The 143,724-nt window shown below is 42.3% G+C and overlaps 8 protein-coding genes across 12 annotated transcripts in view; 5 read left to right on the forward strand and 3 right to left on the reverse strand.

Moving 5' to 3' along the window:
- Window positions 1-1,077: 1,077 nt before the first annotated feature.
- actr5 (actin related protein 5) lies at window positions 1,078-11,151 on the reverse strand. Its single transcript, XM_062531391.1, has 9 exons — window positions 10,779-11,151; window positions 10,424-10,662; window positions 9,926-10,095; window positions 4,098-4,318; window positions 3,824-3,988; window positions 3,436-3,543; window positions 2,367-2,506; window positions 2,013-2,145; window positions 1,078-1,640 (listed from the first exon to the last, which is right to left on the reverse strand). The coding sequence occupies exons 1-9, from the start codon at window positions 11,136-11,138 to the stop codon at window positions 1,272-1,274; spliced, it is 1,905 nt and encodes a 634-aa protein (XP_062387375.1). The 5' UTR covers window positions 11,139-11,151; the 3' UTR covers window positions 1,078-1,271.
- A 19,915-nt stretch (window positions 11,152-31,066) lies between these two features.
- Window positions 31,067-34,785, forward strand: LOC134076371 (vesicular inhibitory amino acid transporter-like). The gene is made up of 2 exons (XM_062531394.1): window positions 31,067-31,830; window positions 32,696-34,785. The coding sequence occupies exons 1-2, from the start codon at window positions 31,444-31,446 to the stop codon at window positions 33,875-33,877; spliced, it is 1,569 nt and encodes a 522-aa protein (XP_062387378.1). The 5' UTR covers window positions 31,067-31,443; the 3' UTR covers window positions 33,878-34,785.
- A 2,395-nt stretch (window positions 34,786-37,180) lies between these two features.
- bpifcl (BPI fold containing family C, like) lies at window positions 37,181-46,163 on the forward strand. 2 transcript variants are annotated; one of them, XM_062531397.1, is made up of 16 exons: window positions 37,181-37,224; window positions 38,370-38,494; window positions 38,627-38,738; window positions 38,921-39,049; window positions 39,231-39,386; window positions 42,249-42,312; window positions 42,389-42,449; window positions 42,566-42,657; window positions 42,766-42,942; window positions 43,103-43,162; window positions 43,553-43,720; window positions 43,892-43,959; window positions 44,049-44,091; window positions 44,231-44,291; window positions 44,897-44,973; window positions 45,787-46,163. In XM_062531397.1, the coding sequence occupies exons 2-16, from the start codon at window positions 38,398-38,400 to the stop codon at window positions 45,850-45,852; spliced, it is 1,431 nt and encodes a 476-aa protein (XP_062387381.1). In that variant the 5' UTR covers window positions 37,181-37,224; window positions 38,370-38,397; the 3' UTR covers window positions 45,853-46,163. The 2 variants fall into 2 exon arrangements, with proteins under 2 accessions (XP_062387381.1, XP_062387380.1); XM_062531396.1 differs by lacking the exon at window positions 37,181-37,224 and adding an exon at window positions 37,266-37,399.
- Window positions 46,164-48,736: 2,573 nt separating this feature from the next.
- si:dkey-11f4.7 (piezo-type mechanosensitive ion channel component 2) lies at window positions 48,737-89,903 on the reverse strand. Its single transcript, XM_062533341.1, has 52 exons — window positions 89,702-89,903; window positions 89,045-89,140; window positions 86,271-86,372; window positions 85,853-85,898; window positions 85,549-85,711; window positions 85,077-85,293; window positions 84,316-84,529; window positions 83,759-83,924; window positions 82,561-82,647; window positions 82,327-82,459; window positions 81,772-81,941; window positions 81,118-81,381; window positions 80,448-80,538; window positions 79,768-79,949; window positions 79,339-79,487; window positions 78,774-78,941; window positions 74,055-74,155; window positions 73,702-73,865; window positions 71,981-72,157; window positions 71,716-71,862; window positions 71,362-71,562; window positions 70,959-71,163; window positions 70,386-70,487; window positions 69,888-70,053; window positions 68,930-69,173; window positions 68,562-68,658; window positions 68,120-68,279; window positions 67,918-68,007; window positions 67,673-67,746; window positions 67,435-67,494; window positions 67,033-67,145; window positions 66,618-66,738; window positions 64,744-64,809; window positions 64,277-64,443; window positions 63,585-63,781; window positions 63,156-63,323; window positions 62,485-62,859; window positions 61,345-61,603; window positions 60,741-60,929; window positions 60,099-60,339; window positions 55,701-55,833; window positions 55,165-55,312; window positions 54,503-54,717; window positions 54,024-54,182; window positions 53,700-53,847; window positions 51,847-52,035; window positions 51,394-51,486; window positions 50,834-51,003; window positions 50,608-50,724; window positions 50,431-50,510; window positions 49,965-50,199; window positions 48,737-49,583 (listed from the first exon to the last, which is right to left on the reverse strand). The coding sequence occupies exons 1-52, from the start codon at window positions 89,763-89,765 to the stop codon at window positions 49,328-49,330; spliced, it is 8,139 nt and encodes a 2,712-aa protein (XP_062389325.1). The 5' UTR covers window positions 89,766-89,903; the 3' UTR covers window positions 48,737-49,327.
- Window positions 89,904-93,101: 3,198 nt separating this feature from the next.
- LOC134076387 (guanine nucleotide-binding protein G(s) subunit alpha-like) lies at window positions 93,102-107,843 on the forward strand. 2 transcript variants are annotated; one of them, XM_062531416.1, is made up of 14 exons: window positions 93,102-94,464; window positions 96,215-96,287; window positions 101,002-101,070; window positions 101,235-101,273; window positions 101,636-101,690; window positions 102,672-102,791; window positions 103,814-103,911; window positions 104,471-104,525; window positions 105,004-105,077; window positions 105,451-105,509; window positions 105,669-105,789; window positions 106,093-106,223; window positions 106,392-106,459; window positions 106,636-107,843. In XM_062531416.1, exons 1-14 carry the CDS (start codon window positions 94,326-94,328, stop codon window positions 106,780-106,782), a joined length of 1,248 nt encoding a protein of 415 aa, XP_062387400.1. In that variant the 5' UTR covers window positions 93,102-94,325; the 3' UTR covers window positions 106,783-107,843. The 2 variants fall into 2 exon arrangements, with proteins under 2 accessions (XP_062387400.1, XP_062387401.1); XM_062531417.1 differs by lacking the exons at window positions 101,002-101,070; window positions 101,235-101,273.
- Window positions 107,844-110,553: 2,710 nt separating this feature from the next.
- On the reverse strand, window positions 110,554-114,730 carry vapb (VAMP (vesicle-associated membrane protein)-associated protein B and C). Its single transcript, XM_062531414.1, has 6 exons — window positions 114,527-114,730; window positions 113,235-113,387; window positions 112,862-112,965; window positions 112,498-112,578; window positions 112,207-112,380; window positions 110,554-112,000 (listed from the first exon to the last, which is right to left on the reverse strand). The coding sequence occupies exons 1-6, from the start codon at window positions 114,582-114,584 to the stop codon at window positions 111,836-111,838; spliced, it is 735 nt and encodes a 244-aa protein (XP_062387398.1). The 5' UTR covers window positions 114,585-114,730; the 3' UTR covers window positions 110,554-111,835.
- Window positions 114,731-115,661: 931 nt separating this feature from the next.
- LOC134076388 (DDB1- and CUL4-associated factor 1) lies at window positions 115,662-137,591 on the forward strand. 3 transcript variants are annotated; one of them, XM_062531418.1, is made up of 24 exons: window positions 115,662-115,798; window positions 120,185-120,308; window positions 120,487-120,563; window positions 120,863-120,936; window positions 121,109-121,222; window positions 121,363-121,500; window positions 122,240-122,854; window positions 122,991-123,092; window positions 123,216-123,374; window positions 123,500-123,679; window positions 124,399-124,608; window positions 124,862-125,031; window positions 125,893-126,017; window positions 127,158-127,393; window positions 128,948-130,339; window positions 132,304-132,386; window positions 133,356-133,440; window positions 133,529-133,762; window positions 134,563-134,656; window positions 135,044-135,148; window positions 135,647-135,720; window positions 135,830-135,922; window positions 136,437-136,710; window positions 136,973-137,591. In XM_062531418.1, exons 1-24 carry the CDS (start codon window positions 115,765-115,767, stop codon window positions 137,029-137,031), a joined length of 4,851 nt encoding a protein of 1,616 aa, XP_062387402.1. In that variant the 5' UTR covers window positions 115,662-115,764; the 3' UTR covers window positions 137,032-137,591. The 3 variants fall into 3 exon arrangements, with proteins under 3 accessions (XP_062387402.1, XP_062387403.1, XP_062387404.1); XM_062531419.1 differs by having other exon boundaries at window positions 136,976-137,591; XM_062531420.1 differs by lacking the exon at window positions 115,662-115,798 and adding an exon at window positions 118,606-118,802.
- A 117-nt stretch (window positions 137,592-137,708) lies between these two features.
- Window positions 137,709-143,724, forward strand: part of LOC134077641 (dedicator of cytokinesis protein 3-like) — a gene marked incomplete at its 3' end in the record, with an annotated part of 41,426 nt that continues 35,410 nt past the window's right edge. Inside the window, exon 1 of the mRNA XM_062533342.1 lies at window positions 137,709-139,817. Within this exon, the coding sequence (XP_062389326.1) occupies window positions 139,781-139,817 (37 nt within the window). The remainder of the gene's footprint in view (window positions 139,818-143,724) is intronic.

Raw genomic sequence — 143,724 nt, forward strand, 5'->3', positions numbered from 1 at the left:
CCCAGATGTGCCTTATTCAGAAGGCAGTGCACTCACCCCTGCAGATGTCCTGTACGATGGTCCTAGTGAGTGTTTCTCACACATTTACAGTGAGCGGACATCTCTACTGTATGATGATGTTCTGGGTCCCCATAGTTTTAAGGAGCATAATACTAAAATGTCTAATTAAAGGTCAGTAATAGCCGTCTCAATAACTTGATTGTGAGAATGTGAATCGTACCTATGACCAAAGGTCCACTAAACTCCGATATTTCCTTCAGCTTCAGAGAGCGGGACTTCACACCTGAATGTAATCGAAGCTAGTCGAAGGCTCCGAGGAGGACTCGTTTAGATACTCGTTATTTTTTGTAATGCAAAAAAAAAAAAGGCAAAAATGTACCCGTAGTGTATAGTAAATACACTGATTGGAGAAGGCATGCTTACATCATGACTTTATGTTGCCCTAACCCCTCACTCATCTGTAAAGTGCAAATATACTTATTTAATGACCAAGATAAGAGAGACCTGTGTCCGCTCAGTGTTGCCTATATCGGCTGGTGAGTTTTGCCATCGCGGCATTGTGGCGTCATTTGATGGGTTTGTGAGGGGACAGCACCTTGACCTATTTCCTTCGTCTTTTTATATTTGCACAGCACATTAACATTTTGTTTTCCTTTTGGAAATTCAATATTGCATTTGTAAACATAATAATGTTGAGACTGATTACTACTGTATCATATTTAAAGAAGGGAATCCATGTTGTAATCTTCTGTACTGTATCACTGAATGAACCGTGTCAAATATACATGTATTGCCGTAATTTTTTATTAAATATGCTTCATGAGAAAATGTAGCAACATGTGATCTCTTAGCTCTAAAACAAGCTAGAATACAATGGTTGCCTCACTGAAATAATTTGCATGTGTCCAGATTTTCCTGATCTAATTATACTGTATTTCTAAATTTCCTTCCACATTAATCCCTACTTTGTTATTTAAGTGGTAGGTAAATTGGACATTGTATACAACAAATTGTAGAAAACAAACAACAATTGTTCTGCATAAACCCATTACAGATTACAAATGGTTTACAAATTCATTAAAACACACAAACTGCTAAAACCAAAGTCTATCGGAAGTCTGGTAAATACACTGTGGTGTACACATGCTCGGCCTATGAAGAGTTCATTTTCTGGTGTTTTGACTCCTACATGATGCAGTTAGGCAGAAACATTTCTTTCATTCAGTCCAAAACAATAGGAATGATTGGGGAGGCGGGAGCATGTGCTGAATCTATGTTGAGATAAGTGGGTCTGTGTCACTATGTATGTTAGAAGATGCCTCTCTGGTGTCTGAAAGGGAGGCATCAGCACCAGATTCTGGGGTGGTCTCCATGGCAACAGCACCAGGCCCAGTTGCCTGTCCCGACTCCGTGGGCAGAGTGAGCTCAGAGGCGGGAGCGGCCTCGTTCGCTCGTTGCGTAGGCCGACTGATGGCCATGGGGATGAAGACGTTTGAGGCACCGTGCTCGCTCAGGTACTCCCCTCCTTTTTCCTCGTAGTCCTGCTTGCTCAGCCAGCCCTGTTCTCCAGGGGGGTTCTGCAAAGCCCACTCGCGAGCTCCGTACCAAGCATCCAGCGCTGGCCGCGATGCTAGCCTCACCTGCAAGGGAGAGGGAGAGAGTTAGAGCATGGATGCGTGAAGGACCAAGCCCTGTCATGGAGCTTTGGGTTGGGAATGTAAAGAATGGTCAAGAACAAGTCTGTGGTACTGTTGTGTTGGGTTACCTGATTCAGCTTAAGTGCTCAATGGTTATAACAATCATGTGTTTAATCACAGGTTTAAAAAAAAAAAAGCAAGATGTCTAACATTACAGAGGCCACCTGAAGCAAATAATGCTGTGGTTGGGTGAGAATATTCAAACAAAGTGTTTATTTTGTGGGACATTTTACAGCTTTTACTTAAATATCCAAACACATAGGTTCACTTAACTGTATGCACATGGTCAGAAAGAAGTCTAGCACTCAGTTTTACCTTAAAGTATGACTGGAATGGTCTTATGGCCAGTAGTCCACTCTCCACACGATCCCGCAACCCAGGGTACATCAGATTCCCTCCTGTGAGAAGGACATTCTCCACCAGTGCCCCCTGCTGCTCAAGGGTGTACCTGCACCAACACAAAATCCTCTCTTGGGTATTGGAACAAAGGTGTGGCTCTCAAGGTGTGGTTCTCAAGGTGTGGTTTACATGTTTACACAGTTTACACTTCAAAACTGTCTTCATCTGGGGAAAAAACTAGTTTCATGTAAACTAAAGGGAACTGGTTAGCATTGTCTCTAAGTAATTTCCTGCAAATCTTGTCCTTCAGGTGTTGATGTAAACGCTCACCTGTCCAGCACAAACTGCACGGTCTCCATGAGACCCATCTGATCTTCTCCGATCATTGACGGCTGGAAAATTACCTCTGGAGCACGCAGTCGCTCTGTGCCCACAAACAGCTGGTGGTACTCTGCTAACTTCAATGCAGGCTGAGAGAGAGAGAGAGACAGAGGATGTGGAGAGGATAAAATAAGAGATGGAGGGGGGGAGAGAGACAGAAAGGGAAACTTAGTATACAGAAAGTATTGTATAGAGGCATGATCATGGAAGTCATAGTGCCACCTTCTCCATTATGTATGGTCCAAAAAGATAATAATAATAATAATACATTTAATTTTTTAAAGCGCCTTTCAAGACACCCAAGGTCGCCTGATGAATAAGTTAGTGATTTGTTTTTAAGCGACTCCACCTTGTGGAAGCATCATGTAAACTGGACTCATTTGCTTCAATGGCCTTAAAAATGGTGGCCCATGAGCATCCATTTCCGGTCACATTTTGACAAACAAGCCAGTTAGCTGCCACATTACTGATAGCAACAAATTAGATCAGCCATGTATTCTGGTTTTCACCATACTAAGCCCAATCTTTTAAGATTCCCCGGAAGTTCAGGCAGGGTTTACCCAGCCTATTAGCCATGCTGATTGATCGATTCTTCCAGTTTTGGAAACTGACAGCTCATGGGAACATCCACTGCTCCACAAAGGCAAACTATGTTGATTAATGAGCGCATGTTTTAACCTTTGTTGTGGTGTCCATGTTTTTCACACATTCCGACGGCAAAGCACATGAGCACTGGTAATCACGAAATAATCACGAGAGCGGTCCCTAATATTCCCAGATGTCCTGAACGCACCATGTGAAAACATGCCTGGAAGTGAGCACCTGTGGAACATCATTTTTTACAGATGGTGGCGCCCAATTTCGATGCCAACTACCTGAAGCTAAACCCCAAATCCTGATCCCCTGCTCTACCTCAAGCATACGGGATGGACAATCTCACATTTACGTCTTGAGCTGTTGGAGCTGTTGTGATTTGCAGGTGTTGTGTTGTATTATATTGTATGGGTGTGTAACCCACCTGGGAAACATTAACCGATTTTTCCACTTCTGTGTTCTCATCACCAAAATCAGGATCAGTGTCAGCTGTGCCGTCCCCTTCTTCCATCGACTGATCAAGATCCAATGCCTGACAACAATGACAAACAGAGGTACACTCACACACCACACACATGTGTTGGGAATATCCAATTAATATGAGTCTTCTGTTGTAAAACAAATTCATATGGGGCTCTGTGCAGTCCAAAGATCTTAGTTGGTTTAATCTATCAGAAACTTGTTTCATCAATTAAATTATTTTTTAAAAAAAGGATGACTTGGATGCATGTCCATCCAAATACCCCCCAATTAGTTTCTTTTTTTTAAAGAAATATTTATTTATTTCCTCCCTTCCAATAGCACACACGCACCTCTGCCCTGCTGTCCAGCCCCTCCTGCAGGAGATTGCGCTGGCGACTGAGCTCCAGGTTCATGCCGATCTTGTGGATGTAGGACTGGAGCTCCTCAGCGGAGTCCATGTTCAGCTCAACCAGCCGCCGCTGGTACTGATCCACCAGCCCATCCTCCAGCAGCTCCTACGAGTCCAAAGACGTATGAAAGAAATTGGGCATAAATTCCCATGTGTATGGCATGATGATAAAAACGTGTCTGTGCGTATGAATGAATGAATGAACGTCTCGTCACCTGCACTGCCAATAGGGAGTCGAGACGCTCCTGATCCTGCTGGATTTTCTCCTCTCTGCGTCGGGCGTTGATCTCCTGCAGTCGCCGCAGCTGATTGGCTCTCCGTTCCTGGCGCTCCTCGGACCCCACGCCGGCAGCGCCCGCCAGCTTGGCTGAAAACGGCAGCTGGATGCGATGCACCTCCTGCTCATAGAACTCTGGGCTGCGCCACTTCTCAAGCTCTAAATAACAGCACACAAACGCATCGCTCATCGTTTGTTTATTGTTTATTGTTTATTCATGCTAAAAATACAAAACAATACAAGAGCACAATACAACACAATGCAAACATCCAACAACAAGACAACAAGAAGCATGAAACGGTTTTCCCTAAGAAGCAAGAAATGCTTATAACGGGAACCCATAGGCACCCCCCCCCCCCTCCCCACACACACACACACACACACACACACACACACACACACACACACACACACACACACACTCACACATACTGTACACACACACTGTACAGACACACAAACACCGATACCCTCACACACCACCAATGAGAATCAAGTGTAGGAAGATAACAGCCTCTGCTTAACATTTTTTTTGAAAGCCAAGAAGGACTGGGACATTTTTATAAAGCCTTCAAGCTTGTTCCATATCTGTGGTCCCCTGGAAACAATGCTAAGGCTAGTGCTCTTCAGTCTTCTTACTTTACCAGTTATCATATGTTTATTCCTGGTGTGGTATGTGTGCAGTGGACGAGAGATTGGTATAAGCTCACATAGGCGGGGGTTCATGTTATGTACTACCTGATACATAGCACAGGCGTTGTGATAGATATTGATTTCAGGGATCTTGAGGAGACCATATGAGTAGAACAGTGAAGCTGTAGGAGCATTGTAGTTTGACCAGGATATTGCACGTATAATTTTTTTCTGAAGAGACTGTAACTTTAAAAGATGACTAGGAAATGTATTGCACCAGATGAAATTGCAGTAGGTGATGTGGGGCTCAAACAGGGATTTATAAAGTGTAAGGAGCGCTGAGAGTGGGAGAAAATGTCTTGCTTTGAAAAATAGTCCAACATATTTAGAAAGTTTATTCAATAGTTGGTCAATGTGTCTTTTGAAAGTAATAAATTCATCAATTTCTACACCCAAAAATGTAGTTGATTTTACTCTTTCAATGGGTTGACCATTGATAGAGAGACAGAGATTTTCCACATTATTTGTATTTTTTGTGGAACGAAATACAATATAGTTTGTTTTATTGATATTTAATGATAATTTATTACACTTAAACCAAGTGTCCACTTTCAACAACTCCTTGTTTGCAGTTTCCTGCAACATAGGAAGATTTTTGTGAGACAGGATTAAGTTGGTATCATCTGCAAATAACACTTTATAAAATGCATCAGAAGCATAGACTAAGTCATTGATATAAAGAATGAACATAAGAGGCCCGAGAATGGAACCCTGGGGGACCCCAAGACTAACAGTTTTCTGTACTGATGTATGGTCATTTATAAGTACAAACTGCTCTCTATTCTGGAGGTAGCTTTTGAACCATCTCCATGCTGTGCCTCTGATCCCATAGTGCTGCAGCTTACTAAGTAAGATATTGAAATCAATGGTATCGAATGCTTTGGATAGATCCAAAAATATCCCAATAGCCTGTTTGTTGTTATCAATGGCATGATAGATGTTTTCTAAGAGATCAAGAAGCGCCATGCAGGTTGTGCTTTGTTTCTTAAAGCCATACTGAGAGGGGACAAGTATGTTATATTTCTCTAAGTAGCCACTCAACCTCTTGTGCACTACCTTTTCAAATACCTTAGATAGTGTAGGCAGGATTGATATGGGTCTATAGTTGTTAATGTTATTTTTGTCTCCTGATTTATAAATTGGAATGATTCTTGCTGTTTTTGCAAGCTTCGGTACACTCCCATTTGACAGGGAAAGGTTCACACAGTAAGTGAGTGGCTCTATGATTGTATTCATTATAGCCTTAAGGATCATACTACTAATTCCATCAGCTCCAGCTGTTTTTGAGCTTTTCATGTTCCCAATGATCGTACGAATTTCGTTATGATCTGTTGGGCGCATAAAGAATGAGTTGGAATACTCCCCATATAGATAATGAGTAAAGGACGCTCCCTGGGGTGGAAAAATGTTGCTAGCTAGCTTCTCTCCGATGGAGGCAAAATGGTTAATGAACTGGTTTGCAAGTTCAATAGCATCTTGACCAGATGAGCTACCAATATCAGGGAGAACTGTATCTTTCTTGTCCCTACCGAGGGCTCTATTAAGGACCTGCCATGTTTTCTTAGAGTCACCCAGTGATTGTTTGAGGCAGTCAGTGTAATGATCTCTTTTACTTTTTCGGAGGATATGTGTGAGTTTGTTCCTGAATTTGGTGTAGTTATCCTTGTTTGTATCATTAGGGTTTTTTATGTAGCATTTGTAGAGTTTATTTTTGTGATTAATAGATTTTAGGATATCCTGTGTCAGCCATGGCTTATGGACTTTGATACTGCTTACAACCCTCTTTTCAGGGATGGTACAGTGCATAGAATCAGAAATGATATCAACAAGGGAGTTGTATGCAGAATCGGGGTCACTGGAATGATAAATAGTGTCCCAATTTTTATTTTGTAGGTGTTGACACAATTGGTTTAATGTTCTTTCATTTATGATTTTAACTTTTATTTTCTGGTTAGGAGTCGAATGTTTGGTCATTAAATCAACGGATAGCAGTACAGGAAAATGGTCGGCAATGTCCGAAATGATTACACCAGATGTTAAGCTCCTATTAGGAATGTTGGTTATAATGTTATCAATGATAGTCTTCGTATATTGAGTGACTCTAGTAAAGATGTTAATCGTAGGATAAAAGGCAAATGAGTGTAGGGTGTTAATGAAATCATTTTTTATCGTATCATTTTTTGCTATATCTATATTATAGTCTCCAAGTATGATGCACTCCATTTTGTTGCTATTTAAATGAAATAGGAGTTCTTCCAGTTTCAGCCTGAATAAGTTAAAATCTGAATCAGGGGGACGGTAGACCACTCCAATTGTATATTTTTTGGTACAACTAATTTTGATCTCAATGAATAATGAGTCTGAAAGACTGTCATCGATAATCAAATCCTCACACACTCTAACATTGAGCTTGGACCTCACGTATAAACAGACACCACCTCCAATTTTATCTGATCTATTTTTGTTGATTAATCTGTATCCCTCAATATCTAAAGAGTCTATGTGTGATCTCTCATTCAGCCAAGTCTCACTACAGGCCACCACATCAAATCCACAGTCGGTAGTAGTCAGAAGGGAAACCAAGTCATCATGATGTTTATGCAAACTTCTAGTGTTAACATGGAGAAGAGAGAAATTATTTTTAATAAGAATATGTTTCACCTGGTCAGGAGAGTAGCTTGAGCAATCTAATCTCTCCACATAGTCAACACAAGGCTGGCTATGATCATTATTGTTCAACTGTTCAAATCCCATAGACTCACACACAAAGCACTGTACATTAGGGCTATGCAAGGTAGGGGTGACGGGTCAAGAGGAGGGACCATATGATCTTCTGCTGGGGATAGTGACCAGAAGGTAAAAGAGGCATTATAGAAGTCTAAGGCATGCACTAATGATGCAAGTTCCACAGTTAAGTTAACAGTTATGGGCAAATTCCATTCATAGTAGTAATGTAAGCAGTATGAGAGTCTTGGGCATTCAATGTCCATGAGTTTACTTCTCAAGCTTGCAATGACTTGTGCAGAGACTATGCCCACACAAATAAGCACAGCGCCATAGCACCTGCTCATCCCCCCACACTCAGACAATACATGCAAACACATGAAAGAGTAGTAGACAAGCACATTACATAAGGTCATGAAAAAATCCAAATTCCTTCCAATAACTCTAAAGTGGTAACTTCAGGAGTTTTCAAAACTGTCCGCAGAAATCATAGTGTTTTCTGGTACTTCTAATGCTGGATTGCTTGAGCTGTCGGACTATTTTCTCCTAGTGGGCTGTTCATCATCTCTGGTGTTGCACCCGCTTCAGTTGGGACCCAGAAGCCTTGTTGTTGACATGTCAGCTGTTGAGTAGGCTCCTGGTCCTTAGCATCCACTGTGTCAGCAATGACTGTGTCAGCCCTCTTCTTGGCTGGTGACTTTATGCTTGATTCAGAACTTAGTGATCTAGTATCTCTTGGTCTCTTTGCCTGTAAGGCTTTTTCTGATAGGAAGTAGGATCGAAATGATGATATATCAACTTTCGCTGAACTTCCAAAAGAGTTAGATCGTTGTCTGTTTGTCTTAGTGTCCCATTTGGTATTTGTGTCCCGTCTTCCCTCATTTATTCTAATAGGTTCCATGGGTTGTTTTTTCTTTTTTCTCTGGTTGTTTTTCTTCTTGGTCGGGGTTGGAGCCTCAGGAGGTTCAGGAGAGGACTCATTTCCGTTTTCCTCCAGGGTTTGGGAGAAGACCTCCTTTACCATCTCAGGCTCTTCTTCATCAGACGCGGTTCGCTCTGGCACATAATCAGGGTTTAAGGATTCTTTTCCCACATACAAGCTGAAGGTGTCCTCTATAACCCTAATTGACTCTTGGGTGGCAGGACTGTAATTAGGTTCATTTGTTCTATCATGGGTCTTTTCGTGCTGTTGGATGTTAGCCTGTCCATAGTAGAAGATCTTTGCCCAGTGTGAGCCCATTTTCACAGACCGGGAGATGTGTTTGGGGGGCATGGCTTCTATATAAACCATCCGGTCTCCGTTAGAGCAGTTAGTCAGCTGGTTGTTGTAGCGGATCATGCGTCTCATGACCTTGCTGACAGTCTTGCACCCTCTCTGACTCAGGAACTCAAGCACAACACTGTCATCAGCAGTTTCAGGTAGCTCTTTGATGGTGATCTGAACTGCATTTAGATCGGCCATACGTGATTTCAGGCTGAAGGGATTGTCCTCTTTGAGGTGAATATGCTTGCCACGAACAGAGATTCCTCTCATAAGGAGTTTAGCTCTTGCATCCCTATCATGCAGGTAAATTCGCCAGAGTGCACCAACTCTTTGGATTGACCTGAGGTGATAAGGGTAAACCTCCTGTATGAGGCAATGAAAGATCTCGCCTTCTCGCACAGGATTCTTGATAGACTCATCCTTAGATAGGATTTCCCTTTCCATAATGAAGATGGGCAGGACTACTTCCTTTGGTAAATTGCGCCCAGCCACCACATTCCAGGGCTCCTTTTCTTGGACTGGATGTAACTCAGCCATTTTTACAGACTTATGCAGATTAGTCGACAGTGTTGAAAAGAGAATGTATCTTACTGATGAACTAGGAAGGTTGTTGTTATGGGCATGTTATCTGCAGACAGGCCAGAAACAGATAAGCCTGTGGCCCGAAAGCTTCCACTTAGACAGTTGCCTCTAAACTTGTAGATGGAATTGACGAGGTTCACCATATGCAGGGAAAGAACCAAACACTGACAAATAAAGTCAAAAATTGGCAATACTTAGAAAGAGATGAGATGATTGGAAAGATCTGAATTGGATTCATGAAGCCAGTGTCACAGGGAGCACATGGTGGCGGCCATCTTGGGTTCAGAGTCATCACTTCCAGATGAGGACGGAGTGCATTGGGTAGGAGGCGGCAAGCTTCATTTACAAAAAGACTAATCTTCAGTGAAGCCATGTTGCCTTCACGATGCATCCTGAATTGAAATGTAGTTCAAAGTGACCAACCTGACAATTGGACTCTTGTGTGTAATCAGTTGTTGTTACCCACACAGAGCACAGCATACCGCAGAGAGCATACCGCTTACCTTGTTGGTAGTCTGAAGCGACGTAGCTGTGCTGATGCAGAAGCTCCTCCATTCGACTGAGAGTGAGGGCAGGCTGCTGACCCGGATACTTCAGCTGCAACAGGCGCTGGAGGTAACTGGCAGCCTGGCTTCCTCCCACATTCACCCGCTTGGAATTGACTGCATCCAGTCTAACACGCGCAAAAATGAAGTGGAATGAAGTGGTCAGTGACACATAGGCCTATACAAGTATAGAACTATAGAGAAAATATAACACAAAGTGAGAAAGAGACTGTCAAATCCATAGTAGTAGCCTAGTAGTCAACAGAGGTGGAAAAGTCCAGCTTAAGAAAGTAAAAATCCTACCACATATCTGTGCCAAACATTCAACCAGCTGATTATTTTAGCACAACTCTTCAGCCAGGGAGAGCAGCTAATTGGTGAGATCAGTAGGTAGAACCAATGCATGTTTGGACTTTCAGAGCTGGACTTTTCCACCTCTGGCAGTCAAACACCTACCTGCCATTGATGACTGGAAGAACGTGAGAACAGTAATAACCAGAGGAGATGACGAGTCCTGTGTGCGAGGTATCCACACTGCGTTGCCTATTGTTCAAGTAGAAGCTAAACAAGCTGTCAATGCCATAGCTGACTTGTGGAACACCATAGCACTCGAAGAGAAGTTCTGACATCATCTGTCGGCAGTGCAGCGGGTTGCAGGGAGCCTCAGTCAGAACCACGGGGTGCTCCACACAGCCCTTGGTAGAAATATAAACAATTCTGCTTTCAGCAAGAAGCCTACACTTTGGAAACAATAGGGAAAGCAGGCGACTGTCTAAGCAGCCTTTACGGCGGAAGTATTAACTTCACTTACCTCTGTGGCGATACCTAGATGCATAAACACATAGTCGAACATCAGCTCTTGGATTTCAAAATTGACGACAGCATTGCGATCAAATTGACTTTTTAGAAGCCATCGGAGCGGTTCCAGATTTGGGATATCATTGCCAATCTGAGTCTCACTCCTCGCAGCCCCTCGGCTTCGGGCCGCCACGGATTTGAATTGAAGTCTTGGAGACAAAAGTTCGTCGCACGCCCATCCTGCCCGGGTTTGAAATGAACCATTATCTATAATTATTGGAACAGGTGATGGCTGCAAGCATTCTACGTTTACTTCATATATTGGATCCGGTGTGGATTTGTAATCCTGAAAGGTGAATATGTTGGTTGACATGCTCGATTTTGGTATCATATGAAATGAGTGTTACAACAAAATACCACCGTGTGGAACTTCACCTTACTGTAGATAGAAGGTTCCGATTGGTTCCCATGAGATGCGTTGTGAAAAAGTAACCAATATCAAAGTAATCAAACACGGTATGGATATTAAGCCCTGTCTGTTGTTCAGATCTAGAACAGGCGTCTACTTTTTCAATGGACAAGTAGATAAATACATTGGGGGTGAAGATGTGATTCTTTCTTTATGTACCCATTCTAGCCTATGCCTAGTACTTGTAATATACTTAAATCCAACAGAGGGCGCTGTTTATAACTGAATTACGGCTGTGAAACCCTCTCTGGTCTTACTGAAGTCTTTACTCTTTTCTTTTAGGTCTATGCTTCACGGTCCTAAATTAGAGGTTTAACGATAGCGCAGCGCTTGTGGATAAGGTAAATATGAGAAAAATGGACTGTGAATTAAGCGTGTAATTAAGAAGACATCTTAGAGGTTTGTGTGATGACAGACCTCAAAGAATACAATTCGTAGCATGGTAAGTCATGCCACCTCCACCTCGTGAAAAAAGCTCGAGAAAAAGCCTTGCAATTATCCAACACAATTCATGTTTCTTCAGCATTTATTCTGAAACAAAAAACTTCTCTGTGTTAAATGATAGCCTACGTGATGTGATAAACGACTACGTTGTGAAGCAGACTACAGAAATAAGACAATATTCAAAGTATGTAGGTGTGGTGCTGCATGTAAAATTGCTATGCGAAGTTAACTTAAGTGTTTTTGTTATACCTTTTTAATTATTACTGTTACATTTATTCTTCAGAGTTGAATTGGCTCTTGCGCACAATTGAATTACTGATAAATCCTTTTATTACATTACTTGAACTTGAGTCTTCTAATCTAGGCTAACAAATTATTTGACCATTCATTCAGTCAATGGGTCTGCAAATCCCTTTGCTCACTCGGTGGTGCTAAAGACAGAACCGTATGGTATGGGGAAAAAACACATGCTGGTACTATGAAGTGCCAGACATGCAACAGAAACCCCAGAGATGTTTCACGTTCCACCACATGTCCTTCACGGCTATTTGAAGGGAACAGGTGCTGTCAGGGCAGCTCTGAAGGGAGGCTGAAGGGATGCAAGTGTCCACCAGACATTTGACCTCCCCAGCAAGAGGAAGGTAGCCTACCTGCATTATGATTTATCCTTTTTGCTTTCACATCAGACATCTGTCACCGCCAGCCCAAAGTATTCACTTCTGTGTGAAGTCATAAAGCCTTAAAAGGACACTTCACCGATTAGCATTACGCTTTGTATCTTTAGAAAACCAGTCATGTTTTTGAATGGTCGTGCATCATTCCCTCAGTTTGCCTTGAGATGGGAGAAATACGGATTTCAATGTTGGACTTCCTGCTTTCAATGATGTAAAAATAATCATTTTACATCATTGAAAGCAGTTAGTCCTATTCATGGGTTTCATTGAAATCCGTATTTCTCAGGAATTTCTCAAGGCAAACTGAGGGAATGATGCACGACTATTCAAAAACATGACTGGTTTTCTAAAGATACAATGGAGCACTGGAGCACTGGCCAGATGGCTACGCATTTTCAAATGAAAGTCATAAAGGCATGGCAGACAAATACAGATGTGTCCAACAGGTAGAGAGGTTAGATGAGTCACATGATCTATTCCCCTCCTCTCCAAATCTACAACAAAAATAATACCCCCACATTATGCTTCACATAACCGGTCGTATAAAGGACCATTTTGAAAGAGGGATGACAAATGATATACTCTGAAAGTAATTTGACATAAAGCTCAAAACCCGTAGGGCACACGTGTGTGCATACAGACCAAAGAATCAACAAATATGCATATGCATATGTAACATGCATGTAAATAAAAGTATTCACTAAACAAACATTGTCATACACATTATGGAATTAATAGAAAAGCCCCAAAGGCTTTTTGATGACATACAGGAGTGCCTCAATCTTTTCAAAACTTAACTGATCCTTTCCTTTTATGTTGAATAAAGGAGTTGGAGGCCTTGGGTTACAAGAAAAAGAAGAATAGAATATATACTTTTTTGATCCCGTGAGGGAAATTCAGTTCTCTGCATTTAACCCAATTTAACCGAATTAGTGAACACACAGCACACAGTGAACACACAGTGAGGTGAATCACACAACCCAGAGCAGTGAGCTGCCTGCCCAACCAGCGGCGCTCGGGGAGCAGTGAGGGGTTAGGTGCCTTGCTCAAGGGCACTTCAGCCGTTGTGGACTGGTCGGGGATCGAACCGGCAACCCTCCGGTTACAAGCCCGATATGCTAACCAGTACACCACGGCTGCCCCACAAGTGTGTGGAGGGGCACCCAGGTCTGTGGAGTGTCAGTTGTTCTTTGACCTGGTTGGGGCACAGGGAAGGAGCGATCCCAATTTTGCAGATTCTTTACAAGAAGGCAAAGGACACTCTGTAGGCGGTGGGCCGATAACCTGACTTTCGCCAGATCCTGTAGTTTGCTGTCTGCTTCACACAAGGATCTGGGGCTGTGTCTGAAACATCAGTGTGCACGCTGGGCAGTGTGCATTTTCCGGAAGTTACGTCAGAATAGACTGTCCGATAGACTGCTCTCACTAGTTGGGTACTTCGTTTGGCGTGATTTCCAAGCGTGCATCGATGCATCTTTTTTGCCCTCAGATATCCCATAATCCATTGCGCAGCGCAGGTCAAGCTCCACACGTCATGCAAATCGTCAACACACCCCCCTCCCCGAGTCAGGTGACGCCAACTAGTTAGTGCTGTCCAAATGTAGGTAGGGACGCATACTGAGGAGCAAGCTAACTAATACGCTACTGGGAAGAAGGTACTACCCAGCGTGTACGCTTGACTTCTGGACATAGCCTGGGACTTCTCGATAGGAGATGTATTTATGAAGGCGGGTCCTTGTAAAACATCCTCGCATGTGATTTGATAAACCACTTGCCTGTTATCTTGAATGACGTGCTAGGCTTCTTCAAGCTCTTGCCAAACCTGGTCGGAAGAAGAGTACAAACATCCTTGCCACCAATAAATGTCTTCAAACCTATTCTCTGTTAATCTTTTAAAGAATGAATACTCGATAGATTCGACAAAACGGTTGAAATAGCAGAATCAATGTCAGCACAAGACTCCTCGCTGCGTGCCGCCATTGTTATTTGAATCAAACACTCGCTTCGGCGCTCCTGATTGGTTGATCATTTTTTGATCACTGGAACGAGTTTGGATTGCCCTCGCGTCCAGACCCTTGTGTGGAGCTCAGCGAAACGCCTCTGGTGGAGCATGGCGGAACTACAAGGGTCTGGCGAGAGTCAGGCTAGTGGGCCGAGCCTTGATATTGTGAATTTCGTGAATTCCCATCCGCTGTGTACGATTTTTTTGCTAATGACATTTTTAAAAAAAACCTGACCACTACGGACATTGTTTCCAACTTTGATTCGCGCACATTTGATGAAAAAATCGTTTTAAATGCTCACTGTTTTAAACAGGCAAATTCAGACTACTACAGAAATCCCATTGAAATTTGTTGCGTTCCCTTGACAACAGAAAGTAAACAACGTAGCTGACAGCATAGGTGTTGGGGAAGTGAGCGTGAAGTCACATCTTGGACCTTGGTTGATGTCATCTCTAATAAGTACTGTGTGTTATCTAGATAAATATAAGGTTGAAGATTTACACTGATCACTGAAAGATGCACAGATTCAACATAATAATATAATAAAAGGAATACAAGATAGTTGACACTGCCCCCAGCACCAAAACCTGTTTTGCTGCCAATGCAAAGCCCTTCAATGTGTGGGTGGCAACTGCTCCTGCAAAAAAACAATCTACCCTGTACAAACCTATGTCTTTGTATAAACTGTAGCAATTGTGGATAGTTTAACTGCATGACTATTCTGAAGTAACTCATGACGAGAAGTTCATTGTGTTATGGTTATGGTTATGGTTATAGTTATAGTTATTTAGCAGACGCCTTTGTCCAAAGCGACATACAAATAAGCTATAGCCTAACGTTACCGTTTCAGTTCTCTGCTGTTACTAACATTAGCTAATGTATTCGATTTCATAGCAAACAAAATACAGTATTTTTGTGGAAAGGTATATGCCTTGCTGCATTACTATGTTACAAACATAACGAACAATACGTCGAAGTGTCACTGTAAATTAAAACTGAACTGGTTTCACGAAGATATGCACATGACTATCAGAGACGGTTACCGCCTACTGATGAAGCCACTCCTGGAAATGCCTCTGACTGTCTGACAACCCCCCCCCCCCACACACACACACACACACCTTTCCCAACTTGCCCTTTGTAAGGGACAGGGGTTGTTTTGATGAAGCCCAACAGAGGGAGGAATACAGACTGACACCAGGCAGGTCACCCTGTTCTGCACCCATGGTAGATGTAGGGATAGGACAAAAGCACATGCTATGAAGTGCCCGACATGCAACAAAAACCTCGCCGAGAGGTTACACGTTAGAGTCCAGCAGGACTATTTGAAAGGAACAGGTGTTGAGGTTAGTGCTGTCAAGGGTAGCTCAGATGCCTACAAGCAAGCATGGTCCTCCCCCAGACAGATTGGGTTCGGCCTGGCCACGCATATCACAAAACATACATATGATTTGATTTACATGATGAATACTCATTGTAACAGTTATGGAAATCACCTCAGTTGTTGTGCTTTTATCATGCTTAAGCCATGTGTACATCACAGTATGAGTAACTATTTATTTTCCTCCAACCAGAAGTGCAATCAGGGCACCCAGCTACAACTCCGAAGTATGCAGCTGCCATTTCACATATGGATTTGTGAGGGGCTCAACGTGGTATGACAGAACTTTGAACATGTTGAGGAGAGTCTACCACTGGAGGATATCCTGCCCATGGAGTCTTTGTTGGCCATGAGATTGAGGTAGTGTTCTGTAACTGCTGACTGGGTAGAAGGGAGAATGTTTCTCAGTAAATGACAGATCCTGATGAAGCTTTGTCGTAATTGCACAAACCTACATCTTGGTAAACTTTTCCAGTGTAGCTCATATTGTAGGACTGTGTACTATAATGTGTATTCATCTTTGTTCCCCATTAATTTTGGTTCAAAGACCACTGTGCCAAGTCAGAAGAAAAAAAACAGTCAAGCTTACCATTATCCTTCCAGATGTTCTGCAAATGCAGGTTGGTGACAGATTCCTCTGACATTGAGATTACGAAAACGAGCGAAAACATAACTGCCTCCAGGATCAAGACGGTGATACGGATCACTCCCATTAAAATTGTTTCTTCCTTGGGTCATTTCAGACCTTCCCTGAAAATTTCACTAAAATCTATCCAGAACTTTTTGAGTTATCTTGTGAACAGACAAACAGACAGACAAACGAACAAACAAACAAACCCCGATGAAAACATAACCTCCTTGGCGGAGGTAATAGCTCGTTAAACAACTCACTCACTAATAACCCACATACTGTAAGTCTAGATGTGATGGTGTTGCTCGGCATCACATTTGACTGCTCCAAGATACATTGACATTATCATGTGTGGACTTACATTTTTAAATGAAAGAAAGATTTTGTATATATATACTTCTATTGTTTGTTATGAGAAAGTGAGCTCCTATTTAGATGCAATTGTTTATGTGAAGGATTATAAGTTAGATTTATAGGACACAGATTCTTCTATAGCGCTATTTGTGCTAGCAACCAGACATGTCTCAAACTGCACATAAATCGCTTCTCTTAGCCCACAAGGCTAACAAGAGCTCCACACGTCGATAGTGTAATTAGGTTGTTAATATTGAAAACGAGGCATTGGCAACATTGTATGTGTACTGAAAGTTTGTTTGGAAGACAATTTACCTGGAGTAACTTGTTGTCAAAGGCAAATGTTACTGGTAAAACATTTGCCCATTGTTTTATTGCTAAGGACATATTCCCACTCCGATTTCGATTCCTTGTTTCGATTCCGGTTCCAAACGATTCTCGATTCCGATTCTTGTAAGAGGCAGGGTCAAAAAAGTTTGGATATTTTAAATGAGCTACCTAACCAACTGTCTCTCTGAATGACATAGTCTGATCTTCTCCATCAATTTTACTTTTTATGAACTTTACTATAAATTTCTCACAGGGCTGTTTTCAACTACAATATAAATATCAAATCTATGAACTTTTGTCTTGTTGCCTCAGCTCGGTTAATGCAAACACCTTCTTCGTTGGTGTTTAGTGGCTTCTTCTTCCAGTTCGCGGACTGGGAATCGATACTAGGAATTGAAATTTAAACTTTTGAACGATTCCGGGAGAATTAGAAAGCTAGTCCCGGTTCCCATCGATTCTCGATTCTCGATACCCAACCCTAGCTCTGAGGTTCCAGAATCCAGTGGTTGCCAAAATCATATTCATGATTTCAGATCAAATTTGAAGGTCAAAAGGTCAAAACAATAGATTTTATGGTTTGTCTTTTTGGGGGGCTCTATTTTCATGCCATTCTTTGATAATAGCTGGCAACCATGCTAGAAGTTATAAGAGGGCTCTGAGGTTCCAGAATCCAGTGGTTGCCAAAATCAGCTCTCAATTTTTTTTAAAACCAGTAATATTGTTCAAAACAGCACCAAACCTTGTCAGTAGCTTGCTCAGAGTCCTACATATAAAACAAAGCTCTTACCAACTGTCCGCCTACCAACCTGCTCCTCCAACCCCAGCACAAATAATAGATTAGCCAAACGTGACAGTACAGTGAATCGTTGTGATACTGGGTTGCCGATACTGACTTGCGATACATCACCCCAGATTTATTCCACGTCATACAGACGCTCAGAAAATAGTAACATTTACCATATGACGGAGGTGGCTTTTAGCTAGTTGGGTGGCAATGGAAGACAAATAGCCATCTTTCGTTAACAGAATCCTTCGGCTTTGCGTCGGGCCGTTTTACCATCTAACGTGCATTAACTTTGTATAATTGAACGGCGTGTCGTCCATTATCCCTTACATAGTTTTAGTGCTTATTAGCAGAATATAAAGGCACAAATCCTGAAGTTAATATAGAGCTGCCAACTTTAAAAAAAAAAAAAAAACTTTTGGTGGGGCCAACCAGGATTTTGCTGCGTATCTGTTTTGTTTGGCTCATTCAGTATCATTACTGTACAGCAGAATAATAAAAAATATATACCATTTCATACCATCAGTATAGTTCTCGGTGTTGGGAGGGTACCCGAGTTAAATGAACATTAGGGATCTACAAGCACCACCGCCATTCTAAAGAATGAGAACCACTTATTTACATAAATTGTAATCCTTACCAAAGAAAATACAAATATAAACTAGAATGCATTTCCCGGTGGGAAAGTGCGAAGTGTGCTTGCTCCGACGCTCCGCGAAAGCGCTCCGGCAGGAGACGCGACCGCTCGCCCTCAGGTCAAAACGCTAAAGTTTGGCCAAGACGCAAAGCTGCTTCGAGTTTGGCGGCGTTACCCTCGATTGCCAAATTCTTACACTGACGTGACGGGTTGCCTAGGTTCATCAGTGGTATGTCCCAGAGCACCTCCAATGTAAAAATGTGGATGTCATCCCAAAGATGTAAAGAGATATGAGACAAGATGCATTTTTGCTAATTGCGACGCCCCCTAGTGGCCAAATTACACCAAATTTACTAAGGCTACTTTGGATTGTGTCCAAAATCGTCCCACCAAATATGGTCTTGACACCTCAAAGCGTTTCCGAGATTTGACCTCACTTCCTGTTTGGAGGCTTCGCCATCGAATTTGATTGGCTGCCATGGGCGAATGCTTTGATGTATGGAAATGAAATGTACACCTCTAAGGTCTGTAGACCTTGTGTTGAATTATGTATGAGTTGTTCACGTGTAGCCAGCATGAAACACGTAACCAGTGAAAGAAGGAAGGAGCCTAAGGAACTAGGCATGTTTCTAGAACAAATACGAGTAATGTTAGGAGTATTGCGGGAACATCTGCTGTTTACTCACTGTTGAGTAAGTTGCAATGTGTTATAGCCTCAAATTGATGGTAGAATAAATAGGACGACTCACCTGTTCAAATGGTGTAATAGGATCAAATTTGGTGTTGATATGTCAAAGCAACCAGGCTGTTACTGGTTAACGTGTCTGAATATGAAATAGGGATGGCGAAAACTACAAATTTTCTTGACCGACCACCGAGGCTCATTAGCCGGTTGAAACCGGTTAACCGGTTCGTTTAAAATAAATTATGCTATTTGAAATAACAGCCACGCAATTTCCCAACTCTCATCTCTCTGTCCCCCGCTCATAGGCTACACACAGCCCCGGCGCCGCCCTTTCACTCACGTCACTTTTTTAAATCCCCTACAGCGCCAGTTTAGTTTGAGGAAGTGCTAACAATAATAACGAAAGATGATCATTACCTTATCTGTTACCATTGATGACCCTTCCTGAAATGTAGATGTAATGTCTTTCCAAATCTAAGCCCATCTTATGCGGAAAGTTGCCTAGACTGCAACACGATAAAACCAATGGATAAAACAGCGCACTTCCAGATTGCAAAAGACGCACCGGCCACCGCTGTGACCTCGTGCCAAATGTTTTTATTGGTTTATTACGTAGCCTATCCTACAAGCAGGCGAGTTATGAAAAATTGAGTGTGAGGGATAATTTGTTAACTTCACGAAAAAAAGATCTTCTTGGAATGAGATGGCTAGCTGTAGTAACGTTTAGTCCACTGTCTTTAGGCTAATTTAAAGATGCCTCTCTTTTTTTTTTGTTAACCGACTAGCGACAACTTTGGTCGGTTAACGTGGATACGGTCAACCATCGGTCAAACAGTCACCGGTTAACATCCCTAATATGAAATCGATTTTGGATTGGTTGCATGTGATAAAAGCTATGCCATTTCCTGTCCATATTCAGATTCAGAAATACTGTACACCGGCAACAAGGCACACACACACACACACACACACACACACACACACACACACACACACACACACAGACACACACACACACACACACACACACACACACACACATATACATACAGTGCCTATAGAAAGTCATCATACCCTTTTGAAATAGTTACTTTTTTTGTCTTACAGCCTGTAATCAAAACCCATTTAAAAAAAAATCTTTTCCAGTTTTATTAACAAATTTAGCTGTACAACATCAAAATAATGGAAAAAAAAGTAAACAGTTCTGAAAATTAATAAAAAATGAAAAACTAGAATAACAGGGTTGGAAAAGTCATCATACCCCTGACTTAATACTTTGTAAAGCTTCCTTTTGCTTTCATTACAGCCATCAATCTGTTTGGATATGTCTCTATTATAGCTTTGCACACCTAGATAGGGGAATATTTGCCCAATTTTCCGTACAGAAATGTTAACATTTAGTCAAATTCTGTAGGGAATGGCGATGGACTGCTCTCTTCAAGTCAATCCACATATTTTCTATAGTATTTAAGTCAGGGCTCTGACTTTGCCACTCAAGGATATTCACCATCCTATCCTTAAGCCACTGCTTTGTTCTTTTGGCAGTATGTTTAGGATTATTGTCGTGTTGGAAGGCGAATGACCTCCCCATCCTCAGCTGTCTAGGAGAGGGACGCAGGTTTTCCTTAAGAATGTGGGTGTACTTGGCAGCATCCATTTTCCCTTCTATCCTGACCAATTGCCCAGTTCCCGCTGAAAAGAAACATCCCCACAACATAATGTTGCCCCCACCATGCTTCACACTAGGTATGGTGAAAAAAAGTTTTTTTTTTAAATGGGTTTTGATTTCAGGCTGTAAGACAAAAAAAGTAACTATTTCAAAAGGGTATGATAACTTTCTATAGGCACTGTATATATATATGTATATACTGTATGAGCAATTCCATGCAAAACTGTCAAGTCCATAACCCCCACACAGCGTCAAACTATGATGTGGATGATGATTTCTTAAAAGTTTACCATTTCGCTCTTCTTGTTTGTACAACATATTCAATGACATTGTTAACTTAATCATTTGCATTATATAAATGTAACCTATTTTTCCACCCTTATGTCTCAACATATAGGCTACTATACACATAGTCACATTCATAAACATAAACAGGATCCTAGGTTCTCAATTTGCTGGACTCACTGTCTACCATAAAGTTAAAGAATAGTAATAACAGAAGAAAAGGTAAGAAGATGTTGATAGCGTGATTAACTGTGTGGTGCCTCCACTGAAGAATGTCTTTACCACTGCCCTGGTGGAAATATGCAAATCCTCAGAAATGTCAAGTGACTACTGTTACTTCTAACTGCTTTAATATAGCTTATCCTAAATTAAATACTATGCAATGCAAGCATCACAAAACATTTATTTTATCCTTTGTTTTTAACTCTTAGAATTCAGTTCAGTAGGCTATGACATAATAAAATGAAAGTACAAAAACAGTTTTTAAAACCCCTTTTTAAAAGTTCAACCTATCACTTTCAATGAAATCTCAATTAAGGATTACGTAGTTTTAGATAGTAACTGTGTGGTAATAATTCACCAATACCACCCATAGCCTAAATTAATTAAATATTTACTATGAACAATAGTTAAATGAAACACACAGTAATACTTTCTATAACACTTTGTGTTGGATGTAATTCATTGAACCTAGAATTGTTATTAAATAATTAATTATCTATGTTTTTTGTGCACAGCCGTCTGCTCATCATCACAACAGAAAACGAAACTTAAAATCCTCAGACAGGGCGACCGCTCTACTTCCGGTATTTCGCCGAATTTGCCCAGAATGCTCAGGTCAATACAAATCATCCAAAACACACCGTCAGTATGAAACATCGTGTGATTGTCGAGTATATATACCAAATGAACACAAGTAACACCTAACAGCGCGTAAGTCCGTACTTGCCCTTGGGGCCATGGCATTGCTTAGATCTACCAGTTTCAGGATGAGACACCCCGATGCGGACCTTCCTAGAATCACACCCACATTGTGCCGTCGCGGACAATCCATGTCATCCAATGACCAATTGAACAGTGGAAGTTAACTACCATTCCATAATGAAGGTATGAAAATACATGGAATGACTCCATAGTGCTGTGAGAATTACACCAATATGTTTTACAAGAATGGCCTCGATTTGATTTTTTTTTAAAAATATCAACATTGTATCTTAAATCACTCTGAAATGTCATTTCTGCATGACCTAAGCAATTTAAGATAGATGAGCTATTCTGCTTAATAGTATACATTCGCCAACACACACGTTTTTGCTAATTATAGAGCCATCGACAGACTGAATAACACCAAATTTATTGAGGGTGCTTTGGATGGGGTCTCAAGTCATCCCACCAAATATGGCTTTCATACGTCACAGTATTTCCAAGATAGGCACACTTCCTGTTTGGCGGCTTCGCTCGCTGAATTTAATTGGTTGTCACAGGCGAACGCTTGGACGTATGAAGGCGAAATCAAGGCGGTTGATCCGCCTTGGTCTGTAGATCACGCGTGCCAAGTTTCATGACGATCGGAGGAACTATGCGGCCAGAGTTGCTTTACTTTGACTTTGGACAAAATTCAAAATGGTGGAAAATCCATCATGGCGGAAAATGACGTCACATAGTGCGTTGGAATCAGCTGAGTCAGAGGATTCCAACGGTATAAGTTTTATCAAAATCGGCCATACGGATCAAACGTTACGGGCATGAACGCGTTTTCCAACTTTGACCAGTTGGTGGCGCTAGAGCGTGAGAGTGGCGAGCATGAAACCTGGTGGTGTCAATCAAGGTAGTCTCCTCTATCAGCGTACCAAATTTCATGACTTTATGTCTTACGGTTTGGGCTACAGGTGGAAAAATGTGTGGGCATCAGCGCTCAAAAATCACTTTTCCATTCATTCCTATGGGAAAAAATCGACCGGAAAAACTGGAATAACGGGAGAACGACAAGGCGTATCAAAAAGCTGTATACAAGCCACCATCCTCGCATCAGGACCGACGCGTGAGAGGTGGAACGGCGTCTCTAGCTCTAAATCCCTAGGACAAGATAGGGAGACAAAAGTTTGACTTGAGATAAATAATAAGTATATGAAACGCACGGAGAACAATAGTGTGCTTTTGCAAGCACACTAATAAAAATGTTTGGTTATTGGCTGAACCTGCGTTCCTTTGATTTGTTCCAGGGGGCCACACTCCCCTTGAAAACACATTTGTATATTTTAACGTTTAAATGCATCAATCTGGTACAGTTTGAGAGACAGTCAGAGGTTAGACTTGCTTAATTTTGGATCTATGGATGGAAATATTTGTGCTTTAGCCTATTTCATGCTTATGATGATACTGCAATAAGTTCCCAACCACAAAGCATATTTGCAGAGTTTCACTTCAGATACGGTAAACAAAAGTGTACATTTCAGCACTCCATGTAATTATGCAGAAGTGGTCAGTGGAGTTGTTCAGATAGTTTATCTAAGTTGTCTTGGTCATTGTACACTGCAAAAACTGCTTATCTAGTCAAATCTCAAGTCTTATTAATCTTATATCAAGATACAAACATTTTTAGTTGCTATTGTTTTCAGTATAAAGAGACTCATCATATGACTTAATTTAAAAGGAGTTTGATTTCTTTTAAGACGTCTCATCCTGAAATCAAGCACATTTGTCTGCCAGTGTGTCAAGAAAATAGGTACTAAAAACAAGCAAATTTAGCTGTAAAATGTATTTGTCTTGACAAGAGTCCTTAAGATAAGTCAAAGTGTTCTCAAGTCAAAGTATTTTGAGAGAACGAGAGATACTCTATGGCTAAGCAATTTGCAAAAAATTATGTACTGACATAAATACAGTAGTTTACTCAGTTTAATCAAATTTCGATCCTAAGTTGGAGATCATGTAGAAATGTGTGGCAAATTGAAAACCACATTTTTTGGAAATCTCTTATCGTATTCACGATATTCCATAGCCAACAGCGAAGCTGCGTTGTGTCTATTTTAACGTGACGGTATATCCATGCTGAGGGCAGAATTGTCAACATTTCGTAAGAAATCTAAGTTGAAGCATATTTCAGTTAGCTACCGAGAACGCACATGTCAACAGAATGAACGGAAGTTGAAAACAGTACATATTTCCGGGTTAAGGAATAAGGTGAATAGAGACATGCTTTTTAGCTTTGTATTCTGTAATGTCTGCTGTTTATGGTGATATAGGGTTTGCCATGTGTTGAGGGAATAGTTTGTGAGACAGTTCACTGGCAATAATGAGTGTGCAGAGCTGCATGCAGTGAGCAATTTTGTGAGCAATTTAGTTGAACCTGGACTTGAGATTTTACTGGGACACAGCAGTTCAATTCTGGGGCACTAGTAGAGAGGGTCTAGTGGCGCCACTGCTAAGGAAGAACAATATCCCACGACGATTTTGAAATTGATTTTGATTTTTTATGCTGGACATGCCGGTCACCTGACATTTTTGGACAGACCGGGTTGACACTTTTGAAATTAGGGGTGTGGCGTGAGAGAGTGTGAAGCCAATAGAGAGCTGAAGTCACACCCCTTTGCTTTCAGTCCATGGGACCTATCTTTCGAAAAAAATATGAACGGGAGCCAATAGAGAGATGACTATTATTTATTGGTCTCATTCAAATTGTGCGAATTGTGTGAATTTGAAAAAATATATATTTTCATGCAAAGAAAGTACTGTTAGTAATACACTGCAAAAGCTTTGTTAGCTTTTGTGTGAATCCGCACAGTAGACTACATCGCTCGTCTCCAGCAATGTACGTCACCAATGTATATGAAATGATACGATCTTGCTGCCAGCGATGTCACAACAGTGGTTAATGTAGAGTCTATGGATGAATCTGATGTGTTCATTCCTTTGATTCTGATATTTTCATTGGCAAGCGAAACCCAAGTAAGACCTTTTGCTGTACAATGCTTGTACAATCCAATCTCCGTTGGAAAGCTCGGGTTCTTCATCCACGTCTGAACTTGATCTTGTATATTGTAACGTCACGTCGGGTCGGTGATTTATAGATGCAGAAGTTATTTTATTTCAAAATAATATTTATTTTTACAAAACGCTTTTGCACACCTTTTGTAGGGAAAGGTGCGTCGAATAGTTACCCAGTTAAACTTGTGAAAGAGAATCCCGCGCACTGTCCATTACACATGCATACATTTATTTAGAATTTCTAAATAAGTGTAGGCTATGCATGCGTTGTGAATTCTAAATAAATGTATGCATGCGTAATGGACAGTGTGCGGGATACTCTTTCACAAAAATAATATTTATGCCATAGTTATATATCTCTCCAGTCCTGTGAGTCACACGGTAATTGTGTGAGAGTTGGCAGACCTGTTAATACAGCCATCTATGAGTAAGCTCCTTTATCTTGAATTATTTTTTTTCAAGTTAAATTTCAAGCAATGCAGTAATGCAGCAAGCATCACACTGCCCTTACTTGGATTGGCAGTCACTGTGTCCCATTGCTCAGCATTTGCATAAAATAGACTTGTCCTTTTTGGGCCCACCTAGCTGGCGGCATAAGGACCGCTGGTCTTGTTGTTGTAAAACGCCTATTCCCATTGAAAATTAAAGGCAACCTGTCGTTTCTGTTTGTTTCTGTCTTTTATAGCTAATGTGACTGTAGGGTCAGAGAGAAGGGAGAGGTAGATAGGAGGTAGAGTCAAAAGCCATATGGGAGAGATATTGGATGTGTACACTTGTTTGTTATTCCTGTCATAAGTAAATGTAGACTGGGTAAGCCCAGCCCATCTGCCGCGGGTGATTGGATTTTGTCCTGCAGTTCAGGTTGGAAAGCTCCACATTTTTCTATCCTGCTTCCGTTACAAATCTGGAGGGACCAATCACAAACTGGCTTATCCACTTGGCGCACCTGGATCGTTGGTCTGATTGGCTGAAGGACTATCCAAATGCGAGTCATTTGACAGAATTTACTTGCCAAAGTACATTAATACAAATATATTTCCAAGCAGAATGTGTGTATGTCTGGTTATTAGCTTTACTGCTTGCTTGAGGAGCCCAACTTTTTTTTTTTTATTTAATGGCCATTAATTTATCTCATGTACCACTCATCATAGTAAGTCATGGAAATTGAGTTTTTATTTGTCAAGGAAAAGTCATGGAATTATTCATTTGGCTTAGACTGGGAACCCTGTACTCCTCACTTTTAAGGCTTTACATAATCACGCACCCACTTATCTTACTGACATCCTGGAGAATTACACCCCTGCCCACTCATTGCACTATACTCAGCAGGTCTATCAGACATGAACCTCAAAAGCATGCAAGAAACAGCATTCTGTCACTTTGCCCCTAAGCTCTGGAATTCACTTCCCCATCACATCAGTCAGTGTGAATCTATTGCGGACTTCAAAAGTCATCAAAATCTCTTTAGACTAGCATATTCATTGAGACATTGTTACATATTGTAAATTATGTCATTAATTTAGTATTTTTCTGTTCCATGAATATGTATAATAGTCTTATATTAGTCTTCCGGGCATAGCCTACATCAGCAATGTCAAAGACTACAAATTATTTTCACGTAACACCTCATGCAGATTTAAATAGACTGCAAGCATTCACAGAACATGAATGATTTGCTATATTGGACTTATGTCATTGCCAATGCATGCTGCTATGATGCTGAAATGACTCAAATAAGAAAAATAAATGCCACGGAATAAAGAAAATGGAGGGATCAAGCTGTCCTTTTCTGCTTTGTACAGCAGAGGGCAGAATGAACTTCTGTTTATTTTGTTGTTTTCATCCAGTTGCACAAGGGATTCCCTCAGCTGCTCAGCTTCACATGGGTTTGATTGAGAGAGTATTTCATATGGTAGGTCCCTAAACGTATTGCCATTCATGAGACCTTGCGGTCATCTGTTCACATGAGGAGTTGAAATAAAAAGGCTTGTGTAAATGTATTTACTTTCATTTTGATTTGAACTAACTGCTGCGCTTTGTGGTTAATGATACAATTAGGTATGTTTCTTAGAGCTTAGAGCAGTCATTTTTGCTCCCATGTACACAAAGGAGCCGATCCAATCAAGTGTCAGTGTTGGAGTGCTCAGACTTCCCACAAAGGATGTTGTGTGTAAATCAGTTCTTGGTCACATTTTTTTTTTTTTTTTTTTTTTTTTTTGTCTTCTAGGTTTTCTGTTTGACATAGTTGCTTCAACATTTTGTAGACACAGCTTGACTTTTGCATTCAGACAATATTTTTGCAGTCATCACACTCACCTCACCTCAGAACACCTCATCAATAGTGGTTGCCAGGTAGAATTTAAAACACAGTTTAAGGTAGATATGAAAACATATTTAGAGACATTATTTAGGAAAAAAATTGTTTTTGAATTAAGTGTTATAATAGTAGTAAATGCTTTTCAAATATAAAAAAAATGTTGGATCATTTATTTTAAAGCAAAATTGCATGGATTTGTACAAATATAAAATATATATTTATATGGATAATACATATGTTTTTATTGTTATTTTTATTGTTATTATTTAGTTTGAATATGTAATTCTGCAACCTATCCAACAATACACATACAGCATATGATACTTTCGTTCAATAAACCTAATCTACAGACATCAAACCTTTAAGCGTTTTTAATATGATACATGGGTTTTTCTTGATTCTCCCGAAGCAATCTCTCTCTCTCTCTCTCTCTCTCTCTCTCTCTCTCTCTCTCTCTCTGTCTCTAGTGTGTGTGTGTGTGTGTGTGTGTGTGTATGATTGAGTCACAGGCACAGTTCAGTGGCCAGGCACAAAGCAGGGACTATGACATTAATGAGCATAACTAGGTCATCTCTTCCAAGGCACACATATACAGCCAGGAGGCAAAGCACATGGAGCCCACGCATGTGTCATGAAATGACAGACAGCGGGACAGTGGCTTAGAGAACAGCCCTGTGTCTCCCTCATATGCCTTCCCATCCATTTCTGCTTTAGCTCTCCCTGCCTCGTTTATTAGCATAATCTCTTCCCCTTCCTCACTCCGCTCATCTCCACGCTCTCTGTCAAACATCACCTTCCGTGTCTGGTTTTCATATAGAGCAGGAGGATATCTTAAAATCGCAGACGCATACAATTCTTAGTATTAATATCTACATGCTTTTGTGGCTATGCTTGAGTGTGCCCTTGGCTTTGGAAAGAGAGAATCAAAAAACATTGTTATTATTATAATTATTCACAATCTTTTTGTGAATATCTGGAAAGAGAGTTTGCAATACCTTTCTGTTTTGGTGGTGGGTACTGTTTTGTCTTTTTTTTAAATTGAAGGCAGAGATGTGTCTGCTGTGTGGGTTACATCTAATTTAAGCAGCAGGAAGAGAGAGACCCTAATAATAGGCAGCTTGAAGCACCCCGAGATTCCTCTGTGGATTAAGACCTGGGCTCTGGTTCTTCTTGTGTGACTGTGTCCATGGAAATTATCAGGGGAGATTGCCCCTCAGACGCACCATGGCTAATTCCAGGTCAAATGCTTCCACTATCTCTCTCTTGCATTCGTGCCCCCCCCCCCAACACACACACACACACACACATGCACCCCCTTCACCCAGCCCAGTGCCAGCCTAATCTCAGCCTTTGTCCCCCAATACTAAGCCAAGATCACCATGACAACCTTTTTGCTTGGGGCTGCGAAAAGGATGACTACCCCTTAAATATGTGTTTACAGGAGTAGCCTAGGTATTTAAGTATCCAAATATGACTTTGACCATGTGGATGGTTCCAAACTCCATTTAGACACACTTCTTATTAGTCAAAATAGAAAATAATAATACGAAAACATATTCCTGCATTGTGTCAGATACATTTTGAGTGGCCTATACGGATGCTTTAATTTTGTAAAATAAGGCAAGCTCTTTTAACAAAATTACCTTTTGTTTGTCCCTTACCACTCTCCTCCCTTTTGTGTGCTGGGATTATTCGTAACTTTTCCTTGTGTGACCAACACAGACATGCTCTATACCATAGATATACAGTATAACCATTTTTTGCAGTGTGCTTCCGTTATGAAAGATGATTCCTAAGAGTCCTTTAGGCATCTGAGTGACTCAGCTCTCCTCCCCCATCATGGACAGAATCCCTTGCACACAAGAGGACACAAGCTATGAATGTCACTTGTGTTGTCAGATAAATGCAGACAGGAACCAACACACTCTCTCTTTCTCTCTGAAGTGAAAGCAGAATTCTTGCATGTTGTGGAATTGTGGACCTCTCACAGAGCTTAATCTATCATTATGACACGGGTATACAGGCTCTTGCACACTCTCTTATTTGTCCGTGCTTTCCTCAGCCTAAATGGCAGCAGGCAATATAGCCTAAGCCAAGGACTTCGATATGCGGAAATTCCTCTGTCCTCTGGGTTGTGTGTGTATGTGGGTGTGGGTGTGCGCTACTCCTGCGCCTGTGCGAGTGCGTGCTCTGTACTCCTGGTTGATGTGTGAGCGTGAGTGTCCTCTGGCTTCCAGCTAGGCTATATATAGCGCACTCGGCTCTCACTTATGTCTTTCATTTTGTGTGCACCAAACTTGGTTTTTCAAGTGTTTTCAGTGCGCCTGTTTTCGGCTACAGCTTAATTTCACACTGTAATTGGTGTGTTCAGCCGGTCAATGACCAATAAGGTTCCCCAGTAGCCTCAATAGCCACGTATGAAATGAAATGCAACAGCCGCAAATGAATTTCTCCATGTAACAGAGGTCGCTGACCATGGTACTGATATGTCAGTGAATAGACGATCAGCATATTATTTCGATATTCAAATTTCACATTCAGTAGGCTACACTTAGATATGTTTTTTAACAGATTTTTATTTACTTGTTATTGACAAAAAATAAAGGAGAGAAAATTAATGTGGGACGAAATCTTATATTTAATTGGCATGAAAGGCAAATCCAACATGACATGTAACGAAAAAGGACATGTTCCAGTCTTGAAAAAGACTATAGGCATAGACTGATGCATTACTATTATTATTATTATTATTATTATTATTATTATTATTATTGGTCTACTAAAGCAGAACTCTTTCATTTATTTTTCGATATTGTTCCATAACGAAATAATATTTCCACTGTCTGCAATGGCTACACGTGTAAAGCACACGCGCGAATGATATCTGCACTTAGACTGCGTCACGACTCAACCAAAAGAAAAAAAAAACATCTTACCGCAGAAGCGGCGACAAGACCGCACATTCCGCATATTTTAGCTCACGAACAGACACATACACACATGTATCTTAAGCAAATAAAGATATTACGAAATATTCTATTGGATATTTATGTTGCAACTTATAGCCTACTCGCGCTAACGAAAACCTTCAGTTGAATGAAAACATTGTCATTTTCGCACATTGTACATTGTAGCCTCTCTCTCACGCACGCACACACACACACACACACACAGACGCGCGCGCACACACACACAGAAACACTGACACGGTGTGTGTGTGTGTGTGTGTGTGTGTGTGTGTGTGTGTGTGTGTGTGTTGACATGTGTCTGTGCGTGCGTATGGTCCATTGCCTTTTTTTCTGCAGCATAAAAACAACAATGTTGTAGAGTTTTACATTTCATTTTATTTATCAATTTTATTAATCCGTTACTGTCAACGTTTTTCAATAACCCATCGATATTTCTTACCGTTTGAATGACTTAATCTGCCCAGTAGAAGGTGTTTGAATTTTCTTCACACATAGGCACGTGTCCTAAAGCACACACACACACACACACACACACACACACACACACACACACACACACACACACACACACACACACACACACACACACACACACACAAGCACACACACACACACACACACACACACACGAACTGACTCACATACACACACACACACGCGACGCGATTCGGAGCAGCCATTTATCACCAGAGTGGAATATAGAGAACGTTTGGGAAGACATTTTCTTCATGCAATAAGGAAAAACAGCCTTCTGAATATACACAATTTTTTTTCTTTTCCGTGTTATGGAAATCATGATTGATGTCTTGAAAAACATCCTGGAATAATTTCGAAGGTGTGTGGATGTTGAAGGACAACAGACATGCATGTGGCAAGAACAACATAAATCAGCTTCCCCACAGACAGCAAGAATCTAACGATATCGGAGAATGCATTTGCAACAGGAATGATTTGATCGTCTAATACCGGCAAGTTCTTCCTCCACCTACAAAACTGGATACTTGGAGCAGATTTTGACAGTCAATCATCTTGAAATAAGGAAGTTTTTGAAAGAAAAGAATCATGGCTCATTTAATCCGACACAAGATTTCCAACAAAATTACAAATGCTATGAACACAGCAACGAATAAGTCCCAGGCTAAGGTTAGCGGGGCTTTTGCACGTTTGGGCTTCCAGGCGGCCACGGACGAGGAGGGTTTGGGCTTCGCTGACTGCGACGACCTAGACTATGACTACAGGCAGGGGATGCGCATGGATGTGCTTCAGACAGAGGATGGCGGGGAAGAGATGACCGTGGACGGGCTAGAAGGGGATAGTCACTACCAAAGAGATGGCACCCTTCACCGGGCCTCGATAAAGAGTGGAGGTGTTTGTGAAGAGGTGGAGGACAAGGACAAGCCCAAAATTACCGCCTGGGAGGCCGGATGGAACGTAACCAACGCCATTCAGGTTAGACGCATACACTTTTCAGAAAACTATTTTAAAGCCCGTTTCATATTTCCTAGCAGTTTAATTTAAAAATGAACAGAAAGAGGAAGGCATGAAGTTTGAATAAAAAAAAAATGAAAAATCACAGCAAGGTTACTGAAGGTTAATTAACGGAACAAATATCCTTTAATTAAAAATCAGTTGACGTGTATAGGCGATGTGGAAATCTAAATATTCTTATTTACTCTGGCTATCAAGAGCGACTGCGGTTCAAGGGGGAGGGGTGCCAACTCCGATGCTGCCATTTCATCCCCTCTCCCCGCAGAGACCCCGTTCCATCGCAACGCGTTAAAGTGAATGTTGCTGAAATCGCGAGTTAGCGAGTTCCTGAGGTGCAGTCAGTTACGTCACTGTGGGCTACCCCTCCCTACACAATTAGAAACCACAATAATTCTGTAGCCTCATGGTTTACCAATTGCTATTTTATACAATCAGATCAGATGAGCTTTTATCTTGTCACATATCAAAATGCTTAGACAATAGCTATTAAATTTGGCCTATGAAAAGCCAGTCTATGATGCCTCCTCAAACAGCCGGTTTTTTTTTCAGTTCATATGCATAATATTGCAACAGGCCCTGCTACAACCATGATCAAAAACAGGCATTATTAACATTGTTGGCACCACATCTATTTCCCATAGCCTAACAGCAACATTATAGAATAAAATCATCACAGTAGCCACTTGTGTTTCTCGTTATTTAAATCAAATCAGATTTGATATTATCGAATTATGTAAGCATCTTCGTCATACACTGTAAATAGATTTTATTATTGCCAATTGAATAAATGTTGTCATCACTGGTGTCTACGTCTGTGTATCCTCAGGGCATGTTCGTCCTTGGTTTGCCATACGCCATTCTGCACGGTGGTTACCTCGGGCTCTTTCTCATCATCTTTGCTGCGGTGGTGTGCTGCTATACGGGCAAGATCCTGATAGCATGTCTCTACGAGGAAAATGAAGACGGCGAGCTCGTGCGTGTGAGAGACACGTACGTAGACATCGCCAACGCTTGCTGCGCACCGCGTTTTCCGACCCTTGGCGGACACGTCGTCAACGTGGCCCAGATCATTGAGTTGGTGATGACTTGTATTCTCTATGTGGTGGTCAGTGGGAATTTGATGTACAACAGCTTTCCTGGTCTACCTGTGTCTCAGAAGGCGTGGGCGGTCCTCGCCACAGTAGCTCTCCTACCTTGCGCATTCCTGAAGGACCTGAAATCTGTGTCCAAGTTCAGCTTGCTCTGCACGCTCGCCCACTTCGTCATAAATATTGTAGTGATTGCTTACTGCCTGTCACGGGCGCACGACTGGGCGTGGGAGAAGGTCAAGTTCTACATCGATGTCAAAAAGTTCCCCATCTCCATTGGCATCATTGTGTTCAGCTACACTTCACAGATCTTCCTGCCGTCCCTGGAGGGGAACATGCAGAAACCGAGTGAATTTCATTGCATGATGGATTGGACACACATCGCTGCCTGTGTCCTCAAGGGGCTCTTTGCCCTGGTGGCCTATCTCACATGGGCAGACGACACCAAGGAAGTGATTACGGACAATCTCCCTGGAGGTATTCGTGCAGTAGTAAATATTTTCCTGGTCTCCAAAGCTCTTTTATCATATCCTTTGCCCTTCTTTGCCGCGGTGGAGGTTTTAGAAAAGTCATTTTTCCAAGGGGGAGGAATATTCCCAGACTGTTACGGCCCAGGAAGGCAGTTGAAGTCATGGGGTTTGGGTTTGCGCATTGTGCTGGTTGTGTTTACATTGTTAATGGCAATATTTGTCCCACACTTTGCTCTTCTGATGGGCCTGACGGGGAGTCTCACTGGTGCAGGCTTGTGCTTCTTACTACCAAGTCTGTTCCACCTGAAGCTCCAGTGGAGGAAACTCTTGTGGCACCATGTATTTTTTGACGTCGCAATATTTATAGTTGGGGGCATATGCAGTGTATCTGGATTCATCCACTCCGTCGAAGGCCTCATAGAAGCCTATCAATATAACCTTCCGGATTAGGGTTGTAAGTAGGCAATGGAACGAACAGATTGTATGAAAATGCTAATACAATCCACTCTAGGTCTATTACCTTAAGGTACCGTGACTGCCACGGCCAGTCAAGCAATTATTTAGGTTCGTTAAAAAAATATCTTCTCGGGTTTTGTCGAAATAACGTGCAATATCTCAATAGACGTTTCAATTGTTGTTCAATTGTGTTTGTTTTGTGGTAGTCTTTATATCAAAGTGGATGCAAATTTATGAGGTAAAAGCTGAGCTTGAAAAGAATGCTGGAGACAAGACCTCCCTATGCAAAAAGCCTACAGCACATAGATGTTCTTGTGAAATATGATTTAAGAGAGTATTGCTGCTATTCATTGGTCTTTGAAAAGAAACAGCCTCAGCACAACTTGTCTTCTAATTAGCAAGATGGACACAAAAAAGGTAACAGTTAGAGGCTGACTTAAGGACGTTCTGGCAAGTGGCATGGAAAGAATCCATCACTTCTGTTCAGACACAAATTAGCCTAGATATTATAAATGCACTCAATAACAGCAAGCTTGTGGGCCAACACGTTGGCACAGAGGCTACATCTGGATGTCAGTAGCTTACATTTGTGACATATCACATTCTAATTTAAATGTGTGGTTCAGAGAAAAGTGGGCACTGTAAATTAAGCAGCACATTTATGTTTCCTTCTGGTGGAAGGCTTTGCCTATATCAACGCTTCTCTTTCGCTGTTAACCGTAACCACGTGTATCTGTGAGAGTGAATGTGAGGTGCAGGCTCCTGTGGTAATATTTGTTTTTTAATCGTATGACAAATTTTGTCTTTGTGTGATATTTTCTTCATGTGCTGTCAACAACGGCGATGTGAAAAAAAAGAAAATGATTGTGTATATGGAACAAGAATAAAATATTTTATTTGCTGTTGCAGTTGCTCTGCTTCTTGCCCGAATCATGTTTTACAATGATATTGATGCTAGAAACTCCTGAGCGTCAGAATCAGCAATTTAATACAAATACGAAACCAGAAGGGTATTGTTGTCTTGTAGTCTTATAGGTCATACATAAATGATGCTAATAATAGCAATAATAAAATAATAATAATAATAATGAATGAGCCATGATTGAATCTCTATTGTTTTGTTCATCCTGAGGGCATTAGGCTCAATACAAGACGCAAACAAGTCGCAAACTAAAATAATACAAATTGAGCCATTGACATCAAGGGACATTGTCACCTACAGTAGCCTACAGTCAGTAATTACTATTAGGACAAGGATCAAGCATTTCTTCGTTACAAGACATCAGTTATTAACGCGTGTTTCAACTTGTGGAGCAGGTTGCGCGTAAAGACTGAAGCAAACCACACGAGGCATGGTAGGCTACTGTAGCCTAAATGAAAGGATTAAAATGCATACACTCTTAAAACTTCTGGAAAACACATTCCATTATTTCAGCGGTCTATCATCATATAGCCAGTATATCCCAATCCCACATTAGCAACAGCCTTTCAAATCACGTAGAGTTGTAATTATCTGATAGGCTACACCTGACAAGGATACTAACATGCAGTGGCGAACAAAATTGTAAAATTGTTTTCACATTAATTTCCATAACTCAAATGAATCAATCATAGTAGAATGGTTAAAAACTGAACTGTAAATGTGAACCAAGTCCTTTTTTATACCCTTTTGTGTGTGTAAAATCTGGTAGCCTATATCGCATTTCGCTTTGGGAAGCTAAAATGTCAGGATTCAATTTCTACACGAGCACGTTAATTTTCTTATAGGTAACACCTCATAGAAAAAGAAGAATCCGCGATTTCACAAAATTGTGGTGCATGGTGCCGAAATTTTCACATTGGACGCTCCATGCGCACACCGTGTCCGCGTCGGTGGGCGGAAGCTATAGATTACATCCCCCTGGGATGAGGCGGCAGGAAACCTACTGTATGGGGGGCGGGCTTGATGGCTTAAGAGAAAACGACAGAATATGTCAGAAATCTTATGTTTAATTAATGTAACATCTCAACGAATTTAAACTAGGATCATTCATCTTTGCATTGCAAATGTAATATCTTGAATAAATATTGCGTCACTTGTAGGACTATATACCTTACCTGAACGATTTACACAAAATATAAATGAACTCTATCTCGCACTACCTATAGACAAGGGATAGATAGTGTTATGGACAAAGCTGCACAACCTTTCACTTTCTTCACTGCATGGGTTTCACATGCCATGAAGGGCTGGTCCTAGTAATGCTTAGATCAGTAGAACTTGACCAACTGGCATTCACATGCCTGACCAAAGGTTTCCAAGCCAAGAGCATCACCACCCCACTACTGACCAATCCTCTTCCCATAGTGAGCCATCTTCCCCCAGTAAACTTGAACCTGCTGTCAGTGTCCACACAATGTGACTGAAAACTGACTTGCTGTCATTTGACTTCATGCATGCCCACTGCCGGTGCGATCTGATTGGTCTGCACCACACAGCCCCATTGACAGGATGTGGCGCACTGGGTTGTTGCACCTTCCTCCTGTGACCGTAAGTGACTGAGGACTTCTTTGATTTGTACCACAATAGTCCCTCTGTCTGTTCAGACCAGGCAGAATACAACCGTAATGCTCAAACTTGCTGACTTGATGACAAACAACATGTCACTGGACCATTGTCTGTTAGAGACAGACAATGGTCCAATAATTGATCAAGATCATCTCACATACTTTGCCATTTTTGGAGATGCTTCAGTCCGTCCAGCTGACAATTAAATAGCCTGACTGTTCTCCCTCATCCTATGCGCAAACACATGTAAGATAAAAAAAACAAAAAAAACACAAACTGCTGACATATCTAATCTATCCCACAACATTGATGTTACGTGCTATAACCAGCATTGTTGGTGAGGTGGGTGTCTGGATGAATGTGTGAGACTATCTGAAAGAGAAAGAATAAGGATCTGAATAAACAGAAGTATTTATCTTGCTTCTTCTTTTTATTTCCAGAAAAAAAAGAACTGAAAACACACACTCTCTCTCTCTCTCACTCACTCTCTCTTGTGCACGCTTTTGCCCTCTCTGCGTTTGCATGAATGTTAGTATTGTTAACATATATTCCATCAGAATTCAGACAAACACAAACTACACCTTTGTTTAATCGCCTGAAACACCAAATGATAACATTATTATTATCATACCATTAATAGTGTGAGTGATAAGCACTTTTAGACAAAAGAGTGTGTTTATAAATGTCAAGGCCCAATACAGAATGAGGAAGTGTGAATGTATAAAAATCCCCTGGAGAATACATTTCCCATTCTCACAGAGAAGAAACTCCACTCAGAGAGCAGACTAAACTGGTAAGAGCACCATGCTTGATATTCAGATTGTTTAAATTCTGCATAATGAGCATCAGTGGATAGTTTGCTAAGTAGTACGTTCGATCTTTTCTCCTGACATGGACAATTAAAAAGTTAATTAGGGCAAACTTTGAATTTGAACAGTGAATGATTTGAGATAGCACATTTTGTTATGGTAAGTGTTGCAAATAATTATGCAGTTGTGTCATCATATTATACAGCAGTTTGTTTGTGTTTTCACTGCATTAAATGCTCATGTGTGTATACTGTCATAATGGCAGACATGCATAAAGATATAAATATGAGCTCCATTCTGTGGCACCTATATGTCATGCTCACAACACAAACTTAATTTGGGCCTTCAGATGTTTTATGAGACGAGAGGGCGTTGTGCGTACAGTGACTTGGCCGTCTGCAGGAAGTTGGAACCTTTTACAGCACCTTTGACATCACTGAGTAAATTGCCAAGAGACACAATTAGCGTGTTAGCAAAGTCAGTTTCTAGCAGCACCATTCAGGGTCCTGGCTGGTGTTAGTAGTTTATCCTGTCCTGTCCTGTCTTGAATGTTATTATTTCACTATGTATGTTTTTAGCAAATGTTCTTTGTATTACTTTGTATTATTTTGTGTCCTTTTTAGTCTTTCACTGTACAGCACTTTGGTCAGCTTATGCTTTATAAATAAATTTTACCTACTTACTTATCATGTTTATCAAGATCAGGAAGCAGATATAGGCTATATTTCAGGGAGGTGTTAACAATAATGCAAGAGTGTGATTCTACACCACTTAAAAAGAACAAGCTCAATACAGGGCGCTTAATCTTCACCATTCAAAAAAAAAGGATGTGCAACTGACAAACAAATTCAGTGGTGTTGCTGGTACAGAAGCATTGACTGCTGGCTAGTAGTGCTCCATATATAGGCTGCTATATGTAGCAGCAATACATCTGTACAAACACAATGTTATGGTTGTCTTCTTCAATATAATAATATAATACAATACTTAAGAGTGGACAACTCTGTGAGGCAGACAAGTATTCCATGGAAGCAAATGAGACAAAGGCCCATGTTCAGGTTACCTGCTTATATGTACAGTATGTGTGATGTATCTCTATTCTCTACAACATTATACTTTACCACGCCAGACACAAAGATAGTAGCATCACAGCAGACATGAGGTTGCTTCTTCTGCTAGTGTTGCTGGGCCCTCAGACTTCTCAAGCCTGTCCTGGAGTCAAAACGGTGGTATCATCCAAGGGCCTTGACTATGGTGAGCCCTGAAGACAAAAACACCTTCATTTCAATCCTACAATTAATCTTAATTTAAGATGTAATGTTATGTTATGCTACAGTATGTCGTGTGTGTGTGTGTGTGTGTGTGTGTGTGTGTGTGTGTGTGTAGTAACAAATTTGGTCACAGACTGGGTACAGAAGAAGATACTCTCGGCAGACCTCCCAGTAATTAGTGGATCGGTGGACATTGGTATTGGGTCTGTTGGCTATGCCCTTTATGAGTAGGTCCAGTCTTGCTTTGGAGTCCGCCTCTGCTTTTAATAACATACCATTATGTATTCAACCTATGAGTGTTTTAAATGTTTTTCACACCTGGTACCCTAAGCTCTTAAATATGAAAATATGATTACTTTTTATGGGAGAATGTTGATGTGGACTGAGTATCTGTGACTGATTTCTTCAGTATGCGGGTGGTTAAGGTAGATATGCCACAGCCAAGTGTCAATTTTGTGGAGAAAACTGGCGTCCGCGTGGAGCTTAGTGGCCTGAGCATAGCTGTGGAAGGGAGATGGAGAACTTCCTATGGAATCATGTGAGTTCTGTTTGATTGTATCACTTTTTTTCAGCATGTGACTGTATGATACAGGGTTGAAGGGGAAGTGAAAGGGTGGATCTGAATTAGAATGGTGTGACCTGATGACCTTTGTGACTTAATGACATTTTGACCCATCTTTTTCTGTTTTACACCCCATACCCTGCCATCCATCTCACAGTAAGGACGGAGGGTCATTTGACCTGGCGTTGTTTGATGTCTCTACATCCTCACTGCTGCAGCTGGAGAGTGACTACCAAGCACGCCTCGCTGTCGAGTGCCTGTCATGTGACGCACAAATAGGCAATGTAGACATTAACTTTCATGGAGGAGCAAGGTGGGTTGGTTCTCTCAAGCTTGTTCCAAAAGAAGGATCTTCTTATTCGTTCATTTATGATGAAATATAAAATCACTAGTCTTCGCCTTTCAGTCAGTTGGCCAGTTAGATGTTTGTAGGATTTTGCAGACGTGAAACATTATATCATCAGTCTCTGGAGAACTATCCTTTTTGGCCTCAGCTAGGAAAACACAACACTTTTTAACAATGCTTATGACTGTTGGAATAGAATAGAGAGAACTTAAACAAACTAGAAATATCCAGTACAGTAGTTGTTAGCTCCCCCCCCCCCCTCAAATGCAGCCTAGCAGTAGTGTGGATGCAGCCTTTTATCTCAGCGACCCAGACAGCATTAAACTAGTCTATTGTGATTTTAATCATCTTTCTTTGGTGACCACAAGTACATTAATCCTAAAAGGTTACACTTTACTTAAAGGTATCTACATACTGTAAGAGTGACATGACACTGTCAACATATCATAAACATAAACATTATTTATAAAGTCATAAATGTTTTGACACAATGCTTCTGTCATTAAGTGTCGGTTTTTGTTTTGACAAGTTAGGGTTAGGGTTACGGTTCATGTGTCATGCAAGTGTTATGTTATGGTTATGGTTATGGTTATGGTTATGGGTTTTGGCAGAAACTTTTGTCCAAAGCGACATACAAACAACAACAGCACAGTAAGAGTAAGTAAACTACATTAAGGAGAATAGCAATAACAAACAACAATGTAAATTCAATCAATAGCCTAATGAAAATAAACAAATACTATAATATACAAACCATAATGCATAAGAAACACTTAATAAACTAAGTGCATGTTGAACAGATATGATATGCCTGTATCTTAAAAGACTCAAAACTATCACAGGAAAAGAGAGTGCTGGCTACTCATTCCACCAACATGGAACTACTGAGGAGATGAGTCTAGAATTTGACCTAGCCTTTATATTATGGCTGGTCGACACAACAGACACTCACAAGACTGCAGTGGGCATTTGGGGATATACATCTTGATCATTGAATTAAGATAGCAGGGAGCAGATCCAGTCAGGGTCCGATCTACTGTAGTTGGTTCATGTGTTCATGCCAGTGTCAGTGTCATCATGTCACTCTTATGTAGATACCTTCAAGGAAAGTGTTACACTCAAATTGCAGTTCTACTGTATAACACACTGTTTCCAAAACACTACACACAATTCTGTGCATTAGACACAATTTTCATGAAGAAAATCTCTTGTTTTCACAAAGAACACACTGCCATTCAAATTCTAAAGCTAACTGCCCTACCATGCACACTGACTCATCAGATGGGCAAACTCCTGTCACACAGTCTTACAATTAGCAATCACAGCTTCAGTATACAGTAGTAGTACAGGCAGAGGCAGAGCCAGAGGAGTGAGAGTACAGTAAGAGGATGAGGATGGGGAGGCCAAGGACCATAATTTCTGATGAGATCCGAGCCAAGAACATTGCAGTGCTGCGTATCAATACAGTACAGTACCGGACAGTACAATACAGCTCAATGAACACAGTAGTATAGTATTGCCTGTGGGGACTGTTCTGTAGGACTGTAAAAATAAAGTATGTTTCAAGTATTTGGGGAAAGTAATCCTACTTTGTATTTCTGCAGTTTACAGTATTTTACTATTTGTTTGGCAGCCGAAAGATTACCAACACAAGGGCTTCTGTCTCCTGAACAGGAAACTGAAATCATGAGCATTGTCCTAGAAAAAACGGCATAACATTACGGGAAATACAAAGTAAAATAATAGAAAACAATGAGATATTTCAAAATATTGATAGGGTAAGCATATCAACTTACTGTATCAGCTTATCTAATGTTTGTAGTACTGTTTGTAGTGTAACACTGAACAAAAAAAAGGCCCAAGTCATTATAATGAATGGAGAAGAAGTGTTTTCAATTCATCGCAGTGTTTTACACTGAGCACATCAGTGTTCAAATGGTCCTTGTAAATGTCTTGATATATGATGGTTTGTGTGTGTCTCTTGAGAACAAAAGAGCATTTTGAGGAGAAATTACATTGTTTTGAAGGTAAAGTGTCATTTTGCAGGAAAATTGTGGAGTTTTGCCCATTGTGTGTGTTGTTTTGGATTTGTGTGTAGAGTTCTGAGAATATGAGGCATGTTTTCAGAAAATGTGTGTTAACAATCGAGAAAAACTGTAAGACACGAAGTTATATGGGTTCCCTGTCAGCAACGTTGTGCATCAGCAATGACTTACCCCGCAACAGCGTCCTGTGAGCCGAGTTCCAGCCGGTTTTTGATGCTGAAGAAAGTAGTCCGGCAAGTTTCTGGGGTCACGAAAGTAAAGTGTTTTTCTTCTCAAAACCATACGTGTTCAAAAGAGTGATATATTTGCACCACAAAAACGTTGTCCAGGAAAAATTCAAACCTCGTTATCTTGGCACTATTTTTCTCGATTCCTATCACTGCGCGCTACTGACAGCTGGACAACGTTTTTGTGGTGCAAATATATCACTCTTTTGAACGCATATGGTTTTGAGAAGAAAAACACTTTACTTTCGTGACCCCAGAAACTTGCCGGACTACTTTCTTCAGCATCAAAAACCGGCTGGATCTTGGCTCACAGGACGCTGTCGGGGGTAAGCCAGTGCTGATGCACAACGTTGCTGACAGGGAACCCATATAACTTCGTGTCTTAAAACCCGAACTATCCCTTTAAATTGATTAATAGAAATAGTCTATTGATATGTATGTGATATTTACATCTCATATGTTTGACACGAGAAGATCTTAAATATTATTCCAAAGTGTTACTGGTAGAGATTATAGATGTTTAGGGTCTATGTAAAATGTTCCTAAACTCTCTCCAGCTTCATCATCGATGTCTTTGTGAAATTCTTTCCTGGCCGCATTAAGAGTTTAGTTGAAGATCATGTGAGTACTCAAACTTTTTAAAATAAAAATAATTAGTGTGGCCTGAGGTCTGAATGTCTCTTGTCATCACAAACAGATCTGCCCTATTGTGCAAGACCAAGTTAAAAACCTTGAAGGAATTCTAGCAGCCATAAAGGGTAAGGTGTGTGTGTACGTGCATACAGTATGCATTTGTATGTGCATGAATGCTATGGAACAGACCAAGAGGGAGTTGCTCAACTGAAGCAATAAGTGATGTGATTCTCTTTTGCAGTCGACTACCCTGTTTATCCAAACCTGATCTTTAGCGTTCCTCTCACAAATTCTCCAGTTGTACAGTCCTCTGGCATGGAATTGGACTCAAAGGTGACAATAGAACAACTTCCTACATTTATGGTTTCAAGCCTTCAAGCTAACAGCTCAAACCTAATTGTCAAACTCCTTAATCCTGTGGACTCTCAATCCCATGCTCAGGGTGTTTTTTACAGTGCGACGCACCCCAAGGAACCTCCATTCCCATCTGAGGACTTCCAGCTCCCATCGGAAGCAGGATACATGATCTCCATGGGCATATCCCAGTACAGTCTCAACACCTACGCCTACGCTTGCCTCACTGATGGCCTCTTCCAGATCAATATTACTGACAAAATGGTGTGTGTGTGTGTGTGTGTGTGTGTGTGTGACATAGGGTGGGGCAGGGGAAAACCTTTTATGTTTATATTGGCAAGTGAACAGAGTAAGTCACATGCAATGAACTGATAGTATGTCACACAGCTCCACTGAATATTGCTTTGTATTTCTTTCCTCCCAGATTCCGCCATCGGTTCATTTTCGACTCAATACCAGCTCATTTGGAGTGTTCATCCCACAGGTGAGATAAAGACACCCACCTGAATCTTTCACCTGTGTGTCTGACACGTTTTAAGCAAGAATCGCCTAGAGAAGAAATGGAGAGGCATAATATAAAATAATATATAAATGGCTTTCTTCTTAAATGTAGAGATTACATTTTCCCTGAAGTGAATGTAACATTCATACAAGTGTGTTTGTGTGTGTGTGTGTGTGTGTGTGTGTGTGTGTGTGTGTGTGTGTGTGTGTGTGTGTGTGTGTGTGTGTGTGTGTGTGTGTGTGTGTGTGTGTGTGTGTGTGTGTGCGTGCGTGCGTGTGTGTGTGTGTGTGTGCGTGTGCGTGCGGTTGTGTGTGTCTGTGTATGTGTGTGTGTGTGTCTGTTGTGTCTGTGTCTGTGTGTGTGTGTGTCCAGCTGCCCAAGATGTTCCCCAACATGCTGATGGTGCTCCAGGTGTTTGCTGATGAGGCGCCAGCTGTTTCCCTCCATATGGACTCCTTCTCTCTGTTACTGACTGCAACAGTTAAAGCCTATGCCATTGACAACACCACCGCCTACCGTCCCCTCTTCAGGCTCAAGCTGGTGAGTACAGTAGTACCTTCCATCTGCGCAAGCAAATTGAGATGAAGGACTTTAATATTGCTGAGGTATATTATGCCTTACATTATAGCAGCAAATTGTGTTTTTATAAAATGTTTTAGTGTTTAAATTAGAAAATGTGTTTTAACCATCCTTTCATGCTCTTTCACAAAGACAACTGAATTCAGCGGCAAACTGAACATTGGCAACAATACACTTATGGGAAACATGCAATTTCAGAAGTGAGTCAAATCTTAGAATCTTACATGCATATATGTGTATATTATGTGCAGGATCACTGATAACCGTCAAGTCCTTTCTCCTCCTTTAGCTTGACCTTATCACTGGTAACAAGTCAGATTGGAACTTTCCAGGTTAGTCAATACATGTGTTTAATAACGATATATGTACATTTTGTTGGGTGTGGTATATACAAGTATCTGATATAAATATGGAAATGAGATGATTACAGTATCTTATAGTTGAGTTGTAATGAGTGGAATCTGTTTACAGACTAAAACCTTGGAGGGCACTGCAAGCTTTTTGGTGAAGAGTTATCTTCCAAAGCTGAATGGTGAGATTCAAACACACAGCTGGGTCCTACAAATGTTTCCCTTTGCAGTCTGATACAAGCAATGAGTACAACCAATGAGACAGATAATAAGCAGATAGCACCTGTAATCTACATTGGCTATCTATACTTGGAAGTCTCAAAACTTCCATGGAATTCTGTGCTGAGGTAGTCCAGAAGTACCAAATTGTTAACAATTCACACAAAACATACTGTGTTGGACCTTGAGAGTATTATCATGTTTTAAGGGCAACTGTTTGAAGCAGAGTGACCAGAAGCATGGGTTTGATATCAGCATGCCAGGACAATATGTACCTTTGCTACTGCCACTTTGCTAAGTTCCATTTGTATTGAATGGGCCATACAGAGATCCATAGATGTTATAGGCTACTAATTGCTGCAAAGCTAATGGGAACGTGTATTGTGTGCATCTGATTCACATATTCGATGTATTTCTGCAAGTAGTCTCACTATTCACTTATCATCCCAGAACCTCATAGAGACATACAGTAGAGTCAGAGAAATCCATTTGAAGTGGACAAAATAGGTGAGACGGACACAGGGGGCTGTACTTCAATCTAACAGTGGTGGTCGTGTTTCTGTTATAGCGATGCTTCAGAAGGGGTTTCCTCTTCCTGTGGCGAAAGGTGTGACATTGGCAGGTCCAGTTCTGCAGGTGCAGCAGGTGGGTTCACAGACCATGAGTAAGAGGTGTGAATATGGGTTCCATTGAGACTGCATGTGCTACACAGGCCCGGGAAATAGTGAAATAATGAAATAATGAGTGTGTCGTTGATACCCGTTAGCATGTCATTTTTAAAATCTATGTGTGTATGTGTGTGTATGTATGTATGTATGTATTGATCTATCAATTGCATAGAGAATAGAAAATGATTAGGGTGAAAATGTGAGTGAAAATAAAGACAGGGATTGATATGAGTGATATGAATGAATGAGCAGCATTATGTAGTGCCATGGAATGCTAATGCATCCAATGTATGTTTAGAGATGTAGATTAACTAGATAACTGATAACTTGCATTTAACCATATTTAAGCCATAACATTTTGTTTTCAGTATCTTATTTTCACAAACAAGAGACTGAAATGAGGATATATTTCCCCCCGCATTTGTATTTACATGTATTCATACAGTATATATATGTATATATTATTTATTCATTTGGTACAACGCTACAGCTACAGCAATAGCATAGGCCTATTTTTACCTGGTGTTTTGTATATATATATATATATACAGTATATATATATATATATATATATAGGCCTATATATATATATATCACATAAGCAAAAATGTTTAGTTTTAATACATTTCAGCGTTTTACTGATGCAATGAAATTGAAATAGCATGTCACAAATGAATGCCTTGTTAATCATGAGAAAGGATAGGGGATGCTCTTATATTAACTAACATGGATTTAGCATTGAAAATGTAGGAAGGGCATGGATCTAATTGTAAATATCGTCTTTTCGTAGGGTTTCTTGGCTGTGTATAGTAATGTGCAGATAAACCTACCATCACGCACCTGGGAAGAACTTTGAGGAGAGCCACATGGGCATTTGGTTCAGCAAATTATCCCTTTCTCAACATCAATGCGGAGTGATGACAGGACCATTCCCAATTGATACACTTATATTCCTTCCAATTTTTTTTCTTACATGTTAAACATCTATACAATGGACTCACAAGATAATTTAAAGATTAGAAAATCATAATAGTATTTTCTCTTGCTGCTGTCATTACATGTCAGCAAAGAACCACTGAAGATGATAGTGAATGCCAAAATGTTATACATGAATATGCAATGAAACATCAATGTCACAGTGTTTAATAAAGAAACTCCCATTTCTTACATGTAGGCTCATGATGAAGTCCAATGGTGGTGTCAGTGGTGGAGGAATAACCTGAGGGAGTGTGGGGGAGGGGAGATTTGTTTCCCAAAATGGTTTCGTCTTCACGTTTGATTAACATGTCTTGCATGAAGCTTTAAATAAATGTGATTTTTTTGTTCTATTTCCAACCAATTTCCATTAATGAACTGAATGAAAGTCTCCCTTGAACTAAGCCATTTTGCCTTCCATGGCTTTAAAGCAGCTGCAAGATGCTTATCTGCAAGACTGGTGGGTGTACCCAATGCAATCCTTGACTAGGATGACACAATAAATACATCTCTATCGCCATCCTGTGGCAGAAAATGACACATTGAAATTGTGCTAATTCAGCATACGACTAATAATGGCTGAAAGTGAGGGTTTTTGGAACAAATAGATAAAAATCAATTTGAAGAAAACTATAGACTGATACGAACATCTAAACGTCGGGCCCAGGACAGGGCTTTTAAAATAGGCCTAGGCCTACTGGCCTATTATGACAATGGGACAATCCATTGCACGGGAAATGCAGTAGACTCAGAGCCTATATTAAGTAAGGCATGAATGAAATTAAATGTGGTCAGTTGTATATGTGAAATCTGAAATATAATCAAAATGTTAATTAAATAGGACGCATTTTTTCTACTTTTTGGAGGATCCTGGTCGGAGCGTTCTACTATGGGTCGGAGAGCCCGTCGAAACATCTCACCTCCAATCCATACAGTGGCGCCACTGCGCCAATTTGTGTATCCATCTCTTACAATTACAAACTAGAGCAAGAATATTCTTCTCTCGTCCTTGAGAACAACATTGCATGCAAGATGGTCGCATACTGGAGACAAGCAGGCCTAAGGTAACTTTAAAATTCATTGTAACATTTTGTTTCAGTCTTGCGTGCAATATTATAGCACAATGCTGCTGTAGTCTGCACGCTTTGTGAAAATCATTGTAATTTAATGTCACGATGTTGGCTCAAGGAAATACGTGACTTGTTAGCTAGGCTAATACAGTAACGTTAACGTTACGCTACGTTAGCTCACGACTTGTGGCTAATATTACAGTATCATGACCTTAGTTACTTAACACTCCAGTGTGAATTGATATGATACACAATCGGATAAATGTAGTAAGTGTCTTCCCCCCCCCCCCCTCAGCTACATTCGCTTCTCAGCGATTTGTGCCAGTACTGTTCGGGCAGCCATGAAAGGTCCAGTGAAAGCAGAGGCCCTCAAAGCCGCGGAAACCAGTGTCAAAGTAAACCGACCGGTGCCGAAGGCCGCATGTAAGTCAATGTGTAATCTTCACTCATGTCAAATAGTTGTATTTTTAACGGTTATTTAACAGGTTTCATTTGTTGTCGGATTTATGTATGTAATCAGCGATACTGGCATGGCTGCTGCTAACGTCGTTTGTCGTCTCTTGACAGGAGCCATGATTACCTGAGTCCTTGATGTGTGTCCAAAGGGCCCTTAGCTGGAAGAAGACCCCTAGCATGAAATGTCCCTTAGTATGTTTTTCATCAACAAAAGCAATGTAAAACGACGTTTTAATTCGTTTTCCAAATGTCCACCAATAAATATGTAATTTAATGTCTTGATTATGATTGCTGATTTGTTTTATGTTTGTCTCTTTCTCTTACATTCACTTAATACTAACCTCTCAAGTCAAGTAAAGCAGTCAGCGCATTAGACTGTTTTGATGCACATTAAAATTCAGCATTCAATAGAATGCAAAATGTGCTATTCACAATAGACTGTTTACTGGGTCACAGACCACGGTATTCAAATCATGCTTTTTCTTGAAAGCCTTGTGCATGAAAGTACAGTAGAAAGTGCAATGTGGTTCCCTTGGTTAGTCCACTAACCTTTACTGCTGAAATTGAAATAACTATTGCTGAAGGTAGTAGATGATTCATTTGAATGAGTGAGCTTATTTTATAACATCAGGTAAAAGTGTTAAGATGCTATAATTGTCATAATGTTGGTTAATTAACAACAAACATGTCTGAAGTCATCTAAATCAAAATATTAGGACATTAAGATAGCTTATTCAGACTGTCTCACCTTAGTGTGTCCCTATCTCCGCTACCTCTAAGTAATGTTCCATTACTGTCTATGGGATTCAGTGGTTTCAGTCAAATTGAAATAACCATATAAACATTAAGGAACCAATTGAAATAACCATATAAACGTTGAGGAACCAAATATCATCAAGGAACTGGTGAACTAATTCTACATAAACTGACTAGCTATGGTTATGGTTATGCTATTTGTCCAAAGCTGGATAAATAAGCATAATATGGAAAAAAAAATTCTAGGGCTTTCTTACATAGATAATATTTATTCATAAATGTATTGTAACCTACTTATCGACACTCATGAGCTAAAGCAACAACCTCCAATCCCTAACTGCAAAGTGCGGTTTGTGTACAGCCTCAGTTGGAACATTGTGTACAGCCTCTGCTGGAACATTGGGTTGACATTCCTATCATTGTAGTTATTCGTTGGATGTTTAAGACCCACATTTTATTTCTCTCCAATTATAGAACCTGGTCATACCAGAGATCTCATTTTCATTCTTGACAAGTAGTGACAGGTAAATGTACTGCTGCAGTTGAATTAACGTCACCTTCAAGTTTAATGGTGATACTTCAGTATACCCATAATATGCATGGGACTGTGGCATATGTACATGTAGTTTTTATTTGCATAAAAAGGGCCACAATGTGTTTTAGGCTTTCTGTACAAATAGATACATCCACCCACTTGACATTCAAGGTAAAGGAACACCTGCTGGTGAGGTAGCAGGGGAAGATTAGGCAGCTATGCATGCAACAGCAGTTTTAGCCTACATCCAGCAGGTCAACATTTCATAAGACACTTTACAGTAGAGGTGGCAGCTACATTGAACTAAGCTAAATGACATCTTAATAATAATAAAATATAAGGTCATGTCTATAACAGATGTGATGGATCAAATGAGTGTTAATGCCCAATACTTAGTTATGCTCATCAGACTGATCGACAAGGCTTTTGCCTGAGATGTGACATCACTGTCTCCCTGAGGTTCTGGTTGTAACTATTTTAAAACAACCTCAGGAAAAAAAATGCTTTTAACACACACACACAAAAAAAGTTTGAGTGTGCTAGTTGTTTTTCTTCTCCCTAGTCATCTTGATCATAGTCTCTGGTGAGCGGTACAGGAAGATGAGCTTCTCGAAAAGCTGCTCCTCCAGCTCCATCTCTCCTGTCTCGCGCACAACGAAGATGTCCGTGCAAAGCTTGAGCACGCGGTCCACACATGGCAGCTCCTCGAACATGATGGAGCGAGAAATGCCGTTGAAGAACTCACGCACAAACTTCCCAATCACAAGCACAACGGACATGTAGAGACCCACAATCCTACACAAGAATGGGGGAGAAGAGAGAGTTTAAGCAACAATCCCAAATGAATGATTGTAAAGCCTCACATATAAAAGCATTACTGTGTGTATACTTAGTGACTGAAAAGAATTCCACCAACACTAATGTCATAATGATTACTTACACAATTGTATTCAAATAGGGCCCTAATGTTACATTAATACATTTAGCAACATTTTCTCTTATTATTCTGAACTCAAAGCAACTATTCATGAGTCTAAGTTTCATAAAAATATAGGATAATCAATACAACTGTGATTGCTATTAATGTGAATTCTGTCATTTCTAAAAACAAAGTGCTACTTCAAGTCAGTATTTCGTCATTTCCTATTTACTTAACAGCTAGTTAATAGGTCTTACCCATGTCCTGCCAGAAAGTTGAGACTTGAAGGGCTGACTTTATCATTGAAGATGACCAGCTGAATGCTCTGGCATTTCATTGGTGGATATAGTGGAGCGCACTCCTCCACTACCCACCACTGCGTCCCTGGCCCTGCCCCTGCCCCGTCTGCACTCTGATTGGAGCTCTTGAGTTTGATAGCCAACGGACGGAAGTAAGCGTAGTCCAGAACGTCGTCTGGATCGTCCGAATGCTCTTTGAGGGTTGAAAAATGGAATGGAACATTTTGATGGCCTCTTGAGTTATATATTTTAAAACATGGCTTCATTATATAATTTGACAACTTACTTTTTAAAATAAATCTTTGATATATGTCTACAATAATAATGAGCTTGATGAAATGTGTAAAAATCCCAATTCGGTGAACGGGACAGAGACAGATGGAGTGATGGCATTCATTTCATTCTGCAAGTGTGCTTGACTTACCTACATTCAGCCGATTGGCCATCTTTGCTTCTGGTCCTGAGGGCCCTCGGATATATTTAGGCAGCAGAGACTCTATAATCCTATCATGATACAAAATTACTTATTATGAAGCAGGGAGTAAGATATCAGTAATGCATCGTGTGTGTGTGTGTATGTGTTGAGTGTAAAGACTCTCACACAACATTGCTGTGATTCCCTCTCAACATCTTGACGATCTCATCTCTCAGATTGTTGTCCTCATATTTGACTGTATATTCACCCACAGTCTCAACATTCATGGAGAGGGTGGCATTCCTGTTGTCATAAACACATGTATTAACCTCTCCCACTGTCAAGTCCAGCATGCTATGATGACAAAGCCTAAGAGTGTGTATGTGATGTGTGTGTTTGTGGTGGTTTATACCGTAATAACGCCCAACGCAGGGTGATGTAAATATGTGTGGAGTTGCTCAGTTCCTGGATCATGGCGTCTCTGCTGGCTGGACTGATGCTCCACTGCAGACTAGCGTCACTCTTGATCTGTGCCACCACAATGTCCTCGGGCATGTAACCTGTTAAGAACTGCATCGCAGACTGTGGGAGTGTGGAGGTAGTCAGAATAACCGGGCAAATACAATACGAAAATGCAAAAGGAATGTGCTGAATCCTGAAATATAGATACAGACAAATAGTGGAAGAAACTAACAGAACTATGGTTGCGTCATAAACTATAGTTTGAGGGGGAGTCAACATGCAACTGGAGTGAGCTGCTTTATTTTACACTGCAAAAACAGCGTATCAAGTGTATCAAGTATCAAAGTGTTTTTGATCTTATATCAATCAAGATTAAACATTCTAGTTGGTACAGTATTGTTTTCAGTATAAAGCAAGTATCTTCATACTTAAAACAATACCAAATAGATTTCTTGATCTTAATATGTATAACACTTTTTTGCAGTTTATGCATAATTCCGGCCTGATTACCGGATAAGTGGCGTATTTGTTGGTCAGTTGGTTGTACGCGGCTCCTGAATATGGCATTAAATTCTGTTCCTGAGCAGTCATGGAGAACAGGGGCTAGGGCAGAAAAGGTATTCATTAGTGGGGACAAGGAGTATTCAAATATCTTTGAATATACAAGACAATTTATATAATGCAATATGCTACAATAAAATACATGTCAGAAGCACACAAACACTTAATTTGATAATTTGTGGGTGTAACTTATGAGTTTGGAGCATGCAGTCTGTGGTTTGGAGTTCTAAGTAGGCTTATAACACAACAAAAACAGTAACTGTGTGCAGACTAAAAACCCAGCTGTTCTATGGATGTCCAAATTCCGAGTCATGTCTGATTCCCGAGCATGACTATGGAGACCGAGACACAAACAAACAGGAAGCATGAAGAACTGGAAGATGGCATGAGAGTGGTAACTACCTCATATCCTGCAATACTGAGCTGAATGGAGACATATAAGGGCTGATTGGTCACTCCAGCCACAGATTTGACCAATGACATGAAGAGTAGAGGGAACCACACTATACAGATCAGAGTGAAAATGATGAAGCCTCCCATGCCATATTTGACCAAACCCTTCTTCTTCTGGCCAGGAACATGTGGATATTTCTGAAATGTCAGACACAAGACTTACTTACAAGATAGTCACAGACAACCTGTGCAACAGACCTACGATATATTTCACTAGTTCGCCCGCTGGATTGCTTGAAATGAGTACAGAGAATGGCAAGTTTGGCTTGGTAGCTGGCCATGGTCAACACCCCCTATGGATGAGGGGTAATTTGGAGCTTAGAGCTAATAGTAGGGGTGTGAATCTCTCCCTTTTAAGACGATTCGATTCGTATCGATTCATAAAGCTACGATACGATTCACAGACGATGCGGTTTAATACAGAACGATTCAGTGCGATTCGATACGATGCGATACGATTCGATACGATGCAGTAATAGGCCCCAAAATGCAATATTCTTATTTCTTAATCTCATTTTATTTTCCATAGGCTACTGCAGATTTTTTTTTTTTTTTTTTTTTGCTACTTTAAATGGCATGAGAAAAGTTAGGCTACAATTGCATGTCATTAATTAAATTTTTTCCAAAAGACTTGATTGACTGGATTGAAAGACTGAACAAACATGTTGATAATAAGAACGTGGCCAAATGCCTCTAAACGAAATCACTCGGCCAATTAATAGAGATACATTCATATCACCCTATACTTAGCTGCTGAACCAATCACAATAGTTTAGAAATATGTGATGTAGCTCTTGGGAAAGAGTGTCTGTCTGGATTACCTTTCATAAATAAGGAGGGTTACTAACGCACGTTGTGAGAACCGCGTTCAACACATGACAGGTAGGCACTACCCTCCTCAGTCAACTTTCAGACCTGCACCGAACATACAGTAAGGCACCGAAGCATTTGGGGAGACACGGGGAAAGGGGAATGCAGGAGGATGACAAGTGGTGTTTGTTGTAGCCTGAAGCTAGTTTTGAGGCTTGTGCTTACGACTGAATGTCTTAGTTCAGGATACTGCAACACACGTTCACGTCAGCGTTATCTGCGTTTCACTAAACTTGACAAGTTTGTTGCTGCCACTGTCTAGCAATGACGCTACTTACAGTAGGCCTACCCTCGTTGGAGAAGGCTAGGCGCTGTGTTAGCAAATCACGGTTGGTCTTACGATTTTGAAAGTAGCCTATCATAACTTGTAACGTTAGTTTTCCGATTCGTCATTTTAAAATCGATTTATCTATCGATTCATAGTACATTTAAACCGATCCAGGGGTTTGCCTACCGATGCACTCGCGTTGTTAACGTTCCGAATGATTACCGATGTATCGGTTATTTTTTACACCCCTAGCTAATAGTGAAATGGAGGAGCAGGGGAGGAGGTGGAAGGCTTTGCAACTCCAGCATAACGTAAATGGCAGCAAGGGAGGAGGGTTTTATACCCTATGACCGGAAATTGGGTGAGTGATGCCTGTCAATCAACCCTATGGGCTCCTCCTGAACTTCGTTTAGAAAACATCATTTAGTGAATCAGAAATCCTTTAGCATCCCTGTAAACCAAAAATAAACACGTGCTTTTAATCTGTCATGTTACGAAAAACTAACCGAACTAAAAATGAATGTTGAATGAATAAATACATTGAGAAATGTGTTAGATTAGGCTTCCAATATTAATGACACAATTCAATACCACACAGTTCACAGTTTTTGCACATGTTTTCGGGTGTATTTTCCAACCAGTTTACAGCTGTAGGCGCACAAACCTTCTCTGACTCCCTCCAGCACCTGAGGATAAAGATGTTGGCATAGATGTCCTCCACACAGATCCAGCTAGACAGGCTGAGGGTCGTGTCTGTCCAGATCCAGTCCATTACAGCACGCATCTCAGTTAGGAAAGGAACCATCCGGAACCTGACGACAGCAGATTAAAGAAATTACTTTTTTTCAAAATAATTAAATTTAAGAAAGCTCAAGGTCAAATCTTACACAGAGTATACTTCTGGCAGTAAATGAGGGATTCAGAAAGCAATGGCAAGCATGGACATTTAATCAGGTAGGAATCAGTGTACTGTTGTACTCATGCTTACCCTTGGAAAAGGAAGAGGTTTAGGTAGTTGTAGTTTTTAGTGAGGAAGTTCCCCAGAACTCTGTTTGGGTACCCACACTTGATCTGATAGGCAGACAGGCCAAAGTAGATGCACTTGACAAAGTACCACAGCTGGGCAACAAAGTTGCTATTGAATCTCCTGCATGGGGCATGGGGTGAAAACAGAGCATGGGGTGATAATGATAGATTTGATCCATCTTGCGCATTTTTGGGTGTGCATACAATTAATACGATGATGTGTGTGTGTGTGTGTGTGTGTGTGTGTGTGTGTGTGTGTGTGTGTGCGTGTGTGTGCTCAGTTCCAAAACTAACTCATGATTCTTTTTCCCCTCATTATGGCTGCTAAATGAAAACGAGGTGGGTGAAATTGGAATAAGTTCTTCAAAATAGGTATGAATGTACTCATATTGTAAAGTGCAGCTCTGTGTGTATTGCGACATGTAATAGAGAATTCCTGACCGTTCAGTAACTCCAGGTAGAATGAAGAACATCCAGAAGTGGATCCCAAACACCAGCAAAACCTGGAAAACACACTTTCCAAAAAGCGTCTTGCGGAGGTACAGGGCCCGGTCCACCACCATGGTCCCAAACTGGATGAGCAGCATCACCAGGAAGGCCTCTGGGACCTGGTCATCTGATAGTGACTCTGTGATGTCCGCTGCTGCACTGTGTTTCTACACACACACACACACACACACACACACACACACACATACAAAAGAGAACCCTCAACTTTTTGGAAATTCATAGTAGGCCTACCAACTAAAGATTTTACAGCTGACATTTATAGGTTTCAAGAATAAATAATATAACAATTTCAGGATACATACAGAGGATTCCTACGACGATAAGCCTCTATGATGACACTTGAGCTTACCAAAATGGCTGCCATAAAGCAAGAGCATGAACTTTCTCATTCCAAATGTATTTTCTGGCCAGTGATCAATCTTATGAGTAGCACTCTAGAATCTTTGACGCAAACAGGGACTGCAGGCCATAAAACACTCAACCCTCAGTGTGTCCATGACTGTTCAAAGCCTTATGTTTTATATATTTATTCCTTCATCACGTTCGTTATTCAGAAAATGTTACCTTTACCAAATTATACTGTATGTACTTACCCCAAAAGCCCCGTAGCCAAAAATGATGACTATGAAATTGACGACATCAATCAAGAACATCAGGGCATACACATCACACACAGGACTGTACTCGGGGTGGATGATGTCATAGAAGAACTGCCTGATGGGTAGGTAGATGTGTAGGCCACTGAGATGAGAGAGAGTGTGGGAAGACGGGAGTGAAGAAAAGACAATCAAAATATCGGAGCACTCTTTGTTTGTGTCCTAGAGCTTTGGAGCTGAGACAATAACACTCTTCCTTGTAATGTATGACAGCATGAAAAACAACTGACACTAGCAGCAGGGCTGTATCAAGTCCACAACTGAGGCGTTTCTGTTTTTATAACTGTACGTGCCACCATCATGTCTGGTGTAGCCAGTTCCATTGATTAGTGGAAGTGGAATCTAATTGGAATCTAATTGTTGCAACAGATAGAGCACTTCAGGTACAAGTCTGGTGTAGCCTGTCTGTAAGATTTCGTAAATTATCTCTACATATGAAGCAAATGGTCACAGTACAAGTGTTGTAAACTTACACCTCAACGAGGGCCGCTTTGACTACCAGAGCCCTCTCTCGGATGTGCTGACGGATCCTCTGTTTGCGGGTCATTGGCACTTTGGGAGCTTGCCTCTTCTTCTTAGACCTGCGCTTCTTCGGCTTTTGTCCATCTGCAGAAGCAACCACAAATGAAGAGTTCAGATGCAAACCCCTTCTAAACGGCACAAATTAGATAACGATAGCAAGATGGTAAATAAATACACACATAGTATACGTGAATCATTTTTTTTTCTTCAAAGTATGCTAAATACCACTCTTCCTGGCCAGAAATATAGATTTGAGCCTGTTAAAAACAAAAAGCTAATTTAAAAGAAAGTGGTCAGACAGATTTAGAGGGTTTTGCATCTGAACTCTTCAAATCATTTCCCATGTGAGGAAAACCATGACATTCTCTGATGATGACACTTAAAGGTGAACTATGCAAGTATTTTTTTAACTTAATTTGCCTTAACTAATCAGCTTCGGAGTTATTGGAATGATTATTTGACTTATTTCGGGTTGAATGACGGCTGTCTCGCTTCCCCCTAGCGCCTCTGAGCGGAAAAAACATGCATGCAAGTTCTATTTAGTTTCTCCTGACCGCCAGAGGCGGTGCTTTCAGCACATGGATGTCAATCACACGAACGTGCAGGTCGAGTGTTCGTAACAACAGTCACCTGTGACCTGGGTGACGTCATCAATGTGCGCCGGCACAAAAGAGAGGTCGACCCAGGAGGTGACCTCTTGAATCTTCTCGCGATTGATTGACGCAGGATCGAAGTTGAGTTGGATTAAGAAGTTTCGCTACCCACAGAGGTTGGAGCTGTGACCTCCTAGAAACGGTATTTAGTCTAGTTATCCTCTTAAAAGCCGGTAAGCCATTGTTGTTATTTAGCCTCGCGTCTGAGTGGCCTCGCTCAGGAGGAATATCAAGCCCAGCAAAGCAGTGTTCTCGCCGCGGACCTGCGGACAGCTGTTTTCAATGGTTAGCTTTCCGGTTCATCTAGGTAAGTCGTTAGTTTATTAATTAAGTGGTAATTCTTTTTGCCCGTTAACGTGTCACCAAGCGGTGTTTCTTGCCGTGGACACTGTGTTTTCTCAGTTGCCTGTTACAGACGAGTTTTGTTGTTATCGAGGATAACTTTTAGTTTTGTTATTGAAGATAACGTGAAGTCCTGTTATTGATTTGTTGCGCTTGTGAGCAAAGCTAACTCCGTTTAAGGATAATTTAATTTCACCTAGTTTGAAGGCTTGTTGATTGTTGCTTAGAACGGTTTCTTGTTTAAAGTTGACTGCGATTGCGGAGTCAGAGTGTACTCGCTTGGGGCTTCCACACCGTTTCAATTAGCTAAGGGGGTGTGCACGCCCTGGCTGCCTAGACGGTTTTATATTGTTTGGAGTGGTGTATCACGCATCTCCACTGTTAACGCTAGTCTACATGATGGACACGTATTCCTACTGTGCCAGCTGTCGGGCCCCCCTCGAGCCAGAGGATGGCCACACTGAATGCCCCTCTTGCCTAGGCATTGACCACCTCATGCAGGGGCTGACAGAGCAGGCCTGCATGAACTGCAGTTGCCTGAGTGTGGCGACACGTACAGCTAGGCTAGCCCAGGTGGACCAGCAGCCCTGCACTTCTCGGGGCACTGGTGGGCAGAGGACGGCGACGACCGTGAGGCCCACTAAGCGCCGGGGAGGGGCCACACACACAGCCCCCAGAGCGAAGAGGCAGAAGAGTGGCCTGGCTCTAAAGGTCGATAAGATGACCGAAGAGTTTGAACGCATCAAGACTCTGCTCACCGCATTGTAGCCGCCGGCGCAGAGCGAACAGGGCAGCAGCGTTCTCGCTGCCACTCCAACAGCCTGGCAGGCCGAGCTACTGCCGCCAGTATTGTCGCCTGCTGTCAGAGCCCAGGAGGAGGACCAACTCTCCATCAGGGCTTCAGAGAGCTTGGACTTGGGTGAGCCTGAGCCACATGAGTCTGCTTCTTGTGGCTCTCAGTCCAGCTCCCGAGCCACGAGTCAGGGTACAGCAGGGCCATCAGAGGCGGGTCGACCATTGATTGAGCCAGCCTTAAAGGCGGCGTTGGCCCGTCTGCGACTGGATGCAGCTCCAGCGGCCGTGCCTAGGCAGAATGCCTTTTTTAGAGGCTCTACGCAGCCCTCTTCATTGGCTGTGCCACCCTCAGCCCCGTACATCGAAGAGCTGCAGAGATGCTGGGCGGACCCTAGGCGGCTTTCCCATCTCCCCAGGGACTGTAGGGCACTGGCGGCCATGGTGGAGGCAAGCACCTACGGGCTCCTGAGCATGCCTAACATCGATGACTGCATTACGCCGGCGGTCGGCCGCTTTTCCAGCCAGCAGCTCGGATGCTGGAAGGCGGTAACACCGGACCACTGGGTGCTGGCAACCTTGTCAAGGGGTTACAGCATCCAATTTCGACGCCGGACGCCAAGATTCCGAGGGGTCAGAGATACCATCATGAGCCACCCAGGGAAGGCCCTAGCCCTGAGGCAAGAGATTGGCGTTCTCTTGGAAAAAGGGGGCATTACAAGAGTCGACGGACAGACACGGGAAGGTGGATTTTATTTGACATACTTTATAATTCCCAAAAAGCATGGCTGTCTCTGCCCGATTCTAGACCTGAGACCGCTCAATGACCACCTCAAGGTCTTCAAATTCGGCATATCAATAGCGCCTCGTGTGTTCACGAGGTATATTGCAGCGGCATTGGCACCATTGCAAGCACGGGGGATACGAATTCTGCCCTACCTGGACGACTGGCTGACCTGCTCCCAGTCTGAGGCTCAGGCCCACATAGATGCTGCTGCAGTGGTTGCACACATCTCAGTGCTGGGGCTCAGGGTCAACCACCAAAAGAGCTCTTTGGTGCCCAGTTAAGAAACAGTGTTTTTAGGCATGCACTTAGACTCACGGACAATGACGGCAACCCCCTCCCAGAGGAGGGTTCAAAATATCTGCCAGCTGATTGGCCGCTTCGGAAGGGGCAGGTCACTGACTCTGAGGACATTCCAACAGTTGGTGGGCATGCTCACTGCTGCCTCATCCCTGGTCCCGCTGGGACTCTTGACGGTACGTCCACTTCAAAGGTGGCTGAACAACCTCCACCTTCATCCAGCACAGCACGGCCACAGACTAGTAAAGGTAATGCCCAGCTGCAGAAGGCTCCTCCGCCCATGGAGGAAGACGGAGTACCTAATGCAGGGGGTTCCCTTAGGCTCTATTCCTTCCCAGAGGGAGGTCATCACCACAGATGCTTCCCGAGGAGGATGGGGTGCGGTTTGGCAGTGCCAGACAGTCAAGGACTGCTGGAGTCCGCTGCAGCAGCAGAATCATTTATTCTTTTACATGAGAAAAGGCCAAGGGCAAAACACTGCTTTATTTTCTTATGTAACGACACCTCTTTGGTCTTTAAATTTTCTATGCAACATATACAGAGATATGTGTTTTTTTCTGTTCATTTCTTTATGGTGTCCTCAGTGTGTGCCATTACTAAAATATTTCAATATATGAGAAACCTCACATTTTCACAATAAAATGTTTTGTCATGTTCATACATCAAGTTGTTTGTCTTATTGATAACCATTAACTTGATCATGTAAAATGTGCACAATTGTAAAGTGAGTGTGCACAATGAAAATAAATTTCAGAATGCTTACGATCATTGAACCACATCGAATTGCATCGAATCGCATCGAATTTAATCGTGTCGAATCTTTTGCTATTAACATGTATCTTTTTTTTAATCGTATCGTGACAATGTATATAGATGCGAATCGTATCGTCTTTCACATGAGAGATTCACACCCCTACTGGTCATCCATGTGCTGAAAGCACAGCCTCTGGTGGTCAGGAGAAACGAAATAGAATGAAGGTTATGCATATAACCACGTTTCTATGAGTTTTGGATGACCACCAGAGCTTGGAAGTCACTCGGAGTTATCACGAGAAGATTGCACCTTTAGAGTGTAACTCGGTACACACCTTTAGGCAGGGATCACATTAGCCAGCAGTAATCGGCAGGTTTCCTATTGTTCCCTATGGTTTGGCAGCTGACCGGTAACAAAGCTGGCGTAACGCTAACGTTGAACAAGCTGGGCACTGAACTTAGTTCAACTTTCAATCGCAACGCTCGGCTCATCAATGTCAGGTTTCGAATTTTAAGGTATTTTAACCAATCAGATTTGTCTAAGAACGTAACAATGTTGAACTGAGAAACTAGAAAGAATGTTTTGGATTATTATTATTATTACTGTATGGTCTGAGCATTGAGCTACGCTTGCCGCTGCCGCTTGCCGCCCGCCGCCCGTCTTAGAGTGTAAGTTGTCACACACCTGGCTGCTCCATTTATTTAAAGTGCAACTCAGTACACACCTGACTCCTCTGAGCTTTTGCTTCTGCCCCATCCGTTGAATAGGGAGGAGGTGGTGGACGCCTGCAGGGGCAAGAATCGTAGTCGTCTCCGAGGGGCTGGGGCATTTTCACCCCCACCTCCTCCTCCTCCTCCTCCTCCTCCTCCTCCTTTCGCACTCATCTTATTCTTTTCAGTCTTCTTCTTCATCTTCTTAAAGAAGTCAGGCATCTCCACCTCTTTGTTGTCCCACAAACCATGGCACTGTTGACAGGTAAGGCAGAGTTTACCTAAACAACCTTCTAATCTTATCTAATTCTTTAGAATAATACTACCATACAATATAATGTACACTTCTCACAAAAAAGTCTGCTTTCGGGTGAAATTTGTTGCCATTTGTTTCAATAAATTGTTTGAGATGAGGAAATCACCATTGCATACTTCTACTTAAATGTCCTACGTTCATGATATAATACCACTGCAGCTTGAACCCAAAAGCCAGATATCCCTAACTTTTTGTGAGTGTATGGCTCAATACAGTGATATTTTGAACTAATGTAGTGTTCTGTAGGTCACTTTGGACAAAAGGATCTGGCAAATACCATGAATAGAAACATAAACAATATCAAATAATAATAAAAAATATTAAATCATGGTAAGCATGCCTTGAGAATTGAACGATGGAAGAAAAGTGCCAGAAGTTGAATCAAGTCGAATAACACATAGCCATCCTTCTTCTCCACACCAACGATGTTGGGCACTGCAAATGGACGATCAGCGTTGATGCCACGGTAAGCAGAAGTAGTCCACGGGAAAAACCCAAACTGGAAAAAATACTTCACCAACACGATGAGCTGAGAGGACAGAAATAGTTTGTCAAACAACAAACAATTACATTCACAACAATTACAGTACTCCTTTAAAGTACTCCTTCCTGTCACCTCCCAGTTCAAGTTCAAGTTCAAGTTCAAAGTTTATTGTTTTGTACTGCACGCTATGTACTCATGTACTAATGAAATTCCTTGTGCTCAAGTGTCCATTCAACTACAGATATAAATGAAAAATAAAAATAAATAAATAGATACTATAAAAAAGACGGGTTGGGGAGCACCAAGGGACAGTCAGGAGCAATAGGGGCAAGTAAAAACTCCCTTGTTCAGGAAGAAACCTTGGGCAGATCCACGGCTCAAGGGGCCAACCCAACCTGATGACCTACAGTAAAAGACTGGACTAAAGCTAACCACTGTGGAGATAATGGTGGAAGCTAACCTCTGTGTAGATGATGGCGGTCATCCAGAAGCGTTTGGTGGGCCGTGGGACGGACAGCATGGCCCAGAGGAAGATGAGGATGGGCAGCACCAGGGAAAACATGGCGGCCGACACCATGTGGTTCAGGATGATGACGAAATAGCACAGCATCTCTGACTGGGACACCATAAGATTGTAGAGGGCGAACAGCAACCTCAGGGGCCGGGGGAGAACGTGGTAGAACTTGTCGGACTCCTCGATCTCCGGGTTTTGGAACATACTACAGAACAAAACAAACAACACCAATTCCCATAGGCATTACTAACGGTCACATTAATAAGCTTCAAAGTTACACAGTTGTAAACTGATTGTAGAATGATAAAGCGGTTGATTGGTACCTACATGACAGGCAGGAGGAGGACATATAAAAGAGGCAGACAGAGTAGAGAGCAGAGAAACATAAGATGGACTCAAGTAGCCTACACAGCAGTTCAAGTGACTCCTGTGTATCCCGCTGTAAACAGAGCTATTACTCAGCCTACCATAACTTAATGGAAGTTCTTGCTAGATTATCTAGAAGTTTAGAGGTACTTTAATCCTGACCTAGGCTGTTTGACCATTCACCTCTGTGGTGGGCCAAATTTATTATTGTTCTATAACTGGCTTCAGTGTAAAATAATAAATTGGTGCCATATCAAAATAAAACATAAATATATTATTTCATCAATTACATTGATAAAAACATATTTAACTCTCCACACTAACTATCCTATAGTCTGGCTATCACCATACTAAGCTCAATCTTTTCTGATTGAACATTAGCATGGGGAGTCTGCGCTTTATTTCTACTGTACAAGAGGCGTGATCAATGGGCATAGTTCAAATTACTCTGTATGCTTGGATAGTCCTTCAACCAATCAGACCAACCATCCAGGTGCGTCTTTTGGATGAGCTAGTTTGTGATTGGACCCAAAGGTTGTGGACAGGAAGCAGGGGAGATAAATGTGCAGGTTACCAGCCTGAGCTGCCGGGCGAAATCCAGATTAGCCAGGAGGTCAGGCAGGGTTCAACCAGCCTAACTGTCCTACAGTAGTATATGCAGGTAAAACAATATGCAGAGCTGTGGTGCAGTAAGAGTGTAAAGCTGTGAGGGGACCTAACTCATTAAGCAGCAGCTCACTGGCTGTCAGCGCTCGTGTCTGCTCGCTCAGGGGAGCAGGCTCTGGGGTGGCTTCACCCGGGTCCTCCTCTGACTCTTTGTCATATGACTCCAGGTACTGCACTGTCTTCTGTTGTCCGTGCTCCTCGAGTTCCTCATCCATCTCTTCTTCAGTTTCACTCCCTTCAACAGCCTCACTCTCTCCAGAAGCATCCTTCTCTTTAACAGCCTTACTCTCTCCAGAAGCATCCTTCTCTTTAACAGTGTCACTCTCTCCAGAGGCACTCTTCTCCTCAACAGCATCACTCTCCTCAATAGCACCATCCTCTTCAACAGCAACACTCTCTCCAGCAGCATCCCTCTCTCCATCTACAACACTGACAGTAAGACAGAGAAAGGGAACATAGACAGGAACACAGATAGAAAGATATAACGTGAGCGTAAGAGGATAGTTGAGACTGGCAGAACTGCCTACTACCCACTAGCTAACAAACAACATAAAGAACCATGCCTATAGGCATTACTAACAATCACATGATCAATTATCAAAACTAGACAGTTGTAAACTGACTACAGAATGGAAACACAGCTGATTAATTTATTTAATTTAGTCAGTCATGATCCTTTAATAATTACCAACACCTGTACCGAAGACATTTGAGCGAGGTCTTACACTGGAGGAGGCCCGTCGCTGTCGAAAGAGCTCAGGTCTATGCGGGCTGATTTGAGGAGCTTGCGGCGGAGCTCCAGGCCAAAGTTCGGGGGTGGTGGAGGCGGCGGCTCGTCTAGATCCTCCAGTGTGGGCTGCCGAGAGCCCAGCAATGTCTCATCGGTGAGACAGCTGAACAGAGAGGAGAGAGACAGTGAGGAGAGGAGAGAGAGACAGAGTGGAGAGAAAGAAATAAAAGAAAGTAAGTCAGAACAAATGAAGGGCTGAGCGAAGATTGCGAATAGTGTAACTAGCTGGATTTACATCTAACTTTACATTTCGAAGCATATATTGTGTGTGTGTGTGTGCGTGCGTGCGTGTCTGTGTGCGTGCCTGTGTGTGTGTGTGTGTGTGCATGTGTGTGTGCGTGTGTGTGTCTATGCGTGTGCAAACCTGGATACGCTGCTACCCCAGGAGAATTTTGAGCCCATGCTCTGGAGCTTTTTGTATCCTCGGGGCGAGGTGGGCAGAGGTGGGGGTGAGCCGGGAGACCCCAGCTCCACATCCTGGTCCAGCGACGCCTGCGTGTTCTGACGGGACAACCAGTTCTCGTAGTACTGCTTGATGCTCTCGTGCGTCACCTGCCTCCCCTGTCATCAGTCATAAGTCACACAACACACGGCTGAATGCCTTTTGAATTGTGATCCAATTTACATTATTAACCTAATTATGATTATGATTACAATATAACAAGTTATATTAATCATGACGGTAGCAATTTCTTCAAGGCACAAAGATGCCTTTAAATTCCCCCTACATGCCTGTTGTGTTGCTGTAATATTGTGTTGTTAGTTAGGTATATGATCTGTCAAAGTTATGTGTTTAAAAAGTGTCAATCCTTAATTCTGAAATGAATACAATATGTATGTTTCAATGTCAGCCATGTACCTTATTTTGCTGTTGGCCAAAAAAGTGTCAATTTAAAAAGTGTCAATCCTTAATTCTGAAATGAATACAATATGTATGTTTCAATGTCAGCCATGTACCTTATTTTGCTGTTGGCCCAAAAAGTGTCAATTTAAAAAGTGTCAATCCTTAATTCTGAAATGAACACAATATGTATGCTTCAATGTCAGCCACTGTACCTTATTTTGCTGTTGGCCCAGCAGGGCCCGCTCATGGTGCAGTACTCGAGAAATGTCCAGGTTGTCCTTACAGAAAGAGTTGAGACCTTCTGTGAAGTCATCCATGAGGGACTGGACAAAGACCCAAACTAGTGTCAGGGAGCTGATGATCCGCTGGAATATGTTCTCTGGGGGAGCAGGGGAGCAGAAACATTTCTTTGTTAGAGTGGGGCTGTGTTCTGTTCTCAGACTTCTCACACATTTATCTAATCACATCTCACAAAGAGGCAGACAAAATAATACTTTGCAAAATCAGTACACTTTGTAAACTCCAACAAATAATGAGGCACAGCACCAGCCAATTAATCATGAACTGCTCAGTGAAAGGTATATTAAAAAAACTACTTTGCAGGCTAAGGTGAATCGAAACAAGAAAAAGAAATCAGAAATCACAGCAACACACTCCAGCAGCCCACACACACACACACCTGTTTCCTCCTCTTCCACTTCGTCTTCCTCCAGTTCATCTTCACTTGACTCGACTCTCTCCAATCCTAAAATCAGAGGTGAAAAGTGTTGATATCCAGCATATTGGAACCAATACTACTGCTAACTCAACTCACAGTCAGTCTCTGAGCACAGTCTAGTCTGTGACATGTGCAATTATTTAAAAGGGAACTATGCAGGCAGGGTTTTTTTTTAGCTTAACTGAACAGCTTCGGAGTCATTGGAATGTTCATGTCTTTTTTCAGGTTGAATGATGGCCGTTTCGCTTCCACCTAGTGTCTGTGAGCAGAAAAAACACCCTTGCAACTTTGGGCCGGCGGGCTGGTGCACTGACAAACAGAAAGTCTCGAAGCCTCGCGATCATACTCATGAAAAGGCAGACTGACCGATTGAGGAGTGTTGTAAAATGTACATGCTAAAGCTGTAGGGGAAGCTCTGCAGAGAAACCTGCAAGCGTAAAACGAGAAAACCGCGAAGGAGTCGCCGAACCTGCATAGTTTCTCTTTAAAACTATGGGGCAGCCGTGGTATACTGGTTAGCGCATCGGGCTTGTAACCGGAGGGTTGCCGGTTCGATCCCCGACCAGTCCACCACGGCTGAAGTGCCCTTGAGCAAGGCACCTAACCCCTTACTGCTCCCCGAGCGCCGCTGGTTGGGCAGGCAGCTCACTGCTCTGGGTTGTGTGATTCACCTCACTGTGGGCCAGATGTACTAACGTTTTGCGCCCATTTCAGGCGTAACGTGCGCGTATAAACATGGGGAGGATATGTACAGACAGGCCGCAATGAGGGAAACGCGCAGACTGCCTGCCGTGGGGGCTGAAAATGGCTATTTGCGCTTTTCCGTGTCATGCATATTAATTCCTGGGCGGATCAGCTGAAAATGGGTGTAACGCGCAAGTACAGGGGAGGAGAGGTGCTAATAGCGATTGATTAAGTATTCCGCCAGATGTATGAAAACAGCGCACGTCTATTTTGCGTTGAAAAACTTCCGCCTTCTGAAAGCAGGTGTAATCCAGATTGCAGTTAAATGCGTCTATTAGAAAAACTTTTAAAGACAGCTGAATCAATATTCAGAGCATCCGTTTTCTTCATTGTACTATGTCAAAAGCAACCTTAACTTTTGTTTGCCTCTCTAAAATCGTATTTTCTCTTTCATGACATAGCCTACACTTCCCAATCTGGCATTAAATCATATCCCAAGTCTACGTGCAGTAAATAGTTCAAGTATTTTTTAAGTGGATTAGTAGAAATACTAGGCCTAACTGCTCGTTGACATCTCTTTGTATCATGTATGATCGTTAAACTTTGATTCTTTTTAATGTTGCAATATTCAACTGCGCTCGTTGTTCAGCTGCACGCGCAAATGGCGTGGTAAAGGGGGCGGGAACGGGCGGCACGGAACGCAGTTAACGTAATGAAGTGAGCTCTTAGTAAATTCCACGCAATATAGCAAAGCACAGCGTTCGCACTCTGCGCGTACAAAAAGTCGCTATTAGCACTGTATTAGTACATCTGGCCTTGTGTGTTCACTGTGTGCTGTGTGTTCACTAATTCGGTTAAATTGAGAACTGAATTTCCCTCACGGGATCAAAAAAGTATATATTCTATTCTATTCTATTCTAAAGCATTTATGAGAAAAGAACACACCATTTCCAAGCTTCAACCAATTCTCCTTAGCTGAAGTGCTGTTTGTAAAAGGGTAATTTTGCTTTGTCATTGGCTATACTCTCATGTAATAGTCTGAAAATGAGATCTGATATCAACAGCAAGAAAACTATCAAATGATTGCAGCAAATAGTTACACATTGTAAAATAATGAACTACAAAACAAAGAAAATGAAAATCTTCCAAACCTTTCTTCTTCTGTAGTTCTCTCCGGGCCCGCCGCCTCTCCTCTCTCTTCAGCTGGGACTCTTCTTTCTTGTGGCCCTTCAGGGCCGATTTCGCTCCGGCCACCCACGCCCCATAGGCAAGCTGAACACAGATCGCATGTGGTCATGATGTAGCAATTTTAGGGGGGGAAAAAGCCCTCTCTACTTTTGGCCGCTTATTGGGCAACATTACAAAAGAATTACTGCTTGGACAAAACAACTATAATTGTTTCCATGCTTTTGTTAGAAATGAATCCTAATCTGAGCTGTCCATTGAGAACTTTTGGCCCTTCAAAAAAATTTTGAGGCTAGCTGACTGTGCGGTATACGATTTAAGTGGCAGAGTAAAAGTTGGCAAAACACAAAGTGTCAGTATAGAAGCTGAGCTTATCTTGACCTGGAAAGCTGACTTTTTCTTGGGAGCTGTGTCCTCCTCTGTCTGCTCCTGTGGCTCCTCCTCCTCCTCTTCACTGTCACTCTCAAACAGCTGATACCCACAGGAGTCTCCAACTGCAGCACATACAGACATACACAGACATACAAACATACACACACACACACACACACACACACACACACACACACACACACACACACACACACACACACACACACACACACACACACACACACACACACACACACACACACACACACACACACACACACGCACACACACACACACAGACTGTAGATTTCTCTCTTTATAAGGTACATTACGAGGATAGGGACTAGGGAAAATGGCTGGTCCTAGATGTCATCTTTCATCTTTTTGGGAGCATCTGCCTGAAGTACTCACCACCAGGTTGAGAAACCCAAGGTCTCGCCCATTTCCCGCTATCATTGTCTTGGAGATTCCCTGGAGAACATATCATCATTGTGATTATTATCTGTCAAAGATTATCTATCTTATTAACCAATAAAACCTACACAAATTTATGAATTCAGATGACAGTCATCACTTTTATTCTCTTCAAAGTTTACAGTGAAAGTATCATTTGTTTCATTTCTATGTCTAGTCTCTGTGTTTGCCAAACCTTTAGGTTCCAGGTCTGTAGACTCCTTCTCCTTTGGTGGACGACTTTTCTGTTTAGATTTGATTTTCTCCATGCTATACGATAGTGGAAGCATACCATTACAGATTAACAAACAATACTATGAAGACAGCTAGTATACTAATACGACAGAACTGCATAATGGGATGCTACAAGTGGTCTCACTTATATGACCCTAACAATGTGACCTGTCAGCACACTGGGATATGTAGTTTATAGTCGCTTACTCTTTCTTTAGGGCCTCCACAGATTTCTTCTCCATCTCCAGTCGAGCTGCCACACGCTTCTTCACTTTTGCTTCAAAAAGCTCAGCACCCCTTAGAAGAAGAGAAGAAGATTGCCAGCCTAAAACAACAGTATGTCTGCCATCTCAGAAGTTCTATCATGTCATAACTTCATGGGGATCATTAAGGTGAATGTTATAGTTACCTGGAGGCAAGGATTTTAGAAGCTTTGAGGTCAGACACCACGTAGAGGAAATAGTAACTTAGGAAGATTCTCCTCTGGATCAGAAGAACAGTGAAACATATTGCGTCCCATACAATCCCTGCTTCTCCTTCTGGTAGCTCACAATCGTCATCTGGGGCAGCTGAAGAAACACACACACACACACATACATACAGCATGATAATGTAACTGGGACAATAAACACATTGTATTTACACTCTCACCCATGTTCACGGGTCACTCTTTAAACCTCAGAGCTCTCAACTCTGTGGAAATCAAGACCTTGCTTGCTCTGATGTGAATGTACCCCCCTCCCCCCCTCCACAAACACACCCACATGTACATGCTGAATCCATGTTGTGATGTTAGTGCTGAAAACAGAGCACAGGATGGCAAAAAAAAGCCCAAGTAAAGTCTCACTCACGGAGATCATAGCCTTTAATGGTGCAGAACATGCTAAAGGCCTGGATCAGAAAGCAGCCATTTTTTAGCAGGCTGCCAAGGTACACACAAGAGCCGAGCTGAAAGCACACAGAGACAGAGAGAGAGAGAGAGAGAGAGAGAGAGAAAGACAGTCAGGTCAAAGAGAAACAGTTAGGCCAGTTAATTATGACTTAAGAGCCTACAGGGGGTTGTCCCTATGTTCCCTGTGTCCTATGTTCCCCGGTTTTCCCCAAAAGGGTCGCAATACATACCAGGAACATAGGAACCTTTTTGGGGAAAGCGGGGAACATAGGTACGCTCCCGCCAACAGAGGATAAAAGAGAGCAAGACGACAACTTGCAGACATACAGACAGCAGGTTCTTGAGGCAGATGACCACGCATGTGTAAGCAATGAGCCAGTCCCACAGGCGAAGCACGTAGCAGACTGGCTGCATCAACAGAGAACTTCCGAACAGCATGAAGTAGAAGCAGGCCAGCAGGTAGCCCAAACAGAACACGTTTATCCGCGTTGTCCCCGTGATGAAGATGAGACACAGCACCAGCCAGAAGAAGTAGCTGAACACAAACACTTTCACCATATCCAGGTAAGACCTGTGAAGACAGACACACAATATATTAGATATAATTATTTTCATTTAGTATGGTAAATCCCACTGAGATAAAATCTAATCTGACTTGTGGACTGAGGCGGAATTCTGGACCTGTACCATTTACATTTATTCACTTAGCAGATGCTTTGATCCAAAATGACTTATGTCAATTACATAATGTAATAATGTAATTACAAGGACCTTGGTCCCCAAAGCAACTCACCGTTAAGAGCAGTGCTCAAGAGAATTGAACTTTTATTTTAACGTTTCATGCTACTGCATGCTAGCTCCGCTCCGGGGTCATCCCTATGTTCCCCAGGTCCTATGTTCCCCGGTTTTCGCCAAAAGGGTCCTATGTTCCCCGGTATGTATTGCGACTGGGGAACATAGGACCCTTTTTGGGAAAAGTGGAGAACATATGACCCTTTTTGAAATGTACCAAAAAAAAGGGTCCGATGTTCCCCGGTCCCATACAAAGTGGGGAACATAGGACCCGGGGAACATAGGTACGCTCCCTTCAGCTCCTTAGCCACTATGCTACCACTGCGCATACCATATGCTAACAGCTAATGCTACTGCTGGCAAAGAGGCAAAACCCCATGGGCATTGGGCACTTGCACCTGTCACTCACACATCTATTAATGTATTAGGGGGAAGTGGTTTACTCTGAGTGAAACACTGACTCACTTAATGTAGTGGCAGCATAGACATGTACCTGCAGTGGAGAAAGTTGCTGACGGGCGTGTACTGGTTGAGGGTGCAGGAGTCCAGGGTGCGGCTGATTTCCACGTTCTCTCCAGCGAGCAGACGCACGGCGGCCCGGTTCTCCTCCTCAAACACCTGCCACTGCAGAGAGGCCACCAGCAATAGGAGGTAGTCGTCTGGACGAGAGAGAGAGACAGAGTGAGGGAGAAAGAAAGAGAGGGAGAAGGAAAGAGAGCGAGAGGGAGAAGGAAAGAAAGAGGGAGAGAGAGAGAGAACGGGAGAGTGATCATAAAGAGTGAGACAAACACAACACAGGGGAAAGGAATGGAGATGTAATGATATAAGTTGAAGAAAAATAGAGCCATGGGCACATGTCATGAACATTTTAACATCACAAATGATAAATTCAGCACATTTCTTAATGTGCCTGCCTGGAGAGAGAACCTGTGACCATGTACTGTGAAACAATGGAAACAATGGTCTGGATGTTATGGAAATGTACACCTACAGAGGATGAAGGCAGGATCGGGTTTCATGGCATAGTCAGGAAGGTAGAGCCACTTGATCAGGTTGGAGGTGAGCGCACCTGCAGATGTTCTCCAAGGGTAGTCTGCCCAGAGGTACGGAGACACAGTATCACAGAGAACACAGGACACACATCAATTCAAGTCTTCAAGTTTAGTTTAACAAGTTATTTATCTTTAATTACATTGCTTTGCTAGGTGAGTTATGAATTGTACTGTAAAAAAGGGTGAAAAACCCCCCTTAGGGGTTCTTTTAATGGACCCTTCAAAATGGTTTAAAGAACCAATAACGTTTTTTGGTTCTATATACCAAAACACTCTAAACACATTCAATCAAACACACACACACACACACACACACACACACACACACACACACACACTCATATCAAAACAAGTACACATATTTCAAACATTCACAATTCCATTCAAATATGTCCGCACACAAAAGACTCACCTTCTTCTTCATAATTTTTTTTCAATAGTGTGGAGTGGTTTTTGAGGCACTTTTATAAGAGGAGGGGAAAGCTGAAGCTGTTGTTGAGATGCTCTCTTACCAAAGCAGGCCGCCGGGGGGAAGCCCACACACAGGAGGTACTGCAGTATCATGAGGCCGGCGGTGAAGCAGCAATACTTAGGCCACACCTCTCCTATGGCTTTCCTCCTTCGGTGGGACAGGACCGCGATCAGAGCAAACGAATGCAGCAGAGCGAAAAAGTCCATTCTTTGGCCGATCACATTCACGGCGACCACAAAACACACCTGAAATGAAAACACAGAGACTCCGTAGGGTGAGATGTCATTTCTCGCCTATTATTGTCAAACAAATGGTCATATTTGTGAAATTTAAGTCCCAGTGAAGTTGCTTATTTGTGCTTTGTGAGGTGATAACTCTCACTCTCTGTGTTATTTGTACTGTGGTATGGATCCCCTGGGTCTGAAATAAAGAATTATATATACCTCAAGGCCAAACTTGTAGAAGAAGTAGTTGATGAAGTACTTCAGGCAGGGTAGAATGCCGTGGTCCAGGTGCTGCCGAGTGATGCCCTGGAAGATGGTGCCGGCAGGCGGGACTTTTAGGTTGTTACTGAGGCGGTAGTGGAGCTGATGCCGGTGGATGGTCACATCAAACACAAGCAAACCCAGCACCAGCAAGTGGTTCTACACACACACACACACACACACACACACACACACACACACACACACACACACACACACACACAGAATCGAGCAGCCATTCAGTGTTTTTTCAGAAGTTCTAATAAATACACATATAATGTGTGTGTGTGTGTGTGCATGTGTCGGCGGTACCTGAAGACAAGGCAGAATACGATCTCCACACTTGTGCAGAGCCCCACACCACACAGCAGGGTCCACAGGCTCCACATACAAGATGGATTTGGTCAGCAGCTCCTCAAAGTTAGGGACAGACCAGCTACCGTTAACCGATCCCAGCCCCTATAACCAAGAAACAACTTCACCAACATGGCTTCCCTAGACACAAGCATGTTTGCAAAGGGATTAAGATCGGGATTAAAGATATCAACGCCTGGCGAGACGAGGCGAGGAGACTCACAGCGGTGCAGTTGGAGGAGTACTCCAGCGGTTTGATGACCTTGAGCTGATACATCATCTTGCACACCACCATCACGCACGCCCACACGGACGACACGCTGGAGGCCTTCTGCCGGAGATGCGGGAACGGCAGGGCGAGCGTCCAGAGCACCAGGAACGCAAAGTTCATCAGGGACACCTGCACAGGTGAGAACCCAACCCGGAGGGGACGGGAAAGAGAGAAGGAGAGTGCTGTGTCGGGTCAATTATTGAAAGAAGAAAAATCAGGTGCTCTTCTTCGGGAACGGAGGAAAATTAAACTTAAACAAACTGCGACTGTCCTGTAAGTGTAAGATTTCTTGGTGGGAACATTTTGTAAAAGGCAGTCAGAGGTCCGACGCACATCGATTGAGTGAAAAAATGAATTCCTTTATTTCATTGGATTAGGCTGGCGTCTACGTGTTTCGCCTCTACTGGGTCTTCCTCAAGGGAATCCAATCTGGAAGGGGAGGGAATGATGTATCCTTTAGTATCCTTATATGCAGTGCATTCAGAGGTTTTTTTAGACCCTTTTAAGTTGTCCGTTTGTTATGTTTCAGATTGATTTATAAAGTAAATAGATTAAATTATTATTTTTTTCCAGTCTACCAATCTACACACAGTCTACTCTGCAGTGACAAAGCAAAAACAGGGCTGGCAGACTAGTCAGGAAGGAGGAGAAGATGTATGCCGAAAAATATAAAGAAAGATGGATGAAAAATGTAAAGCAATCCTAAGTGAAGACCTGCTCGGGATCTCGGGCTGGGACAAAAGTTTACTTTTCAATGATAACAATGACATGAAGCATACCACCAAGAAATGAACAGAAGCAGCTTCACCAAAAACTCAGTGAAAGTCCTGGGGTTTCCCAGCCAGAGTCTGGACCTGAAATCAATAGAGCATCTCCCAAGTGACTTGAAAATGGCTGGCTGTATGGTAATGCTCCCTATGCAATTTGGTCGAGCTCGAATGATTCTGCCAGGAAGGATGTAAGAAACTTCAACAAGTAAGCTGTGCCAAGCTTGTAGGATCATTCCCAGGAAGATTTAGTCAGAGGTGCTTTAAACAAGTGCTAAGTGAATACGCATGGGATATTTCGGTCTTTAATTTTTAATAAATTCACAAAACACTTCAAAACTCTCTTCTCGGTCATTGTGGAGTATTGTGTGTAGATTGATGAGAGAAAATCCAATTAATCCAATGTGTATCTGTGTGCGTGTGTGTGTGTGTGTGCGTGTGTGTGTGTGTGTGTGTGTGTGTGTGTGTGTGTGTGTGTGTGTGTGTGTGTGTGTGTGTGTGTGTTGCAAAAAGGATCCAGCAATTGATCTTCGTGGTGTCCTCAGGAAAGGAAATGCAGGGTAATGCTGTCGTATATTATACTATGCTGTGCTGATGCAGCGTATTTCTACACACGCTGCAAAGTGGCTGAGAAAGAGACAGAAAGTAATGGGCAACAACATGTGATAGGCAATAACAATGTGTGAGTGAGTACAGTAAGTGAAAGAGAGAGGAAGAAAGAGAGTCTGACCTACTGCAAACTAACCCAGATGATAACACAGTAAGTGAGTGAGTGAGTGAGTGAGTGAGTGATTGAGTGAGGGAGAGAAAGAAAAAGAGAGTCTGACCTCCTGCAAGCTAACCCAGATGATAACACAGTGAGTGAGTGAGTGAGAGAGAGGGAGAGAAACAGAAAGAGAGTCTGACCTCCTGTACGCTAACCCAGATGATGCCAGTGGAGAGTAGTTTAAGGCTGTGCAGTTCCAGCAGCCGCCAGCAGAGGGCCTGTGTCTTACGCAAGAGACAAAGCACCTGCAGGGTGAGCACACTGGCACGATCCACAACCAACAGCCATGTGTTCACCGGCGTCTCTAAACACACACAACACACACACACACACACACACACACACACACACACACACACACACACACACACACACACACACACACACACACACACACACACACACACACACACACACACACACTCATATCAAAACAAGTACACGTAGAACATTCACAATTCCATTCAAATACGTCCACACACAAAACACTCACCTTCTTCTTCATCTGTCTCCTCTTCCTTCTTCTCTGTAGAGGAGGAGAGCATGTCCTTATCCAGGGTGGCATTACTCCCTACACTTTCTTCTTTTTTGAGTCTATGGGGCAACAGCACATGGGAAATAGAAATGCAATTCCAAAGGAATTACCAGTGCATGAAAATGCCATAAATGAAATGTAAAATATAATTTGTAGTTAAAGAGGAACTATGCAGGATTGGCGATTTCATCTCTGGTTTCGGTTTTGTTTTTAGTTTTCGCTCGTTTTATGCTTGCATATTTCTCTGCAGAGCTTCCCCGACAGCTTTAGCGTGTATATTTATACATATATAGGCTATATATAAATATATAAATTGCAAGCGTGGTTCCTCTTGTTCCTTACGCGTCTTCGACTTCCAGATGTAAACAAGGAGCGATCGTCTCCTGCAGAAACTGCAAGGTTGCAAAAGTGGATAGGGACACTGGGGGCGGAAGGAAATATTACTGTTTTCGATTAAACTGGTCAGTCAAACAAAACAACGATTTCTGAGCGATTTTATGACTGTGAAAAAGTTGCATAGGGTCTCTTTAACACAAATAATACCAAAAAAAAGAGAGATGGGATAAAACAGAGCGAATGAGGATTTACATGTTGTGTAATTTACAGTATGTTGCTATAAAGTTATGTATTTTTAGAGTTGCTTGCTATGGAGGTTGCTAAGTAGCAATTGAATTAGACACAGATATTGATGGATGTTGATAAATAGTTTAATGGATGTTGATAGACAAACAGTTGAATTTATGTTGATAGACAGATATACAGTTTAATAAATGGTTTGAAGTAAATGGATGGAGAGAAAGTTGGATGGAAGGTTAGATAGATGGAGACAATAAATACTGGTTACTATGGTGGTTCCTAGGTTGACAAAATGGTGGTTGCTAGGTTGTTGCTAGGGTAATTGAGATTATTAGGAGTTGCTAAGACACATATGGTGGTTGCTAGGTTGATATGGTTTAATAAATGTTGATAGGCAGATAGTTTAATAGACATAGTTTAAGGGATGAGTAAAGGTAGACTGTTTAATGGATGTTGATAAGACAGATAGTTTAATGAATGTTGATAGACAAATAGTTTAATGGATGTGTATAGGTAGATGAATGGATGTTGATGATAGGAGGACAGTTTAATAGAGGAATGAATAGTTGGAAGTAAATGGATGGAGAGAAAGTGGATAGTTGAATTGAATGGAAAGTGGTCTGTGTTAATATTACTAGGGTGATTGCGATGATTTCTATATTGTTGCCAGGGTAATTGAGATAGCTGTTAGGTTTATCATAGGGTATTCATAGTGGTTACTCTGCTATATAAAGTAGGCTGCTAAAGATGGAGGTTCCTTGGTAGTAATTGAATTAGACATGAGTGTTGATAGACAGTAACAACAATTTCCAAACTGATCATATAGAAAACACAGCATGGACCTCTTGAACAGTCCAAAGGCAACTAGGCCTAGTTTATTTTATAACCTATACATCTATATTATCTATATTATGTTGTTATATGAAGACATGCATTTATGGTTAAACCATAAATGGTTGGTTTTTTTTGCTACTATAAACTCTGCAACTTAGGATGAGAGCACAAGGGATCACAGAAAGAGATCATTTGTGTAGACATAATGTGTGGATAAATTAACTTTTTTCGAAATGGTGGAATCTTCAGAGGTCTGATTGGCTGTTGGAATCCTGCAATCTGATTGGCTGTTGGAATCCTGCAATCTGATTGGCTCCCGGAATCCTGCAATCTGATTGGCTCTTGGAATCCTGCAATCTGATTGGCTATTGAAATCCTGCAATCTGATTGGCTGTTGGAATCCTGCAATCTGATTGGCTGTTGAAATCCTGCAATCTGATTGGCTCCCAGAACCCTGCAATCTGATTGGCTGTTGGAATCCTGCAATCTGATTGGCTGTTGGAATCCTGCAATTTGATTGGCTCCCGGAATCCTGCAATCTGATTGGCTGTTGGAATCCTGCAATCTGATTGGCTCCCGGAATCCTGCAATTTGATTGGCTGTTGAAATCCTGCAATCTGATTGGCTGTTGAAATCCTGCAATCTGATTGGCTGTTGGAATCCTGCAATCTGATTGGCTCCCGGAATCCTGCAATCTGCTTGACTGTTGGAATCCTGCAATCTGATTGGCTGTTGAAATCCTGCAATGTGATTGGCTCCCGGAATCCTGCAATCTGATTGGCTCACAGAATCCTGCAATCTGATTGGCTCACAGAATCCTGCAATTTGATTGGCTCCCAGACATGATTTCGCTGATGGCAATCATTCAATCAAGGATTTAGAATTATGTGGCATTGACTTTATAACTCCTAAAAGGCGTGGTGGAAATGTAGACAAATGTTTATTGCAATGTGAATGTAGATACATTTTCTATTTAAAAACACTGTATCCAAATGGCTTGAATGAGGAATGGGAGATGTCCTGTTTTCTGTAATCCTTATTAAGTGTTTGATTGCTTATTTGCACACTGTTTGCTGCTTGGTTACTATGACCAATGTGTTGGGTCATGTGATTGGCTTTGTAATTGTAATCTTGTAATTGTATAATGATCATCTCTGATTGTATGCACCTGCTTTGGACTGGTTAAATGGTTGGCTCTATGTGTTATCTCTCATTTGCACTGAGGATAGTCCAGGGGACCGAAACGTTTGTACAGCACGTTTTGCACTTTTTTGCACTTTTGGACAATGTGAGAAAAAAAGCCTTTTAAAAATATATACAAAATACAAGTGGTTTAAAACTAAACCTCTCTTTTTGACTTGTGTTTTTCTGAGTGCGAGTTCTCCCTGTCTGTTCAAAAAGTTTCTCAACCCCAGCTGTTTTAGCCCTATACATTTCATTGCTGCAGCCAGGGGCAATAAAGTATGGCCCTTTCCGAAACGTGCCCCTAAACCCAGTCCTACACACTTCCACTTCGTTTGCGCATTCACGCGAGGGTCCGCCACATTGAGTATCATCCGAAACGAATTTTGAGTCGAGTGAAGTGCCTAGGGAGAGGGGCTACCACGCCTCCAGGAGCAAGTCAGCATGGATGCTGGTTGTGTCTAGAAGTCAAGCGTGCACGCTGGGCAGTGTGCATTTTCCGGAAGTTACGTCAGAATAGACTGTCCGAAAGTCAAGCGCTCTCACTAGTTGGCTACTTCGTTTGGCGTGATTTCCAAGCGTGCATCGATGCATCTTTTTTGCCCTCAGGTATCCCATAATCCATTGCGCAGCGCAGGTCAAGCTCCACACGTCATGCAAATCGTCAACACCCCCCCCTCCCCGAGTCAGGTGACGCCAACTAGTTAGTGCTGTCCAAATGTAGGTAGGGACGCATACTGAGGAGCAAGCTAACTAATACGCTACTGGGAAGAAGGTACTACCGCTGTCTTGAAACGCAGGTGCAACCGTTTTCAAGTGTTCGTGCAGCTCGTGTATCTCCCTGCCAGTTGTTTTTTGGTCCGTATGACAGCATTTACAGACAAAAGCGTGATTTAAGCTACATTGTAACAACTCATGTTTAGTTTGATACTCAGTAAAATGTGCAAGATCGTACAGAAGTAGGCTGTAATATTTAAACACATGTGCAGGTCTCATTTACAGCACTTTTATAATTTGATGTTAAATAAAGCATAAAATGCAACTCCTCACTCATAGTAATGAAAGGAGAGAAGAGGGATGTATATCCTAATACACAGGGGTGTCCAGAACATCTTAATTGGCGATTTAATATATATTGCCTTCATAATTTCTATGAAAACTAATATGACGTCAATTTCCTTCTCCCTTCAAGCGCATCCGAAATGTAGCGCTGTTTTAACCCCCTAACCCTTCAATGTGAGTGTTCTCCGCACCCACGAGTGGACTTGAAAAGGAAGTTCACTCGCTAACCGAGTCGAAGTGAGTAGGGATCCGTTTTGGAAAGGGCCAGTATGAACCCTGCAGTCCTGTTAGTGTCCGTTTCCTTAGCCATGACAGTTAGCCCAAATGGGCTCTGGTTAGCCTCCGACTCACCACACAAACTTTTAAATATGGGTCTTACCGCTGTTGGAGTTTTTCAAGATTTTCCTTGATCCTGAATGGTTTTTTTTTTAAAGAAATAAAAAAGAATAAAATATTTAATATGTGAATTTAACAAGCATTCCTTTTGACAGCCAGAAAAAAGTAGCCTAATCACCATAGTGCATTGGTTTACACATTCATGCTTCAACAAGAAATTCAGCAGCCTGTATGCGGTCATATAAAAACCATGCCACCCATACGTGTCAGAAATCACCGTCACTTTCTCTCTCAGTTCCTCCTCACTGAGGGAATGGGGGAAAAGAAGAATGAGAGGATATGAGAAAAAATGGAATCTACACAAACATGCAATCCTTTCAAATCAGCTAAAATAGTCAAGACAAGTCAAGATTTCCAGCTCAGTCAGTCATAGGACTGATAATTCAGTCATACACGGCTGACATCTACTATATAAGTGAAGACACAGGGTGGCTCTCAAACTCTCCTCGATCCTCGATGCTCAGTCCTCGAGGGGCGTTCCCACTGATCTATAACTAACACCGGATAGACTATCCTATTGTAGCCGCCCCATCATTCTTTATCTAGATCAGTGAGGACGAGGATCGAGGAAGGAAGGGAGGGTGTATAAAAGACCAAATGAGAGGCACCCTATGTGTGAGCCATCACCTGGCGGATTTATCCTGGACAGAGATGTTCTCCAGGTCGGTGAGAGCGAGGAAGTCGGAGTTGAAGTAGTGCAGCTGCAGGATGCAGGCCAGTAGGAAGACGGCCGGCAGCAGGATCCGTGCGAACAGCTCCACGGTGTCGTACTGCTCCAGACCCAGGTCACGCAGCCTGACCCAACAACACAGCTCAATCAGTAAACATCTCCCAAATCTCTAGCATAACATCTATTTTTCATCTTATTTGTTTGTTTGTTTTTCAACAGCTCTCTTCAGCAACGTGTGAAGATGATGATATATGATATGTCTGTATGACAACATACAATACACTCAGCAGAATTAGAATTTTTTTTTATTAGACCATTTTTGAGGTATGATTTAGATTTTTTTTTTTCGCCTATTTACTCAAAAATGGCATTTACTGACATTGTCTCAGCACAGCAAAATCCACAAAATAAAACACATGCATTTTAAAACATTTTATGTTTAGTTAGAGTCATCCAAAACCCTGTGATTCTATGAAACAATGAGACTGAGATGGACGCCAGCCATCGGTGCTGAACTCTCACCCCTCTTCTGACATGCCGATGACCTGTCTGAAGAGTCCAGACACGGTCTTAAACTGGTACATGTAGATGAGGATCAGCACAAACATGGAGTAGCCCACCACCACAGCCCAGAAGTATTTCAGTATGCGCCTCCAGATGTCATAGCGCACCTACACCACCACCAAAACAGACATGTAAGTGTTTTTGCCGAGGAGTGAGTAAGTCAATTTTATCTATGAAGCACATTTAAAACACAACTTTCACTGAAGTGCTGTACAAAATAAAACAAATAAAAAGATAAGCAAAAAAATAAATACAGTATGAGATCTACATACACACTAAAAACATTTTCATATTTGAGTTTAAATTCATGATATTGGAGAGGACATCAACGCACTAAATAGTAGGCCTGCAGAGAGTGTGTGTGAGAGAGGAGAGAGATGTTCTTACCTGATAAAGTACCACACAAAAAAGGAAGAGGCCAATGTAGAGGATCTTGTACACGACCACCTTTCCGGAGAAACTGACCACGAAGAACATCGAGCAGCAGAGGAAGAGCCAGTATTTGACCAGCGTTCCTTTCACTAGTCCTCCTAAAATGGACACCAGTCCAGAGGATTCCCCCTCATCAGCTGCACACACAAAGACATGAATCAAAATGCAATTTTACATTTTGTATACTGTATATGGACACATTTCATCACAGACAATTCTTTACTTTTCTTTAGCTTCCTTTCGTCTTTAATTCTGCTTAAATGTCTCTATTTATTACTATTTGTATTGAGCGAGACAGACAAAAAAAGCTGAAATCATACTAATGTGTATTTAACGGAAATGAATGTGTTTCTAGCTCAGCAGGTATAGAGCAACTAGTAAAGGCAAGTGCTACCTCCGCCAAGGTCATGAGTTCAACACACATACATTAGCTACTGCATCCACTACATACCCATACAGCCAAGCGCTTAAGATAAAAGCATTTGCTGTATGATGGCATGGAAAACGACTGTCCTGACAGTTCCCTTTTACACCCTCCCCCCCCCCCCCCCCCCCCCACCCACCTCTTTTTTTTATGCGCCTGCATTACATCACGTTTTACAATGAAAGAGTTATCTCACATGTTTCAGTTTTACCATCCTCACTCTCGTGCGTCAGCTTGCTGGCTTCCTCTTTCTCCCTTAGCTGTTGACGCAGCAGCAACCAGAAGCTGAAGGTGTACATCACCTTTGGACACATGGGAATGTTAGGTGCTGAGTATGGCAACCACAAATTCTGGACATGTAAACTTCAAATTGAAGACATGGGGATGGAGGCATTATTAGAACTTTCCCATGGAAATATCATAAAGCAAACTTAACAAAGACATCTTTCATCTTTGATTCGGGTTCACAGGGTAGATACACCCTCATCATTCTTCTATATTGTTACTATATGACTGACTGTACTGTATAACTTAAATCAGTGGTTCTCAAACTGTGGTACAGGTACCACTGGTGGTACGCGGACTCTCTGTTGTGGTACTCTGGGAGTCTCCAAGAAGTTATGAAGACAAAATTATATACAAAATGTATATAATGATATAATTATATAATTATCTTTCTTGAAAAAGCAAAACAAAACAAAACAATGCAAAACAGTATAATGTGAAATATATTTAAATTGGCCTATCCTACTGTATTTTAATGCGGGTCATAATGGTGGCCAATTGTTCTCTGAGGTGGTACTCATTTGGAAAAGTTTGAGAACTACGGACTGGAACAATTTTAACTATCTTTTTCTTGAGAGTTGTGGTTACTGGCTCACCTTTACACCCAAGTGAAGACACGGAGCGTCGTAAACATAGAGATCAAAGTCAATAAGCACAGCCTTGGGCACCCTGGGGAAGAGCTCTTCTCTCTTCAGCCCAAAGCCACTGATGAAGCTGGCCACGAGGAGCGCGGTGCCATAGACGGCCAGGAAAGGAGCGCTGAGCATGGCGTAGTAGCGGCGGTCCCTCATCATCCAGATCACACAGGACCATACCAGCAGGGCAAACCCCAGCCAAGAGGTGTAGGTGATGCTCCATACCTAAACACAAACAGAGAGATGATGCTTATCCCAACAATGTGTTCATCCCAGAGCAATCTTATCTCTCTCTCTCTCTCTCTCTCTCACACATACAGTATACACATATACAGAACACACACACACACACACAGAATATACACACATACAGCACACACACACACACACACACACACACACACACACACACACACACACACACACACACACACACACACACACACACACACACACACACACACACACACACACACACACACACACACACACACACACACACACACACACACACACACACACACACACACACACACACACACACACACACACACACACACACACACACACACAGACACACACACACACACACACACACACGCGTGTTCAGTTTACCATCATGATGATGAGGGCGCTGACATAACTCTGTTTCATGATGAAGATCCCAAAGAGAGCGAGTCCACTGGGTGAAGCGTCGGGAGCTGTTGCCTCGGAGACGCAGAGTAGGTCGTCATCGTTCTCTTCATCAGTCCCCTCTGTTCCCTCCATCTTGCCCTCCTCTGACCCTGAACAGAACAACAGGCCGGAGAACCTTTTTGTTTTCTTTCCCAGCTTTTATTTCCCTCCACCCATGCACAGTCAATCCCAGTAACAGTTACTACAGTATGTACAAATTTTTTTCTAAAAGTTGGTGTATCTCTAGGACTACATGTGTCATGAATAAATCAATGCTGTAATGGTGTGTCAGCATACATCTGAACACCACGTTACATCTGAATTACCAGGTTTTCTCTTTGTACAGAACGTTGTCAAAACCACACAATTTTATAAAATATCTATACAGATTCAAGTTCTAAAAAGTCTGACATGATTTCTATATAGATACCACAGACCTACTCTGCATATTATCACCGAGATGTGTGATTTGTGAACAACATATGGGATGGGTACCATAGCTTGGGCATTCTTGCAGTCGATACACAGGAAGCACAAAGCAGTCTGGGTACATGGTGTCTGAGAGCAGAGAGTCCTGTGAGGGGATGCTGTGGTTCTCCCAGCTGTTGAGCATCACCATATTAACCATCTGTGAAGGCATATTCGGTGATTTTTTTGTTATGTTATGTTATGCTATGCTGTATTTTGTTCGTTTTGTTTTATTTTGTTTGTTTTTTACGCTTATTTCACCTCTGGTTTGATGGGCGATGGCAACACAGCCTCTGAGAAACTAGGAGGAACTTCACACATAGCAGACTGGTCAGCTTCTTCAACATCCTGCCAAAAAAAAAAAAACATGTAGAGTATACACATGCCTGCTCAGGCAGCAGTAGATACAAGCTTAAAAGTTTTGTTTTTAACTGCTTACAAGCATAAACTTTTGCCAATGTTCACATCACCAAAGTGAGAGAGACTAAATAACCCCACATAATTGATCAAATATGTATTGAAATGTCTGGTTGTTGTCCTGAAACGAAGTCAAGTCAAGTTTATTTAGCGCATTTCATACACATACTGTACAATGTGCTTTACAAAAACAAAAAACAAACAGTAATAGCAGATACAAGCAAAAAGTAATTAAAACAAAATCATAAAAAAAAACTTAAAAAGAAAGCACAAATCAAGGTAAAATCATAATAAAGAAATAAAGAATATACAGTATAATACATACTATCTAATTGTTGGGATTAAAGCCTAATCCTATTAACTAATCAGTACAGGTCATTTTATGGTTTATGCTATTTACACCATTTGCCTCTGAGACTCTTGAACATTCAGTTGCATCAACACAATTTAGCAGGAAAAAGTCCTGCTTTTGTTGCAGCTAAGTGGTCTGATTTATGAAATGTAATATAAAAATGGTCAATAAATATGATACACGAGGGAAATTGAAAACATCCACTGCACAAAGGCATTGTGTTGTGCATTGCCAGTTTTTAACCGCATTAGGATTTATCATAGCTTTGCAACTGAAAACGTAATGCTGGTTCAAATGGGGTGAAAAACAGTATTTCTGACCACTTTTGTAGATCTGAGCCTGACAACAAGTTAAGTATAGAACATCGAAGCAAAACAACACAAACCAAAGGCTAAGCTAAGTCATGCATACATATTTGAACGTATACATACTGTACAATTTAGATGTCATTAAAAAGACTATGCATTACAGACACTTTTATAGAAGAAGAAGAAGAAGAAGAAGAAGAAGAAGAAGAAGAAGAAGAAGAAGAAGAAGAAGAAGAAGAAGAAGAAGAAGAAGAAGAAGAAGAAGAAGAAGAAGAAGAAGAAGAAGAAGAAGAAGAAGAAGAAGAAGAAGAACTTGTATTAGGTGTTAGTGCTACTAACTGACGACTTGTTATTGAGGTTGCTGACATGCTGGGGTGATTACCTCTACATCAATGTGGACCCACTTGTGCAGCAGGGCCACAAGGGTGTAATACAGCATCAGGAGGACCAGAGGGTTGATGACTACTGGCCATGAGAAATCCGGCTGCAGCAGGAGGCTGTGTGGGTCCGACCCATTGGTCCTAATGACCGCCGTCATGCCAAACAGTCTGGGACCCCCCCCAAAGGAACACAGAAAAGATGACGACAACAGGATGGTCTCCGCAGGTATATTCCAGAATACATAAAAAATTCAACATGACTAGACAGCTTTAACATGGCTATAACTATGTTAATGTCTATATTATTTACAGTCATCTAAACCAATTAAAAAAGTGTGACGAGGTTCAAATATGACTCCATGAGTAGAGTACTTGGCAGGGCTCAACATTAACAGTTGCCCGGCAGCCATTGGCTACCAAATTGTTGCAAGTGGCAACCAGTTCGTCACCCCTGGTTGCCCCTGTGACACCCACATTTGGTTGTCGTTGGCAACCAAAACCTCATTCCTGCATGTCAAGCAGGCGACCACTTTCAAAAGTGAACGCTGAGCCCCAGTACCTGGCATAGGTGTCGTGAGGAGCCACCCACTCCTGGGGCAAAGGCAGCTGGTAAAGGTAGAGGCCCAGGATGTGGCCGGCGCTGAACAAGGTCATCATCACGCAGAGGCTGCTGAACACCAGCAGGGAGAGCGGGCGGCCGTACACCCACAGCCACACAAGGGTCAGAAACGCCCCGAAATACACCGTGGATGTCAGAGAGGGCAGTGCAATACCTGCGACATCGAAGATAAAAAAAGGTCATCATCATCATCATCATAGGAGTTCACTGTTAGAGGGCAATGGACTACGAGTGCGAGAGAGCTTGAACTGGGAGTTTGGGGTTTCATTTGGGTCTCGGAGCCCGCGGGGACCTGGATTCGATTCCGGCCTGCGGCCGTTCCCCCGGTCCCGTCCCATCTTATCTTATCTCTATCTCCAACTCATTTCCTGTCTCTCTCCATTGCCCTATCAACGTAAAGGCAAAAAGCCCCCCAACAAGGTGTAGATATGCAATAGCCAAGCCTTCCACAAGAGAGACTCAAGACTTAACTAAGAATTTACACAAAAACAAACACACATATACACACACACACACACACACACACACACACACACACACACACACACACACACACACACATACACATGTACAGTATACTATACACAGTATACAGTATACAGTATATATATGCCTAAATAGAAGACCCCTAGCAGTAAACATTCCAAATACAGCTTAATGTTTCCCTTCTGAGTTTGATGCTTCGGGAGACCCCACAGTACCTGCCATGGCCAGCTGGATTGTCACCACGACCTTTCCTGCCGTGTTCATGACCGTGGACAGCAGCAACCTCAGGCCGGCGGCAAAGACAATCAGTTTCTGCACGAAGGCAGGTGGGGCGGACGCTACCTGCTCTCTGCTCTCGTCCGAGCTGTCCCAGGTGGAGCCCACCTCACTCTCATCCTCCTCCGTCTCGGATTCAGTGGACTCCACGTCCGTCTGGGGCAAACAGCAAGGTCAGTCTCTCAATTCGTTTTGCCATTTTTTACCATTTTTTTCATGCAGCTTAATCATGAACATTTGCAGTTTGAAAATGAGCATGACTATTTCAACATGGCTTCATTTCATGACAATTTAAACTCATTTGTTTCCAGGAGCTTTGTTTCCAGGAGCTTTGCCTTTCATTTTTGCAATGGCTTGGCGTTGGCATGCGTGTATGAGGTGGTATGTGGTATATGAGGTCGTCGTGGATACCTCCTCATGGTCAGAGGGCATGATGCAGTTCTCATGGACACTCAGAACCACCGGCTGCCGCAGAACCCTCCTGCACACGCGCCAGACGAAGAGTCCAGACACGAAGAGGCCGAAGTCCGGCACTAACAGCCGCACGATATTTCCAGGATCCACATCACTGAACCTGTTCCGGTAAATAACATAGCCATTTACTGTATCAGAACACATTATCTGAAGCACACAGTCATTAATGGTTCAGTGGATATATAGAGGCATGAGGTTATAACCACAAACTGATGAATAATAATTTTAGCACTATTTATACCTCACAATGCCAAGATGATAGAGAACGGTCTCCCAAACACCGCTTACTGTGGAAGAGATAACATGGGGGGAAATGCATCATTAACTATGGCTCAGTAGTTCTGTCTCATCAGCAAATGAGTTCAACCAGTATCCCCCCCTACTCATCAAATATTCATCCCACCGAATGAGTTGGAGCACTGCACTAAACAGCAAACAAAAAATGATTAACTTCCTCTGGGGTGTGGTCTACACTACAGGAAGGCGTTTTGGTCCATTCCTTATAAGTGCATTGCTTTTCAGTTCATAAGTCTAAGCTTGGTTATTTGTATGGGCGAAACAAAAGTGACAGGCATGGATGCATGCGGCTTGTGTACAGGTTCAGACTTGTAGTGGTCAGTTTTTGGCGTACGGATCCAGGGTGTGCGTCCGCTCCTTACCGTCTTTCGGTATATAGGAGAAGGGGATCTGCATTCCACACTGGAGACAGAGGAATGTCACACTGGTGTAGCAGAGCAGCATCAGGAACCTGCCCGTCTTCCCTTCAGTCAGACAGACAGACAGACAGACAGACAGACAGACAGGCAGGCAGGCAGACAGACAGAAGAAAAACAAATGTTACAACAGAAACAGATGGGCATGCATTCTCCACCAGTGCCTGCTTGCTCTCTATCGTAAACTGACCGCCAGTGCCGCTGCTGTTAATTGAGCTGTTAAGTTTAATGGATGCTTTTTTCCCCCCTTCTTTGCAGTGCCGTAGTAACGGTAAAGTGATGATGTATGGTAGGAGCACTGATCTATAAAGAATACCTGGATAGAGCATCTACGTCAAAATTCTGAAGCCTACATGGGGGCGGCCATTATGGGACCACTTTGCCATAGGAATGCATAGACAGTAAAAGACAGTAAAAGAATGTTGCCGTTCTGCAACAATGGAATTGGAACACATCGCCGCCATTATGGGACCACTCGGGACAGTTCCATTGGCTTCATTGTTGATGGGTCAGCAACAATGAGATAGTCTATCCAGGTATTCTTTATAGATCAGTGGGTAGGAGGGCATTAATGGCAAAGATGGTATCACTCTATGGAACTGAACTGATACTTTGGAGCTCTAACACTGCTGACTGGAGCCATCACTCAAAGGGCTGAATAGCTGTAGAATCATGGGAGCTTTTGATTGGATTTTTTGTCATGTCTTTTCCCACAACACGCGGAGGAATCTACCGAGAAAGGCAATCCAATGCTGCAAGAGCTCAGCTCAGCTGCATGGTGTTACATTCATTCTCAAGCTGTCGGTTGAGGGGGGGAAAAAACAGTCAACACAAAATTGAATTTAGACGTACAGGTCGATTCATTTACACTCGACTAATGTCTGTTTCTCCAGCTTTCCAAGGTGACGAGGGAAAATGTGTGAGTGTAAAAAAAATGAGCTCATTGATGTGGCATGAAGCGCAGGACAAGGCAGCGGAAGTAGCCGCGTTTGTTTTCTGTTTGTTTAGCAGAAAAACCAATTGGAGTCATGCACACAGCATTAGCTGAGGCAGCAAATGTGTTTCCGATAACCCGGATTTTTTTACTAAAAGCTTTATGTCATTTCTCTGCCCATCCCTTGCGAACAGCAAACGGCTAAGGGCATCCCGATTAAACCCCTTTAATCAGCTCTACACCCCTCTCACACCAGAGATGAGCTCAGCACAGGCACACGGGAGTGGGAGAGAAATGGGGGAGCCGGAGGTGGATGGTAGAGGAAGAGAGAGAGCGAAAGAGAGAGAGAGACAGAGAGAGAGAGAGGGAAGAGGCAGCAGAGAGATAAACATGTGAATCCATACAGCTTTCTGGGAAGCAACAATCGGTCAGGAGTATAGACAACGCTGACACCACCACTCTTAATTCCTCACTATAATTACTCTGTAATACATAATTGATGAGACCATACGGGCCCATCACTTTACGCAGCTCAGTGGGAGAGGCAGTAGTGACTTCTTTCATTTAATGGCATGTATTGATTGGGACGCAGTTCAGGGCAGAGTTGAGATAACTAAACATTAAATATACTCTTATTCATTTATATGGAGACATGGGGCCTAATAAAAAAATCTGTTTGTCAATCGTCAGCATTTCTAATTACATTTGTGTCCGTAAATAGTCACTTGTCTGCATTCCTTAGAATTTCGCTCCAGACAAATCTTTACACATTTTTTACTTGCATCAACAAAAGTTCCTGAATTTTGCGCATATTTCTGGGATCCCCTGAAGAATTTTTTTACAGAAACACGTCAATGAGATGACATGAATAGATGAACAGATGACAAGCTTCAGTATTCATAAGCTCACAAACAAACATGCGCAACAAACCCATACAAAACAGGACCTATAATCTTAACTTCTGGAGAGGGTATCTGGCATGGTGACTACACATGTTATACAAGCATTTGTAAATTCTCTGAATTGGTGAATGCCAATTCTGAGCTATTATGTAGCCCATGAACGCAAAATGCAAGTAGGCTCACGGGTGGTTCCCTCAACATAACTACACATTCTGCACAACAATCTGTATAATGTCACTTTGTTGAATGAGATTGAGTGCACATTGATAAAGACAGTCCAATGCACCAGCTAGGATAGCTAAACAAACAACGACTTTAGAATTTGTGATGAAGTTGCATAAGGTAACAAAGGTGAGAGGGGTCATACCAAGAGCAGGCCAATTAGCCTCAATTAGCCTCCCCCTGCTGGTCAAAAGCTAAATAATGTGGTCACAAAGCTATCTCAAACGTCTCTGGGGAAGCCAAAGGTAAGTGATAAATAAATTCAAAAGGAGATGACATCTAAAATGATAGTACATTAGTCATCATTGTGACCAACACTATATTTTCCACACTTACTTCTATACAAATCAGGTATATAAAGAACAAGGAGTGAAAGCAAGGACATTACAAAACCAACACTATTTATTCAAACACACACACACACACACACACACACGCACGCACGCACGCGCGCACGCACACACACACACACACACACACACACACGCACACACACACGCACACACACACACCTGCCTTAAAATAATCCTAGTTATCAACATCAATAGCAAGTGATTAAGAGCACTTGGTCTTAGACCTCATCAAACACAATACTTGTCAGATGACTCCCAAGGAAAAACTCAAATGCGGAGAAGTGTAGCTGCAAGACAATGTCAACTCACCCCTCATGCTGCATTGACTGGGATTGGGCAGCAGTGGCAGTGTCAGGAGGAAGAGCAGATAGATCACAGAAAGGCCATTGTACCTGAAAGATATAGCTACAGAGGGATACACTTTATGAGAAACTAACTCTGAGAAATACACTAAAAGTGTACTCTATGAGGTCTCTACTACTACGCACACTAAAATTCAAAACTGAAAAGGAGGCTGGTGCTGGTAACTTCAATGTCACTTGAAAAAAGGATAAACTCAGAAAGTATGAAAAAGGGGCAGAATAAAACTGCAGAGATTACATGGAACAAAAACTGAAACCGTTATCAGATGTAAGCCCCCATGATAGACTTACATATCATCAGCGTCCAATTTGATTCTGCACTGTTACTTTCATCCAGTGTTACTGGATAAAAGTGTATGCTAAATAACATAACCATAACCAAATGAAATAACAAATCCAACAACAAAAAAACCTTCAGTTAATGAATTTACCCAGACCAAAAGGCATTGAATTATTGTTATACAATGTGATAAGAAACCATTTTCTCTACGCGCCATTGTTGTACTGATCATAATCATACGATACCGCTGCCCTAAGCGCATGCAGCATCACTAAATATTTTTAATTGTTTCTGGCAGAGAACACCATTCTGAAATGAGCTTACCAGCAATCAGCAGAACTGGCAAGAGGATATTATAAAGCACTCCAACAACCATGTCCCCCGCCATCCTCGCTTGCAGCTCAGTTGATCAGGAACACATGCACAAACTCATCTCGATGTCTCAGGCTCAGGGAGGCAGGTGACTCCCACACTCTCTCAAGCCCTGCCCAACCCAAGAGGTGGGGGGTGGGCAGAGAGAAGGAGAATCGCACACATCCACAATGTCCTGGTCCATATGCCTTCCATCAAACAACGCATACATTAAGGTATGAAGCAGCTCTCAAACAACTTATGTGTATACTAGTTTAAGTATCAATTTATTTGTATGCTGTTTTAAGTGTCAATTTATGTGTATATTGGTTTAAGCATCAATGCATATACTGGTTTAAGCATCAATGTATGTGTATACTGGTTTAAGTGTCAATGTATGTGTATACAAGTTTTAAAAAGTTTATAAATGTAAATGGTTATACTTCACAAAAAACTTATTTCATTCAATACTCATTATGGAGGCAACTGAAATAGCTTTCCGTGGCGTAATAAACATGCAGTTAGATCTGTTGGGGTCATTTAAAAGTCTCATTCAAATGGTTTTGAATTCTGCAGACATTTTACAAAAAAGGAGACCAAAAAAAACCCTACAGGTAGAGAGAAACATGATCCATCTTGAATTTTGGTTCCTTGCATTTCATTTTTCCAGTTGGAGGAAGTATATCTAATATTCATGGGGGATTGTCCATTAGCCAAGCATTACAGCAAGAGTGCCAACCTTGCAGCCCTTATCTGTCTTATCTCAGGGGGGACACCGCTGAGGTGATGGTGGTGGGGGCAGAGGAGAGAGAGAAGAGAATGAGTCAGACAAGAGACAAGGGATCGACTTTAGGCAAAAGTAGAGTAGAGTAGAAATATAAATTAGGATCGACAGAAGGGGAACACATGCAGGTGAGTGATGTATGAGGGTGAGACTGGTGAGTGTGTGAGTGAGCGTAACAAATTGTCAAATAACTACCTAAGCTCTCGATTCTTCTTTCAGGGGGATCTATAGTGCTAGCTCTCTTAAGAGGCAACATTATCTGAAACAGTGTTTTTCAAAGCGCCAGACGCTCTGAAGGAAGCAACATTTCCAAGGCCGATGCATTTGTGACCTGATTGAGAAGAAATTAAGATATTACATGAATTGGTATGTGTGGTTGTAGTGTGTGTGTCAATTTGTGTTAAAGCTGCTATTATTTTCATCTGATTTATCAAGATAATTGATTAAGTAAATTAATTAATTCATTCAATTATTCATTAATTAAGTAAACTCATTCAATCATCATTGCTATTGGTTGTCTAAATGCAGAGAGGAATTATTTTTTGAGAGGTGGAATTACCCTATAGAAATAATGTTTGTGATGTGAAGTGTGATGTGCCAAATACAAAGGGGACAAACATACAAACCTGAGTGGAAGAAACCAGCAGAGTTACCAGAAAAAAAACCCATCTGCATTTGGTGAGAGGCACATCAAAGAAGATGAGGGACCCAGTCTCCTGGAAATCCACGAAATAATAGCTCAGTGAAGGTCCAAGAAGATCTAAATTGATTACGGATGTGAGTGCTGAGTCTGCAGCTAATATTTCATTGACGGTGCATTTTAGAGAGAAGGAGTAAGAGAGAGAGTGAGTAACATGGGCTACTCAGGAAGGAACGAAAACCACACAGAGTGAGTACCCTATATACACTACACAAAGGAAGGTATAGTAGGCCTATAAAACAGCTGCACAGCGGAGAAAATGTTTACATGATATAATAAGAGGAATCGGACCAGAATGATTTGATTAAAATAAATTGCCTGATGTGTTATATTATTAATAATAATAATAATAATAATAATATGTTGACAATGTAGTAATTTGTACATGCAACACTGTTTGATGAGGAATGTTATTCCCCTAACCCTCTCCAAGAGAGATAAACTAGATATAGTGGCAATCATCACATGTGGGAAAGATGTGGCATGTTTGCACATTATGTCTCTAGATATTCCGTCTAATTGAAACCAAAGCCCCTGATAAAACAGCATCACACATCAACAAACTCCCTCGACAGAGCCCTTGGGAGACCAAGTGAAACAGTGAGAAGAAAACAGAGTCTTTTGTTAAAGGAACCCAGCTGATCATCAATAAATAGCTGGCTGTTATGAAACTTGGGCATATCAGGCCCCAGCAGTTACAGCAAAATGCATAATATTGCATGACTTGGTATAAGATAGTAGAAAGATTCTAGTCTTTGTACCTCCATGGTGAATAAAATCTGTCCCAGGAAATAGGTTTAGGCTATATATGCTACTGAAAAAGCACAGCATGAAAACACAGAATTTTAAATGAAGGATGTTAAGGTGAGGTTATGAAATAGGTACATTTCGAGTCAATAAGTCAGCATTCAATTTGATAATATGTAGTATTGACATTCTTCATTGGAAAATAATTATAGCCTACACCAAGTATAGCCAAGTTATCAGCAGAAAAGTAGTAAAGGTTAATTTTATGTAACTCTGTAGCTCTATATGGTGGCGCCCTCTAGTGTACGCCAACGTGAAATATTGTCAAAAGGCAGGAAGTAACCTACCTCAAGTTGGCAATAGAAGCATATGCCCTACACATGGGCATTTTGCGAAGACTGTGTTGGTTGGGCACGTCAGTCGTATTGTTATCCAAAATTGCTTTCTGTACACACACACAAACACACAGACATAACAGCGTCTGTATTTCAATCCTAATTTAATATATGTAACATAATCTCACTTTGCTTCATCTTTGACATCATAGGTGATGCCTGTGCAAACAATTGCAAACATGTTGCTCTTGATTGTGCACACCGATGCCTTTGCACTGAGTAGGCTACGAGGGAGGGAAAGCTCTTCTATGTGGTAAGCAGAAAATAGCAGATAGCAGGCCAATTGCAAATAAACACCATGTTAGAGCAGACGTCTGGGGTAGGCCTATGTGCCGTAAAAAATGTTTGTCTACTACGGGCTCTATTTACTTTATTGCATCGGCCTTACTTAAATCTATTTCTGCTTCTTTTTTTTTTATTTTTTTAATCTATTTCAGAAGTATACAGCTGTTGATATCTGCACAAGTTCATGTCAATTCCTAAGATCCGCCTCTCGTCTATTCAAAACAGAAAAAGGCTAAATATGACTCACCCGTCTATTACATTAGATTGATTCTAAATTTTACACGTGTCTGATAATTTACATTAACAGTGTGTAGTATGGTCCCGCACTTTTCTCTAAATCCCCTGCAAAACATTCTGGTTTCTCCCGTCTCTTTGAAGAGGGCGCCCCTTCTCCGCAGAATGTGAGCACGCTGACGTTTTGTGCAATCATGTGATTAGACCCTGTTCGTTCCCAGGGTTCTGTGTGATCTATTTGCCCCACCCCACCTCTTCAGAGCTGCTAGTCTCAATGTCTAATTCCTGGAGAAAACGGGGAAAGAGCCTGAAAAATATATATTTTTGCGTCTCGACTCAACCTCGACTCGCCGAAGAAGCACGTCTCTTACGTGGTGGAATGTGTTGTCCCAAACGGCGTTATATTCATGAACGTACATGCACATGTGTGTACCCACCACTCGCATTCTAAAGGACTACAAAGCTAAGGCTTGACAGCGGGGTTATACCAACAAGAAACGAGAAAATATCCAAGGATTCGCATTATTTTGCCATTGGTAGACAATTCGAATTCTGTTTGAAACTTGTCTTGTGAATATTCGATGTCTAATTGGTGTGTGGAGATCCGTATTACACCAACAAAAGGAGAGGCAGAGAAGGCCTTAGGCTTGGGGAAAACCAGCAAGGAACTGCTATCGCAGAAACGAGGAATAAGAAGGAATTTCTGAATTTGTTCAGAACGGGCCATCGGAATCGTATTTCTGACTACACTGTGTTCTCAAGTATTTGAATAGCCTGTGACATGAAGCGAAAAAATGGATACGCTGAAAACAATATAGCCTACGCATAGCCTTCATTTAGTAGCGTAGAGTGCAAATGTTGTTACACACTACGCTTGTTCGTATCTGCATGGAGGATTGCTGACACATCGAAGAAACACGGCCTAATGAATTGAAATGCTTTTTATTAAACCCCACTGGTCTTCTGCACCAAGAGCATACTCGACTAGGAATAAAATCCAGTTGGGATTGCAGTCATATGCTTCATTTACTGCTAGCCAATCCGTGGAATTAAGCATTTTCCCCATTTCAGCGCTGAAGTGAAGAAGGCTGAAGTCACGGCTACTTGTTTTGACTGTGGTTTATAGCTTTATATCAAGAAAGCTGTGATCATTCAGCGAACATCTGAGGGCCGCACTGTTGTCGTCATCAGCAGTAGGCTATCCTGCTCTCCTAGCAGGGCCAGCAGCACTACTGAAAAGACGCAGGATGTACACTACGTAAAATAGAAACTGCACAATCACGTATCTAATCAGGCCGTATAGTTTTATGCTTCACTGGTGTATTTTTACAAACTGTTTAAATGTCACAAATGTATTCGACTATTTAGTGGGTCAAACAAGAGAGATAGTAAAGGGTGATTAATTATTTATTTTTAACATTCCCCTCCCCTGGACGCTTTTCGTGTGGGAAGATGGGCTGTTTGGGGAATAGTAAGACAGATGACCAACAAAATGAAGCTAGGCAACAAAAAGAAGCTAGCAAAAGGATTGAAAAACAATTACAGAAAGACAAACAGCTATACAGAGCAACACATCGGCTTCTACTTTTGGGTAAGTTTTGAGGTTGGTTCTCTAAACTTCAGCTGTTTGCAGGCTAGACATCAAGCAGCCTATCTCATGAGCTCTGTTCTGGCTATGCGGTGTCTGCCAAAATACGCAAGTTTGTCGGCAGCACAGGCCTATGGTTTCATTTAATAAGGTTAAGTAGCCTATGGGCTACTGTCACATTGTAACGTTTATACTTGAAACAGGCAACATTGTTGCAAAAAGAATTCTACTGTTCATGAGGAACACTGTCGCCAGTGTTTACTCCCCCTAAACTTATTTTGTCATCCGGCGATAATATCGAATCCTGAATGTGCGTGTCATGTCTTTCGAGGCGTGGGTGTGTTCTCATGGCTTCGGTGTCTTAGCTAGCCTATGACATGTTTGTAGGAGTTGTTCAGATAGAATGATCTTTCTGTGATAGTCACAAGGAAGAAACTATTTCCCATCGATAGATTTCTCTACATGTAGATTTGTTGGCCAGGTACAATACAATTGTTAGGCTGATTCGATGGAAATGTGGTTTTTTTTTTGCTATGCCACCGGTAATTTTTGTCCTAGAGGAAGTGACGGTTCAAATGGAAAGCAGAAGTGAAGTCGTATTTAACCATAACAAATATGTCTGCCGACAGACTTTATGCTTGTGCATGGTATTTCCTCTAATTTCTCCCTGTTTTGATGTCCCACGGTCACTGAAATCTGAAGAGAGAAAGTTTTGGACTTAACTTTGAGATGTCTACCAACTAGATGTGCTCTATTCTACAAACAATTAATCTACAAACGAGGCCTTTTTATAACCTTGATATCTGACCCCATTAAAAAGAAACCAATTGCAGACTACTTCATCCTGAATGTCTATGGGCTGTACTCAGACACTGAAAGATCTTTAGACACTGGGATTGTGCTAGCCTACTTTGTCACTCTGGAATGTAGGCTTATATGTCCCACAAATTTCTTGAAGATGTCAAACAGGAAAGTTAAGGTCAACCCTTTGGTATAGCTGGCATTCCTCCAGTAATTCAGAGGTAGAGGGCTCACCTCAGCACAGGTGTCGGCACAGTATCCTCAAAATGAACTGATTTAAGTTACGACAAAGCTTTTTCATCATTTTAGGGTGTGCCAATGCCCTTCTTAGTTGCCTGGAAGTCTGAGCACTGGCAAACCAGTGTAACAGCCCTTTGGAATGCATCTTTCAAACTTGGAGTCACACATTTAAGATATGATTATAGTTCGACAGAATTTATGAGGGGAAGGACCTGTGTTTACATACATACAATAACATAGGAGTGTCAGGACAACTTGAAACAAACAAATTCAGTTGTCATTAATGAATTTGCCATCGTCATGGGAAGTCCATGAACAACATGCATTATATGTTATAGAAATATATATAATATTCTATTTGACTTTCTGGCTTTTGTCTACTGACTATTTATAGCACAGAAACATGTGGGGGAGAAATTAACTTGGGAGGTTGTCTTTCTAGGTTGCTCTGTAGATTGACAATGATTGCATGTTTCTTGAAGTGGTTCAATTACTTGAATAAATGGTTTAAGATTTGAGGCAGACTTGTGGTCAACAATGTCTTCAGCTTATGGTTAAGTTTGGCTTGCATTCCCATTGTCTGGCTATTACAATATATTCTGGAACTGTATGTGCTCAGTTGATCATTGGAGATGGTGAAGACAGATCTTTTGATAGGATTCCACACTTTATCATTTAATGAACCCTCTCGCTCTCTCTTTCTCTCTCACAGGTGCTGGCGAGTCTGGGAAGAGCACCATTGTAAAGCAGATGCGAATCCTTCATGTCAATGGCTTCAATGCAGAGTAAGTGATCCCAACGTTTAATACGGGAATATAAACAAAGCGTTTTAAAATTGGTATGACCATACAGACAGCTGCGATTATGTCACTTGTCCTACATGAAACTTGCCATCTGATGCTTTTTATCGATGGCATCAGTGGAAAAGTAGGAAGTGTAGGAATCCAATAGTAGCCATTGCTGATTGGTTAGAAAGGTTGGTCCAATAGTTTTGAAATTAACCTGAAGTCTATGCTCACTGGGTTGCAATGACTTAACCTCAAAGAATACTACTGAGATTTTCTTTTTCTTTTCAGCACAAAAATGTAAAACTCTTGACTTGGTCACACAGTCACGGTGTAAGCTAATCGAAAGGCTGTATGTGACGTAATGATTACTGCACATAGTTTCATCATACACTTTTCCGTGTTTTTAAAGCATTTTCAGAATTATATCGACAATTCAACAATAATGTTGGCTTTCAACAATTCAGGATATCTCAATATGCGGTTACATTCATTACTGCTTAGCAATTTGCTGCTCTTATAACAATGTTTTGAGTAGATTTATGGTCTGCTGTAAATGACTATGGTGCATATGACCCAAACAGTTTAGATTGAAAAGAAATGACACTATTCTCTCACTGTTTAATTTATGTTATGAGTAGCTGTGTGTGACGATAATTTTGCATCTGCTTGTTGAAAACACTGCAAGACTTCTGCTGCTGTCAAATGAATCGAGATCTTGACCATTCTCGTACAAACATAGAATAAGTGGTTTGTCATGTCTATGGAACTTTTCACAGAGATAACTTGATCTAGGCCAGTGCTGCTTTCTCACTTCAGATTTTGTATATATATTTTGTCTGAATTATTGAAGTTCCATTTAAATTTCCTTTCTCTGACTGCTGCAGTTCCCTGTTTACCTCTTGTCCATGTAGTCGCGGGTGCCCCCAGTTGATGTGTTTGCATTGCCCGCATTACGGTACTGTTTTGGTTGATGTTGGAATTACCTTTGAATTTCCTATTCATTTATCAAAGGATTTTTACACATTTTGTTACTTTTGTAGTCACACAACTTTGTTTTCTTAATTTGACGGCCGGTGTGAACGGTCAGCTTGCTAAATAACATAATAGTGATTTAGTTGGAGATCATGGTTCATGTTGGAACCATGAAAATGAAGGAGTGTTGATGAACATATTTAGTAGTTATTTAGCGTTTTTAATCACAACAACAAATCCAGGGGATATCAAAGCTGTGTAAAGGGTCAGTCAGTCACACGTATCAAAGATCGAAGCCTGAAGAGGTCAGCAGTTTGTGGTTTTAGCCTTTACTAGTAGGCCTTTGTCCCATGCTTGAAGTTGCAGGTGTGATTTCTGTGTGAGGCTTCTCACAGCATGGGTCACGTAAACATGTGATGCACTTGGGTACATGGGTAACATGTTGGGTGTCAATGTCTCCAGTTTGAGTCACACCTACTGTATGTTTTAAGCATAATATGGGTTAATTGGTCACCTGTGCTGCTTAAAGCCAATTTAAGAATTCCCCTGTCAATTTTGGGTGTACGGTACAAAATGGATGTTGCATATTCTAGCATGGTTATTCCATGTCAAAGCAGACAGAATCCAGGAAAACGGTTGCTGCACTGTTTCAGATTTTGCTCAAAGTATGTTTACATAATGTTTAGGTCCAAAAACTAAGTGATGTGAAATATTTTTGTTGAATGGTTGTGTATTCATATTTTGTTTTTAGACTAAAAAGTGTTATTCCTAGCCTGCCCAAACATTATAGGACGAAAGATGGTTATGGTTATGGTTATGGTTATGGTTATGGTTATTTAGCAGACGCCTTTGTCCAAAGCGACATACAAATAAATAACAATACAAATTAAATAATTAAGATAAACATGTTCTCGGTATGACTGGACCATTAAACACTTGTACTGCATGTCCTTTTGTTTGATATAGGGCTCTAGATTTGGAATAAAGTGTAAAGAGAGTGAAGGATCTTATAAACTGTTTTTGTACTCATGTGGCACAATTGTATTTTGTCTGCAAATACAATACTTTTTGTTAGATTTTTTACAGTGTATGAGCATGAAAACATTAACGATAAAATGAGGTGTGGTTGCATTTATTGGTAATTTTCATAGAATAAAAGTCGGATGAGAAGTTGCTTTTCTTCCATCGTATAAAGTTTGGGCTGGCAATGAATAATACTTTTTAGATATTTCCAAACCAATATGAAAACAAGAAAAAAAATGAGAACAGGATTTGGACAGAAATATTTTACAGGCATCGGCATTGGGACCCATACATAAAATATACATGGTTTCAACAAAATCTGAGATGGCGCAGCAACATCCTTATTTGATTTGACATGGAATGACCAGCACACTTGGAGAGGATTTGAGTTGGTGGGTTGTAACATTACTGTACAAGTCTGTTTCAAAATAGGACAACATGGTCCTGAGTGAAGTGAGATTGTAGGAGTTTGCCCTCTTATGAACCTGACGGCTTGGTATTATGATCGCAGTGTTCTCAGTACTTCTGTTGTGCTTCCATGTACATAAGCTTATGTGTTTGGGGAAAGCCTTTGGAACTGACTTGTCTGTGGATTCAGTGTCATTGTATGGAGGACCAGACAAACTTGATTTAATATTAGTGAGCACACGCTAGTTAAATCACACTAGTACTACCCTTAATTAATACTTCACAACACATTATTCATTGATGCACATACATACATACAGGTATTGTACATATAGACATGATGACACAGGGACTACACAGCCTACTCTTCCTCTGTACTGGTCATGCCATAACGTAATGTGGTGAAAACTGAGCTCACAAAACTTAAGCTTTAGCTGTGTCAGGTTAAACAGAGCCAGCTGGTACGTCAGGCTCCTTTGGAGCTTGGAAGGAAAACAAACTACATCATCTTTCTCTTCAGTGGAGACTTTTGATGCACCTTTCTGCTCAGGTTTCAACTTATGTATCTACACACAATCTGATAAAAAAGGAATCCGTGAGTTGCATCAGAGAACTGAACTCGTCAGTTCTCCACTCCAGAAGTTCTCCAGACCCGGATGTGTGCACGCACATACAGTACACACCGTTTTCTGATTGTCATGTCATTGTCATTTTCATATTGTCACTCAGACATATAGGGTGCCTCTCATTTGGTGTTTTATACACCCTTCCTTCCTTCCTCGATCCTTGTCCTCACTGATCTAGATAAAGAATGATGGGGCGACAACAATGGGATAGTCTATCCAGTGTTCGTTATAGATCAGTGGGAACGCCCCTCGAGGACCGAGCATCGAGGATCGAGGAGAGTGTTCGAGAGACACCTATTGTATCCTACCCTTCCCTAAGTTTGGTCAAGGGGGACATCTGTGCTATTTAAACCACATGCCACTCTCACTAGTTAACAACTACATAAAGCTGTTTGGAGTCTGAATTATGCTACAAGAGCCTAGTGACATGGCTTGGGTTCAGGCTTTAAAACAAAAAGAAAAACTATAAACATTCCTACCAAAGTTTTTGTTTTTACAATATGGTTCATAACATTTTGATAAAGCAAGTATATTCATAAATCAAAAGAAGGATCCACACACTGTATTAAAAGCTCCCAGAAACTTTAATTCATAGTCATATGAATGGAAGTTTTTGGAAGCTTCTAATACAATGTGCAGATAATTTTGTTGATTTTTACCTTGATAACATTATGATAAAGTAACATCTTACTCTTCATTACATTTTGCCCAGTTCCATTTGTTGGCAGTTCTGTTACTTTTCCAACCTAGCAGTGTTGCTCAAGAGCCACTAAATCACTCAATATAGCTTAAAGGCTGTGTTGCAGGTTAACCACCACTGTTGATTAATGGGTACATAAAGCACTCGAGATATGTATATCATTTAAAAAAAATAAAAAAAATCTCCAAATGGTGTTAAAGGCCAGTTTCTGTAGGTTTTTTTTGTTTGGTTGGTTGTTTGTTTTTTTAACGCAATTCTGTTAATACGTAACCTTGGGGAGACGTGGAGACTATGCATGGTTCATTTGGACACACTCCAATATAAATCGTTGTTATACGTAACATTATACTATCATGTAATGGCATGCTAATTGCGATTAGCATTTCAACGCCTATAAAGTTGGTTTAAACTTGGAAGAATAGTATTAAGCTGTTTTAATATTGATTGGAATTGCTGTTATGAAGACTATTTCGAACCTGTTAGACGTGAGTTGGCGAATGATGAATTGCCGAGAACTGATGGCTGTCAAAGCATGGTCAGAGGATATGAGTGGAGAGTTTAAGTGCCCTGGTGAGATCATACTAGGCATCGGTGCATACTAGGCTATACTAGATACGACACACCTTTTTTTTTTACTGTCAGTGAATAGCACAGAGTGAAAGACAACGTTTTCGTTATATCTAGTGACAGTGATAATGTCGTTAGTTCAAATAAGTACTGGTAAACTTAGTCAGAAGATCTAGAAATATAAGACATTATGCTAGATATGTAACAGGGCTAACTTGCCAGTCCCACCTGTGAACCCCACCACACACCCCGGTTGCAAGCGTCGCCGCGGCCGAGTAGGCTGGTCATGTCTTCAGCATGATTATTTTTTCGATAACTACTCCTCGTGTGATTGACTGTCATTGACACCGCCAGGACACCGCTTACCTAGACAGCGAGAGAGTAGTAAGTGTATCTGTATCGCTGTGTTTGGCAGGTACTTCAGTGATGGGAGCGGGCGGGCCCCTTCCTTGGAAACTATGGTGGAGGGCTGCTGTAAAGTGAAGTGAGTGCAGTTTGGTCCAGGAGCTCACCCCTCGTCCAGCAGATGTGACATGATCTATCTATCTGTCTATATACCTATCTAGGATATATATATCTATGTATCTATAATCCGCGCTTTCTACTGTTGAACACTCCTCTCCACTCCTCTCTCCTGACACTCTCAAGGGTCTTTGGATATCGGCCTAGCGCGGCGTTCTCCCCAAGGTGACGTAATGCAATGCATTGTGGGGGAAAGGAGAATCATTTCAAACCTCTGTAAAATAGTACCTTTTCACATCATATTCCGTTTTGTGATACCCAACATCATCAGATACAATGAATAACAGTTTAAATGTGTATTACCAACAAGTTAATTGCGCAAACTCCTTGGAAAATGAACCCTGCAACACAGCCTTTAAGAACTCTCCATATTACAAGAAAGAAAGACGAGAAAGTTCGTCTTTAGGGCTAAAATGCATTTGTCAGTTATGCATTCTAAATGTCCTTTGAGCATTACAAAAGCACTTGAATTGGTATCTGCTTGTTTTGTCTGCTATAAGTGATGTTGGTTGCTTGCTTTTTCATAGGGAGAAAAAACAGAAAATTCAGGACATCAAGAACAACATTAAGGAGGCGATAGAAGTAAGGGAGCTGCATATTGAAATATACTCTCTGTATTTTACACAGGCTGTTGATGTTCACTGGAATCTCAAATATGTTGAATGTGAGATTGTCAACTTTATATGTGTGACATATCCTAATTGGATTTAGTTGCTGTGCTGATGCTTTTCAGTACACAGAGGGCTAGTTGGTCTGTCGCTGCCGGATGTGAGTCGAACATAGATGCACATAAGTCGCACATGTGCTGCACATCATTCATTTTCCTTTTTTAAGCAAATTGCAAAAAGCAACAATTTGTTGCCTCTCAGTCAAATATGACTTGAGTATGGCTCCGTCTTCCTGTACCCGAATGTTTACATAATGCCGATTTGCTTTAACCATTTATGTTTCAGCTTGTGCGACTCACATTTATGTTCAGCTCATGTCAGGCAGTCACATGGTCTATGTTTTACAACACATCATAACTTTTTAATCAGTCAACAGCCTCTAAAGCAAGTATGAAAAAAGGTTTGAACCAAATTCTAAGCTTAATTTCATTGCAGTGAGAAAAATATCCCTATATAGATGTAGTTACTTTCTTACGTAATTGGTCATGATGGGACTGAACTGTATACAAAATTCATCATAGGAAAAAAGGACTGCAAACAAAAGAGCTAATAGGTGGTTTGCCCCTGGAGTTGTATTCATTCTTATTTTGGTGTTTTGAACACATTGGTCGGATGATGTTGATGTTTGAAACACTGTGTGTCACCTGAACTCTTAGCTTATGTTGACTCTTAGTTGCTCTGGTGTGATCTTGTGTTAAATGGAAAATTTTCAGTTTAAGGGAAGTAACAATGTATGTTAATCTAGGGCATTGTTTGATATATGTTTTTATATATGTGTGTATGTGTGTGTGTGTGTGTGTGTGCGCGCGTGTGTGTGTGTGTGTGTGAGAGAGAGAGAGAGAGAGATAAATGATGAGAAGAGAGAAAAGAGATAAATTGTTCTTTTGTTATTCAGACTATAGTAACAGCCATGGGAACCCTGGCTCCGCCTCTTCAGCTGGCCTGTCCTGCCAACCAATGGAGAATGGATTATGTCCTTAACCTAGCAAATCAGAAAGACTTTGATTTTCCTGCTGTAAGTATAGCTTCCAAATTGAGTGGGAATTGGACATTCCAAGGTGTGAGTGTGTGTGTGTGTGTGTGCTTGAGCTTGAGAGAGAGGGAATTGAAATGTTACAATTGAGTGGACTGAAGTATTAATTTCCTCCTTTTGGGATCTGCGCTGTGGTGATGAAGGTTCCATTGTGACATGAAATATGTTCCTCATGTGCTTTGTCTGTGCATGCAAGTGCCACAGGGTAGTTTCTCCCATGACTCCACTCGTTAGCAGGGCTGTGGTCCCTTTTGGCCTTTCTCTTGGGCCCTCACTTTAGAGACAACTGTCTGCTGACACACACACAGAAACACACACACATACTCTCTTTCACTCGCTCTTTCCTTTTCTCTCTCTCTCTCTCTCTCTCTCTCTCTCTCTCTCTCTCTCTCTCACACACACACACACACACACACACACACACACACCAGTGTCTGCCAGACCCTGTATCCTGGCAGTTTCCTCTGAGTCAACACTTAAGAGCTATACCTGGGGCTATACCTCAAATAGGCTCAAATTCTATATTATTCTGTCTTATTAAAAATGGTATAGTCAGTGATTGGGTGTAAGCACACAAATAAGGGGGAAACAATGCCTCAATTCTACAACATTTAGTCAATACCAACACAAAGAGGCACCCAACCAATCAGAACAGTTATGCAATCAATCATGTGTCCTAGCCATGACTGTGAACTTGATATACTGGATATCTGAGGAGAACCCTGAAGGGAGGTGGTGTATTTTGCAGTGTTTTCTGGCAATAAAACATAGACATTTGTTCAATTAGTTCAGAAACACCAAGACCCCATTTAGCGTTCATTTAGCGTATTTGTTTACTGTACTTATTTGAAGGTAGATGTTTCTAGTCACACTCTCCACATGTGGTGTTCTTATTTTGAAATATTGAATTAATGTTTGTTTTTGGTCCGTACCGACACAACAGTTAGCATAAGCATAAGTGACGGCACTCTGTCTCTCCCTCTCTCACTCACCCCCCACCACAGGAGTTCTATGAGCTCGCCAAATGCCTTTGGCAGGATGAAGGTGTGAAGGCGTGCTATGAAAGGTCTAACGAGTACCAGCTCATAGACTGTGCCCAGTAGTGAGTACTCCTTGTAGTTCTGTTTGTACTTGACCCTCGGACACAAGACACAGTCTTTGCCCCCTACCCCTGTTCAATATCATATACTTCTCATTCAACATAATTTGGTTCGTAAAAAATGTAACATTTTGGCCTTGTGTCTTATGACAATATTGACTGTGACTGTGTCCATCGTCACTGGATTCTCTGTGCATGTGTGTTTGTATATCTGTGGCATGAGCATGGCTATTACAAGTAAACATGTAACATCTGAATTATGAAATTAGATAGCATATAACATATTGGTTAAATCCTATTTTCTTTTCAAACAATTGTTTATTGGATAGGCATCCATCAACATTTAACTGGTGTCCATCTACAAAAAGTCAATGAAAAGGAACCTTTCTCTCAAAAATAATAAATTGCATGCTCATGTTTAATAATTAAATTAGTAATAGCTCCTAGTTTTGTTTCCTCTTGTTGTGTGTAGACATTGCCCATTGTGTTTATTTTTGAATGATTTTTTAAATAAGGGAAGATGATCATAAAACCAATCGGACTATCTTTCTCCTCTCTGCAGCTTTTTAGACAAGATAGACATTGTGAAGCAGAGTGACTACACGCCCTCTGATCAGGTGAGTGTGTGTCAAAATGGCCAGTTTGATTGTGCTGCTCTGTTCTGTGATTGTGTGATGAAACATGTATTTATTCTGGCTGAATACCTCTCTTAATATGGCCTCATGACCATATATACCAATATTAGCTATTTTATACACTGAATGTATCTATTTTAATTTATTTACAGTAAATGGTTTGATAGTTTTAACATTTTCAAAAAGTGACTTTAAAGACTCATCTATTAATACAGTCATGGTGTCAATTTTGTATTGTTATTATGGTTATCGTTATTATCCCATTAGAATTATTTGTTATGTTACGATTATCAATATTATTTTTTACCGATATATGTAAACTTTTTTAATGATTATGTTTATTGTTAATACTGTATGTTGCTTTGGACAAAAAAGTCTGCAAGAACCATAAACCATAAACATTCAATAGCCTCAATCACCCTTTTTAAATGGTTTCTATATGTGTCTTCCTCATTCTCAGGACTTGCTCAGATGCAGAGTTCTAACCTCTGGGATCTTCGAGACAAGATTCCAAGTGGACAAAGTCAATTTCCAGTAAGTATTCAGCACTCCTCAGCTAATTTTAAATAGAGGACTGTACAGCCCTGGGTTTGAGTTCAAGATTAGACTGTCCTAATTAGATGGAGATGGGTTGGGATCATATTCGTAGTTCCTGAGGTCACACGTCATGATTGCATAGATTGGCCTTTGTCAACAGCAATCATAATGTTTGAAAACAAGGCCCAGCTAGTTGTTCAACATGGTTTGTTAACCAGTCTTATATGCATTCTATTTCATTAATGAACATGAACAGTATTGTACTGAACTTCCAAACTAATTGTAGGGGGCGAATTCAGTGAGTGGATGAGTGGATCTGAAGTGGTTTTAAAATCGGAAATCTTCAACCTGACATTTGTTTTCTTTTTAGTATGTTTGATGTTGGAGGACAGAGAGACGAGCGAAGAAAATGGATCCAGTGCTTCAACGGTAAAAGCTCTTTAACCTGTGTGATGTCACATTGATGTGATGTGAATGATGCTTGTTATTGTACTCTATCTATCTATCTATCTATCTATCTATCTATCTATCTATCTATCCTATCTCTCTCTCTCATTTACTCAATCTCAATCTCTCTTCTGCTAACAGATGTAACAGCGATCATCTTTGTGGTGGCCAGTAGCAGTTACAATATGGTGGTCAGAGAGGACAATCATACCAACCGCTTACAGGAAGCATTGAATCTCTTTAAAAACATCTGGAACAATAGGTGACGGTCTACACTCACACATGTTAAATACAGACTCTAATGTTCTACTCTTTTGCTGTTTATCCAGACTGAGAAAGATATTCAGCATATTTGACCTTTAGAATAAATTGTGCAGTTCCTGTTCCATCAGACTTGTATCCCAATGATTTGATTGTATTCAGTGTATTTGCTCAATTCTTTCTTGTTTTAGACAAAATCTGTGAAGCATCACAAGTATCTAAATTACCACAATTATAAATTATACACAAACCAAACATCCGACATGGCTTAAGCAGGCTTTGTTTTCTCCCTGAATCTTCCCAGATGGTTGCGGACAATCTCGGTCATCCTGTTTCTCAACAAACAAGATCTACTGGCTGAGAAGGTTCTGGCAGGGAAGTCTAAAATTGAGGAGTACTTCCCTGAGTTTGCACGCTACACCACCCCAGATGACGGTGAGATTCCTGAAATATCAAAATATTCCACTCACACACATACTGTACATCATCTTTGCATCCAGTCTGACACACCAGTATTATATGTGTACATGTCTAGTAAACACTAGTGCAGTAAAGTATTTGCCAGTACAATTACGAAAAACACTTACTCACCTGTGTGTACAGCAACCCCAGAGTCGGGCGAACATCCACGGGTCACCAGAGCTAAGTATTTCATCAGAGACGAGTTTCTGGTAAGTCCAACAGACCCACAAACTCTTCAAGATGTGATTCCAGCGAAGTATGACAGTGAAAAGGGCTTTTTGTGGTTTTGTAGAGTAGGTTTTGAGGTTTTGAAGTTTGATGAAAACCTGATGGGAAAAAAAAATCCTGGAAGTAATGAATTTCTCCCCCAACGTCGTCCCCGCAGCGGATCAGCACAGCCAGCGGAGATGGCCGCCACTACTGCTACCCTCACTTCACCTGTGCCGTGGACACTGAGAATATCCGCCGCGTCTTCAATGACTGCCGGGATATCATCCAGAGGATGCATCTCCGCCAGTACGAACTCTTGTGATTGAAGGAGAGCGATGAACTCAGATAGATATACGAGCTGTTGGGATTGGAGCAGGAGAGAGGGGGGGGGGGGAACTCCATCAGCATGAGCTGTCGCTGTTAAGAGGGAGGGAAGGTGGACTTCACCGAGTGAGAGCTGACGGGATTGGAGGAAGAAAAGAGGAGTGACTGTGAAAAAGCTCTCACGACGGGGTGGGGGTGGGGGGGTGGAAACTGTGACTGTCCCCTCGTTTCCCACTGCTGACCCCCACACCCTAACACTTACACACAGACACAGACAAAAACACACACACGCATACACACATATTCAAGCACATATGCCTTTTTAGCAATCATACCCTAGTGTCATATGCACACTTCCTGATACACACCATCCTCACTTGAAGGTGCACACAATGTCTTTCCAGACTGGTAAGTATAAACACATGTCATCTTACACTGAAGGGCGGTTGTTCCTGATCATTTAGCTGCTTTTGAAGTGGTCAGCGACTGATTGGAATGGGGGGGAGGGGGGAGAGAAGATGGAGGGATTCCCAAGGCAAAAAGACTTTAGGGAACCAGAGATGTGAAAAGCTGTCAAGAAGAAGGTCTAGAGAGAAACTGCATTACGAGGAAAGAGACCAGTCTGCAACAGCTAAAAGAACTCCCCTCACAGGGTCATCTGTCTGTGGACTGCTGTGCCATTGATACTTTTGACCTCCCGCTCCTCCTGTCATCCCCCCTCCCCCCACTCCCTCCTTGTCCCACCCCCTTCCCAAACCTCTACCCTTTACGTTCTTATTCATCACCCCCCCCCCCCTCTTTCCAAATGCTTTGTTTTTCCTGCACCAATACAGTCTTGGTTGATCAGAGACTTTAAGAGTAACAATGTTTTAAAAATGACAGAAATGACTATGATAACTTGGACACTAATATGTTCTCTCACTCTCATCAGCCTTCTTCCATCATCATTCTCTTCTCCTGTCTCTTTATTTTACTGCTGGACTATTATTCTTGTACAGACTGTAAAATGTATTATTTTGTACAACTTTATTGAAAAAAAAAAACCTTGTAGAAGATTCATATGCCTCGACTATGGCTACATTTGTGTGTGTGTGTGTGTGTGTGTGTGTGTGTGTGTGTGTGTGTGTGTGTGGATATTACATTTCTATCTGTAAAAGAGTGCCATTGCTTGTTCTAAGCATACACACTTCACCACATGGCCAACATTTCCTGTGTGGTGATGAGTACCGCATTCATAGTTTTGGCAGCACTGCACACTAGGTGATTACATGAGTATCTTGACCTCTGAACAGTATATAGAGGTGTGTGTGTGTGTATGTGTGCACGTGTCTGGATATGAATATCATGGATATGAGACAAGGTTATTGTTGTGTTAAGCAATATCAAGATAGACATACATTTATAAGGGGGGTGATGGGGTGATAACTCACATAGTACATTTCAATGAATATTGACTAGTAGGCCTACATATAAGAACTGGATTTACTATAAAGATAATATTATCTTTGGAATATGTTCAGTTGTTACTGTTATGCAAAGAAAAGACATTATTGAATAGTTTACCTTTGGCCCCTCTATCGGTCATAGCCTACTTAAAATACCTCAGAGTACAAATTTGATTTCCATTATCATTATATAAAAATAGCAGTGACGATGAGATGAAATGAAATGGTTATTTTCTATTATCCCGGTCAGGGAGCTTAGTATTATGGTACTTTATAACCAAGAATAGATTACACAAACTGTTCTGGAGTAACAATTAATGCATGTGATTGTAGTCCACTTTCACAAGTCAGTTAAATATGTTCAAAAATGCTCCCTTAAATTGTTGTTTAAAAAAAAAAAAAAAAGACATTTCATCATCTATAGGGAAAACAAAACAATGAAGAATGGCTAGATGTCTAAATGTGTTGTGTGTCATTCCGGGTTAGGGTTAAGTAGTAACACTGGGCTTTGTCCTAAGGTAGTTGTTCTCTAACACACACGAAGTAGCCTAGGCTAGTCTCTCTGAAATCTAGCCACAGTGGACCTATTTCATCCCAATTGTTTACCTTCAAGCCAGGAAAATAGCCAACCGTAGGCCTATACAAACCCTCAAGGATCTATGTCTTTCTACTACTGCAAACAACAAGTCTATGAGTGAAACGGTACTTTAACGACATCATCAAAACCGCCTCACCTCCATCCCTGAAGACTAACCGGTAGGTGGTGGTGAGGAAAGTGGATATCATGGGATTATCGAGATCCTTCACTCCAGAGGGCGCTGTATTGAGAAACAACTCGCCCACTGATGGGTTGGTCAGTGAAATAAAATTCCTACATCAAAGCTACACAATTCCAAGGCACACGGTCGCGTTGTATTTCAGCTGAGACTTTATTAACGAGGTCTCAGCCTACCGTGTCCTTAATTCATAACCACGATTAGGGCAGTGGGGGAAATAATAAGAATATCCAAAACCAAGGCTGGTCTATGGAATTCATAGGTAAACACATAAATGGCATAAATACATATAAATATACAATGTATATAAGCCGAAATAACTGTTTCTGTACCATCCCTTCCAAGAGGCCTGTCCAAACCAGTGACCAAACTGTTACTTACGAGCGCCTCCACAAATGGGTATGTTCCAGGTTCCGAAGAGCACCTTAGTAATACCAAATCCACACCTTTTCTGTCTGAAATGTATCTCACTTGTTGTCCTATCACTGCACTATATGTGTGTTACCATCCGGCGTATGACCTTTAATAGTCGAGTACAGTAGTTTGCAGTTCTACTGTACACTCAAATAGTTAAACGGATTACATAGATTTGGTGGGACTACTATTAAGATTTGGCAACAAATACAATCACACTTTCAGTCATGTGTATTAAATGAGGCGGCTAAGCTCAAACTTATTAATCAGTTTAGCAGCGTTATTACACTGACCCTCGGTTCTGGAAGAATACAACTGTGTGTACCCAATTTAAAGCAACATTCATTCAGGTTATGCAAAACAAACCATAGCTTTTTGTTCATGAAATTTATTAGGAGGCCACATGGTCAGATCACATTAGGTAATGTGCGTTTTTTTTTCCTTTTAAATATATCAGTGTGTTTATGCCATCTTTTTGATTAACTGATCATTTCTGAAATCTCAACACAACTGACTTCACAATGACTGACTTCATTCCTGTGCTGAGGTCAGTCACTCTTCCACCGCTTTACCCTGGAAAGCAAACACTTATCTTAGACACTCTTATTCAACCCATAACACCACCTAAATACATCCCTACTCTCAACATAATTCCAGTGTTTATATCATTTCTAGATTGAACTCCTGCTTAAATATTGTAGTTACACACTCTCCTCTTGATAATTATAAGGTCTTCCCTACACAGACTGTCACTTGGAAAGATATAAATGGGTTTAAAAACAGATTTACATAAGCTACATCCTATGTCAGTACATATATTTCTTAAACAGGTCATATCTGTGTTCTAGGATCATGTTTACAGTCATGATGAATTGTTGGGGTCATGCAAACAGTTTCAGTCCCACACAACTCAAATCCTGTTGTGGACTCTGATACTACAACCAGAAATTTCAAACAGTTCAATCTACTGTAGTTCTACACAAGACCAAGTTAAACTATGGCCTGGCAACCTTCCAAAGTGACCTTCACTGTGTAATGTGTGAAGGGATCTCCCACTGTAATACATTGCTGCTTAAATTACAAATATGCATATTTTGAACTTCAGGGAAAAAAAACAACACTCAAACCTAGAGCTAGTGATTAGATGGTCCCTTTGGAATAGACAGTATTTAATGTCGTTTTTAAACACAAGGGAAACCCCCCAAATGTTTCCATGCCCCCAGAAACAGTGAGAAGTCCATTAGCATACAGCTCTTTACAAAGCTCATGATTACAGTTATGGCTAATATGAATACAAAAAAAAAGAGGAAACAATGACAATAGCCTAATAATTACAGTACACAAGATGCAGAAGCAACAAATGTAGATGTTATAAAACCAAGTAGAAGGAGGAGCACTTTGAATGGACGGCACCCAAGTCATTGCTCTCTTTCTTGTGTGTCTGTGTACAGTATGTATGTGTGTGCCTGTGTGTGTGTGTGTGTGTATTATATATTTGTTTAATGTATATGAGGTGTACCACCTCTGAAGACATGGGGCAGCCTCAGGGGGCAGTCATTTGCCATAAAGTATATTGCAGTGAAAATGGTGAAACCTAAGTGTGATTTGTCATAGAATCTTTGCCCCTCGACTAGAACAGAATTCCTGTGCAGCCCTACACTGTTGTGTCAGCCCAGGAGTCTACAGGAAATCACTCACACACCAAAAACGTGAGGGACAAAAAACAAACAAAAAAAAAACAACGGCCATCTTTCACTACTGAAAAGTGGCCATTAACTAATACAAACGGAACAAGTGCAGTGCAGTGTTTACAGAGGAAGTGACATTTCATTCACACAAGGAGTCCGCCATTTCAACATCTTTTTACAACCCCAGGATGACACATACGCTAGCCCTCCTCCAGCATTCCATTCTCCTGCCCTCCTATCAAACACCTCAGGAACAATTACACACAACACCTTTTTCAACCAGGATGTAAAAGGGCAACCTCAGTCATCTTTTAAAAAAAAAAGAAAAAAAAGAAAAGAAAAAAAGTCTATTAACACAAGCTTACCACCGAAAACCCCCAGCCCCGCTCCCCCCAAATAAACATAATTGTTTGTGCAAAAAAGGAACAGGGGATAAAGAGGGAGGTAGGAAAGAGAGAGGGGTGGTGAAATGGAGAGATGCAAGGAGGGGGTTTTAAAAGAGTATCTAGGTGAAAGGGTCGGGGGTACACTATGATTAAAAGGCAAGATCTGTGACTTGGGTCTTCTTTTTTTCATTATATAACTGATTACCTCTCCAAATTGTTATCTTAAATAATTGATCTAATGGATGAAAGCCGTGACAGGGCACTTCCCCCCCTCGGCCCGTCCCATTCTGTCTGTTCCATCCTAAAGCATGCTGCTGCCTTCAGGCCCCGCGGCCCTGCTGCCTACAAGGCCAGTTTGCCAATGATGACGCCGATGACGAAGAAGAGAACACAGAACGCCAGCACGCGGGTGGTGAGCCCTTCCTCCCTCAGGGCAGTGCCCGACCCCGGGGCAGACATGGAGGCAGAAGAAGCTACTGTCTTCCTCCTTCTCAGCCCGTCGTCGTCCTGGAGAAGGGGGGGGACAGGTATACGACAAGAGGAAGGAAGGGGGGGGGGAAACAACAAAACAATCAAAACAACAACAAAAAACAAAGGCGTTAATAAACACAATGTGTCATGAACACTTTGTTTAGGTTGTAATTAAAAGCCCAATGCGTGTCTAATGGGGGACGTGAGCGGTCATGGAAAACAGAAGTATGGTGGCCTCTGACCCGGAACTGTCGGTTCTCCTCGCGGAGCCTCTGCACCTCCAGCTGAAGCCGCTTGCACTCGTCCATGATCTTCTTCACTTCCCCGTCGTCCAGCGAGGCGCTGGCGGACTTGGGCAGGGAGGATTCCGATTTCAGCAAGGAGGAGGACAGGATCTTGTTGCTGTCGCCTTCATGCTGATGAAGGGAGAACGTGGGGTTATGGCAGAGACAGAGGGAGAACAGGAAGGGAAAAGGGACATTTCTATCGCTTTTATTTGTGATCAATTGTGTGATGTCAGGAAAAGTACTTACAGTCTTATCGCTGTCCGAGGGCATTTCGAACATACATCTCAGCTTAGAGTCCATCAGCTCCTCCGGTTTCGCCTCTTTCCACTGTGGGGACAAGTAGACGAGCAGATTAGTATGGCATGATAAATAGGGTCAGAATTTCATTTCACCACATATGCAATTCCAATAATTGATATTAAAAACAATTGTATGGAATTCTTTGTCAACTAACAGATAAACCAATTGTCATTTTTTTGCTTTAGGATATAATATACAAACACTAGAAGTTGACAGATGAGGTTATGGCTGTAGTCTTTGGTGATTTCTGTCAGAAAGCAGAAAGACAAGGGCTTTCAGACCCTGAGGGAAATTAAACATGGACACTTACCACTCCCTCCATGTCTCCCATGTCTGGAGGCGCCATCATTGACTGCACCATGAACTTATGTTTGCTTTTCTCATTGGGGTCATAATCAAAGGGCTGGAGCATAACTTTAAAAAAAAAAAACACATAGCCATCAACCATAATCAAAGCAAAACAATTGAATAGCCTAAATATTATTTATATCTAACTGTGACAACTCTTGTGGCAATAATGTCCTATTTTATCCTGGAAAACAACAAGCAGTTACTTTAAGTGTGACAGAACTATGTGAACGCAGACGCGGTTGAACAGAACAGATCCAAGTTTGAAATGTAACTCTATATCCAACTATGTTTATAAACAACAGTTTCTAGAATGATTTCACATGTGTACATACCAGATACATTGATGGAGGTCCCAGCATCAATGACACCACTGTTTGGCCGCACACAGTAGCGGCGTGGGGCAGTGGTCTTCACCTTAAAACACACATTCCGGTCTGTGGGGTTGGCAAGCTTTAGGTTTGCAGTGACGACATCTGTGAATGGACCTGTGGAGAGCAGTAAACCAAGACAATTAGGCACAGTCCATTGGCAACATTCTCCCTGTGTTGGTGGCAGTGCCTCTCCATAATGCATATCAGCAAGCCAACATTTCACTAAGCTATCTCATGGGCCCCGAGTCTACACTGATACCTTAATATCAATATAGGAAAGTAATCAATAAAAAGTGAACCCAACATCTTCACATCCCAATTATTCAAAGGGAAACTATTACCAAATGTCATTAGATGTACTCAGATTCAGGACTTATGGGGGATTCAAGGGGAAGATTTGGTATGAGTAAACACACTTGGTATGTGTAAATATGTCCAGAGGCCAAATTGTTCCAACAATGATGGAAGTTGCACCGGAACCTCAAATGACAGTAACGTTTATGGCGTAACATTATGTACTTGACCGTTTACATCCTTTCCCCATCATCTTTACTTCGACTCTGTGCAATGGCCAATATCTTAGTGTGCTGTTATTTCCTACAAATCAACTCTGTCAACAGATCAGCGCTAAAGTTAGCATAACCACCGCCATGTAACCAAAAAGGTGCTGTAAAGAGAGCAGCTTGGCTGGCACCACCAGGATAATGTTAGTGATGAACTGGTTAGCCATTGCAGACTGCTAGCTATGCTAACAATTTTCCCTTGCGCATAGCTAACCATACTGCATTAAAAACACAATTTCAATGCATGGGGTAATCAGCAGCTTACGGCGTCAACTGCAACAGACTAAAATAATCTGTTCTCAGCGGGTTTCGTATATTGTGAGCTGACGTTAGCGTTGAATAGACCAAGTACACAGGGCAGGCGAAATGACCGCGGCCTCCCTCTATCATTGCTAGCCAGCGATATAACCTAACAATTTCCAATGACTGGGACGCAAGAGACTAGTTAACGTTAGCTAGCTATCATTACATGTCGTTTCGGATGCGTTAGTTAGAAATAACCATGACAAGTACAAAAGACATTTACGGGTGTGTTTTTCTGAAATAACTGACTCGGCACATTTTGTATGTGTCTAGCTTTGAACGAATGCTGGTGTGGCCAAAATGACTCGCAAATAGCACCTACAGGCCCTACCCGTTGCTAACCCGCTAGCGAGCTAGCACACCTATCTTGCTAACAACCTTCCTTACCTCTAAATTTGAGCTCATGTGGTGGGTCTAGCAGCAGGATCTGTTCTTGCCTGGCCATATCCCAGTGCTTCGGAAGGCTGTCTGATGTACACGGACACTATATGGATATTACGAATATAACTGTCAAGATAGTTATTAAAATTAGCCTGTCTTCGGCTTAGAGGGATCGACCACTACTGCTCTACTTGGACAGCCAGCAACAGCTGTGCGGAGTCAGGAAGGAGGTGAGAATGAGGCTGTATGTGACGTCATATACGGTTTGTTTCATGTCCTGCTCCTGCCTTGCATTCTGCATAAAGTAAAGTGCACTTTAAATGGGCTTGAATAAAAACAGTGTGTTGTATGAACTAATATTTCAAGAGGGATCATAACGTTGTATCTTCATAGAAGCTTCTTCAGACATTCTCTTACCAACATGGACATGCCAGGGATGTTTAACATTTTCACACTAAACATATTTAGAAGGCAAAGGTTAGCCTACTTATCGAGCTCAAAGCTGTTTTGGTTGGCTACCTAGGCTATTTCACAATTCTGAAGCCTAAGCTACATTTTCAGCCTTGCATAAATGGCATAGGCTTATAATTCTAGAACATTCTCATACAAATGTAACATTGCCGTGTCTTGTTTTTAACAACAATAGGCCTGCTTGTAAAGATATATGTTGAAAACTGTGGGGCCCCTTCAACCTTATAAATCATAGACCTTACACAGCCTGTAGTGGTGATAGGCTACCTGTAGTAGTAGTACTGTTGTAGGCTAGTAGGTACTGTCACGTGACACCCCCCCCCCCCAACACACACACACACACACACACACACACACACACACACACACACACACACACACACACACACACACACACACACACACACACTCCAACACCACCAACCTCCACCAGCGTTTGACAGTCATGAACTCTATCAAAATTCGGTATAATGAATCATTATATTGAAGAAGACTATATTATTACGTATTTTATTATGAATAATAATGAATACTCAGTAGTAATATTCTTCAGTCTACACCATCTGTCAAATGTGTGCCTTGCACCCAATATCTAGAATATTTCTAGTTGTGTGTCTCTAAAAAGCCGCACCTAACCCTGTAGATGCTGATAACATGCTATCAGAGTACGCCACCTGTCACTTTTTTGCATGTTCCAATGTTGCATTTTAAACTCAATTAAAGACCATAGCCACAGAATGTTTTCCACATTAAAAACTTGAAACAGATCCAGTATGTTGCGGATAGACCTGCGTTTTTGGAAAAAAGGTAAGATATCCACTTTGTTCAGGCAAATGTGTATAAGTCTAAGTAAAAGTACAGATAGACTTACTCTGATAAATGACTTGAAAAGTCTTATGTCTCCCTGTGTAATTCACTTGTAGTCTTGCACAGTTTTGATATCATCAACATATTATGGACCAATAAGTGTGTGATAAAGAAAAACATAATGCTGTAAAAAGGAAATGCTCTTTTCAGCCTAATATTAATACCCTGGCCTACTGTAATAAGGCCTCTCAATAAATACAAATGTTGTAAGTGGTCTTCGTACTGAGGAAGAGACCAACTGTGACACAAGATATGTATACCAATGGAGAATGAATGCACACTTGTCCCAATGCAGCAAATGTGGACGTTGTCATTTGAGCCAAGATAAAGGGTGGGAAACTGACAGTGAAAAGCCTTGGCATATTAGTTTATGTAATGATGTGCCCTGCAGACCAGGATCAAACAGCAGAAACGGAATAATAATAATGATTTAAAAAAAAAAAAAAAAAAAAAAAAAAAACATGTGTGCCTGTATATGTATGCAGCTTGAGTGAAATGCTTACCCAGATCATGAAACTATTCATGGGCTTAAATGTGATGCATAGATAATCCTTGATACACTTCTGCGAGTGAAAAGGTTGACACACTGATACTGATAGTGTGATTACTGTCTCATTGGAAAGGTTAATTGATCCAATAAAGTGGATCTATTTAAAGTTTTTTTTTTCAGCTACAGACAGCAGAGGTGTTACATTCCTTGTGCTATATAGGGGATTTCCCACAGTGACCAATCAACAGTCCAGCCTGTTTACCATCAAAACAACATAACTAAAGCAACCTTGAGAGCATTTAACTGGATATCAGGCAGGCACTTTCCTTCATTGGTGCTATGTTGGATTTGGCCCACAGCACCTCCAGAGGGCCCACCAGTGGCATCTGGCATCCCTGAACACTCACGTCCTGTCCAAATCATTCAGTGTAAAAATGGGCATGTTTCAGTATGTAAGAAGTTATTTTAAAGTATCTTTTGCACATAATTCTGGTCTCATTCTCAAATTAACTTGAGTATGGTCATAGACTCACACCAGAGTTCAGTCAAAACACTTAGAAGCCAATTTTTTAACTAAAATGTAGATTTCAAATGTGTAAAAAGAAAAGTAATATTGCACACGCCTACGTCTATATTTAGTAGTTTATAATTATTTTTGTCTACCAGCAGTTTCCACTGAAAATATTGCCTTAGCAATGTACCTAAAAATGATACCAAGATAATGTTATCCTCACCACACCCGTAACTACTAAGTACTCAGAATCAGTACAAAATATTTTGATCAGTCATTGATCTTTTTCCAACATGGTCAAAGATTAACTTGCATGTCTTTACCATTATTTGCACTTTTTTGAAAACAGTCCAGATAACAACCAGTTCTGATTAGTCGTATGTGCCACCTTTAGACAATAATGAGACAGACAATCACGAGTAAACCTTTCACTGCCACCTCATATGACCCCTTTGTCTGTTCTCCCCTGTTGCATTTTATCATTGCCCGCCCCCATCTCTTAGAATCATTTTGCCTGTGTATAAGTACTGATGAACCTACTATAGATTTACAGCAGGACTCAAGCAGCAAGACTTTGATGGTTGGAGATTTCTAGGATATGTGGCTCTAAATTCTGAAGATATCTTGGGATCTTGCATGAGGTTTTGATGTCATTACCTCTATTTGACATTGAATAGCCTCTTCAAAGTTTAACTGAGCTCAACTGACTTTGAGCTTTAATCTATGTATCAGTTATTCTCAACCCTTTTGCCCCCAAGGCTCCCCTGTTCTCCCAGAAACATCCCAGGGCACCCGGCCATAGGAGTCATCATTATGACTCATGCCAACCCTATTCCATTGGATCTCATATGTTCACAAATCATGTTTATTGCTCCAATAATCAGAAAAGGAAAGTGCAAGATTGCTTGCTCCACGATGCAACCATGCAATTTATTGATAAACTAGTTATTTCATCACCAAATAGCAATGTTGCACATTTCTTTTCTGTTACTCTGAACTTGTCCAAAATAGCTGCACCTGTTTAACCTACCTATCAAGGTATGCAGGCTCCTCTCTGTGAAACTGGTCCAATTATCCTCAAAGATCACAAGCAGATTCACACATTTTTAGTCCATTCCTATTCCCATATCCATAGCCATATAGTAAAAATGCTATTGCTGTATAATTAATGTGCTGATGTTGTTTTTGTTATTTGAATGCTATTGAAATTAATTACGACATAGTAATTACTTTTACTTTTCAAGGTCTGATTATTGAAACATTCTGGCATTAGCGTTTAAAATAACCTAATTTCTCATCATCTTCAGGCCCTCTTTGCAGCCTCCTGACGCCCCCTTGTGGGCCCCGCCCCTTGTTGAGAACCACTGCTTTAAAACCTTAACAGCAATAACCATAATAAAAACAGCAACTCTGGCAATAAATGAAATACAAAGTAGCCAAAAGAGATGTCTTTAGACACTTTTTGGAGATCCCAAAACTATACAAATGTATAGGCCTATGGACAAAGATCATTATTTTTGATAATTAGGCTACTAGCACATCATGCATAAGCGTTACAACATCACACGGAAAACTCATATTTTCGGTAACTATTTGTAATGTAGTAGCCCAGGCTAAGGCACAAAAAAGCAAAATGTTGCTATATCAATTCGGTCTATTTGACCATGTATTTGACATGGTGGATTCTATGGTAAAGGTCATGGGTGAGGAGGCGGGATCGACAGTCGCCGAACATGTGACGTAAAGAACGTGGTGGCCATAATAAACCTTGGCGCACACGACAGTGCTGATATAAGTGATATCATAAAGCCAGTTCTGTAAACGGAATCATTATAAGGTGTTCTATTTGAAATAGAATCGTTACTAGGTGTCGTGTCCCTTTGGACACACAGTGTCACTCCTGGAGCGGGTTGTAAAGTTGGAAGATTGAGCGGGACGAAACAGTAAGACACTACCGCTAGTTCACGATCGTAGAACAGCCGCAAGTCAGCTAGCTGGTTAGCACGTTTTCGAGTTGACAAGCAACCTAGCTACCTAGCCAGATAGACTTCCAGCCAAAGCCTGTCTGCTGCTAGCTAACTAGCTGTAGCTACACACAAGCTGGCACGTTTTGCACATTTAGCCATGCCACGTTGCTTTTTATAACTTGCATGATGCATCTGTGTTAGTTTTCCAACTAAATGTGATTTGTGGCTTCAGCTAATATGTTGTTCAACTGTCAACGATGAATTTAGCAATGCCAGTTTTAGCTTGCTAGACCATGAGCCTAGAGCCTAGTTTCCCTCTCAGCATGAAACGTTAGCTGCCCGGCCAGCTGGCTGAAGGGTCTGCATGTTAGGTACTAGCGAGCAGCGTAACGTTAATGTCACCCTGGCAAAGACAATATCGACACAATCAGTGGTTTCACAGTATACCTCTACTGTGGTAACTCGATGTTACTCCGTGGCCCTGTCAAAAGCATAGATGAACGATAGCTAACGGTAACTTAATGTTACTCCAACGATGTGGTTGCTCGACCACCTAATTAGCCTTCAAGTTGGTTTAGCTCTTCATTAGTAGTTCATACCTACCAACCTGAGATTTTTGTATTGCAGTGTCGCGATACCTTCAGTTAGCTAGTTTGCTAACGTTGGTTACAATATTAACTATAAGCTAGCCAGATGTTTACGTTGATGTCATGAACTCAAGCTAAGTTCAAGCTGGGATTCTAACTTAATGTCACTCGGTGTCCTGCGTTTAAAAGAAAGTTGATTGTTAGGGTTTCTCTTAATATGTACTAGCTATTCGGTTAAATGCTGTATTACCAAATGTAAGAATGGGATGCCAACGTTAGCTGTCAACGCATGGCTGGCTGCATGTTGAAACACAATCTGAACAGCGGTTCAGTTCGTACCCCGCGTTATCAGAAATCGTTCATCGTTTGTATCCGTAGGGCGAATGGAAAACAAACCAATGAACCTTCATCGTTCTGTGCTTTGTTGTCAAACACAGAATACATGGCACTTGGAGCTGAGTTTAGTCCTAAACTGCAAATTGACTGCGCGCCAGTAAGCAGCGTAGAGGCAAGCGGTTCACCTGTTGACTGCCTGGAGTTACAACACAGCGCAGCTGTCAGGCTAATAACACTGGCTTTGTACAGTTGCATCTGTCGTGAGCGAAGTCTGTTGATGGTTCATCGTTTTTCACTGAAGGGTGTATCTAGGCTCACAAATACCAGTTGCTCCAGATGACCGAAAAGCTCTAGTCTAACCTGACCATGTGATGCTTTTCTTTGTTGTGTCTGTGTATCTCCCTGACTGTTGGGTTTTTGTGTATCTTTGTCTAGTCAGGGGGATGGCAGGGGCGGCCGAGGCCAGTGTGGACTCCAAGGCTGAGCTCACTTCTCTGTTAGAGCAATGGGACAGAGAGCAACTGGGAACCACACCGGTCCTAGTGGCTATCTTAACCAAGTGAGTATGTGCACCCCACACAAACCTTTTTTTGATGCCCCTCTCCTGTTGGGGATGAGTTGATTAGCTTACTTCTTTCAAAGGAGAAAAATGGAAAATGATAGGAATATTTTGTAGTACCACACAATTGTATTGAATCAGGGGCTTCAAGTGGTACATTAGTCTTGCTTATTCGCAGGATCTCAGAACTGGTGGAGAGAGAGACGGAGGAGTACCGAAAAGCCGACCCTGACCCCTTTGATGACCGTCACCCAGGTAACGTCTGCAAACACAAGCACTCTTAATCCATTCCTATGGGCTGTCTACTCTGCCAACACTAACTGCATTGATCACTGTAACTATAACAATATGTCCCAGAGAGGCCTCTCAAAAATATTAATATTTTAATTTAATAACTTTAGAATTCAATGAATTATAATCATTGGCTGCCAATGTCCTCAGATCCTGGGTTGATCTCGTTGGCAAATAATTACATTTTCAAACCAATATCTTACTCAGGCTCTAAGCGTTAGGTAGTAGGTTATGCGATGATGATTTGTGTGTCTGTTCTGTAGGACGAGCTGACCCAGAGTGCATGCTGGGACACCTGCTGAAAATCCTATTCAAGAATGATGACTTTATGAACGCTGTAAGTTTTGGCTTGTGCTATGTGTGCAATTTAGGCTACATTGTACATTGAAAATGTAGATGTGAGAGTTTATTTATTTATTTATTTATTATCAGAAAATAATAATATATGTGTTTTATGAATGTGTTACTAACACTGGTCACCTGTCACTGGTCTCTGGCTCTGTGTAAAGCTGGTGAACGCATATGTGATGACCAGTAGGGAGATTACCCTCAACACCGCTGCCTGCCGCCTCTTGCTGAACATCATGCCGGGGCTGGAAACCGCTGTTGTATTTCAGGAGAAGGTATTTTCTTATTATTATTTATTATTTATCATCACATAGTTAGTTAATGTGCTCTCTGTTTATACCAGCCTTGGTACATATAGTTACTCAAAGCATTTACCATGGACATAATGATTTTGTGTGTGTGTGTGTGTGTGTAGGAGGGGATTGTGGAAAAGTTGTTCAAATGGGCTCAGGAGGCAGAGCAGCCCTTGAGGATCTATTCTGTGGGCCTCCTGGCAGGAGCTATGGAGAACCAAGACATTGCTGCCAACTACCGTGAAGAAAACTCTGTACTGGTAGGTCATTTGCATACATTATTATTTTGTGTTCACTGTGCTGTTTCACACTGGACTTCCCGTGCATGAAAGATGGGCAAGCAAGTAGGCAAAACGTACTGGTACAGATGCAGAGTTCTTAAAGGTATACTATGCAGGATTGGCGATTTCATCGCCGGTTTCGCTTTCACTTTTCATTTTCGCTCGTTTTGTGCTTGCATATTTCTCTGCAGAGCTTCCCCTGCAGCTTTAGCGTGTATATTTGACAAAACTCCTCAATCGGTCAGTCTGCCGTGCCTTTTCATGAGACTTTACATGACACTTCCTGGAGTAGAGCATGGGTGCGTGCCCGGTGTCTTCTGAAGTTGCAAGTGTGGTTTTACCGCTACAGTCCACTAGAGCGGCCAAAAAAAATCACCGTTCGACCGGTAATGACCCATTTAATCATATATAACAGTATGGAACGAATTGATTAACTGAAAAACGTTGCATAGTATACCTTTAAGCGACGAGGGAGAGACATTTCCAGGCCCCTGTTCTCTGGCTTCCTTTATACACACAATTACACACACAAATCAGGTGTTTAGTAAGCAAATTTAAGGCCCTAAATGAACATTACAGAATTGCAAACATTTTCTTTTGTGTGTGTGTCTGTGTCTGTCTATGTGTTGGATATGCGGAAAAATGCGGAATCAATTAAGCTACACCCTAACTTTTGTTATTGGGAGAGCATCATGTTATTGTGTCATTTGTTTTGCAGGTGCCACTGATGTTGCAGCGTTTGCGAGAGCTGCAGGAACGGGAGGTGGAGAACAGGAGGGACTTCAGGAGGCCGAGCCCTCGCAAGGCCTCCAGCCTGGAGCCGCTGCTGCCTCTGGATGAGGAGACGGTGGACTGTGCCAACTTCGAAGACAAGAACGGGATGGACAAATGCGGGGTGGTGGGAGGGGTCGAAGAGGAGGAGAGCCCCGTGAAAAGAGGAGATTGTTTCGGACTGGAGCCCATCGTCGAGTCTCCCTTCAGCCTCGGGTCGGCGCAGAAGTCCAGCAGTCGCGCTAACTCGGCCAAGAAGCCTCTCCCCAAGATGGAGGGCCCCGAGGGCGAGGCCCCCGGACCCGACGAGTCTGACGGGCGCGCGGAGGGCGGGAGGCTGGCGCAGAAGAGGGCGGAGCGGGAGAACGGGCGCAAGGCGAAGCAGAAGCTGAACTTCACCCTGTCGGAGCCGGAGCGCAGCTTCAGCGAGCTGAGCAACAGCAGCTGGTCGGAGATGAGCCCGTGGGTGATTGGTCAGAACTACCACCTCGACCCGCTCACCCCTGCCATCGAGCAGCGTCTCATTCTGCAGTACTTGACCCCTCTGGGCGAGTACCAGGAGGTGAGCCCATACGCCCGTCCCGTCAGAGAGGCCAACACCACACACACACACACACACACACACACACACACACACACACACACGCACGCTCGAACATGTGTGAAATTTGACCTAAAATGCATTGCTCTCTGTACAGCTGTTGGCGGTGTTCATGCAGCTGGGAGCCAGACAGCTTCTCATGCATTACATGGACCTGAAACAGACCAATGACGTGCAGTTAACTTTCGAAGCTCTCAAGGTAGGTTTTTTTTATGAAATTCTTCAACATATGCTAGAAAACACCCTTGTGAGCTTCCCAAAGAAACACATGGAAGCCAAGCACAGCTTTTAGTCATGCCCTCTTTTATCTCTGCTATCTCAGTATCTGGCCTCCCTGCTGCTGCACAAGAAGTTTGCGGCGGAGTTTGTGGCTCATGGTGGAGTGCAGAAGCTTCTGGAAATCCCACGGCCCTCGATGGCCGCCACCGGCGTTTCCTTGTGTCTGTATTACCTGGCCTATAATCAGGATGCCATGGAGCGGGTATGTTACTTCTGTGTTTTTACACACACACCCCACACACACACACACACATACACACACACAGACATACACAGACACACAGGCAGGCACGTTCTCACCCTTTGGTATGTGTGTGTGTTTGTCAGGTGTGTATGCTCCCCCACTCGATCCTCTCTGAGGTGGTGAAGTACACGCTGTGGCTGTTGGAATGCTCCCATGCCTCAGGCTGTTGCCATGCCACCATGTTCTTCTCCATCTCCTTCTCCTTCCGGGCTGTTCTGGAATTGTTTGACCAGCAGGATGGACTGCGTCGTCTCGTCAATCTGGTAATGGTCTTGAAGCAAAAGTGAAACCCAGGATTCCCATGGGTCCTTGAAAGTGCTTGAATTTATTTATTTTATATTCTAACAGAGTTTGCCACCATTGTCTTCCCACGCAACAAAAGTCTAATGTGGTTTGTAGTCTACGCCACCATTAGCTTGGCCTGCCTGCGTCTTGGCTCATTTCTCTCACTGAGATACTGGTCTGGCTTTTTTCAATGCACTTGCATTTCCCTCAGCCTCCAGGAAGGCAGGCCCTTCAGCGACCAGAGGGGATAACATTACAGTTTTGATCCAAAGCGGCAGTGGTAGAACCAGAGGAAGCAGTAAAATGATTGTAGCAGCGCCAGTAAACATCAAAGAATTGATGCTGGAAGAATCTATTATTTTCTACAGCAAGGTTAAATACGTTGTCTTCTAACTGCCAGTGTGGTTTATTATCACTTTACAAAGGTTGGTGGCAAAATCGGCTGTAAGCTTCTGCAGTAATCTCTGATCAATGCGACTGGATAGGCTGGACCAGTGATTTTAAAGTTGCCGCATAGCTATTCGGGAGCAGACTATTTCGCAAAAGCAGAATTAAGAAATCCCAAATAAGAGAAAAAGGCTGTCTATCTGACATTGTAATAGATGTATGGCAATTCATAATTCTGCACAGCCGGCGCTGTCTGTTAATTATGAATGTGTGTGTGTGTGTGTACGTGTGTGTGTGTATGTATGTGTAGATCAGTACTCTGGAAATCTTAAACCCAGAGGATCAGGGTGCACTTCTAAGTGATGACGAGATCTTCTCCAGTCGACAGACAGCCAAACACACCTGTATGGCCTTGCGTAGGTACTTTGAGGCGCACCTGGCCATCAAGGTGGAGCAGGTCAAGCAGTCCCTGCAGCGTACAGAAGGGGGCGCTCCAATCCACCCGCAGCCCTATTACAAGGTAGCATGCACATTCACTTCCATACCCATATGCAGAGTATTGTGAATCCATGTTTCACAAGGATACTTGTTGTGGATACAGGTGTAAAGAAGTTTTTTCATAAGTATTCCCTGATTAGTCATTTGTTTATTCTCATTTTGTATTTAAATATATCATGCAAAATATCTCTTTGTATTTGTGTGTGTGTGTGTGTGTGTGTGTGTTTGTGTGTGTGTGCGTGTGTGTTTACGTGTTACATCTGGGGCATGCGCAGGCGTGCACGTACACCCACGAGCAGGTGGTGGAGATGATGGAGTTCCTGTTTGAGTATGGGCCGGTGCGTCTTTACTGGGAGCCAGCCGAGGTCTTCCACAAGCTGTCCTGCGTGCAGCTTCTGCTGCAGCTCATTTCAATTGCCTGCGACTGGAGGACCTACTATGGCAGGTAAGGGCTGAGAAGGAGCACCAGCAACTCGTGTGTTTGCAAGTCATGTACTTTCTTGTAGGGAGGACATTAGGGGCTGTTTCATAGGGCTCTTCTCATTCGTCTTTCCCTTCCTTCCTCCCTTCCTTCTCAGCTCGTTCCCACTGATCTAGACAAAGAATGATGGGGCGGTAATAACGGGATAGTCGATCCAGTGTTCTTTATAGATCAGTGGGAACGAGCCGGAGGACCGAGGAGAGAGGTTGAGAAGGGGCCATAGTCTGTGAATGAGTGAAAAGTCTTAGCATGTGTGTGAGTCTGTGAAAGTCTGAACATGCAACGTGAATGCATCAATCTCTGTATAGAAAAATGTGCTGACCAAATGTTGGAGCACTAGCATTATTGTCCTGTCATGCATGTCCGATTGGCGTGCATTGTCCATCTAGGTTGCTTAGACTATGGGTGCCTCTCATTCGTCTTTTATGCATCCTCCCTTCCTTCCTCAGTCCTCGTCCTCACTGATCTACATAAAGAATGATGCGGCGGCAACAGTCTATCCAGTGTTAGTTATAGATCAGTGGGAACGAGCCTGGAGGACTAAGCGTCGAGGATCGAGGAGGGATGTTGAGAGGCACCCTATGAGGTGGCTCGTCATGGTGTATGTTAGAACTGGTCTGGTCTTTAGAACTGTGTCCACATAGCATGCATTTGTAGACTATGAAATGGTCCCTACTGTAGCATAGGATCGATTAATACGCTGGCCCATGTTTTTGTCACTATCAACTCTTACCATGGATAACTAACCATTGCACAAGTCCTATTCTGTAGTGAGAAAAGGTGATGTGGTGGCATCTTGTGTGTGTGTGTGTGTGTGTGTTTCAGGAGTGATACGGTACGTTACGCTCTGGACATCCTGAGCATCTTGACGGTGGTGCCCAAGACCCAGCTGATGCTGGCGGATTCAGTGGCCGTGCTGGACGAGGGGGGCTCCACCATCTCCACCGTGGGTGAGTAAGACCAGGCCGTCTCTCCCTTGTCCACTTTCTTCCACGACACCTCCCCTCTTCTCTCTCTCTCAGCATCCATCTTGTTGACACCGTATCAATTAACAAGGGGCAGCGTAAGGTTATGCGTATAACCGCTATTTCCTTTCAGCAGATTCACTCGGAGCATAACACAGATTGTTTAGGATGTCACGCCCCTGTGTGTCTGGCTCAACTTGGGCGTGATATTCCACACAATCTGTGTTGTACCGAGGGAATCGACTGAAAGGGAAGTTCATTCAGCTCGCTAATTGAATAGAATAGAATAGAATATATACTTTTTTGATCCCGTGAGGGAAATTCAGTTCTCTGCATTTAACCCAATTTAACCGAATTAGTGAACACACAGCACACAGTGAACACACAGTGAGGTGAATCACACAACCCAGAGCAGTGAGCTGCCTGCCCAACCAGCGGCGCTCGGGGAGCAGTGAGGGGTTAGGTGCCTTGCTCAAAGGCACTTCAGCCGCGGTGGACTGGTCGGGGATCGAACCGGCAACCCTCCGGTTACAAGCCCGATGCGCTAACCAGTACACCACGGCTGCCCCCAATTGGTGGTTCCCCTATAAGGTTTGATGCTAGCACATAATCTTGCTTGATGTCCCCGAGCTTGACCTGATCAACAAGACCTCTTTATAAAACTGCAAGCAGAAAACACTGGGGTTTGACCTAATAGTCAAGTCGCAGTCTCAAATGAGAGTCTATAAATAAGAACACACCCCAGGTCCCTTCAGGCCCTTCGGTAGCTGGCACAACCGCTTAATATTTGTCATCTTGGGGTCAAGGCTGTACAGGAGTCCAACTATTTTAACTTCAGGTGCATGTACACGAGTTAAGCACTTATCATCCCTTTGTCTGTCTAAAATGTAGTGCTGAAGTACAGTAATAGTGGCAATGTTGTTATTAAATAATGTAAAACATGTTTTTTTGGTTTAATTATCTAGTAAAACATTGCATTTCTGTTCTTTGTCTTAATGTACATTCCACAGTTGTATTATTCATATCTCTTAAAGGTGTTGGTAACTGTGTGTGTGTGTGTGTGTGTGTGTGTGTGTGTGTGTGTTGGTAACTGTGTGTTTGTGTGTGTGTGCGTGCGCGCCACAGGCATGAGCATCGTGCTGGTCGTCGCCGAGGGCGAGGTGTTCATCAACGACGCCGAGATCCAGAAGTCGGCGCTGCAGGTGGTCATCAACTGCGTGTGCGCGCCCGACAAGCGCGTGTCCAGCATCGGCAAGTTCATGGGGGGCACGCCGCGGCGCCGCCTGCCCCAGAGCCACCGCGCCAGCGAGAGCGTGCTGGCCAAGATGTGGAACGTGGTGCAGTCCAACAACGGCATCAAGGTAGAATAGAATAGAATATACGTTATTGTCCCAAAGGAGATTTGTCTTGGACTGCATTACTGCTACCATGCTGCTCACATAAAAGTAACAAACATACACGTACGATAGTGATGCGCGGGTCGGGTATTTTTTCAACCCGCGGGTCCCGCTTTTATGAAATTATTTAGCCCAACCCAGCCCGCCCCGCACCACTGTATCTATTTTGACAACCCGCCCCGCCCTGCACCCGCGACTATTACATACTGGGCATTGTAAGTGCTTGGAAACATCGCCTGTAAACTGGCAATAACAAAGGCTATGATTATGAATATGAACGATAATCAGGTCATTATAACCAGATGATAGGCTACACATTTAAAAAATCTAGAAATACACAGCAAAAACCTACAAAGCAGCGTTTGTAATCTAGGCTAAACATTATAGCCTACGAAATACGTCCGAAATAAAACAAGGATTTGTATAGGAGATTGAGGCTGCTGAAAACGGAGAAGAATTTGAAGACAGTCAGTGTTAATTTGCTCCTGGACAGATAAAGATTCATCAGTTTGGCTAACTTACTTGTAAGCTATAGTGTAAATTGACATTTCAAATAGCCTATGACAGTCGAACAAACAAGTTATGCATGTTTGTGCAAAGTAGGCTATAACGTTATGTGGAGCCATATGGAGGAGGTGGCTCATTGAATTGAAAAGGTAGGTTAAGGAATTGTTTGGGAAACAATAACGGCTAGTCATTGCTGACGTTAGCAATGCATTATCAGAGTTCGTTTCTCTGTCATTATGCTGAGGAAAACAACATTAGCACTTGCCATTGAAAGCTAGCAGCCTGTTGCTGTTCCTGTTGGATCCTGCAGCAAGCTGGCAACCGCGACTCAGAGGGGAGGGAGAGGATACGCCGCGCAACAGTATTTTGAAAGTAATTGCAGTGGGCTATAGCCTACTCGTTTTGGCCACAATCCTACATACGGTTCCTTTAATATAGGCTATAGGGAATTGCACGCAACATACATGGATTTTAAAATGTAATTTTGTTTTTAATGACCCGCCCCAACCCGCCCCGCAAATAAAGTGATAATTTCTTTACCCGCCCCAACCCGACCCGCGGGGTCCGCGGGTTACGGGCCGACCCGTGCATCACTAACATACGACATATAAATGCATATATGCGTACCTGCATACACATAGTCACATACACATACACATACACATACATGCACACATACCTACACATAACATGCAGAAAACAAATGAATAAATAAGATAAAATAAGAACAGACAAACAGACAAACACCATGTTGGACCATCCCTAACCTTATTGCACAACACCTTTGGCCTTAGAAGCATTCAGAACTCTGACTGAAGTTGGGAAAAGTGAATTTTTCGGCCTGCAGTGGGGCACTCTATGATGGTAAAAGTTTGTATTCAGAGTGGAGAACATGTGATTCATCAGACAAGATTCTCTGTGCGTGTCTGAGCACAGACTGCTCATATAGATAGTCTGCAGGGGCAGCTTTTCTGACCCCATCCCCATCACTTTCATTGCCGTCCGTACCAGGTGCTGCTGTCGCTGCTCACGGTCAAGATGCCCATCACGGACGCCGACCAGATCCGCGCGCTGGCCTGCAAGGCGCTGGTGGGGCTGGCGCGCTCGGCCGCCGTGCGGCAGATCATCAGCAAGCTGCCGCTGTTCGGCAGCGGGCAGATCCAGACGCTGATGAAGGAGCCCGTGCTGCAGGACAAGCGCAGCGAGCACGTGCGCTTCTGCAAGTACTCGGCCGAGCTGATCGAGCGCGTGTCGGGCAAGCCGCTGCTGATGGGCACCGACGTGTCGCTGGCGCGGCTGCAGCGGGCGAGCGTGGTGGCGCAGTCGCGCATCTCCTTCCCCGAGAAGGAGCTGCTGCTGCTCATCCGCAACCACCTGGTGGCCAAGGGCCTGAACGACACGGCCACCACGCTGACCAAGGAGGCCGACCTGCCCATGGCGCCGCTGGCGCACAGTCACCCGGTGCCCTTCGCCGCGCCGGGCGCCGTCTCGCTGGCGCAGCCGGGCGCGCCCGTGCCCATCCTGCCCAGGACTCCGCGGCTGGCCAACGGGGTGGCGGCACGGCTGGGGAGCCACGCTTCTGCCACGTCGCCCATCCTCCACGCCCAGCCGCGCCCCTCCACCTCCCAGCTCCACGCGCTCCCCCTCCCCTCCTCCTCCTCCTCCTCCACCTCCTCGTCCCTGGCCTCCTCCTTGTCCGCCGCCGTTGCCTCCGCATCCGCCTCCTCCTCCGCCGCCTCCTCCTCCTCCTCCTCCTCCGTCGTGCCCCAGGGCGGGTCCGCGCAGGCGGCGGGCGTCACCCACAGCAACGGCTCGCCGCTGATCGGCCGCATCCTCTTCACGCGGGAGCGCCTCCCGTCGCCGTGCGTGGCGGGCCGCAAGCCGCGCGTGCTGCGCCAGAAGTCGGACCACGGCGCCTTCAGCCAGAGCCCCGCCATGAAGAAGCAGCTGGACCGCCACCTGCCCTCGCCGCCGGCGCTCGACAGCATCATCACCGAGTACCTGCGCGAGCAGCACGCCCGCTGCAAGAACCCCGTCACCACGTGCCCGCTCTTCAGCCTCTTCACGCCGCACCAGTGCCCCGAGCCCAAGCAGCGGCGGCAGGCGCCCGCCAACTTCGCGCCGCGCCACACGCGCCGCACCGTCTACCCCAAGTACGGCGGCGTGGACGGCGGCTGCTTCGACCGCCACCTCATCTTCAGCCGCTTCCGGCCCATCTCGGTGTTCCGCGAGGCCGACGAGGACGAGAGCGGCTTCATGTGCTGCGCCTTCTCGGCGCGCGAGCGCTTCCTCATGCTGGGCACCTGCACCGGGCAGCTCAAGCTCTACAACGTCTTCACCGGCCAGGAGGAGGCCAGCTACAACTGCCACAGCTCCGCCATCACGCACCTGGAGCCCTCCCGGGTAAGCCTGCCCGCTCGCCCTACACACACACACACACATCTACACCTGGAGCCCTCCCGGGTAAGCCTGCCCGCTCGCCCTACACACACACACACACACACACACACACACACACACACACCTGGAACCCTCCCGGGGTAAACCCGCTCCCCCTACACACACACACTCACACTCTCTCACTCACACAGTCTCTCTCACACACACACACGCTTGCACTCTCGAAACCAGTCAAGAGTGGCTCCGTTCGGCCTTTTAGCTTTTATTTTATTTTATTTTTTTTCGACAATTTTAGAATACATTAAATGCGACTAAAGATAATAGTAAGCAGTGCAGTGCAGGGAGAGGCAGAAAGCCCAACAGGCTTATTCAGAGCGGCCTCTTCCAATTCACAATCTTTTAAACGAACGGTCCTGGTCTGTTAGTCTTTGTTATCAGTATGTTTGTTTAAATGAGTGAGCAGCATGTTAGATGTGCTTGGTTGAAACAAAGAGGGATCTGGAGAGGGAGCCCAACAGGGCAGATGGAGCTCAGTGTGTGTGGATGTATGGAGTCCAAGTCTGCTGCTCACTGGGGCCAGCAAACAAAGCACGTCCCTGAGCCGTCCAAAGATGAAGCCAAACACCGATGTGCTTCAGGCGTAGTGGTTGGACTGACATTGTTATTATTATTTATTTTATTTATGTGTATATGTTCTTAATGAGTTCACTTAAAACAATAATTGCTATAAGTGTTTTATTGTGGTTCTGTTCACCCATCTCAAGGCCATTCACACATGGCCCCTGGCTGTGTTGTATTGCACTGCAGTTGCGGTTGAGTGCAACTGCAATACATTAGACAAGGACAGACAAGGATCCCACTAACATTGATTTAGAAATCCACAGCCTTTACCTCAGGCATACAAGCACTTGGTGTTTAGGTGCAGAGTTGGATCATTTTATAATCTGAAACCAGCCTGTGTTAAAAAATAATAATAGCTTCTTGTTCAGTCCTTGCTTCTTTTGCTTTTACTTTTAGCGGTACCACTCACTTTCACAAAATAAGATGGCTGTACCCCTCGATTGGCTATGAAAAGCAAAATGGTTGTAGTTGGCCTATCCACCCTCCTCTCAGTCTAAAATGGTTAGATGTGTGCAAATGCATTTTCTGAAGAAAAGCTATTCCCACATTCAATCGATTGAAATGACATTTTTGCGTTTCAAAGGTTGATTAAAATATTTGATATTCCAGCTCACAAAATGTACAGGGGAATCCTATATCTCCTGTCAACATCAAAATCATTCATTATAGATTCATATGTTATTAAACATATCAAAATACATCCTCCAAAAGCAAAATCTACTGTATTGTGATTACTTCCCACCAAAAGTCACCTATTATCAGAAGGAGGAGTGCTCTAAACCCCTTACAGTGGTATCCACACACGTGTGCTTGTGTTGGAGGACTCCAGGTTCAAACAGGTTGCTCTGCTAAAATTTTTGAACCAAGGAAAAATTGAGAGTGCTTCTGTATACCACTATATTATTATAACATTGTCCATTCAGGTCCTCATATCATCTAGAGATATACTTGTAGCCTGCCTTCCATAAAACTAACTAACTGAATAAATAAAAAAGAAAGAAATAAAAGCGAAAAGCTGTTTGTAATGGTTATTCAATGGCTACTTTTCGTTCCACTCACGTTGACACCCACTCACTAGTTTAATATGAGTATTGTTTATGTGGATACATGTTTAGAAAAAGCTTGAAGCCGATGCATCATAGACCAGAGTTCCTTCCTTTGTTTCCAGTTGCCTGCGTAACCGCTTACAGTATGTGTCAGAGCAGCACCCACTGATATCTCTCTCTTTCTTTCTCTCTCCCTCTCTCTTTTATTCTCTCTCCCTCTCCCTCCCTCTCTCATTCTCTCTCCCTCTCCCTCACTATCTCCCTTCCTCTCTCGCCACTGCCCTGTAATTGTTCCCACAGGATGGCTCTCTGCTGCTCACCTCGGCCTCTTGGAGTTACCCTCTCTCGGCCCTCTGGGGCATGAAATCCGTCTTCATCATGAAGTGAGTTCATATGCGACTGTGTGTACCTGCGCACCCCACACACTCCTCCCTCTCTGCTCCCCTCCTGACCTTCCACTTAGTTCCCCCTTCGACCCCTCCACTGTCCCCCTTGCATATTCTCATGTTGTGTTGTCAGTCTTCTTGAGGCTCACTTCCTCCCACATTTTCTGCAATATGTCATCTGTGAAATCTTTGCTCTGTTTATTTATTGAGCCAGAGGATGTGGAATATCAGTGTATTTTTTCATATTAGCCCACTAGCACTGGGAACTCCTGCTCTAAAAGAAGAACAGAAACAATATTTTAGTCAGGAGCCGTGCTAACACCCATGTTGCTATCCGAATGATTTCATTCAGAATACTGTATGTATTTTATCATTATTTTAGTAGTAAAAGACCCACATCTCCTGTTCCTGTAAAATGTTGCTCCAGGAAGTAAGAACTAGGACAAGCTAACGCTGAGTGTGTCAGAGGAAACGGGAGAGCAGATTTTTCTCTTGTCAGCACGGAGCCTGGGCCGCGCGCGAGCAGCGTGTACATGGCTGCTCATGACTTATTCGTGAGGGCCTTACTTAAAGCACATGGAACATGGCGCTCTGTCAGCCCGAGTGCCCAGCTAGTCTGTGTTTAACCCATGACTCCACTTTGCGCGTCGAGCTTGGAGAGTGAGCGCTACATAGGTGGACTATCCCAGCAAAGCAGGACAGGGATTGCAGCGAACACCAGTGACCTGTTTCTCTTTCGACAAGATCTCAGAATAAGCAGGTCTTTTTAGATGAGCATGCACAATACGGGTGAAGGGGTTTTGCATCAGCAAAGTCTGCACTAGCGAGCGTCCCGTTGGTTAAAAAAAAACACGCCAAATTTTACCTAGACCAAAGTTGTTAAACGTTACTGATAAATGTATTATTGACACAATGGATCTGAGAACGAAACGAGTTGACAGGCGTCAAATGTCATGTTTATTTCAGGCATTCCTTTTTAGACGATCATTACGTGGAGTTCAGTAAACTTTCTCAAGACCGGGTCATCGGGACGAAAGAGCACGTCGCCCATGTAAGTATTCGCCGTTATGTTACAGCACTGTGTGCAACAACAGGTGTATGAAGATGACCAAATAACGATTGACTTTCCCTTCTGCTAGATATACGACATCCAGACAGGCCAAAAAACGCTCACTCTCAACAACCCCGACCTGGCGAACAACTACAAGAAGAACTGCGCCACGTTCAACTCCACGGACGATCTGGTCCTGAATGACGGGGTCTTATGGGACGTTCGCTCCGCTCAAGCCATCCACAAGTTTGACAAGTTCAACATGAACATCAGCGGCGTGTTCCATCCCAGTGGTCAGGAGGTCATCATCAACACAGAGATCGTATCCTTCCCACACTACCAGTGTTGCCTGTGTGTGTTGCAGTGTTTCCCATACATCGACGTATGTGTGGCGTCTCACCACAATATCAGCATTGACCACCACACAATGATATTCTATGTTGTGCTACCGTAATTTCCCGACTATTAGCCGCGGCTTATACATTGATTTCGCTAAATTTCTTCAGCTATGAGGTTAATAATACAGGGGGGCAGTTAATATGGTGTTAATATGGTTTTGTTTCTTTTAACTTGCTTAAAACACTGTCCTGCGGCTTATACACAATGCGGCTTATATGCGGGAAATTACTGTATCTAAATTGGACGGAGCTCTTTCAGTGTGTGTGTGTGTGTGTGTGTGTGTGTGTGTGTGTGTGTGTGTGTGTGTGTGTGTGTGTGTGTGTGTGTGTGTGTGTGTGTGTGTGTGTGTGTGTGTGTGTGTGTGTGTGTGTGTGTGTGTGTGTGTGTGTGTGTGTGTGTGTGTGTGTGTGTGTGTGTGTGCGCACCTTTGTGCAGCCTGTTATTGTCTCTCTCTGTCTCTGAACAGTCCTACATGCCCGTTTAAGGAGAGCATTACCAATCCTGCAGGGCATTGAGGACCACAATCTGGTTAGCATCAGAACAGCACTGCACTAACTAAACTGTTCAACTGTTGCATTCAGGTGGATTCTGCAAACTGGTCACCACAAATAGAATTCAATTCTGTGGGAAACACTGGTGTTATGTGCTTGTTTATTCTGTATGTCTTTGGTTTATTTGTTTGGACACCCTGTGATGGTATTCACTCCTTAATGGACGTATTAGTGGGATCTACGGACATTTCACCTGCTTCACACGGTCCCAGCTCTTGATCAGTGCAGAATTGTGTTCAATAACAATGGAACTGTTATCTACGGAGGTAAACATACGTTTAAGCATTATGATCATTTTTGTTGCTCATGACAGTCAATGCAAGACAAAAATGTCTTCCGAGTCCTCTCTACACATGATATAAACTAGTTTTACTGCCACACCACTTCGGTCTTAAACTGAGCTTTAACTCTGGGCTTCTTGCTAGGTCATTTGTGTTGAACGTATGACCAGTTTGGCCCACCTCACCCATGAAGTGAATCTCTTTCTCACACACACACACACACACACACACACACACACACACACACACACAGGTTGTAGAGTTATGGTGTAAGGAGAGTAAGGTGATTTTTTGTGAGTGAGAATGTACTCAGTGGGAAGCACTCAGCAGAGTTTCCATGGTAACGTGTGCCTGTGTGACGCTGTCCCCTAGCAATGCGGCAGGCTGATGATGATGACGACATGCTGGAGCAGCAGATGAAGAGTCCCTTTGGCTCCTCCTTCCGCACATTTGATGCCACAGACTACAAACCCATCGGTAGATGTCCAGACTCTCTCTTTCTCTCTCTCTTTCTCTCTTTCTCTGACACATACACACACACACACACACACACACACACATATACACATACACTCATACAGAGATGTGCATACTATATTTCATCTCTCCTTTCTCTCTCTCTCTCTCTCTGACACACACAAACACACACACTCACACTCATACAGATGTGCATACTATATTTCATCTCTCCTTTCTCTCTCTCTCTCTCTCTCTGACACACACACACACACACACACACACACACACACACACACACACACACACTCACACTCATACAGATGTGCATACTATATTTCATCTCTCCTTTCTCTCTCTTGCCCATCCTCTCCTTTTTATGCTTCTATTTGAGAAAAAAACAAAACAGGTTAACCATTAAATACTCAGATGTTAAGGATTTTTAACATTACACAATGTTTGCTATTTAGAACGTTTTTCATTTTTTTAATTTAATTTCATTCATTTTTTAAAACACAGCCACTATTGATGTGAAGAGGAATATATTTGATCTGTGCACGGACACAAAAGATTGCTACCTGGCCGTGATAGAGGTAAGATCTTTGTCTGGAACAAAACAACAACAACAACAACAAAACAATGACTTGTGTGTGTTGTGTGTTGAATTGTTATATTTCTGTGGATATCTGTCTTTCTTAACAGAACCAGGACGCAATTAACATGGACACAGTGTGTAGGCTGTATGAGGTGGGGAGGCAACGATTGGCAGAGGAAGAGGAGGATGAGGAAGACCAGGTGAGTGAGATCAGGAGGCAGAACAAAAAGTTAATGTCTGCAATCTGTTTTCAGATGTGTAAATGTCGAAGTGCTTTTCCGAGGGAACCAGTAATCAAGCAAGGAACTAATATTTCAGCCCTAGACAAAATACAGCAATATAGCAAGCATATCCTCATTATTGAAGAAATCTAGGGAAAAATAAATCACAAGTAGTGTTTTTTTTTTTAATTATATAGAATGACCTAATGGAAGACCATTACAAGTATTAGTACGTGCAGAGAAGAAAATGAAGGGAATTTGAATATCCACCACAGTGATGGGAAATACTTGTCTGATTGGCCTCTGTCCATTTAAAAAAACCAATTTTTTTTTAATGTTTTTATTGAGAACCGTATTAACCATGACATCAGGAAATACAGATGATGTGTTTAATGGCCGTAGATATTGAGAAATCAGAGTATGATGTGGTTTTGTATGGCAAGGGATGGCACATTGACCCCTGGCCCATGTTAACTCTGACCTTCACCTTCAGGACGAGGACGATCAAGAAGATGATGATGATGACGATGACTCTGATGACGACATCGACGACATCGACATGGATGATATTGAAACAGACCCCATCTTGGCGGAGCTGAACGACAACAATGGCGAGGAGGAGGATGGCGACAACGACTTCTCTCCATCAGATGATGAAGAGGTGGCGCGTTTGCTTGAAGAGGAGGGAGAGGATGATGATGATGACGATGATGATGATGACGACTCTGATGATAATGACGATGATGCAGACTTAGTCCTGGATAACAGTAAGTCTGGCAAAGTTTCACATGAAAATAGAGCGCGTGCAGAGTGTAAGATAAGATGGCCCCTTCTGAAAAAGCCCTCTGCTGTTGTGAGAAGTGAGAAGTGTCTTAATCAATTATTTGCATTACATACATAATATTGTATGATTTTGTAGGTGGGGTCCAATATTTTTGTCCAGTTTCAATATGAGACAGCATACCAGTTTTGTGTGCCCTGACTTTTTTTTGTTGTTGTTTGTTTGTTTGTTTGTTTTCGTCCATACAGCAGACAGCTCGGACAACTCTGATCTGGAGGACGACATCATCCTGTCTCTGAACGAGTGAGGGACAGAAAAACGCCTGATGTGAGCTGCTGACGGCCGATCGGGAATTTCGGAAGAGGGAAAGAGACGCCTCCCTCCCAGTCACGGGGGGGGGGGGGGGGACGACGACTAGGCCTCTCGGAGCTCACCTGATCCGCTCACCACTTGCTGATGCTGTATCAGGAGAACACTTGAAAAGAAGACCAGCTTGTGTTTGCTCGTGTTTCGTTTTTTTACTCCCTTTGGTTTGGTTTTTGAATGGGTAAACGTGAGCAACCTTCTCGAGCGAGTGGCGTCTGTTTTGCTAGTGTACTTAAAACGCGCCGACTCGGCCTCCGACAGGCCGGGCGTGCGCTCTGAGCTGAACAGGTGTGTTCTTCTCTGCACTTGTTTTCCAGTGTTACTTTTACTTTTTTTCCCCTCTTCTCTCTTTTTCTTAATGATTTCCCCCCTTTCTAATGTAATTATCAAAAAGCTACACTGATGTAAAGCCCCTGGACCTTACTACTTGTGCAGAATGTATGTATCTAAAGTATTTTTCTATAAATGTAATAAAACACAGTCTTCTCTGTGTTTAACTTGGTTAAAGACAGCTCTTTAAACTTACAAAACCTAAACTGACAGCAGGGTGGCATGATTTCACAATTCAAGTGTGAAGTGTCTGACTTAAGGATTAATAACCACTCCAAGGACAGAGAGCATATCAATTTTGGGATGTCTCTTTATAATTATTTTACAAAAAGGAGCAAGTATGTTTGTAGTCCAAACCTCTTTCACTGACAGGGCAGGCATATGCTCGGAAACGGTTTGTTCTGACCCATACTGAGAAGCTTTTAACTACCCTAACCCAGTCATGCTGACGATGACTTTATGAACAATGACTATATTCATTGCCCTGTGAGTTACTACCAAGCCAGGCATTTTAATGGTATGCAGTACTGTTCATCCAATTTAAAGCAGTCACTTCAGTCACAGTCATATCATTTCCCGGAAAATAAGCATGACTAACTGTCTCGCAATCGTTATGCTGGGTGTACATAAAGTCATGAAGTATCTGGCTTCATGAACTATTACAACTGTTTCAACTGCAGTCTGTGTGGGTTGCCTGAGGACTGAAATGGGGAGCCACTAGCACTTGATTAGTAGTGAATTTAATCCCAGATAGATTTCTAGATGACCATATTTGATACTATGCACTTTGAACACAGGAGAAAATCCATGATCAAGTTGGGTCCACTCCCCCCCCCCCCTCTAAATATATGGGTTTCTTCACACTGAAAGTGATAGATTTGTCCCTATAATCTTCATTGTCATTCTCTCATGAGAGAAGGGAGTTCTGTTGTTTGAAGGTGTAACAGGTAAGATTTCAGGTCCATGACTTTTCAAACCCAAACAGTCTAAATGTATTGTGGACGGGGCATTAGTCATGGCAGTAGTCATCTCTTGATCTTGGACACGACTTTGCATTGTTCTTAAGTTATATGAGGGGAGAGACGCTTAGGCTACTGTAATATTAAAGCCAGTGATGTGCATCACCAAATCAGTCCATGCGGACAGTAGCCTACGCATATAGAGCGAGGCAGCTTTAATACTAGGCAACCGGAGTTGAATGCCTGCCCTGTAACATATTTTATCAATAGAATAGCCAAGAAAGTCAGTTTCGTGCTATGTGTGTTTAAACCTCATCCCATCTCATCTTCTTATTTTGAAAACATTAATAGCAAGTTTTGAAAAGGAATGCAGTCATTCAACTGTGCATCCCTGCGCTGAGTGAGTGGTGAATCATTCCCTCGTTTCAAGTGGACTATCACTGTTCGTCCAGAGCTTTAATCACAGCCCCGTTCGTTGTTAATCATGTTATTGTCCCGTAAGCGTCAAATGGGAATATCCCATGTTTATTAATTTAGTAGACGTGGCATATATCTTACTTTTATTAATGTAGCTTAATCCTTTGAAATCAGCGCTAGCCTAGATCGGGAGCCCATTTCAAGCGTGTGTGCATGTATTTTATAGCTTGCGTCGAGATGGTGACAGTGTGTAGACACTTGACATAGCCACATCCAAATAATTCAAAGGAGAACTGGTTCATATGCCAAAGGGACGAACAATGGGTGCAGATCGAGAATCAGAAAGGTCTCAATTGCCAAGGTGTATAAGCTTTAACCAATGAGAAATAATGATCGCTCTTTTACCCGACAAGACAGCTGGCATCTTCAGAACCTTCATAGAACGTTGCTGACAGCTCGTGTCATGTGATGCTCGTGAAGATGGCGCATCCTTATACGCTGTAGGCTCGTATACGAATTCTCCGTCAGTAGTACCAGCTCACACACAAGCCTCGCAGTCGTTATATGGCGTTTTAAACAGCGGAAATTACGGGAGGCCTAATTAAGATATATCCCGTTTTAGGGACTGAGTTGGGGGTACAATTTCTCAGGAGGTTTCACGAAAAATACATCTAATTAGTTTGGCTTCGGTGTGGATGCTCCTGCGGTAATAAGGCTCGGAGATCCAATATCCGTGCACAACTGGAGACTGCATCAACTGCTGGCGCGGAGGCTGTGTCGAAAGAGCGAAGCTAACCGATCTGAGACACACAGGCTCAGGCTTCGAGCTTGTTTTCACGATCTTATTCTTTCGCGATGGCATGAAGTGTAGAACAAGAAAGGCCGAACTCAAAAGTGATGTAGCTTTCATCCAAAGATCATCCTCCCACGACATACAGGAATGAGGTTGAGATTTGTGAGGATATAGCATCGACCTACAGCAAAATGTGGGCACCTACAGAGGAGGAGAAATTAGGAGTTGGTGAGTTGATTTTAATGTATAATTTACAAAAAATTATTTTTATCTATGTTTTATGTTGTTAATTTAAGGCATTATATTTATTTTGGAAAGGGGGGAGGAGGGGAATGGGCTATCATTTCATGGCCATGTAAGCAATCTCAGCTAATTTTTCCTGCATGGTTTGTTTCGTTGGCTACTGGCTAAATAACATTGCTGCTACCATCCGATGATTATGAATTAATATCTTCACGTTTTCGAGGTTAGGTTTACTTTAGCAAATGAATCATGATTCATTGAAATTGTGTACATGTAGCCTACTGAAACCAAGCTATAGAATTACGTGCATTGCTTCGCGCTTGTTGATCAGAATTCTGGCAATTAGAGGCCATCTCTCAGTGCGAGCTCTGCTGGCTTCACGGCCTGACATCATCTGACTAACCCTAAGATCTGAGACCATTTTGTGAGATAGCCTTGGCTACCGATTGTAAGTGGAATCCCCAAACAATCATAGGGATTAGTTTATCTTTTATTATATATATCGCTGAAATCATAATCAGACATGAGCTACTGAGATGTTACAACGGAGAACCTCCAACAGGTGCGGGTAGGCGAGCTTCAAAATGCGGGGGTGTTGCTTTCCCGTCAGAACATCAACACGAACGAGTCCCAGAGGAGCTGCAGAGCAAATCTTTTAAAATCAGCGGTCTTTTCTCAACGTTTCAGACCAGTATTTTTTGACATCTCTCCATGGGGAGCTATATCGACCGACCGATACGCTGATGGTTGGGGGTTCTAATATATCAGATCTGGAGATGACCGTAAAAGAGTGTTGCTGTCCGTGGTGCTGATATGTAGACTCGTGTACGCGCTACCAGCAGTAGTTGAGGGTTTGCGATTGTGCCCATGCTTGAAATGAGTCATTTTTCTCTCTCAGTGTAATCTTGACGTTATCAGAGTAGGAACTGCTTCGAAATGAATCCAGGAAAATACCTGTCCTGCCTATCTTTCACGAACCACAAAAGATGAGTTAATGAAAGCTAATGTGATACTACTGATGACATTACTGTCATTTAGTCTGCTGAGATCTAGTTTGATCTTTACAAACTTGGTGGTATGCCTATTCATATGAAGTATATAAATATAAATACATAAATAAATAAATACATATTTATTATTTAATATGTATTACATATATATTTATTGTATATTTATTGTGTGTGTGTGTGTGTGTGTGTGTGTGTGTGTGTGTGTGTGTGTGTGTGCGCCACTAATATACGTATGGGTGACTTCATCAGTAACCTTTCAATGTATTGTTTTCACTGTTATCAAGTCACTATTATAACTGTTTTTCCTTAATATTCTAATCATGCATCTTGATAAATCTCACCCATATACTACAGGTCCATATCTGTTTGTCTTTATGCATTGTCTCAATGTCTGGGCTCTGAATGTGTGTAACATGCTGTTAGGGCAGTCAGCCATTGGTCAGATCAGCATGTTCTCCTATAGGGCAATGGAAGATGGTAATGATGAGTGTGCTTGAGTCATTTCATACAGACAGAGCAGTTTTCCTGCAATTCTGAAAATAGGCTACACTCACTAACACCTTTTTGAGCTTGTAATAGTTTGAAGAGCTAGTGGTCGCAGTCCGATTTCCCCCCCTGCAACCTCAGATGAGGTGTGATTTTTAATTCCTGATGGAGGGTCATGTGTATCTGTGTTCTAATCCCCTTACATGTATGTACTGTATGCTACTGTAATCCCGTGGTACAGTATGAAGGAAATGGGACACCTTTTTCACTTCGGTTATTTGATATAGTTTCCCCCCAACAGCAGGTTTGAGTCTTTTAGCGTTATGAGATGCTGGCATTTGTAGGGCTTTGAGGGATGGAAAGGATGCTGGGCGAAGTCTGTGGTGGGATTATGTGGAGTCATTAGTGTGTGGGGGGATGGAGGACCAGAAGCATGTCAATTCACATCATAGTGGAACAGCCACGACCACCACATGGAGGGGGGAAATAACAGCTGTGTTGTCTTTAAACAAGTCAAGCAGCAGATATCAGGTCAACTAGCATTTTCCACGACTTTGTAGGATAATCTACTCTTAGATGTGTCTGTAGTGACCTTTAGTGCACTCATTTGGTTAATTTTATTGACTGCTATTTTAAATAAATCTCCTGTATTGATGAATGGTTGTGAATTTAAGGACATTCCAACATTCAGATTTCCAGTGTAGTTCAAACTAAATTGAGCATAATATTGTTAGTCAGCCTCAAGCCTCATGATCATTAGTTATTCAGTCAGTCTTTCTGGTGATTCTGAATACAGAAATACACTTTAAATTTTTTTTTTACAGTGGCAGCTACGTTCCTTTGTTAATCATATGTGTATTTATCATAACATTATTTCTACCTTAGTCCCCAATTGCCGGACAGAAAAGGGTATTGTAATCAGGTGTGTGTGTGTGTGTGTGTGTGTGTGTGTGTGTGTGTGTGTGTGTGTGTGTGTATGTGCGTGCGTGTGTGTTTGTTTGTGTGTCTTTTCACATAGCTTATAAACAAATGGTCTTAATTACTTCAGAATTGAAAATAATTTTCAAGTGTCATCCATATCTCCTGACAGTCATCCCCTGTTATCGTCTTACACACTAATCTGGATAAAGATCTGGATGCAGGAAGTTTGGTTTCACTTTTAACTGTACATTTGTTCATGTGGCAGATTCTTTTATCCAAAGCGACTTGCAAAATGAGGAATAGCATTCAAACTACAATACAGAGGAGACCTTCAGTAACAATGACTGACAATACTGCCAGTGAAGCTTAAGTGACTGAGGAGCCCTTTGAGGTGAACCCCTAAGTATCAATTCTAGTGCCACAATGCCAACAACAGCAGAAATGAGCAGTAAGTGCAAGGGCGTTTGTCAGTCAGTAAGAGGTGTTGAGGAAAGTAGATGATGTGGGAGGAGCTGATTGTCTGGTTAGTGTAAAAATGTTGGCTGATCGGGAGTGATATGTGGAGTGTCATGCTTGTTGTCCTGACCTCCGGTGAACAGATGTTCCAGCTACCTTTCAAGCTGAGGGGTGGCACAGCAGGGGAGTGTGGATGGCTCACCGCTCCACTTTCTACTGTCCTTCATTTCACACAGATGAAGTGGATTTGGTGGCTGGCTATGATCCCAAGCCTCCCTCCCTCGCTAGCAGAGCTGCTGGGTTTATTTGGGTTACGCGTTCGCAGAGTCATGGGTAAAAGGTCGGGACACGTGCGTAGAGAAATGGAGGTCAGAAGTAGGTGTGTGAGTAGAGGAGAATTTGCCGTCCCTGTTTGTGGAGGACCCCTAAGCCCGGCACCAGCGCATCTGATTAAAATCATGGTGTAGTCACAATACTTCAGACCAGTTGCATTATTATTGAGATGAGATCCCTGAGCACTTTGTGAAGTGCCTTACAGAAACATACTAAACATTTTCAGAGCAACTCTGTGTCTGCTCAGTGTTGTCAGGTCAGGTAGTGGACAGCTAGTCCACATGCAGTAGATGTGGAGTTTATCAGGGTCAGTTGTCAGTGTTACATTCCCGTGGCTATTGCTATGGACCCCTGGAATGGGACATGGCGATCAGTGATGGTTCAGATGTATTCAGATGCATAACTCTTGATTGGAGCTGGCTCTGCATGTAGCTAGGTATGCCTTTGGTGAGGTGTGTTGTCTCCTGTCACAGTGTATTCACACACACACAGACACACACAGACACACACAGACACACAGACACACACACACACACACACACACACACACACACACACACACACTGTAGACGTTCATGGGAGTAGCATGTTGAAGTTGTGTTTGATAGGGTAGAGTGATGATCACAATAACAGTGGAGGGAGGAATGAGCAGGACAGTGCCACAGAGCTTATTGAGGAAATAGAGC

This window comes from Sardina pilchardus, chromosome 3, assembly GCF_963854185.1.
Source record: "Sardina pilchardus chromosome 3, fSarPil1.1, whole genome shotgun sequence".
NCBI classification, from domain to species: domain Eukaryota; kingdom Metazoa; phylum Chordata; class Actinopteri; order Clupeiformes; family Clupeidae; genus Sardina; species Sardina pilchardus.

Excerpts from the sequence above, each read along its gene's own strand:
- LOC134076371 (XM_062531394.1), top strand. The coding sequence starts at position 31,444 with ATGGCTCATTTAATCCGACACAAGATTTCCAACAAAATTACAAATGCT. Across the intron at positions 31,831-32,695 it reads ACGTAACCAACGCCATTCAG|GGCATGTTCGTCCTTGGTTT; the intron begins GTTAGACGCATA and ends GTGTATCCTCAG.
- LOC134076387 (XM_062531416.1), top strand. The coding sequence starts at position 94,326 with ATGGGCTGTTTGGGGAATAGTAAGACAGATGACCAACAAAATGAAGCT. Across the intron at positions 103,912-104,470 it reads CTCATAGACTGTGCCCAGTA|CTTTTTAGACAAGATAGACA; the intron begins GTGAGTACTCCT and ends TCCTCTCTGCAG. Across the intron at positions 104,526-105,003 it reads ACTACACGCCCTCTGATCAG|GACTTGCTCAGATGCAGAGT; the intron begins GTGAGTGTGTGT and ends CCTCATTCTCAG.
- vapb (XM_062531414.1), bottom strand. The coding sequence starts at position 114,584 with ATGGCCAGGCAAGAACAGATCCTGCTGCTAGACCCACCACATGAGCTC. Across the intron at positions 112,579-112,861 it reads TGGGAGACATGGAGGGAGTG|TGGAAAGAGGCGAAACCGGA; the intron begins GTAAGTGTCCAT and ends TTGTCCCCACAG. Across the intron at positions 112,381-112,497 it reads CCTCGGACAGCGATAAGACT|CATGAAGGCGACAGCAACAA; the intron begins GTAAGTACTTTT and ends TCCCTTCATCAG.
- LOC134076388 (XM_062531418.1), top strand. The coding sequence starts at position 115,765 with ATGTTGCGGATAGACCTGCGTTTTTGGAAAAAAG. Across the intron at positions 120,564-120,862 it reads CTTTGATGACCGTCACCCAG|GACGAGCTGACCCAGAGTGC; the intron begins GTAACGTCTGCA and ends TCTGTTCTGTAG. Across the intron at positions 125,032-125,892 it reads TGGAGGACCTACTATGGCAG|GAGTGATACGGTACGTTACG; the intron begins GTAAGGGCTGAG and ends TGTGTGTTTCAG.
- si:dkey-11f4.7 (XM_062533341.1), bottom strand. The coding sequence starts at position 89,765 with ATGGCGGGGGACATGGTTGTTGGAGTGCTTTATAATATCCTCTTGCCA. Across the intron at positions 67,747-67,917 it reads GTGGAGGCCCTAAAGAAAGA|CATGGAGAAAATCAAATCTA; the intron begins GTAAGCGACTAT and ends ACTATCGTATAG. Across the intron at positions 64,444-64,743 it reads AGTGGAAGAGGAGGAAACAG|AGAACATATTCCAGCGGATC; the intron begins GTGTGTGTGTGT and ends CTGCTCCCCCAG.
- bpifcl (XM_062531397.1), top strand. The coding sequence starts at position 38,398 with ATGAGGTTGCTTCTTCTGCTAGTGTTGCTGGGCCCTCAGACTTCTCAA. Across the intron at positions 42,943-43,102 it reads TCAATATTACTGACAAAATG|ATTCCGCCATCGGTTCATTT; the intron begins GTGTGTGTGTGT and ends CTTTCCTCCCAG. Across the intron at positions 44,092-44,230 it reads GTCAGATTGGAACTTTCCAG|ACTAAAACCTTGGAGGGCAC; the intron begins GTTAGTCAATAC and ends ATCTGTTTACAG.
- actr5 (XM_062531391.1), bottom strand. The coding sequence starts at position 11,138 with ATGTCAACCAACATATTCACCTTTCAGGATTACAAATCCACACCGGAT. Across the intron at positions 4,319-9,925 it reads CGCTTCAGACTACCAACAAG|AGCTTGAGAAGTGGCGCAGC; the intron begins GTAAGCGGTATG and ends GCTGTTATTTAG. Across the intron at positions 3,989-4,097 it reads ACTCCCTATTGGCAGTGCAG|GAGCTGCTGGAGGATGGGCT; the intron begins GTGACGAGACGT and ends TTGGACTCGTAG.